This window comes from Misgurnus anguillicaudatus, chromosome 25 (assembly GCF_027580225.2).
Source record: "Misgurnus anguillicaudatus chromosome 25, ASM2758022v2, whole genome shotgun sequence".
Lineage (NCBI taxonomy): Eukaryota > Metazoa > Chordata > Actinopteri > Cypriniformes > Cobitidae > Misgurnus > Misgurnus anguillicaudatus.
The window spans coordinates 1,609,487-1,731,382 of NC_073361.2; the positions used below are offsets into that span (position 1 = coordinate 1,609,487).

Sequence of the window (121,896 nt, forward strand, 5' to 3'; positions counted from 1 at the left end):
AATTGTAACCTCTTCTGCACATGCCTTTTTTTTAACAGAGGGACTTTGCGGGGGATTCTTGAAAATAGATTAGCTTCACACAGACGTCTTCTAACTGTCACAGTACTTACAGGTAACTCCAGACTGTCTTTGATCATCCTGGAGGTGATCATTGGCTGAGCCTTTGCCATTCTGGTTATTCTTCTATCCATTTTGATGGTTGTCTTCCGTTTTCTTCCACGTCTCTCTGGTTTTGCTCTCCATTTTAAGGCATTGGAGATCATTTTAGCTGAACAGCCTATCATTTTTTGCACCTCTTTATAGGTTTTCCCCTCTCCAATCAACTTTTTAATCAAAGCACGCTGTTCTTCTGAACAATGTCTTGAACGACCCATTTTCCTCAGCTTTCAAATGCATGTTCAACAAGTGTTGGCTTCATCCTTAAATAGGGGCCACATGATTCACACCTGTTTCTTCACAAAATTGATGACCTCAGTGATTGAATGCCACACTGCTGTTTTTTTGAACACACCCCTTTCAACTAATTCAACTAATTGCCCAATTGCACAGCCTTAAGAGCGTGCATATCATGAATGCTGGGTCTCATTTGTTTTCTGAGAATCTACTGAACCTACTGGTAACTTGTTTGCCACGTAGCAATAAAAAAATATACTAAAAACCTTGATTATTCTGGTTAGTCACATTGTACTGCTATTATTTTGAACAAGACTGTATATTTGGCAAACAAGTAGCCAATGAAATGCTTGTTATTAAAGATCCAGCAGAGAAAATGCAGGTAAGGCGAGCAATTATGAGAGTTTTATATGAAGCACAAGATAGGTTTATGTCAGCACAGTATAGGGAGCAAGTACAATACCCTAAAGGCCCTACTACCCAGCCTGTGTATTCTCCCTTTGTGGAACGTGCAGCTCCACGTCAGCCATACTTTCAAGTTCCTTCTTACCAACAGTCTCCTGCATCAAGCTACACACAGATGCTCAGTGGATCTTGTACTCAGCTAGATGATTTAAGTAATGAGTAAACAATGAGTACACACTATTAAAGTAAAAATTACTTAAAGTTAACTACAGTTTTATATTGTTATTTAACACTGTGATGACTCACAGTGTTATGTTCACACGGTGATGGTTTACAATTTTTGTTTATATGGCTTCTGAAAAGCATTTGTTAATATGTTTGCACAGTGTGCATAAGGCACAAAGTTTCAAATTGAAACTACTGTTTAATTCTGATGTTCAGGACATATGTGCAATAAAGATTCTGTTTCACAAAATCATTTTATTTGTCATTTCATTTTAGCAACAGTAACTGCACTGAGACACAAAGTACCAGTAAAATCATAGGGTTATAAACAAACTTGAATTGTGGTTGTCATCATCTAGATAGAAAACATTTAAAGCTTCTGGCAAAATTACAAACTATGCAACTTTATATTCAATAGTTTCAGCTGGTGCAAATTGTGTGGATTTTTCACAACATGTGTTCCTGCCATGGGACTGACCCTGCAGGTGAAAGAAAGTAAGCTTTTAAAATTTCCCTCTGATCTTTAGCAGTTGTGGAGCTATTTCTTGCATGGGATACAGGTTTAGTTGGGAGAGGTGCATCATTCCGCCACCCACCAGGGATGATTTGAAGTTCTGCATCCTCTGTATCAATAAGTGCTTGAGGGATGTATGTATCTGGAGCATGTGCTTGCATATAATTGTGAAGGGCAAGACAAGCCATGGTAATCTTAGATATTGCCACTGGATCCAGGTGAATTGTGGAGAGAAATACTCGCCATCGGTTCGCGAGTATTCCAAAGGCATTTTCAATGACACGTCTTGCTCGTGACAACCTGTAGTTGTAAATACGCTGGTCGTGAGTAAGGTGTCGAGAAGGGTATGGTTTCATCAAGTCAGTGCGGAGAGGATAAGCCTCATCCGCAACAAACATGTAAGGCATCTCAATATTTGTGCCTGGCAGTGTTTCAGCCAAAGGTATATTTAGAATGTTTTTGTCCATTGCCTCTTGGAGATCGGAGTGGGCGAAGAGGCCCCCATCAGAAACTCTACCCTGAGTTCCAACATGAGCATACAAAAATCTGTACTTGGAATCAGCAACAGCCATCAGCAAGACAGAAAAACGAGATTTGTAGTTCTTAAAAGTGCTCCCACTGTTTGCAGGGGAGAGGATTGTTATATGTTTGCCATCTATTGCCCCGAGACAATGTGGAAATTGACACCTTCCCTGGAATCCTTTAGCCACCTCTCTCCACTCAACTTCTGTCACTGGAGTCTGTACAGACAAAAAAAAAAGAAGCATGAGAAGAATAATTTCTTGCAATCTATGAAACTGTTTGCATGTAATAAATAACTCTACATTAGACTTAATTTTGTATCTTGCACATAAATATGTATCTTGCGTTTATACAGTGCTGTGCTAAAATGTGCAGAAGTCTAAATTGTAATGTATGGAATTCAGGTTTAAAGTCTTCCTAAAAGAGTTAATTATGTTTAGGCCAAGAGAGACCACACATTATTACACATTACAGAAAAAAATTTTGTAATATGATAGTACTTTTTGTATTGTTTTGTCTTGCATGATGTTTTTATTTGCAAAAATGCTTTAAACTACACTCTAAATAATGCTGGATTATTTTTAACCCAGCATTGGGTCAAAAACGGACAAGCTCAGTTGTTGAGTGAAATTAAAGCTCCACTGTGTACTTTTTTGAGTTAATTCTTAGCAAAAACCCATGTTTTCTTTCATAAGTATGTGCTCATTCATGTGTAATTACTTCCACCCCACTAATCAAAGTATTCTCGTAAGTGTAGAATCTGCTCTTTAAAATACATACAGTCGAGTCGCTCGACTGGGTGAATCCATGTTGTGCCTCCATCTTTGAAATACATTCGCCGACGGGGGACATTCCTGAAATTCAAGCTCCGCCTTTCGCGCTTTCAGACTACACTCACACTGGCCGCTAGCTGAAGCCTCCCGAGGTTGCATGTGTAGGCGGTATACGTCATCAAGACAGTCTTATTTCAGGATATTAACAATTATAAAGCTGACAATTATTCTTAGTTAATTGTAAATTGATGTAATATGCTTATGACTTGCGAATGTAATGCTCAGTTAATTTAAATAAACCAGGCTTGATGACGTATGCAGCCCGGATATGCGACCTGCGTAGACTGAATCCTTCGGATTCAACAACAGCTGCACATCGTGATGATCCCGTGATTTAATGCTTTGATTTGAGGCAGATTTAAAAGCCTGTTGAAGACCTATTTTCGAGGAATTAAAACACGTCACCAAGGAAGCGAAAAGGGGATTTAAAACGACAACGCGACAGGAAAAACAACAATACCAAAGTCAGTATTGGAGTTAGTTTTCCAAGATCATGAGGCTCAAAGGACACAGAAGTTGCCTACTTTATATCTTCTCCACAGGTAATTCAGCATATTCGTTTAAATCTATACAGTCTATGTTGTAAACTCAAAGTTTTATAGTTGCTTGGCAAACTATAACATGGTTATGCATAACACTTGTTAGTGTAAACACGCATGTGGTTAAATGTGTTCGAACAGCCACATGCCGTCTCTCCGTCCATTTATGTAATCTGAGGTACTGAGATAAATGTTTTTCATCTTTTCTGACCTCTAGCACAAACACACGGTGACAGCCCTATTTTTAGCCTTTCATTGATAAAACTAACGCCGCTGATCTGCGCGGTTCACGTCGATGAAAAATGAGTGTCTAAGCTACGTTTATGGTTGCTTTTTGTATGTGATTTTAAGCGGACATATCATGAATATCAGACTTTTTCTATGTTTAACATAAATCTGTGTGCTTTGACGGATCACAGACAAAGGGCATTGCAAATTGTTCATTTTTTTTCATTGCTTTTGCTTTGTAGCTGCTAGGCCATGTTAACCTTGGCATGACATGGGAGTAGATCATACACAGTGGAGCTTTAACCCAGAAAATGTTAAAATATATGTCCCAAAAAACAGTTTAAAACAACCCAGCAAAGGTGAAATTGGAACCCTGGGTTGATAATAACCTAGCATTATTAAGAGTGTATGTATGTTCACAAGTCTTACCTTCATGTAAATGTCTTTAAGCACAAGGTACAGTGCCTCACATGTCTCTTGAATAATACCTGAGACGGTGCTTCTTCCAATTCTGTACTGAAAGCTAAGGGAGGCAAATGATTCCCCTGGTGATCCCAAAAAACACATCATGTTACATTTCACTTTTCTAACAGTATGTATTTTTTTAAATCATCTTTTGTTTTGTTTTTTGTTCTTACCTGTGGCCAAAAATCTAAGCGTCACAGAGAGTCTCTCCCTAGCAGTGATTGCTCTTCTGAGGTGTGTGTGTGTCCTGTTTATGTGGGGAGAGACCAATTCCAGCAAATGCTCAAATTTCTGCACATTCATGCGGAGAAGACCTCTAAAACCATTCGCATCTTCACTCTGTTAAAGAGGAAAAGAAAATAATGAATACTGATCTTGCCTTGAGAGCGAGTGGGTCATTTTACGTTATTTAACCAAATTTGCCTCTAAAAACAACTAATTAATAATCAATATAACACCAAAACATTAATCATCAATGGGAGCACTTAGGGTGCCCTTTGTTTGTTAAACCACATAAGTTGACGTAAATGTGGGGGTGTTTAAAATGAATAACAAAAAGCAAAAATTATTTCAAACGGCTTATCTATATGTCAACACAATTAACTTACCTCAATTTCACCCTGTAGAATCGGTAGTCCTAACGACCTCTTTGGCCAAGCCACGACCTGCTCCACACTCGTCTCCTTCGTTTTTTCTTCTTTTTCTTCTCCAGGCAAGTCATAATTAAAATAAACACTAGTTGTTGTTTTTGTTTGCTGCTAGCCACCATTTCGCTTCAGCGTGTGTTCGCCCAGCCGTCGCCGATCGATGACGTAAAACTTTGGGCGCGTTTGTTTGCGTGCGTCCGATTTTTAAAAGTCTTTAAACTCCTACAGTCTGACATATTTGGAAACTGAGATCATACAGTGTGACATGGACTTAACTACGATCTTGATCGCACAGTGTGGCAAGCAACAATCTTAAAGGACTATTTAAAATCGCAGAGTGTATACCGGGCTTTACCCTAATTGCTGGGTGCTGGGATAGCTGCCCACTGCTCTGAGTGTGTGTTCATGACTTGCAGTGCGTGTGTTTACTACTGACTGTGATGGGTTAAAAACAAAGGTCACATTTCGAGTATCTGTTGCATACTTGACAAGCTTGTAACTTTCATTTAGTGTAAAAGTACTCTTAAAAGTTTCTTAACAGTAAAATCAGAATGTTAAGCAATGCGACTTCTATCTCTTATAGATCCTAGTGTGATAAAATGATGCTTTCAGAGAATAGCTGAATTAATTCACTGGTTATTTATAATAATAAATAGTTCAACAGCATTTACATATTTAAAATGTTTTTCCTTAGTTTAAATAGTCTCCTGTCTGTAAGCAACCCTTTGAAAACATGATCGCTGTGGCATTTATCTCACCAGCTAGGGTTGATAAACAGTGTCCCTTATTTGCCATCACCCAAATATTTTCAACTGCATTCATTTTTTATATGTAAAACCTGAAAATGATACCCTGATGGCTAGACTGAAAAATAATTATGCTATGCCATGCATTGAGGGGTGTAGAAAGATACAGGCCACATCTGCAGGAATTGGCAGACCTCGCATGATTGTGGGCATCACAGGTCAGTACTACCTGTTCTTGTCTCGGTTGTACTGCAAAATCTGCAAAAAGAAATTGTATGCAGACAACCCACAGTGGCTGGTAAAGCTCCCCAAAAGATTTACTAATGTACCACCTGCAATCTTTATACCAATAACGGACATGGCAAACCAGGTAATGGAAATGATGCACCTAAAATTTACAAGTGCCTAATTAGCTTACCTCCTCATTTGCCAGAATGTCCTGGATTTTGAGGCTGTAAAGTATTGCCAGAGAAACATCACAGGATTTATTAGAAAGGTGACCCAGCCTGCTCCCTTTGGTGAGTGCGATGATCCTGATGTATGGAATGTAATCACTGTGTCTGCACACTAACTCACTGACTGCTTCTTGTATGAGTACCAGCATCAGCAGGAAGCTATTAGATGGCTCCTGCAGGAAACCTTTGGTCAGGCTTTCCATTCAGACCACACCTGGAAGGTGGTTAGGAAAGTTACTGGCTGGTCCGAAACCGCATACTTCCATACTATATAGTAGGCAAAAAACAGTAGGCGGACGAATAGCATGTCCGAATCCTAAGTATTCATAAAAGGGTAGGCAAACATTACTGAGATTTTTGACGATTTCTCGCACGATTTCGAGGTACGTATACTTAAGTTGCGTCCGAAACCGCCTACTCATTAGACTCCTGGAGGATTACCCCAATGGCTTGCATTTATTGGTGGGGCGTATACCATTTTACGAACAAACAATTGCATGCCAGTCTCATTAATATGTTGATCAGCATTCATGAAGTGATTTGCATTGATTTGCATGACATCCACAATTTTCTCAAAACACTGTGCACAAGATTCTTAAATGATTTTCATACAGCCAACCAGAAAGATATGTTTTTCAAACACACCAAATAAAGCTCTTTCATTTGTTAAAGGCGAGGTGTGTGATTTTTGAAAACACTTTGGAAAAGGGAGTCAGACCGAGTACCAAAACACACTTGTAGCTAGGGCTGCACGATAAATCGTATGCAATAAGAATGCACATCTCATCAGTAAAGCCGGTTTAGTAGTAAATCGCCATCAGCTGCTTTCAGATGTAGCAGTATTTACTACACAAAGCCGTAGTTCCCTGATAAGCTGGGCCATATCGCAAGCGATATGTCCACGATAATTAATGCGAAATTGCCCGATTGTCAGTGAACTACGGCTCTTTGTAGTAAATGCAGCTCCATCTGAAAGCAGCTGATGGCAATTTACTACTAATCAAAGAACCGGCTTTACCGAAAAGAAGGATGTGCATGACAGTCATATGCGATTTATCGTGCAGCCTTAGGCCTAGTCCACACGGACATGGGTATTTTTATAACCGTGAGTTTTTTCACGCAGTTCGGCCGTTTGTCCACATGAAACCGCAGTATCAGGGCACTGAAACCGAGCATATTTGAAAACCCCGGCCAGGGTGAGCTTTTTAAGAAACTCCGGTTACAGTGGTGTCGTGTAGAGAGTAAAACCGGGGGTTTTGCCTTGCGACGTCAGAGTGTGCGCCGTTATCCACTGTGTTTGACGTCAAGATTGTTCGCTGCTGACTGCTTTGTTGATGATTCTGTGCAATGGCGGTCGTATCTTGCTAATACTAACAGTGCTAACAGGGCTTCTAACATGTATACAGCTCAGTTATCTCACTATATTACAGAACACGATTTGGGTTATATTCCCGCCTGCTGGTGTGGCATGCTCTTGACAGCGCTTAATAGCGTGCTTTTGCTTTATCGTGTGAATGGATATTTAATTTAAACCGAGCATGTGTGGACAGGATTTTTTTTAGGGAAAACTCCGGTTATAAATATACCCGTGTCCATGTGGACTAGGCCCTAGTTGCAGCCAATCAGCAGTACTGTAAGTGGCATGTCTTATAACTGACATCGTTGCTGGGTTGCATATGTGTGGGGCAGGTCTATCCCCGCCTTTAATTTGAAGGAGAGGGTGGGAGAAGAGGAGGTGCGAGAGAGTTGAGAGAACAGGAAGCAGTAGAGGGAGAAGAGATAGCCAGACTGGAAAGCAATGGTATGGTGGAAAGAGAAGACATGAACAAGAGGAAGGGGTCTGCAGTGTAGAAGGGGAGGGAGAAGAGGTTGAGGGTACAGACGGGTTGCAAATGAAATCAGAGCCACCCTGATTGGACAAGTTATAAATCATGGTCTCTCCTTCAGAGAAGCTGGCCAGTAGGGGTGTCACAATTAATCGATTGTGTGATGCATCGCGATGCGGGGGTGGACGATTCTGCATCGATGCAGTAATAACCCATAATCGATTATAGCCTGCTGACGTCATTTGTCGCGTACATGTATGTGGCGGTAGAAAAAATGGTGGAGGGTTGTGAGACACTAGTGATAAAAAATGCACCAGGTATCTTAAAAGCCAATGTCTGGGCTCATTTCGGCTTCTATGAACATGCTGGTAAGCACGAACTGGACAAGACACACGCTGTGTAAAGCCTGCCATGCACAAATAAAAAATGTAGGCAATACAACTAATTTAAGAAACCACGTTAACCATTTTCACCCCGAGCTGCTAAAGGATGCAAGTGTTGATAATGCTTTAATTGACAGTTTTACGCACTTTTAGTTTTTCCTAATGTTTTAGTTTTAAATGCTGCTGTTGTTTGTCAGACCAAGTTTGTCTTGTTTCCTATTAAGTAGTATACTTTAGTATACTTCTTGAAGAAAACAAGGAGTTCACATACTGTATCTGACTTCTTACATTCATCAATATAAATGTAGCAATGTGCAGTAATAAAAAAAAGGATGCAATGCATCGTGATGCATCATGATGCATCGTAACATCGAATTGGATCGAATCGTTAACTTAATAATCGGAATCGAATCTAATCGAGGAACCAGTGAAGATTCACACCTCTACTGGCCAGAAAGTTCAGCCAAACATTAACTGTTTCACAGTGGTGTCAATTATCTCTGAGGAAAAAACGGTAAGTAACTATACTTTTCTGGTTACATTAATCTAGATTAGAGTGTTGTACATTTTTAGTTCTTTTCTCTACTGTAAATGTTTCTATTTGTAACATTTTGTTTTCAGAATTGAAATTCGAGGACATGTTGGTGGACAAACCAGATTCAGTTAATTCATTTTCAAATGAACAAGAACATCCCATTGTTGACATGGTGGTCCACCAACACCATCTACCTCAAAGAAATTCAGCAAAGAGTAATACAGGACAATCACATTTCAAAATATTCACCAATGCAGTCTTGCCACAATTGATCGTGTTTTATATTAAAACGGCTAAACATTTTGACGGTCTTCCCTTACGAAATTAATCATGTTTTTTTTGTGTGAAAAGTGTAGTAACCAGTGGCTGCCGAAGAATTCTCTTCCGAGGGGGACAAATTCAAAATATGTATTTGGAGTGTCATGTGTCTGGCTCGTCATTTAAAAATATGTGTTTGTTGTATCATGTAAACATTATACCTTTGCAAATAAATTGAAATTTACGTTTTGTCTGCTGTGCGCAGTTATCAATATAATGTGATATACCAGAAAAAAGTATTGCAGTGTATCGCAACATGCAGGGCACATTGCACTGTGTCACGTGTATCGTACCGTGAGGCCCTTGCTAATACCAAGCCCTAGTTGTGACGAGCTTTGCACCGTGCACCCTTCAGAAAGTCGTCACTGGCCGCCACTGGTAGTAACCATGGTTTTTTTGGTGTATTTATTACTATTAGCAAAACCATGGTTTTACTACAGTAACCATGGTTTAACTATGGCTATTGAAAAGCATGGTTTACTCAAATTTACTTTTGAGAAATGAACTAAGGATTTTGAACAAGTTACACACTTTTGCAGGACATCCATGACGTTTTTCTGAAAATACACTTATTGTTTTGCAAATTATTTTTTTTTTCTCTTAAACAACTCAGAAAAACTGTAATTCAGTCTTTTATTCTATTCTTAAAATTCTTTTTAACTGTAAAAAATACATCAAAAAAAATATTTATTGCTTTTTTAAATAAGTATATTATACCAGTCTCATTGTTTTTATTGTAGTCTTATTCTACTTCTTGTTAGTAGAATCCCATCAGCTTGCCACTGCTGTATTATGGTGGCCAAGCAGCGGCAGATGTTGGCAGACCGACAGCATTTTTACATTGGTCAGATTGCAGAAGGTGTGCCGATGGTGATCTGTCAAGCTGCTTACTTTGTTGCACCCAAAAAATGCTGGTGGACTGCCAGGCTATTGTTGATTTGGAAGGATAAGCAAATTAAAACATAAATTAATTTTTTGTTAGATTACAAGTCCAACAAAAGGTCACCATCACGCACGCACGCACACACACAATAATTGTAATAAAATAATTTCATACAATGTTTTTTTTATTTTAAATGAGGAAAATAGACAAATGCAAAATTATTGCAATTCACCATTTTCATTATTTGCAGGAGTATCCTCTGAATATCATTGACGTGTCGGTTTAAAGTTTCACCAGCAGAAGGCAGTAGAGTCAGTCAGTGTTCTTGTGTTAACTCACCATCGAGTGACAGTCAGTCAGTATGGTCAGTTGTATATTTATTCACTGAGAACAGCACAGCAGAGGAATGAAGCTCTGAAACACGCCTACATCACTGAGTGAGTCACTAAACCATAATCATCATTATCAGTCTTATCACATTAAAGCGTTTATACAGTTTATTTGGGTGACTGATGGCTGCTTTTGAAACTGAATTCATTAAAGCGTTTGTTTGGGTGCAGCTAGCCAGTTAGCTTGTCGCTGTGTGTAAAACTAGTGAGCTGTCTAGTTTGTTTAATTATCGTAGCTTATTACTAGTAAACAAAAATAGCTTGCCCGTTGCAGTTCAGACGTTTTTAGGTGGCATGGGGCATTTATTTACATTACACTTATGCTTTTTGTTCAAAGCTATTTATCTGTCTGTGTTCGAACCCATGTAATGCAAATGCTTTATGTTAATAATCAAAAGTAATCTGTTCCTGTATACCCAAAAATATGTCTAAATGGGTAATTTACTACATTTTATGTGGTCTACATAGAATAGAGAGCTCACTATAGTATTATTAAGCCAAAGACCATGTTTCTCTGAGCTATGTTTTTAATACTTAATATATGTATTTTAATTTAGTGTTTGATTTCTGTGTCCATTGAGTTATAACCTTCATATTTACTAAAGTAATATGTTAGATTTATGTATATATATATTTATTAGTATTTGTGTTACATGGTTATCGAACCTACATACTTTGAACTGCTAATACAATAATCTGACAGTTGAGTTACATGAAGACCTCTTCATACAGGAGCACAATAACGCTAGTATCAGAACACAGTTATACACTAATAAACTCAGATAAAAGTTCTTAATATGTTTAACTTTATCTAAACGCTGTTTTGTGAAGACAATTAGACATGAAAACAGGTGTGTTATATAGATGGTTTCCACTTAATCTGTGATATTTGGCCACTTCTTTACAATGGAAATGGTACAGCCACTGTAATTTTTGAGCAAAAACATGAAGACAAATTATGTAAACTCAGTTGATGGGTTTAAACTGCTGAGACGCTTCACACATTAATGATTAACAGTTGTACTTCAAGACTTTATATGAGTTCCTAAATTAACAAAATGGAAACCTAAACAAAAAAGCATAATAATGTAATGCAAGCACTGTAAAAGCGACTTACAGTGCGTTGCATTATATACATTTCTTATCAGTATGTGCGTTTCCTGGGTTTGAACCCATGATCTTTTGAACTGCTAATGCAATTCTCTACCACTGAACTATAGAGCAAACGCAATTGCAGCATTCACATGTGCTTTTAAATCCCAGTGAACCAGAAGTCATCATGATCAACTTCTATGTTGTTTCTGATTGAAACAGAATATCATGCGAGGATAATATTGTGCGTAGCTTGTGTTTTCTCTATGCTTTATTTTGATATAGATCATTACATCTTTCCATATCTTCAAATGAATTTTGTTTATTATTACTATTAATGGATAATTCAACAACAATTAAATAGTACAATGACAAACTCACTTATATTTAACAGCTTGTTATCTGCATTGTAACACAAATAAATAAAAAACATAGCTAAATCGTTTTTGTACGAATGCTAGTTTTATTTTATTTTTAAACAGAACAATAATAAATTAGTAAAATGACTTTAAATTTAAACAGAATGTTTAACAAAAACCAATAGATGGAAAACATTGTACTCCCCATAAATAAATCTAAAGAGCCTTAGATTTTTTTTAAAACAAATGATTGATTCGTGATTACAAAACATTATAAAACATGGACAAACTCACTTAAATTAAGAAAAGAAATTAATTAAACTTTTGTTATTAACCCCATCCTATGTATTATCAAAGCGTTCCAACTTTCAAATTCATGTGAATCAAGAAATGTTTTAAACATGAAGTATAATTTAACTAGCAATTATGTGCGGTGCTTGTAATGATACTTCTTCTGACAGAGAGGGCAAAATATTTTAGCCGACTCTTCATGCATTAAAAGGGGTTAGTTTGATGAAAATTGGGAGGATTTTGACTCTCCCATAGACTTCAGTTTGATTTACACAATCCATGTTCCATCAGTAGTTCAATAATATTATGAAGCGACAAGAACACTTTTGTGCGCAAAGAAAACCAAAAAGAACAATTTTATTTAACAATTTGTTCTCCTCCTTAGACCTTCAGTCCGCATTCATGAGCAGACCACGGCACATGCTGCTGAAGTGACCTGCTGACGTAGTTGCTAACGCTTTAGTTTTTTTCCTTTTTAATTAAGCCATTATGCAAACATAAACAGCCCATATAAATGCACAATTTTCTTGCCAGCGTATAGGGCTGTGACTAGGGCTGTAGCTATCGATTCTTTTTGTAATCGAGTAATATAGCTAGGGTTGTCACAATGATTAAATAATCGTCTCACCGCAATTGTTTGACCTCATCGTGATGATTTCAGATCACCGCAATGATTGCACATCTCTTTAAAAAACACAAGGGGGAGCTGCATTAACAAGACCATATCAGATGACACACCTTAACTGACAGTGTAACGTAACGTGACATTGCAAAGCCATGCAATACAGTAGAAAAAACAGCATTTAAAGAAATGCTGCAAAAACTGAAGAAATATTCATGAATTAATTACTTTTAAATATGTGTTATGTGTATTCATAATTACTGCCAGGTAAACTGTGCAAAATATTTAATTTAAATTATCACAACAATGTGAAAAAATTATTTCATGAACAAACAAAAAAAAATGTGTGAGAATTAAATGTCAAAGCAATAAAACAGACAATTAATCGGCATAATCGTCAAAGCCTTAAAACAGGCAAATAATCATCATAATTGCACAATTTATTAGACAATTAACCGTCAGCCAAATTTCATAATTGTGATAGCCCAAAATCTAGCACTTAATCGATCGATTAATTGAGTAATACCAAAACAAATAATGCATAACGAAAATTATGTGGCTGTAAAATGATCAAGCATTACTAAACAAAACAGAGGTATTGACATCTGGCTTTTATTTTAAAAAAAACAGAGGTATTGATTCCAACTCCAACATTTGGCTCCAAAACTAAGCCTATTTATTGCTATATTTACCTCTTTATTGTTTATGCCAGTGCCAACAATTAAGCAATTTAATTTATTAATATGCACAACGGGTTTCATACTGTAATCTAGCCCTGACATCAAAGTAAATATCTGTTTTATGTAGATTTCTACACCTGCAGCATTTACCATTAGGCTACTAACAAAAAAATATATAATTTCTGGGGTGAGCCTATTTGCTATGTTAACCTAGCAACCTGTTTGTGTGTGTGTGTGTGCTTGTGCATGCGTGTTGTGCGTGAGGAAGAGTGACACCCCAGTCAGACCAGTTGCTTCATTGCAGTTTGGTATGGCAGAAATACATACATTCATTTTCAATAGAACGCTGCATTTGGCTTGCATTACTTGCACTGTGGTGCATTTTAGGTGAAGCATCCGTTCAAAAAATCACGTCACAACATTACATCCTGGTGTATACAGTGAATGCATGCCGAAATTATTGTTGCGTGGCTTCTTAAAAGTTTAAGCATATGTGATGCATTGCAGCGATCGATCTGAATGGCGCTTGAGAGAGAGACGATGGTGCGTGCGTGTGACGGGGTTGAACGTGACTACGTTTACTGCTTAAAAACATCAAAGCTAAAAATCATATCTAGTCAAACCGCATCACGGCATCGCTACAAATACAGTATGGGATTAAAATCAGCGAACATCAAACTATAGGTTTAAGGCTATGTTACCTTGTTTCAGCGACGCTTTGGTGAAACAGCAGTGGATGTTTTGGGTTCAGATGCTGAATGTAATGTAATAATAAGAATGTAATGATCCCAAACTTTAGACATTCTCTGCCCGTTTATGGACATCTTTACTCTCCGCCATTGCGCCAAATAAATTAAAAATGTATCACGCACTGTGGTGAGCTTCCTGAACATTGAACAACGGTCCGTGTGAATCAGATTCCTGCGCGTATAGTGCGCATCATAGGAATTTAACGAGGCTTCGAGGCAGAATTTTGGCCTCAAGGAATTTTTGTAATCGAGTAACTCGATGAATCGTTTCAGCCCTAGCTGTGACAGTGGCAGTATTTTGCTACCGCAGTGATAATGCACCAATTCACCGTTAGGGTTGGGAACCGTTTTTTTAAAAGGAACCAGAACCACACTTCACAAACTATAAAAAATATAAAGTACGTCTCACCCAGCGAGATGTCTTCAAGTTCGCGTGAACGCAAACGGCCATAAAACTCAGAGTTAGTGCACTATAAACTGATATCAGTGATGACCCGCTGGCTTTGGGGCGGAACGATGAGGTAAGATGTTCTCTCTTGGTCACGGTTGCGAAAAGTATCAACCCCAAAAGGTTCGGGGCTTGAGCACCCACCGAAATGGCCAAGCACATTTGCTCAATTGCTTAACATTTTGCATCTAAAACCATGCGGAAAACGTGATCTTGCCACTTTCCTCCTCTTAAAAACGCTTGGATGCTCCAAAGTGTCTGTCGTTGCTGAGTAACCTAAGCATTGCTTGACGTTATGAAGAGCAGCCACCTGCGGAAAAGAAATTGCGCATATGAACACGCATGTTTGTAAAAAAACTGATCCTCGTTTACATTTTTATATTTCAAAATATATATGCATTAAAGATAAGCCTATATGCATCAATGCATGGATGCCCATACAAAAATTATTACTTGTACAGCAGCCTTTGCAGGATATATGACAAAACACTTGCTCCAGCATATAGAAATCTCAAATCATATGTTTGAAAACTACTCCTAACATGTCCACCTCACCAGGTAGAGGTCCTAATATAGTGATATAGTAAATGAAAACATGAATTCACATTACATTTAAAATATTTTGACAGTGATTAATAAACACAAATGGAATTGTCTAAGTATTGTGCATTATTTTTTATTATATGGAACCGGAATCGAAAATCGTTAGGCCGAACTCGAACTGGAACAGGAAAATTTCCTACGATACCCAACCCTATGGAGCATTCACATGCTTTAAAAAGAAAAAGGAAAGTGTAATCAAGGAACCGGCTTTACTGACGAGATGCGCGTGACAATCACATGCAAATTAACGTGCAGCCCAAATTATGATAAATGTCTAATATAGATTTTTCCTATAAAGCCATTCCAGGCTTTTTATACCATTAAAAAAAATTTGGTTTTGTGGATGGTAGACACCATTTTAGTGAGCACATGTTTTTTAAAATTACATTTCATTCAGATGGGTAAGACATGGCGTTATCCAACATATTTGCCTCTGAAGGTTAATGGTTTGAGTTTTTTTTTTTTTACACGCGAGACACATCTTTATGTGTGTTTTTGTGTGCCATTTGATGCACATCTTCATTTAAAGGAAAGTTAGGTAGTGAGTTTCCCTTAAAGACGACTAATCATTAATTAAACATGAAAAGTAGCTCTTCTGAAATTCCATACGAGGGTTTCAGATGAGTTCTCATGTTACAGAGGCCACTGAATGTCTGGATAGGTTGCTTTCAATAAACATTTCCTCTACAATAATCAAGTCTGTACCTTTATAACAGACATGTATTATGTTAACGGATTTGTCCAGGTTAGAAAGATGTACTTCACAACAGACAATGATGATGCTCTTGACCATGACACTATTAACCAGTTTTTATAGTCATAATCTAAAGAGTTGAGTGAAGTAACCTGTCTGTTTTGGGTAATGATAGTGTAGTCTCATGAGATTTTCTCACTATCTGTTTAAATTTTAATCTCTGTTATTCAAAGCTTAAAGTTCATGTTAATGATTGATGTCATGCTTTTAAATAAGAGATGGACAACATAAAATGTTAGTCTCAAAAAAATCAAGAATAAGATAAGATCATTAACATTCCAGACTTTGTGTTGTTATTTCATTAATAGGAGTAATGGAATAATCATGATCAGTTGTGATCTGGACTTTATGCCACTTTATGGGTACAAGTTAAGATTTTAATGCATTAAATCACATTACTACATTTGAGCAGAGCAGATCAGGGCTTCCTGACTCCTTTTCACATCAGAGACATAAATAGCACTTCCCACTGTTAGGTTGAACCGATTTAACTCTTTCCCTGCCAAAATTTTTTTTTTAAAGTTGCCAGCCAGCGCCAGCATTTTTCATGATTTTCACAAAAGTTTAATGCCTTCCAGAAAATGTTCTTCTTTAAATATATAAACAAACAATGTATCAAATGAAAGAAGAGACCCTCTGCTTTCAACAAAAAAAAGTTTCATCCTACCTTCATTAGTTCTTTTATCACCTCTCAAATACGAGTAGGTTTCTTCAAAAACACCCAATTTTGAGCAAAAAGCTGAGATAATTCCATTTTTGTGAAGGACTTTTGCTAGAGATCAGATGCAGAGTGAACTTTAAAACGTACATCCTCTTCGAAAATAGTTATTAAAAACCCTTAACTTACATTCCAATAACTATTTAATCCAGTAAAATTAGGTTACATTAGGCTGACAGGAGGGCTAAATAGCGATGCTTGGTAGCCTATTTGTAGATAGTTTATAATGTTGCAAATGCAGCACAATTAACAAATAACTGGCTATGGCAAACATTATCTAGCATAACGTTAGCTGATTTCACGGCAACAATGCCAGCTGCCTCAAACAAACATAATACAGGGCCTGGGTTTCAGTATAGGTTTTACCATATGATGTTAATATGGATTAAAACTTACCTTGAACTCTTTAAAGAGATTAGTTTGTCTGTCTCTCAGGAGCGTTGCCAAATTCTTTGTTTGATAGCGACAAGCTACACTTTAAGGTTTTCCCCGGCTGCGTCCAAAAACTTAGGCAGCTGACTTGTTGCCTCGCTGCCTCATAAGGCAGTGACTTCAGAGGCATGAAGGCAGCTAAGAGAAATGCTTTCGGACACACTTCAAAAGCACCGTGTTTGAAATATAAATCTCCAGCTTGGAGGCCAATATAGAGACTCATTTGGACTGTCAGGCCAATAGTGCAACAACGTTTCCGTTAATCCCACTCTTCATTCCTGTGTTTTATGCTATGATTGCGAACACACTTTCTATTCTGCACGGCATACCTCTAACTTTGTGCTCCTCCAATTTCGCCCCATCTATTTAAGGGCTGCCGTATGATGGTTATACCATGATGCTACAGTTTTTCTCTTATTTTCTTTGATCTAATGGGAGGAACAGCTTCCAACGTGCTAGAACAAACGTTGTTCAAGGTTTCTTTAATAGCATCCAGATCTTCACTGTTATCTGCTACATGTTTCATAGGACAGGTCTGGGAGATTACTAATAAAGCTATCTTTAGTAGTAGAAATTATTGTTCTGCCTAATCGGTAGCATGGTGTGGACAAGCGATCCTATCTAGAAGTACTGTGTATGAGACAAGGCAATGGCTTGAAATGGCATTACTCTGAAGTGATATTTCTATGTTACTAATATTGAGCCCAAGTAACAGAATGTGTGTTTTACAGGCATGTGGGCCCTGCAGCATTTTGTTTAATGGGTCAGTGACGTGATGTTAATTATTTTGTGTCCATATGGTTCAATTAAATGTAAAAGTGTTAAAATTTCAAAATAAATGTGCAGATTACTTGCATACATTCTCTTTTTTGAGAATGTTAAGTCTAAAGTTTTATTTTATTTTGAAATAATATTTGGGGGATAATTGCAAAAATGTCAATGTGGTTTAATCGGTCTGTGTCAATTGGTGTAACAAGTATTTTTTTTGATGAAAATATTATAATATATTCATAAAAAAGGAATAAAATATAACAATCTAGTTTAATGTAATATGATTTTTTTTACATAATTTGTAAAAGATTATTTAGAAAACAGCTGTTTTCAGCATGACAAATATTACAAAAACGCAGTAAAATTTACATTTAGAAATAACTAATATAAATTATATTATATGCTATGGTTAATTTTCGTAAGGGTACACTATGTGCATTAAAATAAACCTGATGCATGCTTTTAAAACAAGTTTTTTTAAAAGATTTTCGAATTTTGTTTTTGTCACTGACCCTAATACCAAGAGAGTTGAGATCATTCATCAAAAAGTTTGTCCTAATGCATCTTTTGGGTTATTAATGTGTAGCCAGACAGCTACAATCAACAAAGCTTCTCCAGTTGAAATGACTAACATACAACATTTACAGCACACATTTCAGGAACACATTTAACAAACATGTCATGTTATTTAGTCACACAGTGTCTCATTTGTCTGTGGAAAGTGGGCTGGTTCTTAACACCTCCCTGATTCAAATCATTTGATGTCACATCATTTGATGTCCAAACTGGATTTCAGAATATATTGATACTTGATGTTTTTCTTTCAGGGGCCTGATAATGGCCATCCGAAGATGCTAGCATTACCATGGGCAGCGTTACTTTGCGCTACTTTTGCTATGGTTGCCTCTTCACCTCTGTGACCTGGTCGATTCTTCTGTTCCTGTACTTCAATCTCACCCAGGAAAGCCGCCTGTCCATCAGAAATGTGCCCGTCCAGGGGCAGCATCGCTTTCAGCCTCGTTTCACCCGAGACCCAGCGGTCCAGCGTATAGATGGAGGACAAGCTCACATAGGTCATGCTATAGGGGCTGCCAAACCAGACTTCTCTCCAGAGCTTGGTAACTCAGCACACTTAAATGTAGAAAATTTAATTCAGATTTATTTATATAGCAGCTTTAAACAAAATAATGGGAAACGAATAAATGTAAAGAACAGAATACAATCTATTAGTGGATTTTTTATTTAGGAATATTTGTCCTTCATTCTAATCTGTTCAAGTGTTTTATATGTATATGTCTGAGTGTATAGGACATTAGTCAATTATTATGATAGATGACAAGTATCAAATTAACTCAGACATGGCGTTCCAGGATTTAGAAATGGCCCTTAGAAAGAACAGAAGATTACTTAAGAACAGGAGTGTAACATCATGGCTTGACATTAAGCAATGGTCATGTGGTTGTAAATTTGACATTCACTCGTTAAAGTAAAAAAGTTACTTGCCTGTGAATAAAATTACATTATGTGTGTGTGTGTGTGTGTGTGTGTGTATACAGTGGGGAAAATAAGTATTTGACTCATCATGATTTTTAACAGTAAGGGGATTTCTAAGTGGGCTATTGACACAAAATTTCCACCAGATGTAGCCATCAAGCCAAATATTGAATTCATACAAAGAAATCAGAACATTTTGGTATACATGTTGAGTCATAATAAATAAAGTGAAATGACACAGGGAATAAGTATTGAACACATTTTATTTAATACTGTGTAAATGGTAAATGGACTGCATTTATATATCACTTTTAACAGACATATGGCCATCCAAAGCGCTTTACATGTTGCCTCACATTCACCCATTCACTCACACATTCATACACCGAGAAGATCCTTTGTTGGTGATTATAGCTTCTAGACGCCTCTTGTATGGAGAGACCAGTCGTCTGAATTGCTCAGGAGTGATTCTTGCTCATTCTTCCACAAAAATGTTTTTTAAATCTTGAAGGTTCCTTGGGCCTCTTTTATGAACTTTGATATTCAGTTATCTCCATAGATTTTCTATGGGAATTAGGTCAGGTGATTGACTGACCACTTCATTGTTTTCTTGGCCTTGTGTTTGGGATCATTGTCTTGCTGAAATGTCCACCCTCTTTTCATTTTCAGCTTTCTGGTAGATGGCAGCAGAATGTCCCAGTACATTTCTCCATTCATCCTGCCTTCAATAATATGAAGTCTGCCAGTACCCCTTGCTGAAAAGCAGCACCAAAACCATGATGCTTTCACCCCCAAACTTAACTGTTGGTATGGTGTTCTTGGGGTGGTGGGCAGTGCCATTTCTTCTCCAAACATGGTGTGTAGAATGATTGCCAAAAAGTTCAATTTTGTTTTCATCTGCCAATACTACAGTCTCCCAATAATCCACAGGCTTCTCCAAATGCTCTGTCACAAACTTTAACCAAGCCTCAAAATGCGCCTATAACCATTCCCATCAAAATGCTTTTCAACGATAAGATTACGAAGATCTTGAGAGCGTTCTTTGCTTTTACTCATCATGAAGTCTTATCTGTGTGCCTCCTGGGTAATGAGAAGCCTTTATATGCCATCAATTAAGACTAAAGCAGCTGATATCAATTAGTAGTGATAGGGGGCAGGGTTTCTCTCTCATTACTGACAGATTTCAGGTGATCTCCTGGCTTTCTATGCCATTTTGCACCTTGTTCTCTTCATGTGTTCAATACTCATTCCGTGTGTCATTCCACTTTATTTATTATGACTCAACTTGTATACTTAAATGTTCTGATTTCTTTGTATGAATTCAATATTTGGCTTGAAGGCTACATCTGTTGGAAATTTTGTGTCAATGGCCCACTTGTAAATCCCCTTACTGATAAAAATGCTGATGTGTCAAATACTTATTTTCCTCGCTGTATACTGTATATATATATGTATATAAATGTATACTGTAATGCGTTTCTTAATTTCACCAGGTTGCATAATTTCTATGTATTTTTTAAAGGATTCTTATATTTTGTATTTATTGTAAATAAAATATTTTTTAATAATAGTATTTATTATAGGCTACTAATATGCTTGGTTTATAAATATATTTGGTTATACTCATTTCAAATTCCTTATAAAACGGTCTAGCATACATTTAAACTATTTATTTCTGATTTAGATCAAGCAAATGCCGTACTGTTTAAATTAGAAATATGTAGTTTCTGTGGCACTAGTGCAACTTAGCAAAATTAAAATAAAAAAACTTTTAAATTACTCTTTCGTGTTTCTGAGCTGACTCAACCCAAACAACATAATTGCAGCTCTTACAGATGCTTGTGAAGGCATGTCTCAACAGGTAAATATAGTCTACTTTCAATACAAGGTCCAACATATTACAACAACTTTTAACTGTGTTGCTTTGTGTGTAAGTATGTAACTGAGTAGCTGTGTTTCGCTCATAAGAAACAAATTAAGCCTACAATCTTTACTGGGGACAATTTTAACACAACATTGTGTCACCCAGCATACTTGGCTAAAAAGGTCATCGCACGCCACTGGTGTACAGCTATACTATTTATCATTATATCACAAAAGGTCATAGCAGTTTGAAACAACATAAGGGTAAGGAGATAATGACATAATTTTACCCTTTGATTCCTTTCAATTTCATAATTTTTTTGTTTTTAAATGACTGCCTGCTCTTTTTTTGTGTAACTTTAGATATAGCTACTCTGCTGCCTTTGCTATTTAAAAATGGCATTATAGATCCACTTCCAAAGACCCTGTTTTGTAATATCCTCGTTAATTCTGATTTCAGGCTTAACAGTTGCCATGACAACATGCCTTTTTTACCTATACTGTGTTATAACGTACAGATAGCCCCATAATGACTGTTTTTCTGAGGCTTTTTGATGTTTTGATTTTTTTAGGAATGATTTTTAACAAGCAGGATCAAGAAGTGCGTGACATGGGCTATCACAAACACGCTTTCAACGTGCTCATCAGTAACCGCCTGGGCTATCACAGAGACGTGCCCGACACCAGGAACGACAAGTATGCATCGTTAACAACTCTGTTGAATCATTACCTCTGTTGTGTCATAATCTGAGTTAAATATGTTAAATTTCATTGTGAAAGAGGGTGTCATTCGGTTAAAGCATAACTTTTATAAGATGGAGCCATGAAGGATTTTATGAGCTCAAAGTGTAAGTAAGATTTAGTCTAAAACATGCTGTGTTGCATTTATTCTCTACAAGTGTAGAGGCAGGATCTACCCCATGGCCTTGCCAACAGCCAGCATAGTGATATGTTTCTTCAATGAGGCCTTCTCTGCCCTCCTGAGGACTGTTCACAGCGTGCTGGATCGCACACCAAACTACTTGCTCCACGAGATAATACTAGTGGACGACCATAGTGAACTGGGCAAGCCACCAAACTTCTTTTAAAAAACTCTCCTGTTGTCATTTCTCTTGTTCTGAGGAGAGACATAGTTATAATATTTTGACTTTTAATGAGTACTTTACAGTCTTCATAAGCAGTTAGTTTTTCAGGAGTCATCCTAGCAAAAAATAGAATCTGCACCACACAAATACTTCTCATGCAAAGTGCTGAGTTTTCACATAATTCACAAACTTCAAGTGCCCCTTTGACCTCCAGGTAGAAAGCTTAATGTGTAACATCATGAATGGGCATTTACAACCCAACATCTTATTTTTAATGTCTTACTTAATTCAGTGGTGGGGCATTTTCCCGCTGGGTGGGGGGGGGCACAGACCGATCGCAAGGGGATGCAGACCTTTTCAAGAAAAACAGATATAGGGCATAATTTGGGTACTCTGCATATCTCCTTGCTTTTCAAGTAAAATATACATAAATGAAGTAACTGCATAAATACATTTCTTTCTAAAGGGGATCGCACACCGTAAGAGAAGTGTCGCTTCACGTCTAGGACAACTTACAACGGGACAACGAACACAGTGGTGCTGCGCTTCTTGTCCGGTGTGCAACCCTCTTTGACATCAGTGCAGAGAGGAGAAACATCAGTGCAGACACGTTCTGCCTGCTGATAGAAACTAACTTTATGTTTGCAATATGATGCCTTAAAATTCTGCATAGGAAGCCAGCTCTGTAGGTTTTCCTAAGTAAAAGATAAAAGAGAATATCAGTGGCAAGCTGATGTGATGCTGTGTGTTTGACAGATGATCTGAAGGAGGATCTAGACATTTACATTCAACAACACTTGCAGAAGAAGGTGAAGCTGGTTCGTAATGAGAGGAGAGAGGGGCTGATTCGTGGGAGGATGATAGGAGCGTCTCACGCTACAGGTCTGGCAATGCAAGAAGAGACATTACAGTATTTTAACAGGGGTTGTTGACTCGACATGTATGATATGGACTTAAGTCCAAAATTGGTTGGCTTGCATAATCAAAGCCTTGTAACTCAATTTAGACTTTGACGACAATGATGCGTGATTTAATTTAGAAATATCTTCTAAAAGCCAAACATTGGTGTTGCGATCAATAAGCTGTTCACTGGAGCATAGTTGTATAATTCACACTTGTATTATTAGAGCTGAACAATGAGCCTTAAATTGATTGAAAATGCAAAATTAGTGCAACAAATTGACATCTAAATGATAAAAATATTGCATATGTGAACAATGCAGTTTGCATATCGCAACATACTGTACATAAATTATTTTAATACTTCAATAGGTTATGTTTAGTCAAAGTTTTAGCAAAGAGACTGTCACACAAAAGTTGTTTGATGTGTTATCATCCAAACACCTTTACCCTTATATTGTGCATTATTTAAGCCTACTGTTTGTGGTGTCCGAAACCATAGTGCACATTTTCCAGTGTACTTTTTGAATCACACAGTGCACCGCAGTAACAGCCAATGTACACTCACAGCTAGCTGCTGCGCTTTAAGGCTTTGTCAAATAAATTTCTTCTTTTGAACACTAGATGGTGCTCACTGCCCTTCCTTTGCACTCAAGAGTATGAATTCACTCACTCACTGTCATTCACATCCTCAAATGCAATATATTAGTAAAGTAATGCATGGGGCGGCCATTTTGAACCCCGCTTTAGGCTATGTTATAATCCTATCTCATATGTTAAATAACCATGGTCTTTTCAGTTTAAAGCACATTTAGACCACTGAATTTGTCAGATCTTAACTTCTTTAATATGGCCACTGTGGCTGGCTGCATACATTCCTTTCCCAGCTTGTCTTACAAATGATCTCATGATCTATTCCCTGCTTAAAGGGATAGTTTGGCCAAAAATGATATTAAACCCATGATTTACTCACCCCCAAGCCGTCCGAGAGGCATATGTCCATCATTTTTCAGGTGTTACCTGAGTTTTAAATATGGATATTTCTCTGACAACACTGCATGGATCACTCGCAGAAGGCCTTTGTTTATCCCCCTGGAGCCGTTTGGAATACTTTTGTGAAGGATAAATGCGCATATTTTGGACTTAAAGGAGTGGACCCAGTAACTTTACATGTTAACAACTGAAAGATCTAAGGCATTTTCTAAAATAACTGAAAATGTGTTTGTCTGAAAAATGATGGACATAAGCATCTCGGACGGCTTGGGTGTTAGTAAATCATGGGTTTAATATCATTTTTGGCAAAACTATCCCTTTAACTAAAATGTGAAAATGCATAAAAGGACCCATTTAAATGTAACTGACTTAAAAAAGTTTTGACCTATTAGAAGAAAACAACTGCTAAAAACAATAGAAACCATCACAGAAATTTTAATGGTTTCCATTAAAATATATTTAGGAACCATTTGCTTTTACCATTAAAACCATTACAAAATTCTCTTTTCTAGTGTGTTTTGGGCATTATTCCAGTAGTGTTTAATGGTCCCACTAATACACATACCAGTAGAGACCAATAGAGACAATTATTTCCATTACAACAAATACAATCCATTAGAGTTTCTGTGACGGTTTCTAATGTTTTTAACAGTGTTTTTCTTCAAGATAGTTCAAAACTTTAAGTCAGTTACATTAGAGTCCCTTTTATGTTTTCACATTTTTAGTTAGTGTGTGTGTATAGTGTCTAACTTTAAATATTGTGTGATATGTGTATAGTATGTAACTTTAGTTTAGTGAGTCGTCATTAAAAGTTACTAAGCTGAAAGCGAGTTAGCGATTCACTGCAAAGTGAGATATTCTCTTTAACAGAAATTACTTTTTAACAACTATAACAAACAGCTTGTTTGGACTACAGCAAGGTTCTTCCCTGGTTTGTAATCTTACAAACTCTGAATTTTGACTAAGGGTGCACTCATGTTATACCCAACCCAACCGAACCATGTCCGAGTGCAATTGTCCCAACTCCCCCAGATGCACGCACTCACGCTGTACTTAAAGGCAAGCTTTTGTCAAAGGATGTGATTGTTTTAAAGAAAACAGGAAGTAAAGCACTTTCTTATCACTGGAACCCATCATAATGTTAAGTCTGTGGTTTTTATTCTGAGTCGTTCGGTGCGCGATGACACAGAGCCCTCTTACATGCCTATCATTTTGCTAAGGGTACAGCGGTACAGAGCCATCACACTAGTCAAACGAACTAGGTTTTGGGCGTCAAACGCACTTGGCACGGTTTAGTTGGGATAATGTGATGGCGCCCTTAAATATTTCCCAGAAATACAAATAAAAGCAGAAAAGGCCTTGTTCAGATAGATAACGAAAAGCAGTTCATCACGAATAACGACATATGTCCACAAGAACATGTTTGTAATTTAATGTAAGTAAATTAAAACAGTGGACAGTATATGTGAGTTTATCATTGGTGCTCTGCATAGGGCTGTGTGTGAATATCAAAAAATAAAAACTGCATGTAAACAGGAATGAAGAGGTTAATAGCTCCATTCATGTAAACATCTTACTGCGATTAAATCCTTATTTTGATTATTGGACAAATCAGATTATTAGTGTACATGTAAATGTAGTCAGTGTGTTTATTATGCAGTTCTTTCTCAAGTTTTTCTCAAAAGCTTTCTTTTTCATCTCAGGTGAGGTGTTGGTGTTTTTGGACAGTCACTGTGAGGTGAATGAGGCATGGTTACAGCCGCTGCTCTCACCCATAAAAGAGAACAGAAAAAACGTGGTGTGTCCTGTTATTGACATCATCAGTGCCGACACACTGGTCTACAGCCCCTCTCCCATTGTACGAGGGGGATTCAACTGGGGCTTGCACTTTAAATGGGACCCAGTGCCCATGTCTGAACTCAACAATCCTGATGGAGTGATCAGGTACCACTAACTTACCAAAGTCATAGTGCATGATAATAGAGCTGGTCTATTGAATTGGTTTCCAAACTTTTTATTTTGCGACCCACTCAAATATGTTTAATCTATCCCAGGACCCACCAACATATTTTTAAGAGAAAATATGAGAAGAATACACATTTTATCTCTTTTATAATCGAGTAGTTTTTATATTCCTTGTCATTTTATTAATGAAAATTTAAGTTTATTTGAACTAAATTTTACCCTGTTAACAATACAGTTATCAGTCCATTCATCTTTTAGCACATCGTGAATACAAAAATAAATGTGTGATATGTAAAATAACTGTCACAGACTATTATAAAGAAATTATTTGGTGGTGTACACCAAACATCATTCCCCTCTCAAGGCCCGAGTACCTCACTTTCCGCGACCGCGAATGTACGATGAAGACAATCTACTAAGAGCAGCACAAAAGCAAATTAGTTCAGGATTATGGGTTAAAATTAGACTCAAAATAATGAACACATACATGCACATTTATCTGTGAACTTGAAGCACGTTACAAAAGTATTTTACTATCCACGAGCAAATGTCTTTTTGAGATTTGAATATGTGAAATTCAGAAATTAAATGAATGTGTATCAATTTGTATGGAGCCATGTATGTGAATAAAAATGCTTTATTTTGTATTCAAATATCATAACTTGCGCATGCAACAAAGCAGATGTGCATTTGTGGATCTGCGTTTATCCCGTTCTGTTCATTTGGATTTTTAGATATTCCAAATAAACTGTTATGCGTTTAAATCCTCGGCCTTGTACCACACGCACTCTGATCTCTGCTAGCAACAATTGCAGCCATTTCAATTGCAAAATGATTTAAGACATGCTTTTTTCGCTGTTAAATAATAGTGCACAAACCAGTAATATCACACGCGTAAATATTAGTTAATTTTGTTGCGTGAATCATTTAAATACTCTCATAACTTTTGCATCTGAAAGGTAAACTCCTAGAAATGCATATGCAATAAGGTCAGTCACACAAATAACTAGATCACACCTTTTCAGCACTAATTATGCACTGCACGTCTTTAGTAAATTTCGACAGTTGTTAAACGCCAAAATGATGGTTTGCGTTGGCGCAAGCTGTTAATAAATCTTGCCCGAAAGCATCTACGGATCCAAAAACAATAAGTACTCAGTGTATTTTTTGATCATTGCTCTGAATCTGATCTCTAAGAAAAGTCCTTTACAAAAATGCTATTATATTAGCTCTTTGTTCAAAATAAATTTTTGAAGAAACCTACCCATACAGTGGCAAGAAAAAGTATGTGTAATTTCTTAGTTTTCAGATTTTTTCTTCATCTAAGTCAAGGGTATTGATAAACACAATGTGTCTAAAAATAATCACACAAAAATTCTTATCTTTCATGTCTTAATTGAAAACATCCAATAAACATCATAGTGCTTGTGGGAAAAGTATGTGAACCCTTGAGTTAATTACCTCAAAAAAGCTAATTGGAGTCAGGTTTTGGTAATATATGTAATAATTTTGTGGTGTGGACTACAGCTACTTTGACTGATAAAAACCCCTTAAACTTTTGGAGTTTGCTCTGCACAAGAAGAACACACTTATGTGAGCCATGCCTCGCCAAAAAGAGCTTTCAGAGAAGCTACAAAGTTATTTCAAAGACTTTAGAAATTCACCAGTCTACAGTTAGACAAACAACCTACAAATGGAGACGCTTTGGGACTGTTGCTACTCTACCAAGTCAAATGAGCACAACGAAGACAACCAAAGATTTGAAGGCATCATTGAAACTTGCTAACATCTCTCTTCATTAGTCTACAATACATAAAACACTGAACAAGCAGGTTATCCACGGCAGGACACCACGAAGGAAACCACTGCTGACTAAAAAGAACATTGCTGCATGCCTGAAGTTTGCAAAAGTGGACATTGACACTCCACAGCGGTATTGGCAAAATGTTTTGTGGACTGATGAAACTAAGATTGAACTATTTGGAAAAAAAACACACAGCACTACATCTGGCTTAGAAAAGGCACGGCGTATCATCATGAAAAAAAAACTGACTGTAAAGTATGGTGGAGGAAACATCATGATTTTGGCCTGCTTTGCTGCATCAGGGACTGACCAGCTTGCAATTATTGAGGGGATGATTAATTCCCAAGTATATCAGACAATTCTTCAGAATAATGTGAGAATGTCTGTATGTCAGCTGAAACTGTGTAGAAGGTGGGTGATGCAACAGAACAACGACCCAAAACACCAGAGCAAGTCCACAACAGAATGGCTTCAGAAAAACAAAATACACCTTTTGGAGTGGCCAAGTCGGAGCCCAGACATCAACCCAATAGAGATGCTATGGGTTTACTTGAAGAGGGCCATACACATGAGACGTCCAAACAATATGGCAGAGCTAAAGAAGTTCAGCCAGGAAGAATGGGCTAAAATTCCTCCTCAATGATGTGCAGGACTGATCCACAGCTACAGAAGCGCCTGGTTCAGGTTATTGCTTCCAAGGGGGTCAACCAGTTATTAATTCTAAGGGTTCACTTACTTTTTCCACTGCCATTTTCGATGTTGAATAAGCGTGTTCAATAAAGATAAAAATTTGTGGTATAATTATTTTTAGACAAATTATGATTGTCAATACTCAGATCAGATTTTATGACGAATTTATTCAGAAAATGAAATTCAAAAAGGTTCACAAACTTTTTTTGCTTTTTAATTTCAATAAGTATTTCTTTCTCCAGAAGAAAAGTGAACAAAATTTTAGCCCTAATAAATAGTCTAAATTATTCTGCGACTTAACCCTTACGCCCTTAACAAATGTATTTTTTATTTTGTAATTTTAAGTTGTCATAAAGCATCAAGTTATAATAAACATGCTACTAATAAAAATGACAGATAAGAGAGATAAAATGACAGATAAAGAGTTTCTAATTAATAAATGAACATTTCAAACACATTATATAAATATGTGATGAATATTAAATAATGTGGTCACAATATTGACATAAGCCTCCTAATAAATTTTAAGCATGAATAATTCACAATACTATTTAATTTTAACATTTCTATTATATTAATTCATAAAGAAAATAAGAGTAAGGATAAAGATTTATTTTAATAAAATGAGTGGTATTTTACTGTGGTCATTCTTAGCCACACCTGTGCAATAATCAGATGTGGAAAGAGTAATAAAATATTCAAATAAAGTAAAAGTACAGGTACTTTAATGATATTTACTTGAGTACAAGTAAAGTTACTGGTTTAAAAATCTACTTAAGTAAAAGTAAAAGGTAAGTCATTTTAACTTTACTCAGTGGGGTGAGATGGGGGATTCTAGTGTAGTTCAAAAAGGACTCTCTCTTTCTCTCTGCATTGTCAAATGACCCTGTGCATTCTTAAGGACATTTTTAAGTTGTGTTTGACTTCATGCGAACCTGCTAGACCAAGGAATATAATGCGCATAGTTTCAAAAACGATTGACGCGTCCTGCAAATGAGCGGTAAAAACCCGGTCGGCAGTTCCGTACTCACAAGCCTAAAGCCTACCTACCATAGGAATAAAACTCTTGCTTTGTGTCAGTGGTCACTTAAATATGGCCAGGGGTTTCTTTCATAAAAATGTAATTCAGGGTCTGCATCACTGGCGCCAGGCCCATCCATTCCCAAGGTCCTTTATCACCTTGCATTATTTTTTTATTTATTTTTTTACTCGGTAACAGATAAGATTTAAGTTATCACAAAGAACAATACTTTAGACAAAACATACTTAAAATAAAATTACAGATTTTAAAAACTCCTTAAAAAAGTAGTACACTACTCAATTACAGTAACCCAAGTAAATGTAATTCGTTACTTTCCACCTCTGTGTATTTGTGTGGCAGTATATCAGTGGCCAGCACTGCTTTATATTATTGACATTACTATGAAGAACAATACAGAAACATGGAATAAAATGTGTCTCCAACACATTGATTAAACATCATTAAGGTATTGTTAGGTGCCAGGGGATTTTGATTACAGTTGCCATACAACTTTGCAAATTGCTACTTGTATATATATCCAGTATTAAACAGATGAATAGTCACAGCTGTGAGTATTTATGGTATTTTCCATTGGCTTTGAAACATCAGTGTAACATTTTAACATAGTAGTCAGAACTAACAAAATCAGTTGTGATGTAATGGTTGATGACTGATTGTAAAATGAAGGATTTTTTGCCATCTGTTAAGGTGGAGTCATGAGAATTACTTCAGTTGAATTTCTTTGCAGGTCTCCAACAATGGCTGGGGGACTGTTTGCCATGGACAGGAACTACTTTCGTGAACTCGGTCAGTACGATCGTGGCATGGACATCTGGGGAGGGGAAAACTTGGAAATCTCTTTTCGGGTAAATATAGTGTGTACAATGACTCTCAACTGGGTATGCTTTTTATTTAAAATAAAAAATTAAAACGTTTTTTGGGTCAATCATGTAAAATCAACCAAAATATGGAATGCTTACTAAAGTTCTTAAGAATAGCAAAATAATAAATGTTATTGATGATTGAAGAAGTCCACTGTTTTGTGGGGCAATAAAATGAGAATTTCCCACTAAAATTTGGAGTCAAATTACAGGGGTGAAAATTTAGGTTGAGACACAGAATATTCCTATAGACATTACAACACAAATGTTTCTACAGTTTTTAAGGGCACGTCACATTATCTGTTTGCTTACTAGTAATTTGGCCAGCCTCTGCCTAAGCATTTCCCATAAACAAAGTATTATATTTAATTCTCATCCCTCAGTATATACACAATGATTCAAATTAATTTTTTTATTTGATTTCTTTCACTTTCTCCACTTTAGATCTGGATGTGTGGTGGCCAGTTGCTGATCATTCCCTGCTCCAGGGTGGGGCACATCTTCCGCAAGCGCCGGCCCTATGGGTCACCTGGAGGTCAGGATACAATGGCCCACAATTCCTTGCGCCTGGCCCATGTCTGGATGGATGAGTACAAGGTGAGGCTGAACATCATAAGAACATTGATACAGATAAATTGATTTAATTATAAGAAGGACCCAAGCCATGGGTATAGACTTATTTAGAGTGAGCTTTTTTGACTTGATCACCCAGAACACCCTTGGTTTTACACCAGCAAACATCATTCTTATCTTCTGATTAATTCTCTTGATTGTGAGATTTCCTGTTGCTTCAGATTATTGATTATGACACATTGCAATTTTCATTGCTTTTCCATTGCATAGTACCTCATGGGTCAGGTTGTGTCAGCTCACTTCACTTTGGCTTGGTTAGATTTTAGTATCACTTCAGAGTGGGAGGGATTATAGGCGTGTCGTTATATTTGGGCTGCGTGGAAGCGAGCGTCGTTGTAATGCAGTGTTTCCTATACATTAATTTATTTGTTACAGATCAAAATTGAGGACTACAAATAGATGTTTGCACATCGCGTTTATCATTACTGTACCTCTTTCTGACATGATAGTTTCTGTACAAACACCCGTGGTTTAACAACTTGAGCACTATTATGACCAATTGACGAAATGACAAAAGTTATAAACCAACAACAGATGAAAGTGAAAATGATTAATAATAAACCATTCATGAATTTTAAAAATGTGACCATTTTAAAACATTTGCTTTGTACTGTGAAAATTAAGTTGGACCTTTCATAGCAATTCACTGTCACATAGTTAATTCAGTGTGTCCAGTCTAACACTGATTCTTGTTGCACAATCATTCACAGCCTTGGTACTTTTAAGTTGCCTATTGCTAAAAGCATGCTATCTGATTTTGACATCTATTAACTTTAGCCTACTAGCAGTGAAATCACAATCCTGCCCTCCTTTTAAATCGCTACTCCAAAACACATGAACACGCACAAACCAGATGTCTACATCTCATGTCTCATTCAACAGTAAAAAAACGTTTCGGTACACAGTGAGTAACATTACCAAAATAATGAACATAACCAGCTGTTTTACATCAGAATTAGATACAGCACGTTTTCAGTTGTGTAGACATACTAGTTTGCGTGTAATTTTTAAAACATAAATATTGTTACGCTAATTCGTAAAGGTACACAAACTACATAAGCAACACAATGTTTCATCAAAATACAATATCTGAATTCATCTAAATAGAATCTTTTCCATAAGAAACACTGCAACAACCATTTCAGACCCTTTGCCTCTCGCAGCTGTTTCCATATCGTGGAAAAGCAGTAAAGTTACTGATCTTAATTTGGATTTTTGCTCTATGCTGATCCAGACAGATTTCGTCGTCGTTGTTTTAAAAAAATGTCTTTCATTCTTTGGCTCCTGTGCAGATTACAATTGTCCATGTAAATGCAGCTATTGTCATGCTATTGATTCATTTTAACATTGTCAAATGTAATAACATAATGTATAAATAATGTAGTTATTTTTCCCCCATTCAGACAGATTTTTTTCTATTTCATAATTTTCATAACGGTGTGTTCACATAGCTGTCTGCATTGGAAATTACAATTTTAAAGTAAGGGCCCTATTTTTAAGATCTAAGGGCATGGTTCACTTAGGGTGTGTCCCAATCCAATTTTGCCATAACGAAGGGAAAATAGTTTTTTAAAGGGTTGTCCCTATTCTCTGAATGAAAAACTGTAAGCAGAGGAAGAAGACCACCAGTTTAAGATTGATGTTAAAAAATTGCTGGAATGTGTTTTTTTTTTTTTAATAAAGGCTTTGGTTTTCTTTAAAATTTGTTTTTTTCAGTCATGGAGTAATAAGTAAAATCGGATGTTTTTTAATTACTGAAAAAGTATGGATATATGATCACTGTAAACTTAAAGTTGTTTACAAGACTAATTTACACACAAAGGCTTGCACTCTAAAAATACATTATTTGTAATAAACACGAGATAAACAATGACTAATGTTTCAAGCTGACACATTTCAGTACCTGGGAGTGCTTTAATAAGTATTATTTAAAAAATGGTTTCTATCCACTGATCTATATAAATGACTGGATTGCGCGTGACGTCACAACTGTGAAGCCACCGCGCCGCCATGTTGGTATACCCAAACATTCTATTAAAGCAATGGACGCGATCAGATTTTAATGATAAAACATCACTTTAATAGTCTTCGTTTTTATATCTGAAGTAACCCTGTACATTATTACAACACAAACGTTCAAAGCATGTACATAGTTATTTACTGAAAGTTGTACATTTTAGTTTTTAATCAGTTATTATACATTCATCTTCATTACAGTATCAGATCAGCAGACAAACCGCAGCATATTTAGTATTAGTGACAAACGTGCTCATTCTGAAATCTATATAAATAATCATACTTTGTACCGTATTTTCATGCAATAATTTGGCTGTTCTATGTTATCTAAACTTACAAGTTACCTAAACTTATTTAGAGAAATAACGCTGACCGTGTAGATGAATGTCAAAAAAAACTTTATTTATACCCGTGTCGTTAACAAACCGCAGCAGACACACTCACCTTAACGGTTTTTTATAAATCCATTTTCCTGCCCGATTAAAACATAAACATTGCAAATAACACCATAATTAACAATTAATTTACGTACACATATCCTAAAAATAATCTTGCGTGATTGATACGCTGTAAAGCGGGTGAATTTAAAACATGATTTTGAATGGAAGTCAATGACGCTCTCTGCCGGTTGGGTATACCAAGATGGCGGCTCGACTTCTGCGCTTGCTTCACCTCACGCTGTTACGTTAAGCGTTCTATGCGCAATCCAGTCATTTATATAGATCAGTGTTTCTATCTCACAATATCCACCTACCGGTATCATACAAAATAAATTTGTGGGGTAGCATAAAAAAAATTCAAAATATGTTGTTTTATACAATATGGCACAAGATGTGAAAGTGACAACTGTATCAGGCTGAAACCAGCAAAAAACACTTGCGCCATTGCTCTGCTTGGTGTTTTGTATACTGCGTAACTTTTAGTTAGTCACACATCTATACAGTTAGGTTTTGTGTTTAGGAAAAAAAATTTTGTACATCAAGACAGAATGTGAAAAAAAATTCTTCCAGCCCTGTTTTTAATCATATGGTTTATGTATGTACAAGGAGCAGTACTTTGCCTTACGTCCTGAACTAAGGAATCGTGATTATGGGGACATCAGTGAGCGAGTTGCCATTCGGAATCGACTGCAGTGTCACTCTTTTAGATGGTATCTGGACAACATTTACCCCGAGATGCAAGTTTCCTCACCGCACAAGCCTCAGCAACCCGTCTTCATTAACAAGGGTTTGAAGAGACCTAAAGTTTTGCAAAGGGGTCGGGTAAGACCTTTTTCTGATAATCATGTCTATCACACCCAGAGCTTTATTCTCAGAGCTCTGATGGTTAAGAAGTAACTTGATTATTTGTCTGTTGTTGTCTTTATGTTTGACTTTATTCTAGAGAAATAGAACTGTTGTAGAATGTTTTTTATATTAAAACATATTACAAATAATACACTGAAGTAAATGCCATTTCATTTAAGATAAGATCCACCAAAGCCTACATTTTTGTCATCATTTGCTTTCTATGCCAAACAAGACCTTTTCAGGTTATGAATATGAGTTTGTATCAAAGGAAATCAGACTGGTCATCCACACACTTTTTAAGTTTTTTTTTTTGGAGGGCATTTTTGCCTGTAATTGACAGACAGTTATGTATAGAGAGGACATGAAAGTACAGGGTGTATATAAAAGGGGAACTGGACTTGCAAAGGATGCCGAGTTGGGACTCGAACTTAGGTGCATCCGCGCTGCGTTTCGGAGAACTGCCCACTACAGCAATGGCTCTGACTCTTAACACTTTCTACTCTCTCTCTCCCTTTGTCTTGTTTCCTCTCAGTTACGTAATTTGATGGTTGATAAATGTCTGGTGGCACAGGGGCGTCCCAGCCAAAAGGGCGGTGCTGTTGTGGTGAGAGACTGTGACCCACAGGACCATGAACAGGTACAAATCCTAACGCTCATGTGCAAAAAATGAGTAGCATTGTTGCCTCACAACAAGAAGGTCTCTGGTTCAAGCCTCAGCTGGGTCAGGAGGTTTTTTTGTGTGAATTTGCATGTTCTCTCTGTGTGGGTTTACTACAGGTACTCCACAGGGTTCCCACGGGTCCTTGAAATCCTTGAAAGTTTGTGAATCTGGGGGAAATAATTCAAGGCTTTGGAAATTTTTGAAAATATACATACATAGATACAGGTCATTGAATAAATACACATAAATACTTTGATGATAGATGCAGAAAGTACAATGTGCGGTTTTAAATTCAGTGTCATATCACAATAAAAAGGTCAAATTTACTGGTCGCACATGTGCGACTGGATGTAAAATTCAGTGGCACACTCTCAAATTTTGGTGGCTGTCTGGAGCCCTGCACATGAAAACGTCTGGGGTTATGTATGTAACTATTGTTCCCTGAGAAGGGAACGAGACGCTGTGTCTCCCTTCCTGCGTCTCTGTAACGCCGTCTTTGGCAATATTTCAGATAGCGATATACTTCCTGACACCCGCGTCACCCTGTCTTTGTCGTTAAGCCTCACCATTGGTTGAATTTGATATACACATTCAGACACACTTACCCTTGGAGGCGTTCACAAAGTGTCACCACAGTGACGCAGCACGAGTTCCCTCAAAAGGGATCTTTAACAATGCATCCATCTTAAAAGGTAACACAATGTAAACTTGCTCTCAGTCCTTGAAAGGTCCTTGAATTTGAAGTTAACTAAGGCGTGGGAACCCTGACTCCAGTTTCCTCCCACAGAGGCGATCACCAGTGGTCTTAATAGTGAAAAAACGTTAATCGTAGTACTTGAGTGTTTGTATTGTTTTCAGATATCAAAGCTAAACCCTTAGGGGCGCTTTCCCAGACTGGGTTTATCCTAGTCCCATACTAAAATGCAAATTTAAAAAAACAAATCTTAAGATATATCAGTGCCATTGTTTTGTCTCAAGATGCACATATGTATTGTTTTTGTAACGTATGTCATGTAAAAACTACTTATAACTAAGACCTAGTCCTGGATTAATCTAAACCCTGTCCGGGAAACCGCACCCATAAACCTTTTATAATGAAGATTATAAGAGTGTTCTTGCACAAAAGTATACATGGTAAACAAAGGTTTATATACAAAGACAAGCTAGTTATACTTGCATGAATCAGATGGATTAGTAAGCGACTTCATTGGTGTCTTCTGGTTGAAACATAAATGCAGATTATGCACATTCAGATTTCTGTGTTCGTGTTGTCTTAAAGGAGTGGGCTTATGATGAGGAGCACGAGTTGATTTTATCCGGTCTGTTGTGTTTGGATATGTCTGAGATCCGTTCTTCTGACCCGCCACGACTCATGAAATGTCACGGATCTGGTGGGTCTCAGCAGTGGACATTGGGGGTGAGAATCTTGCTAACACTGTGTATTCGCTCCATGTGATCTCCTTTGAGTGCCGAATTTAAATGTTTATGTTTTTCCTAATTTTCATAAATATTTAATTTAAAATGGTTTAACAATGTCTTTTGTCTTCTCAGAAGAATAACTGGCTGTATCAGGTGTCAGTTGGTCAGTGTTTGGCTGTTGTAGATCCCCTCAGCATCAAAGGATATGTGGCTATGGCAATCTGTGATAATTCCCTGTCCCAGCAGTGGCAGATAGTGGGTTGAAGTTGGTTGTTAATGTGATATTGAGCACATCCTCTGACTGAAAGAAGAACTGCAGTTTTGCAGGACTCTCACTGATCTAGATGGAGATCACAGTAAGGCCTAATGTCAGGAGAACACAGCTCTGGTGTGAACTTTCATGGTCCTGTAATCTTTATTCAGAAACATCTATTTTTAGAGTATTTTAAGAATAATGGGTGTTTATTTGGTTACATTTCAAAAAGAACTTTAAAAGAAAAATAGTTTCGCTGTGCAAACTGTTTTAATCATTTTATTTTTATTTTTAATTGAATCATCTCAGAACACATCTTCACACAAGCAACTAATTATTACAGAATTACAAAACAAGAGTCAAATAATATGCCCACTTACATAAAAACAGACACACAATCACAATAATACAGTGTATATATAATAATCTCTAAATAAAATGAGAAGAAAGAAAATAGATTTTTTTTAATCAGAAGCTGTTTGCTTAAAGTAATGCAAACAGAGAAACAATTTTCATTGTATTACAGATGTTAGATGTGTATTATTAAATTATAATCTATAATAGTCTGCTAGATTTCATCTTTTAATTACATTACAGGATTGCTGCATTGTGTGGTATTGTATCTGTATTTGTTCACTTGTGTACATTTTTAAATGCCAGTCATGATTTTGTTGAATTTTCTTGAATTCATTATGATTGTTGAATTTACCTTGAAATGATTTACCTCTTCATTTCCAATAAAGTTTAGTGGACTACATGATTTCAGTATTTCTTATCTCTAAGGGCGCACTCATGTTTTGAATAATGTGAGTACGCTGTAAGTATTAGGCAATTGATCAGAAATACAGACTTTGAAATTTTCCATTTTAAATAAATCAGCAGTGCCATGAGTGCCTCAATAACATAAAAAGATCACATTAATACTTATGAAATATTGCTCATTTACTTAAGAACTCTTTCCCCCCTACATAATCTAGTTTATTATTAAGCAGTTATTCATTATTTTGGATTTCATGTGAATATTGGAATGATTTGGAAGATCATTTATAAACTGAAATAATCAGTCAGTCTAGTAATAATGCTTAGGCACTGTCTAAAGTACAGTACAGAAGTACAATTTAAATGTGAATGTAATTTGATTAAATTGCACTTACTGTCCTTTTTATACTCTGTGATGGCAAATAAAAGTGAACTACATTTTTTGTGCTTGTGTTTATGGGTGATTCTCACGAAAACTTGGTTTTAAAAATGTCAAGCATGAAAATGTAAAAATTGCTTAAATTTACTTTTTTCCCACCAGACATTGAAAAACAAAGTCTGGAGTAAATGGGAACATTAATTTAAAAACTTTTACCTATCATTTAACACTTTTTGTAACATAATTTAAAAAATTAGTCCTAAAAATCTCATTACCGCAACAGTCAGAAAACATCAACACTGACATATTTTCAAAATGACATGATAAACCTGAAAGAACATAATTTGGAGATTCTGCACATGCATTTATAATCAAAGTATTATGCTTTTATTAATTAAATTAACATTTAATAAGCATCTGTTGCGGTAATGATAATCAAAATGTCGTGTAAGCATTCTGACAAGACAATATTTCAAATTAACTGTAAAAAAATGATCTTACCTGGTAGCCATCTTGAAGTAACTGGTCCATGTGCTTGGTCACTCAAAATCAAACTTTATTAAAATTCTGTATGTGTGCTTAAACTGTTCTCAAAAAGTGTTGCGGAGGATGAGAACATCAGGCATGGACACATCATTTTCCTAATTTTTCTTTATTATTATTATACATGAATATTCAGTAAATATTTTTTCTGTCCTCTAAAGTAGTCTAGCAAAACATCCATTTATTTTTTTTCTTAATATTTTTGTGTTAATTTGATTAAATTACAACATAACGCATGTTCAAACACAGCCGGACACATTGCGGTAATGAGAATTTCAGCAGAAAATGAGATAAAATTTCCAATTATAAATTCTTATGTTGAAATCACACATTGTGCAAGGTAGAACACAGTATTGTGTTAATTATGATGCTTTTTAATGTTACTATATTACACATTTTAAAGCTAAAATCATTAGTGCCGTGATGTTTCAATGGTTTCATGAGAATCACCCTTATATTCAGATTTATGTGACATAAAATAAACAAATGGGGTGTTTTCCCTTTATAGCATTATGTCCCACACTAAAATGCATGTTTGAGATTCCATAATTTAAAAACACTTTGCACTGACATATCTTAATCATGATATATCGGTGACATTGTTTTGTCACTCAGTGCACACTAGTATTGTCCGGGAAACCGCCCCATTATCTGCCAAAAGACACTGTTTGGCTAGCTTTAAATGTATGAATATAAATGATGAGTATCCAACCTTCTTGTTTCTGTATTGACTGTATATTTCCCAGTTCGGTATGTGACGTCACTACACAGTACTGAAATCTTAAATATGGTTCACACACACACATTTAACTACTTTATTTAAGTCCACAATTCATAATACATATACATAAGGACATAAATGTTACAGATACAAAACATGGCTGAGGCCAGATCCCCCAGTATGAATCTAATGACAATTTAGACAGCAGATTTATGGATACACACAACACCTTCTTCTCCATATATGACGACTTCCAATGATGGAGGATATTGAACAATATTTAGCCATTTGCTTTGCCCTTGCTTTTGTAAAGCCAACTATCCTGAACCCCCTAATGACAAGCCTGTGCACATGCCCCAGGCTGCCAAAAATGAATACCAAGTATTGACCTTTATAGCCAAGGCCAGTTAATCGCTGTACAAGAGGTTGATATTTTACTAACTTTGTTAAGTAAGCCTCCTCTAGACATGAATCAAAACAGCAGCCTACTTCCAGGATGAACACATCCTCTTTGTGCTCATCAATGATTATAATATCAGGCCTGGTGGCATTTAAATCAGAGAACACACACACACACACACACACACACACACACACACACACACACACACACACACACTATCTCTTACACACACTATCTCTTACACACACTACCCAACTCATTCACAAACACACACACACACTATCTCTCTCTATTACACACACTACCAAACTTATTCACAAACACACACACACACACCATCATACTCTTTCACACACACTACCAAACTCTCTCTCTTTCTCACACACACAAACTGATGCTCACATGCCCATTGTAGGTGCTTTCGACAGGGGTCAGCATGGGCACCCTGACTGGTCTGTGGCTATGCAGACCCATACACAACAAACTGCGATGCACTTTTCTATCAGAACCAGCATTCACTTTTTCAGCAATTTCAGCTACAGTAGCTCATCTGTTGGATTGGACCACACAGGCCAGCTTTTGCTCCCCATGTGCATCAATGAGCCTTGGCCACCCATGACCCTGTCGCCGGTTCCCCACTTTTCCTTCCATTGACCACTACTGATAAGTACTGACCACTGCGAACCGGGAACATCCCACAAGAGCTGCAGTTTTGGAGATGCTCTGACAAGGGCCAAATTGTGATGGCTAGATGTCTGGGTCAAAGTTGCTCAGATCCTTATGCTTTTAACACATCATCTTGGAAGAGAAACACTTGGAAAAAGGGCATGCAGAAAAAATGGACAACATGAGGTTGTGATGGCTCATGATGCACGTGGGGAGCGAAGGCTGGCCCATGTTGTCCAATCCAACAGAGGAGCTGCTGTAGCTGAAATTGCTGAAAAAGTGAATGCTGGTTCTTATAGAAAAGTGTCAAAACATACAGTGCATCGCAGTTTGTTGTGTAGCCACAGACCTGTCAGGGTGCTCATGCTGACCCCTGTCGAAAGCACCTACAATGGGCTTGTGAGCATCAGAACTGGACCACGGAGCAATGGAAGAATGTGGCCTGGTCTTATGAATCACATTTTCATTTACATCACTGGGATTGCCGGGTGTATGCACGTCGCTCATCTGGAGAATACCCGGCACCAGGATGCACTATGGGAAGAGGCAAACTGGCGGAGGCAGCGTGATGCTTTGGGCAATATTCTGCTGGGAAACCACACAAATTTGGAATGATATTCCACATCACATAAGAAAAATACTATCCATCACGTTTCAAAAAAGCATATAAACCCTTTCTTCTAAACAGTTATACTTGTACTCTCTGATTGTTTATTAATTGTCCTTGCACCATTAGTATTGTTATTTTTAGTCATTTGTATTTGTTTAACCTGTGCTAATGTTTTTTTATATGTTTTTTTTACCTATAGATACATATATACCCTCCCAAATGGTGTTTAATGCACTGAAATAAATTAGTTTCAATGAAAAAAGATTTATCATTTAATCAAGACAGAGAGGTCAAATTTTGGCAAGACAAACGTTTTGTCGCTTATACAGAAATTGAACAAATTTACTGCAAATACAAAAATATTTCAGCAAATTAAGTAGTGAGATCCAAATGTAATATCTTGTATGACTGCCATGAGCTTGAAGGACTGCATCCATGCATCCATTCATACAATGTATTGATGAAGTCATCAGGAATAGCAAAGAAAGCAGTCTTGCGTGCCTTCCAGAGTTCATCAATATTCTTTGGTTTCATCTTCCATGCTTTCTCTTTCATCCTACCCCACATATGCTCAATGATGTTCATGTCTGGTGACTGGGCTGGCCAATCCTGGAGCATCTTGATCTTCTTTGAGGAACTTGAGGAACTTTGATGTGGAGATGGAAGTATGTGATGGAGTACAATCCTGCTGCAGAATTTGGCCTCTTTTATGGTTGGGAATATAAGAGGTAGCTAAGATTTCTTGGTATTTTAGACTATTGATGTTGCCTTCCACCCTGCAGATCTCTTGCACACCCCCATACTGGATGTAACAAGACCATGATTTTTACACCATCAAACTTCACTGTTTTCTGGGTGATTATCGGATCCACGCAGGCTCCAGTAGGTCTCCTGCAATATTTGAGACGACTGTGGTGTAATTCAACAAAAGATTCATCTGAAAAATCAACCTTCTGCTTTTTCAGCATCCATCCTTTTAGCAGGCAGTGTGCCTTGGCAAATGCCACATGGTTTTTCAATTGTCTTTTTTTAGTGCTGGCTTCTGGGCTTTGATTCAACCATGGAGGCCATTTCGAGACAAAATCTTGGTTGACACAGGGACTTCAGGTGACCAGGTCGTGGAGCTCTGCTGCAGTGGAAAATGGGCTGACCTTGGATTTTCGAGCCAACAAACGGTCCTCTCGAGCAGTTGTTTTGCGTGGTCTGCCTGACCTGGGCTTGTCAAAAACTTCAGTCTCTTCAAATCTTTATTTTATCCTCTGTACTTGATGCTGAGACACAATGAAGGTGTCTGGCACATCAGCATTGGATCTGGTCTTCAGCCTCTTGATAATCAAAACTTTAGTCTCAGGGTGAATCTTAGGCATGTTTGCAGAGGTCTAGTAGCAGTTGATGTGAAGGTCTAGTGTACTTGGGTTCTTTTTATACACATTTGAGACCTAATTGATCCATTATTAGTCACAGATGAAGCTCATATGAGAAGGCGACAACACTTATGTCTTTGTCAAAAAGTTTTCTAATATTCACAGCTTGGCAAAGCCCATTGAGTCAATTTTTGCAGTTTCGTTTTGCACTGAAACGTTATTTCAAAAGCTGTTGGGATTAAAATTAGCCATTTCTTGAATGCAAATCTTGAATAGAAATATATTTTAGCGGCACTTCAGGTAAATTTGTACACAAGCGACAAGACTTTTGTCAGGGAGTGTGTGTATATGTACAGTATTGTTCAAAATAATAGCAGTACAATGCGACCAACCAGAACAATCAAGGTTTTTAGTATATTTTTTTATTGCTACGTGGCAAACAAGTTACCAGTAGGTTCAGTAGATTTTTAGAAAACAAATGAGACCCAGCATTCATGATATGCACGCTCTAAAGGCTGTGCAATTGGGCAACCAGTTGAATTAGTTGAAAGGGGTGTGTTCAAAAAAATAGCAGTGTGGCATTCAATCACTGAGGTCATCAATTTTGTGAAGAAACAGGTGTGAATCAGGTGGCCCCTATTTAAGGATGAAGCCAACACTTGTTGAACATGCATTTGAAAGCTGAGGAAAATGGGTCGTTCAAGACATTGTTCAGAAGAACAGCGTACTTTGATTAAAAAGTTGATTGGAGAGGGGAAAACCTATAAAGAGGTGCAAAAAATGATAGGCTGTTCAGCTAAAATGATCTCCAATGCCTTAAAATGGAGAGCAAAACCAGAGAGACGTGGAAGAAAACGGAAGACAACCATCAAAATGGATAGAAGAATAACCAGAATGGCAAAGGCTCACCCAATGATCACCTCCAGGATGATCAAAGACAGTCTGGAGTTACCTGTAAGTACTGTGACAGTTAGCAGACGTCTGTGTGAAGCTAATCTATTTTCAAGAATCCCCCGCAAAGTCCCTCTGTTAAAAAAAAGGCATGTGCAGAAGAGGTTACAATTTGCCAAAGAACACATCAACTGGCCTAAAGAGAAATGGAGGAACATTTTGTGGACTGATGAGAGTAAAATTGATCTTTTTGGGTCCAAGGGCCACAGGCAGTTTGTGAGACGACCCCCAAACTCTGAATTCAAGCCAAAGCACACGGTGAAGACAGTGAAGCATGGAGGTGCAAGCATCATGATATGGGAATGTTTCGCCTACTATGGTGTTGGGCCTATTTATCGCATACCAGGGATCATGGATCAGTTTGCATATGTTAAAATACTTGATGATGTCATTTTGACCTATGATGAAGAGGACATGCCCTTGAAATGGTTGTTTCAACAAGACAATGACCCAAAACACACTAGTAAATGGGCAAAGTCTTGGTTTCAAACCAACAAAATTAATGTTATGGAGTGGCCAGCCCAATCTCCAGACCTTAATCCAATTGAGAACTTGTGGGGTGATATCAAAAATGCTGTTTCTGAAGCAAAACCAAGAAATGTGAATGTATTTTGGAATGTTGTTAAAGAATCATGTAGTGTAATAACAGATGAGAGGTGCCACAAGTTGGTTGACTCCATGCCACACAGATGTCAAGCAGTTTTAAAACAACTGTGGTCATACAACTAAATATTAGTTTAGTGATTCACAGGATTGCTAAATCCCAGAAAAAAAAATGTTTGTACAAAATAGTTTTGAGTTTGTACAGTCAAAGGTAGACACTGCTATTTTTTTGAACACACCCCTTTCAACTAATTGCCCAATTGCACAGCCTTAAGAGCATGCATATCATGAATACTGGGTCTCATTTGTTTTCTGAGAATCTACTGAACCTACTGGTAACTTGTTTGCCACGTAGCAATAAAAAATATACTAAAAACCTTGATTATTCTGGTTAGTCACATTGTACTGCTATTATTTTGAACAATACTGTATATATGTATATACATATGCCTGTGTGTGTATACAATAATAACTTTTCTAATCAATTTGATGCAAAAAGTGTATGGACTGAATTTTTTAATACAAACTTTACAGTGCTCTTGATTAGTATGCTGACTGAATTATTACTGTAGTGTGGAACTTTTAAGCATAACTAAACCCCTTGTCGGAGCCTGACTCCACCCACTGGCAATATTTGAAAAATGCAAGAAAAGTGGGCAGATCCCAACGGAGATAGAGGGGACAAACTAAGCTTGTACCAAGTGTGAATCTGCTTACTTCACAAGGTATTTTTGGACACAACATCCAATAGGAAAATTCAACTGCAGTAGCCATTGTTCAACCTGAAGAGGGCAGCACTCAGATGTTTTTACACCATATATTGTAGTATTGAAACACCTTATATCCAAATGTCAAAAAAGTTACTAAAATAAATTAACAGCACTAATAAAGCCTAATTCTTACAGATCATTAACTAAAAAAAGTTGGTTTAGGGTTTAGTTATGTCACACGGTGACGATCTTTCAAGGGGCGGAACCAAAATTAGGAGAGTTTGGTTCCGCCCCTGGAAAGATTGTCACCGTGTGACATAACTAAACCCTAAACCAAGTCTTTCCGCCCGGACGGGAGAATACGAACACTGGAACTTCCGGTAGACACCGCGAGACGAAAAATCAGCTGATTCAATACAGGTGTGTCTGGTTAACATTAGCGGCTGGTGATTGGAGGAAACGACGAGTAAGGCAGTATAAAGGATCATCTAAAAACACAGTTTGCAGTCGGTTGTTGGGGTTCGTTTGGTGTTGTTTTAGTGCGCTTGTTGTTGTGCTGGTATCCTTTCAGGCTGAAAGCTGGCGTGGCTGTGTGGGACAGAACAAACCATAGTGGCTGGAAGACGACTGGAAACTGCTGGAAACTGAAACAAAACAGAAGGAGAAGCGGAGTTAACGTGAGTGGTTGCTTATATGAGGAAATTGGAAATTAGTGAAATCGCTGTGTAACCCTGTTGTAGGAAGAAACGCTTCGTTCTGTGTGGCTGGAGATAATTGCCTGTGTGTACCAAAGAGGAGGGCATCAGAGAAGATTATATGGGGACTGTGAGTATGAAATATTGATTTTGGACACGCTGTATACTAACCCCTTCTGTAGCAAACGACTCCAGGAAAGGGAGGACGGCCCTACCACGGAGCAGTGTGGTGGGAGAGCCGGAGGAGGACGAACTTGGGCTATTACAGCGACGTGGATGTTGACTGGGCCGTGCTAACAACGCCTAACGGGCTCTGGTGAAGTGGAGGAAGACGGGGCGTCCTAAGTGTTCACTCGAGTGCGGTGGGTGAGTCTGTGTTGTTGTGGAAATTTCACTTTGAAGTGGTGCCATGTACTGCTGTGTGTGTGTATTGTCAGAAACCCCCGCCTCCGCCAACCTCGCCGTGGGAGAACGAAAAGGCTGCGGGTTCCAGTTGTTTATTACCTGGCATATGCTGTGAGTGAGCTTTGGATGTGCAGTATTACCGTGGTGTTCGCCAACAGCCATCTTTTGCATCTGGGTTGTTCTGTAGAGTGGTGGTGAAGAGACCGCTGGAGACTGTGTGAGTACAATTAACGATCAATGCTGCTTGTGCATACATCTACATAATATCTACTGTTGCAGAGTGAGGCGGAGTAGATCCCACCTGTCCCGAGGCCTCTTCAAAGGGGCGCCCCTGTCTAGTGCTCTATAGTCAAGGAAGTGGAGAGGAGAGGGCAGCGCTCGGCTCGGTGTGACAGTGTAGCATTTTCCCCCTCTGCAGCAGCAGCAGCCGTTGGGAGGTTCTGCCCCCCGACGCCTCATCTCCATACAGTCTCGAAATATTTGGCGAATTGTGAGAGCCGGGTCACTGTAAGTCCACCATATTTTCAATCCATATACAATGCATGCTAAACTGACTGCCATCTGACCAGGAGTGTTACCCTGTGGAGAGAGAGAAAGTGAACGAGGAAGCCTTACCTGCACCGTACTTACTGTACATCGTCTCGAGCTGGAGAGGTGAGAGAAACCAGCAGCATAAATAACCGATCTTCTGTGTCCCAGCCAGCAGCCTGTACAGAGAGAGAAAGTGAACGAGGAAACCTTACCTGCACCGTACTTACTGTACGTCGTCTCGAGCTGGAGAGGTGAGAGAAACCAGCAGCATAAATAACCGATCTTCTGTGTCCCAGCCAGCAGCCTGTAGAGAGAGAGAGAGAGAGAGAAAGTGAACGAGGAAAACCTTACCTGCACCGTACTTACTGTACGTCATCTCGAGCTGGAGAGGTGAGAGAAACCAGCAGCATAAATAACCGATCTTCTGTGTCCCAGCCAGCAGCCTGTGGAGAGAGAAAGTAGAGGAAGTGAATGAATAAAACCTTACCTGTACCGTACTTACTGTACGTCGTCCCAAGCTGGAAAGGTGAGAGAGTCAACAGCAGCATAGTTAATCGATCTTCTGTGTTCTAGTGGCAACCTGCAAAGAGAGAGAAGAAACATTCACGTGAGTCGAAGGAACACTTACGAAACCAGCCCCCAGCACCACATATCAGAGAGATACAGTGCTATTTGGACAAGGGTACGTAACAAAAGAAGCTTATAAACCCCAGCACTTATCTCTGTCGTTTCCATTCTGCCTCCAGGAGGAAGAGGAGGGCACCACGGGAACATAAAACAAGGCAGAGGAGCCCGAGCCACACCCCCCCCCCGTAGTGTCTTGGACCCCGGACACTTGGCCCCACCTCCCCCCCTTTCTCTTCCGATCACGGCCCACCTGGAGGGCAGAGCAAGAGCATTAGTTTTAAATTCCTCCCCCCTCCCCATTTCCCACATCTATTTTAATTAAATTAAATAAAATGTATATTTTTATACTTACGTGTTGTCTGGTCATTGGGTTGGCTTTAGGGACCTCCTCGAGGTGGAAGTTGAAAAGGGGCGTGGCTTATTTATACTAGTGGCCAGCCCCGACTTGTGACAGATTTTTGGCGTAGTCGGCAGGATTCCACCTTGAGTTGAGTAACCAGGGTCCCCCAATGGCCGACAACGAAGTGCGGCTGTGAGTGGGGCACTTCCTGAAGGAACAGATTGGAAGCAGGCGTTAAAGATGGAGCTCTTGAAGGACATCCGGGACCAGATGTCAGAGCTGTCCAAGACCCTCCTGGGAGAGTTGCGCCTGGGACAGGCGCGGGAGGAGACGAGGCCTGTTCCCCGAGACCGAGTGTATTCTGAAGGGGGCAGAGAGCCGCCCCGACGCCCAAACCGACTCAACCGGCCCCGGTTTGAATGGGACGAGCAAGGGAGGCAGATTTGTAACCGTTGTGGAGAGCCAGGCCACTACAGTCGCCAGTGTGGGTCCCGCAGAGCATCCGAAGGGGGTTTTTAGGTCGGCCGGCCACAGTGGGTCGTGTGGCCGGGACCCCCGTAGAAGACCCTTTGGGAGGAAATGGCTCTAAGAGCCAGATGATCGGGCACAGCCCGGTAGCAGAAGTCAAAGTGTGTGGTAAGAAGATTCAGTGCCTGGAGGATACGTGCTTGCAAGTCACCCTGTTCGCAGAAAGCCTCTCACAAGAGATATTTGGGAGACAAGGAGTACATGGAGCGGAGGCCCCCTGGCTTACCTTGAAGGGTGCAAATGGCCTAGATATCCCCTACATCGGCTATTGATTGGCAGACCTAGAAGTGCACAGTGTAGTGGTTCCCCAGAAGGGAGTGATTATCGTGCAGGACCATTGCTTGGGTACACACCGAGCCCTCCTGGGAATGAACGTCCTCTCAGAGTGTTGGGAAGAATTGTTTCGGGCTAGGCCTGTTCAGAAGATACCAAATGACCAAGGTCCGAAGGGACCGAGAAGAAGTAGGAAGAGTGGCTTGTCGCTTCGCATTGTCTGTTCCAGCAAAGAGTGAGGCCATCGTATGGGCAAGAGTGCCGCCGCGAGGAGTTGGCCCTGAAGAATGGGTGTTGATCGAGCCCCATGTGGATTGCCAGCAGGTAGAAGTGGCTCAGGGCCTGGCGGCAGTCCGACGAGGACGGGTCCATGTAAGGGTACGGAACGAACACCCTTATGTGGTACACTTACATAGGCACCAACGGTTGGCCCGGTTAACGACAGTCGCACCCCACCAAGCTTGTCAGGTGTGCCCCACTGTCGTCGAGGTGGCCCTGACTCAGATGGACGCACCCCCCAACGGCGTTGAGAGAGGCATGCCTAGCCATCTTATGGGTGAGTCCTTACAAGGGGAAGACTTGGAACAGGTACAAACACAGAGATTGCAGGCACTACTTCGGAGATGGCAACACGTGTTCGCGACACACGACGAAGACTATGGGTGCACCCAGGTGGTGGAACATCACATCCCTACGGGGGACGCAGGACCAAGACGAGAGAGGTACCGGCCAATCCCACCTACCTTATACACCGAGGTACGCACACTATTGCAGTGCATGCTGGGGCGAAGCATCGTCCGGGAAAGTAGCAGCCCCTGGGCCGCCCCAATAGTACTTGTGCAGAAGAAAACAGGGGCTTGGAGATTCTGTGTTGATTACCGTAAGCTCTACCTAGTAACCAAGAAGGATGCCTTCCCCTTACCACGGATTGAAGATTCTCTCGCCAGCCTCACGCAGTCCGCGTGGTACTCCACCTTAGATTTGGCCAGTGGCTATTGGCAGGTGCAGGTTGATGGAGTCAGTGTTAGTCTATCTGGATGATGTGACTGTCTATTCCCCAGATTTCGAGTCCCACCTCCGGCACCTTGAGGAAGTCTTTCAGGCCATGGAGAAATATGGATTGAAATTGCAACCCGAAAAGTGCCACCTGCTGCGACGAGAAGTCAAGTTCTTGGGCCATGTGGTCAGTGCTGCGGGAGTGTCAGTAGATCCTGGAAAGGTATCCGCAGTGAAGGATTGGAGCGCCCCGAAGACGGTGAGACAAGTACTATCCTTTCTGGCTTTGTGGGGTACTACCGGCATAAAAGACTTCTCCAAGGTTGCTTAACCCTTAAACCAGTTACTGGTCGGTACGGGCCGCCCCCGGGGTCGTGGGTCGCCCACTATAGAATGGAGCGCAGACTGTGAGACAGCCTTCCAAAAGTTGAAGCAGGAATTACTGCAGGCCCCCATCTTGGCTTACGCTGACTTAACAAAGCCGTTTGTTCTGTACACAGATGCCAGCAACCTTGGACTGGGGGCGGTGTTGGCCCAACGACAGGATGGAGCCGAGAGGGTCATTGCCTATGCTGGTCGGAGCCTCCATCCAGCAGAGAAAAAATGATGCGAACTACAGCTCCTTCAAACTAGAGCTGCTGGCACTGAAGTGGGCGCTCAGCGAAAAATTCAAGGACTACCTCTGGGGCGCGAAGGTAACAGTAATTACAGATAATAACCCATTGGACCTTTTGCAGTGGGTGAGAGGGTCGACCCATGTCCATGGGCATAGGCTAGATCTGGTTCTTTCATATGGGTTTGGCATCTCTGATATGGAAATCAGCGATGTCAGCTTTTCCGATCATAAGTCAGTTCTCTTTTTCGCCGAACTGCCTGGATTGGCTGCTGCTGCACCCCCACCTATAACTATGAAGCGCTATCTCTCTTCTCACTCAGGTGAGATTTTTTCAGCTGCGACTCTCACTGCCTGCTCTCTCTCCTAAATTTGATGTGAATCATTAGCTGGACTGTTTTAATCAAAAATGTTTAAATGCTTTAAATCTTACAGCCCCACTTAAACCAAAACGAAATGTAACAAAACCTCAACCATGGCTTACTGACTCAACAAGATCTCTTAAAAAAGATTGTAGGAAAGCCGAGCGAAAATGGGGTAAGGATAAGCTGCAGGTTTCCTACGAAATTTGAAGAGACTCCACACGTGTGTACCAGAGAGCAGTTAAAGCTGCTAAAGCAAAATATCTATCAGATGTGATTGACAATAACTTAAATAAGCCTCGGACACTCTTTTCTGTCATTGACTCTGTTCTTAACCCACCTGTAAACATCTTTCCTGCCTCCTCAACACCCTTGTGTGACCAATTTTGTGAATTCTTTAATGAAAAAATTGTCAAGATGAGATCTAACTTATCTTCTAAGGCCAACACTCCTCCCCACATATCAGAGGAACTGACTCTATTTACTGCTTTTCATCCGATCACACTGGAGCTCTGTAAAGATATTGTTGATAATTTAAAACCTACCTCCTCAATTTTTGACACTATTCCAACAAGATTTCTTAAACAGATTTTTAATAATATTGGACACGACTTTTTAAACATTCTAAACCTCAGTCTAACAACAGGGGTCGTTCCTGATGCCTTAAAAACTGCCTCAGTATCTCCACTATTAAAAAAAACCGAATCTGGACCCTTCAAATTTAAATAATTTTAGACCCATTTCAAATTTACCCTTCCTCTCCAAGATACTGGAAAAAGCTGTGTTATCTCAGTTGCAGTTGCACATGGCGTCCAATAGTCTTTTTGAAAAATTTCAATCCGGGTTCAAATCCATGCACAGCACCGAATCAGCCTTGCTAAAAGTTTTAAATTATGTCTTTTTAGATACAGACAAAGGAAATCCAGTGGCTTTGGTACTCTTGGACTTGAGCTCTGCCTTTGACATGGTTGACCATCAAATCTTGATCTCTAGGCTGGAAATTGTGTTGGTCTACAGGGTACAGCTTTGAAATGGTTCACATCTTTTTTATCAAATAGGAATTATAGTGTATCTATTGGGCAACATAGCTCATCTCCCTGTAATCTGACCTGTGGTGTACCTCAGGGTTCAATTTTAGCTCCTGTCTTATTTTCCATTTTTATGTTACCTATAGGCTCTATTTTTGTTTCTTTTCATTTATACGCCGATGACACCCAGCTTTATCTACCACTGCAGCAAAAAAGCAGCGAACCCTTAGGTCCTCTCCTTTCTTGTTTAAATGAGCTACAATCATGGCTAAAACAGAACTTTTTACTGCTTAATGAAAATAAGACTGAAATTATTTTATTTGGTGTCAAAACATATGATGACTATGCCCCTCACTTTGGCCATCTCGCTTCTCACTTGACCCCTGTAGTTAATAATTTGGGTGTCTAAATTGATAAAAACCTTGACTTTGATAAACAAATCAGTGTAGTTGTGAAATCCTGTTTCTACCATCTAAGACGCATTTCCAAACTTAAAACTCTGTTATCAAAAAAACAATTTGAACAGGTTATTCATTTGTTTGTTCTCGCACGATTAGATTACTGTAACTCTTTGTATTATGGTATCAGTCAGTCATCTTTAATGCGCCTTCAGATGGTACAGAATGCAGCCGCAAGAGTGTTGTCAGGTAGACGTAAATTTGATCACATTTCTCCAATCTTAATCTCTTTAAATTGGCTACCAATTATTTTACGAATTAGTTGTAAAATCCTTATTTTTGTTTATAAAGCCCTTCACAACCAAGCACCATCTTAACTTTCTGAGCTAATTAGTGTTCATAGGCCAAATAAACATCTGAGGTCTGCTGATCTTGGTCTCCTTTCAGTCCAGAGAACCAGACTCAGTCGCAGAGGCGATCGAGCATTTGCGATCTCTGGCCCTACTTTGTGGAATAAGCTCCCTATGTCTATTAGAGCTGCACCCTCCTTACCAGTTTTTAAATGCAGGCTCAAAAAACATTTAATGGTGTAAGATTTGTAATGTTGTATCATGTAACTGTTTTATGTCTTGTTATTTTACTACTTGTTATCTTTATTGTATTTTATTTTTGTGATTGTGTTATACTTATTGCTGTTTTCTTTTAATAATGTACAGCACTTTGTCCTAAATTAACCGTTGTGTGAAAGTGCTTTATAAATAAAGAAAGAAAGAAAGAAAGAAAGAAATTGGTGCATTTACAGACGGCGAAATTGGGCAGTGCCCGAGAACTGGGGATGGAACCCCCGTCGGTGGAAGGAACGACAAGCCCAGAACCAGGAAGTGAACCAAGTCCGAGAGTGGTTGGAAAGAGGCCGGCAGCCGACACTGGCGGAGAGACAAGCCCAGACAGATACAGGAAGGAGGCTCCTGGGACAGTGGGACAAGTTGTAACTGCGGGAGGGAGTGCTGTGCAGGAAGGTGAGGGACCCGAAGCTGGGCGAGGAAGTGTGCCAGATCGTGGTGCCTGAAGACCAGGTGACGGCCCTGATTACGGCCTACCACGACCAGTTGGGACACGAGGGACAGGAGAGGACTGTGTCCCTGTTACGTCTGTACTTTTACTGGCCCGGTCTGGAAGCGTCGGTACACGCCCTGATCCAGGCATGCCCCAGGTGCACACTGTTCAAGTCCAGACGGGAGGCCCGAGCACCCATGGTCCCCATCCATGCCAAGGCCCCTCTCCACATCATGGCGATGGACTTTCTGACGCTGGGTCGGCCACTGGACCGCTACCAAAACATCCTGGTGATTACAGATCTGTTCACAAAATATGCATGGGCGGTCCCCACCCTCGACCAGACGACAACTACCACCGCCACAGCTCTGTGGCGGGCTGTCTTTCAGACGTTCGGATGTCCGGAGTTACTACACTCGGACCAGGGGGCCAACTTTGAATCGCGGGTGATCCGTGAGTTGTGCCAACTGTACGGTTGTACGAAAACACACACGACATCATACCACCCCCAGGGGAACGGCAGTTGCCAGAGGTTCAATCAGACCTTACTGGGGTTGTTGGGAACCCTGGATCGACGATGACAAGACGACTGGGTGAGTGCCTTACCAAATCTCCTCCAAGCCTATAACAATAGTGTACATAGTACGACGGGGTATGCCCCTACTTACCTGATGTTTGGCAGACATGACCGAATGCCCACCGACCTGGTGCTGGGAGTGGCAGCGAACCAGGAGGAAGCGAGTGTGACGGAGTGGGTGGGGTGCCACCATCAGCGCCTACACTTTGCATATGAGCAGGTGTCTAGAAGGATACAGATGGCAGGAGAGAGAAACAAGCGGCTATATGATCGGACCGCTCGGGATGCCCCCCTACTGCCTGGCGAAAGGGTCTTGGTGAGGGATAATCGGCGGCAAGGCAAAGGAAAGCTGAGCGACCGCTGGGAGACCGTTCCGTATGTGGTCTGCAGTCAACAGAGGCCGCGGCAGCCCGTATACACCATCCGGCCCGAAGGAAAGCCCGGGCCTGACCGGGTGGTGCACCGTAATATGATTCGCCCATGCCCAAATTACCCTGAGACCGTGGAAGTAATTCCCACGGAGCCTGTGCCAGAAGCCCCCTGGATCGGAGGTTGGGATGTGGTCCCGAGAGGGCCCGCGGGGGCACCACCCCCGGCCGCTCCGAGAGAGCCAGAAGTCATACCAGCGCAGGCTGAACCCGACTCGCCCCTAAGGTGGTCCCAGCGAGAGAACCGAGGCCGCCCCCCTGCCCGTTATGGTGAGTGGACGACCCGAACGCGTTCTAGGGACTAGAACGCATTGGCGGGGGAGGATGTCACACGGTGACACAGGGAAGTGTTTCCGCCCGGACGGGAGAATACGAACACCGGAACTTCCGGTAGACACCGCGAGACGAAAAATCAGCTGATTCAATACAGGTGTGTCTGGTTAACATTAGCGGCTGGTGATTGGAGGAAACGACGAGTAAGGCAGTATAAAGGATCATCTAAAAACACAGTTTGCAGTCGGTTGTTGGAGTTCGTTGAGTGCTGTTGTAGTGCGCTTGTTGTTGTGCTGGTATCCTTTCAGGCTGAAAGCTGGCGTGGCTGTGTGGGACAGAACAAACCATAGTGGCTGGAAGACGACTGGAAACTGCTGGAAACTGAAACAAAACAGAAGGAGAAGCGGAGTTAACGTGAGTGGTTGCTTATATGAGGAAATTGGAAATTAGTGAAATCGCTGTGTAACCCTGTTGTAGGAAGAAACGCTTCGTTCTGTGTGGCTGGAGATAATTGCCTGTGTGTACCAAAGAGGAGGGCATCAGAGAAGATTATATGGTCACTGTGAGTATGAAATATTGATTTTGGACACGCTGTATACTAACCCATTCTGTAGCGAACGACTCCAGAAAAGGGAGGACGGCCCTACCACGGAGCAGTGTGGTGGGAGAGCCGGAGGAGGACGAGTTTGGGCTGCTACAGCGACGTGGATGTTGACTGGGCCGTGCTAACAACGCCTAACGGGCTCCGGTGAAGTGGAGAAAGACGGGGCGTCCTAAGTGTTCACTTGAGTGCGGTGGGTGAGTCTGTGTTGTTGTGGAAATTTCACTTTGAAGTGGTGCTGTGTACTGCTGTGTGTGTGTATTGTCAGAAACCCCTGCTTCCGCCAACCTCGCCGTGGGAGAACGAAAAGGCTGCGGGTTCCAGTTGTTTATTACCTGGCATATGCTGTGAGTGAGCTTTGGATGTGCAGTATTACCATGGTGTTCGCCAACAGCCATCTTTTGCATCTGGGTTGTTCTGTAGAGTGGTGGTGAAGAGTTAGACCGCTGGAGACTGTGTGAGTACAACTAACGATTAATGCTGCTTGTGCATACATCTACATAATATCTACTGTTGCAGAGTCGTGCGGAGTAGATCCCACCTGTCCCGAGGCCTCTTCAAAGGGGCGCCCCTGTCTAGTGCTCTATAGTCAAGGAAGTGGAGAGGAGAGGGCAGCGCTCGGCTCGGTGTGACAGTGTAGCATTTCCCCCCTCTGCAGCAGCAGCAGCCGTTGGGAGGTTCTGCCCCCCAACGCCTCATCTCCATACAGTCTCGAAATATCTGGCAAATTGTGAGAGCCGGGTCACTGTAAGTCCACCATATTTTCAATCCATATACAATGCATGCTAAACTGACTGCCATCTGACCAGGAATGTTACCCTGTGGAGAGAGAGAAAGTGAACGAGTAAAGCCTTACCTGCACCGTACTTACTGTACGTCGTCTCGAGCTGGAGAGGTGAGAGAAACCAGTAGCATAAATAACCGATCTTCTGTGTCCCAGCCAGCAGCCTGTAGAGAGAGAGAAAGTGAACGAGGAAACCTTACCTGCACCGTACTTACTGTACGTCGTCTTGAGCTGGAGAGGTGAGAGAAACCAGCAGTATAAATAACCGATCTTCTGTGTCCCAGTCAGCAGCCTGTGAAGAGAAAGAGAACGAGGAAACTTACCTGCACCGTACTTATTGTACGTCGTCCCAAGTTGGAGAGGTGAGAGAAACCAGCAGTATAAATAACCGACCTTCTGTGTCCCAGTCAGCAGCCTGTGGAAAGAGAGAAAGGGAACGAGGAAAACCTCACCTGTACCGTACTTACTGCACGTCGTCTCGAGCTGGAGAGGTGAGAAAAACCAGCAGCATAAATAACCGATCTTCTGTGTCCCAGCCAGCAGCCTGTAGAGAGAGAGAAAGTGAACGAGGAAAACCTTACCTGCACCGTACTTACTGTACGTTGTCTCGAGCTGGAGAGGTAAGAGAAAACCAGCAGTATAAATACCCGATCTCCTGTGTCCCAGTTAGCAGCCTGTGGAGAGAGAAAGTGGAGGAAGTGAACGAACAAAACCTTACCTGTACCGTACTCACCGCACGTCACCCCAAGCTGGAAAGGTGAGAGAGAGTCAACAGCAGCATAGTTAATCGACCTTCTGTGTTCTAGTGTCAACCTGCAAAGAGAGGGAAGAAACATACACGTGAGTCAAAGGAACACTTACGAAACCAGCCCCCAGCACCACGTACCGGAGAGATACGGTGCTATTTGGACAAGGGTACGTAACAAAAGAAGCTTATAAACCCCAGCACTTATCTCTGTTGTTTCCATTCTGCCTCCAGGAGGAAGAGGAGGGCGCCACGGGAACATAAAACAAGGCGGAGGAGCCCGAGCCACACACCCCCCGTAGTGTCTTGGACCCCGGACACTTGGCCCCCCCCCTTCTCTTCCGATCACGGCCTACATGTAGGGCAGAGCAAGAGCATTAGTTTTAAATTCCTCCCCCCTCCCCATTTCCCACATCTATTTTAATTAAATTAAATAAAATGTATATTTTTATACTTACGTGCATTTGTGTTGTCTGGTCATTGGGTTGGCTTTGGGGACCTCCCCGAGGTGGAAGTTGAAAAGGGGCGTGGCTTATTTATACTAGTGGCCAGCCCCGACTTGTGACAGTTACTCTTTAACACTCTACATTTTTAACTGTTTGATGACAAGTATAAAAAAATCATGCTTATCATCTGGAATTGTTAATGAAATACTATTTGGGCATTTAAGACATTTAAGGATAATTGTTTTTAAACCTGGCTTAGTAAACATAACATTTTTATGTACAAATTTTGCACTTAAAGGGACAGTTCACCCAAAAATGAAAATTCTGTCATTTACTGTCATAAACCTGTATGATTTTTTTGTTTTGATGAACACAAGGGAAAATATTTTGAGAAATGTTTGTAACCAAACTGTTCGTGGACCCCATTAACTTCCATAGTAGTAAAAAATAATACTATGGAAGTAAATGGAGTCCAAGAACGGTTTGATTACAAACATTTCTCAAAATATCTTCATTTGTGTTCATCACAACAACGAAATTCATACAGGTTTGTAACAACATTTTCATTTTTGTGAAAAACTATCCCTTTAATGTACAAAACAAGTTGTCCTAAGATAAACTTAAGTATACTCAACTGTGTTATTTTGAGACATAATTTATTTCAATACACTATATATATATATATATATATATATATATATATATATATATATATATATATATATATATATATATATAGGTTATAAACATATTGACCTGTTTTGTCTCAATATGCACACAACTGTTGTTGTTTGTAAAAACTACTGAAATGTCTTAATATAACTAAAGCCTAGTCCTGCCATAATCTAAACCCAAGAAACTGCTTATGTTCAGTGTATCAGTCTTTTTTCTCATGTCAGGTTTGAATTTGTTACAAATAAGCTAATAAAATATTTTAAATCAAGATTTTGTGTCCAATTATTGTACATTATACTTAATATGTTGATAGACCTATTTGATTAAGGCCCAGCATACATAAAAACTTTACATGTATTGATATACTGTTATCTGTATGTCAGTTTAGCATTATAACAAAATCCCAATTGCAATATGTTTAATTAGCTTAGCAGAAATAGACAGCTAACCCATTTGGCACCGAACCTTACAAAAATTCTCACATAATACAAATTTATTTTGCTAACAAATTTAGATTTTGTACACATCTTCATTAGATTTTTACTTTTTGTAAATTTAAGACAAAACCCTGCTAAAAAAAACAGCATCCCAGCAAGACCAGCATATGTTGTGTTTTGGTGCTGGTTTGCTAGTGAACACCAGCTAAACCAGCATCAGCACCAGCATTAGCACCAGCTAAACCAGCACCAAACCAGCATTAGCACAAGCATCCCATGCTGGTCATACCAGCAAGACCAGCATATGTTGTGATTTGGTGCTGGTATGCTGTGACCACCAGCTAAACCAGCATCAAACCAGAAAAGACCAGCATTATTCCCATGCTGGTTTGATGCTGTTTTTTAGCAGGGAAACAACTCTGTAAGTTTCTCATTAGAGCAAGTTTCAATGTTGTTTTATTTACTTGAGTTTCAAATATAAATTTTTAATATCAAGTTTCCATTTATTTAGTTTTAATTAGCAATTTAAGGAATATGTCCACAGTGACAATACTTAAACCCCATTATATAAGTAATCAGGCAACTGGCCTATTATCGGAAAAAAAAAAACGTATTAAACATCTAAGAACAATAAAAGAACAATAAAACAAAATAACAACAGTTTATATACATCAAAGTGCCGAAACATTCAACAGGCTAACCTGATTATCAATTTAAAGTCCCAACAGGATCATTGAGGCCGAGGAAAGCTAGAATCCTTCAATGCCTTGTTTACTATGAATTTGGCCTCAGCTCTGCTATTTGCTCTCTTGATGGGGCTGACTTGTGCAAATGAGCAGTGGGATGCACGCAGCTTGAGCTGCTTCAATGGTCTCAGCATTACCAAGCCTTGTGAGGCATGTGAAATGCTAGCGAATTTGATATCCTCTGGCAACATCTTTTCACCCATAATCTTTCTTAGCTTTGGCATGGGAACGGGACTCTCATCTTGTTCATCTAGAATGGGTAAAAGACAAAACAAAGAGAGTAAGTGCGATGATAGGATTGCATATGACATCAGAGATGTATTGAAAGAAAAAAAGCTGAACTTACTCAGAGGTAGAAGCTGATCAGGATGGTGAGGGGAGCTGCTGGGCTCCAGTTGGTCGTATGACTGCTGTGATGTGATAGAGGAGTCCTGGGGCGTAGGGGACATCGGCAAGGCATTGTCCTCAATGGCCTCGGAAACCTCACGACCACACTGACGTTTTAGGGCACTATAGCGCTGTGTGACTGTCGTTAGGGATGAAGCAAGGGTGCTCAATTGTTTGTTGAGGTCATTTACCTCCAATTTTAGCTGGAGTTTTTTACGTCGGCAGCTCTCAAGGCAGCACAGCTCCTCTTCTGCCATAGGAACTTCTGGCATCCCTGGGTCCTCTGCCTTGACATTATCATCCTTGACATGATCGTCCTTTACATCATCCTCCTTGACATCACCGGCCTTGACATCATCCTCCTTGACGTGATCGTCCTTTACATCATCCTCCTTGATATCATCCTCCTTGACATCACCGGCCTTGACATCACCGGCCTTGACATCACCGGCCTTGACATCACCGGCCTTGACATCACCGGCCTTGACATCACCGGCCTTGACATCACCGGCCTTGACATGATCGGCCTTGACATCATCCTCCTTGACATGATCGTCCTTGACATTATCATCCTTCAGATCTAAGGTTGAATTCATTGGGGTCCTGGGATTTGATGCTCGGAGAGCAGCTAGCTGAGACATAATTTTTTTCTTTTTCCACTCCATCACAATATTTTGCAGAGCCTTCTGTGACAGTTTGCGATGCCTCTTCAAATGACGATCTAGCCTCATAGTGTCTTTGCCACACCCAATGATAGGGCAGCATCCCACACGGAAGCTGATCCTACCGGAGTCAAGGGCCAAGAGGAGCCTCCTTTCCTCAACATTGATAATTTGGTGTGTCACCCTCAGATGTTGGCTGAGTTGAGCAAATTCTTTCAGGCAAATGGGGCACAGTTGAAATGCCATCTCAGGACTTGAATGTAGAAGTGGCCACAAAACAGGGGATCAGAGAGCACTGGACTAGCTAAAGTTAGATCCTGTAGAAATAACAGAATATTACAAAAATATATATATAGATATAAATATATAACCGTGAACTAAGTGTATTGTTGCATCCCTTAAATATAATATATATATATATATATATATATATATATATATGTATATATATATATATATATAATTTTCGGTTCTTGTCCACGGTTTTCGGTTCAGTTTCAGTTCTGATGCTTTGGTCTATTAAAGTGTTTTTTAATTATTCTATGCTTAGGTAACAGGAACAGTGAGATGTTGAGAAGCAAAAATGGTTTTAATTGCAGTTCTCTGTATGTTATGTAAATGCAAAAATCATCTTACAAATTTCTAGTGTATTGATACAATAATATAAGATATAATTAAATAAAGATATATAAAAATGATATCCTATTCAAACTGGGGAACATGTGAATTCATTACATTACATAAATTGGCCATTTTATATACCTGTAGTAAATTCAACTTTACATTGTAAATGAAGGCTATACCTTACTGCACTACTGTTAAGTCCAACATGCTGTCTGTGTAGAAACCAAAAATGCGTTCCTCAATCAAGATTACTGGTGGGATTTATTTTAGCATCATAAGCAATCTCTTCTTGAGTTGAACTTTTTCAACTTGCGCGGAAGTCGTGTTTGAGTCAAATAACGCGCGTTTGCGTCAATAACAAGCCCAATTTGCGTCATTCCCATTGCCCCACACGAATTTACATCTTTACACTTCTACTGTGTTGTGTGTGTGTGCGCGTGCGTATGAAATCTGACACCAGCATTGCAAGCAGAGTTCAAGCAGTTTTAAAGCAGCTAGCACACAATGACTGGATATCAACTCGCTGTGGCTTTATTAAGCTAGGGCTGCACGATTCATGCTAAAGTGTGAATCACGATTTTTCTCCATGGGAATCGGGATCCCGATTCTCTCACTCGATTCTCTCTTTTTTTTTAAAAAACATTTATTATGCACTTAATAATAATAATAATAATAATAATAATAATAATAATAATAACTTACATTTATATAGCGCTTTTCTCAGTACTCAAAGCGCTTTACATATGAATGGGGGAATCTCCTCAACCACCACCAATGTGCAGCATCCACCGAAGGACGGTGCTTTTTTGACAGTATAGTGTCCCCATCACTATACTGGGGTGTTAGGACCAACACAGACCACAGGGTGAGCACCCCCTGCAGGTCTCACTAACACCTCTACCATCAGCAACCTGGTTTTCCCAGGTGGTCTGCCATCCAAGTAATAACCAGGCTCAGCCCTGCTTAGCTTCAGTGGGCAAGCTGTCTTGGGCTACAGGGCTACACTTAACTTAAAAAAATGTGCTACAGGACTTTCAGTGATAATAACATCTCTTTTAAAAGTATATTTTCCTTATTTTAGACCCCTTAAAATTTAGAGTAATTTAAAATATATTAGCTGTTAAAATATCCCCTGTGGTTTTTGTACTATCAAACTGGCCAACCTTAAAACTTTAAAAACACTAAATCTTTAAAAGACTAAACAATCAACAAAGCAGACATGTTACAATGTTCCCCTCGTGCTAAAAACCCTTTCTAATGGGGAACTTGTGGCCGTGACTTTCTCAATCTGAACGCTGCAGCCTCTGGAGCTCACATTTCTAAGCTGCGCATCATAATTTTCAGAATATTAACAATTAACGTTATAAAGTTGACTACTATTTTTAGTGAAATATAAATTGTTGTAGTATGTTTATGACTTGCGAATGTAATTCTCCGTTAACTGAAATGAACCAGGCTTGATGACGTATCCAGCCTGCATATGCGACCTCCGGAGGCTGCACCCTTCCGATTTAGAAACGTCCGGAGGTAAGTAATTTCCTTGCCTTCTTTCGGAACCAATGTTGTTGCAATGTCACTTTCTCCGTCGCCACCAGGACCGACCGGTTCAATATTACATTGAGAATTGTGGCATCCCTAATATATATATATATATATATATATAGAAGGGTTTGGTTCCGAAACGAGAGAACTCTTTTTTTTAAAGGGGACATATTATGAAAATCTGACTTTATCCATGTTTAAGTGCTATAATTGGGTCCCCAGTGCTTCTATCAACCTAGAAAATGTGAAAAAGATTAACCCAGTAACTTAGTTTCGGTAACCCATTCTCTGCAAGCATGTGAAAAAATAGGTCATTGAAATTTGACTCCTATTGTGATGTCAGAATAGGATAATACCACCCCTTTATCTGCACTATCCAACCACAGCACTGCCATTTAGTGCAGAGAGAAATAAGCCTCTTTCACACTATAATTCTGGTAAATTACCATGAATTTACACATCAGTATCAAAATACCGGTAAACTCGGAGAGAAAGCGGAAGTTACCTGTGGCGCGTGGCCGCGAGCTCCGTGTCGTATTTGTACACAATGGCGGGTTATGACTTAATGTCGTCGGTCCGTATTTTTGTTGTTTTCACATCTGTGGCAAACGGTCGCGAAGTTGCTCGTGACCAAACAACATTGCATAGGCGACGTCAAACGGAACCTTAGCTTCACCGAGGGTGTACTAAGGACGTCAGCAATTTGGCAAATAGATGGTTAGCTGTTTTAAACAACTTTGAATAAATGTGGATGTTAACTTAAGTTGTGCTCGACTTTTAAGCAGCATGGGTGTGGAAACGAACGTAAACAGTGCGGGGTAAACACGTCATCTGTATAAAAATGTTCTGATTAGCCCGATCTGTCAGCGTAGTTTGACGTTGTCCGTTCTAAATGTCGGTAATCCTATATTTTTCGTTCACACATTACCGGTAAATTACTGGTAATCTTACAACCTGTCTTACTGGTAAATTGGGAGCACTGATTTACCGGAAAGGTTCTGTTCACACATGACATGTTAACTGCAATTTACCAGTAAATTACCAGTAAAGACTGTATGTGTGAAAGGGACTATAGAGAGAGAAAATAATGCACAGCACAATTGAGTTTCAATTGCAACAAACCACCATTATTGTGATCAGTGTTTGCACTTCATCCGCTCATTTGCATTTTAAATGACACACCCAAAATTGAAATTTTAACATGCTGTAATTAATTATCTGTGTGGTATTTTGAGCTAGAACTTCAATTACGCACTCTGGGGACACCAAAGTTTTTGTTTACATCTTAAAAAAATCTCATAGTATGTCCCCTTTAACATTTTTGTCAAAGCATGTTTATTATTATGTTATCATGTGTTACTTAGCTGTATTTTATTCGTTATGAAGGCTTAATTTAAAGCAAACCAACTGCAGTCTGATTGATATTAATAAAAAATACATTTTTAGAAAAATTTAATAACGGAGGTTGCCTCATATATATCTCATATATCACCTTAGTTTTCAACGCAGATGTGACATATTTGCATTTCTGTGCAAACTTCTGTTTTAATAGCCAGAAGGTAGAAAACAATGCCGTGGTAGCACGCACAAAACATGGTTAAAACAGTTATGGTAAATATTTAAAAGGATAGTTCACTTTAAAAAGAAAATTCTGTCATCATTTACTCATCCTCATGTTGTTTTAAACCTGTATGAATTTCTTTTTTCTGATGAACACAAAAGAATATATTTTAAGAAATAAAGGTAAACACACAGCGATAGTGTCCATTAACTTCCTTAGTAGGAATTAAAAAAAATATGATGAATTTAATGGGTACCGTCAACCATAGACATTATATACGTAGACACCTCTTAGACTGAGCTGTCTATTGGACCTGACGTATCGCGCTGCCACCATCTTAGATGGGTGTCCAGTGTGCTCCCTTGCATTCATTTCTAATGAGGAATAATCATAACTCCCCTAATTTTTACCGGATTTTTACACGGTTTGAGTTGTTATAAGTGGCAGAGATTTAGTTATGATACAGGACGCTGTCACACATTGAAAAATGCTGCTTTCATCCTAAAATACTTTGTATTATGCTCTTTAAGTATGGCATATTGACAGAGGCAGACACTACTTAAGTATTTTACTTTCTACATAAAAGTACATTTTCATGTATCTGTATTTTATCAGTGTTTTTCTTTGGAAAATTTATATTTCCAAAGCATATTATCATAAGTTTTACTCCACTACATTTCATAATTTCAAGCTTTTTGGTTTATATTTAATATTTAAGTACATTAAACATCTACTTTTTTACTTTTACTTAAGGAAAAAGTACTTCAGTTCTTTTACTCAAGAAAAGTAAAAGTACACAATTTTTATGTAATTTTTACGTAATTAGGTATTTTATGTAATTAGGTATTAAATTAATTTTAATATGCAATATAAAAGGAATACACAGTATGATGGTTTTAGAATGTAGTGAACATTTTTTAGTAAAGTACATTTTTTATCAGAGCTTCTCAGTTATTTTAGTCCCGTCCGAATGCTTCATGTCAGTAATCATGTCAGTGGCTTACTGCCACACACTGGACAACAATCGCATTGCTGCATACTACAAATATACATGTATGTGCTGAATAATTAACTTACCAATTTTTAATCAAATAACTATAAAAGAGAAATGACAAAACTATTATGGGGGGTCTAACTTTTAACTACGAATTATATTTAATAGTTTTCCCCACACTGGGAAACCTTCAAATGTGAAGAAAAAACAGCCAGAGATCATGAGAGAGAGTACCAGTTCCTGCTGAACATTGACATAATATTATAAATAATAACGTAAAATAACCAAAATGATTGTTCAATCTTACTTATGAAATGTAATCCCATGTGATCTGGAACCTTGCAACCGTAAGCTGCACAAAATACGGGCATAGTTGCTTTCTTTCCGTTAACTCCCATTGACTCTGGTGCTAGCGTACAGTGAGGAGACCCATCCAATATGGCGCGACGCTTGATGCGTTCCAGCACGTCATGAGGTGTCTACGTATATAATGTCTATGCCGTATGTGCATACCATCATTTATCAAAATATTATCCTTATCATTTATCACAATACTTCCAAAATATAGTGTCCATTAAATTCCATAGGAAAAATATTTTGGAAGTATTGTGCTAAAACATGAAGAAAATATTTTGATATATGATGGTAAGCTAAGCACACAGCTGACGGTACCCATTAAATTCCATCATATTTTTTCCTACTATGGAAGTCAATGGACACTATCGCTGTGTGTTTACCATCACTTCTCAAAATATCTTCTTTTGTGTTTATCAGAAAAAAAAGAAATTTAGAACAACATGAGGATGAAAAATTTTTCATTTTAATATGACCTATCCCTTTAACTGTCAATGCACACATTAGCTGCCTGTGTTGTGTTTACATAAATTGTGTTGAATAAATGTAATGTTTTATAAAATATAAAGTTACTAATTGTCTTTTTTTTCAATCATTCAATTATCAAAACACTTAAAATATGTTGCTTGTAAAGTGTGTGGTTAATCCACGGTATGTGTGCACATGACCACTTCACCTCATGTTGAACCAGAAAACACAAATTACAAATGTTATGAGATTAATGTGTTGAGTTAATTGAGCAATACTGTGTCTAAAAATCACAAAAGCACTATTGCTTATGTTATATTACCTAACTATATTAAAACCTAACAAGCAATTTATGGATAATATTGAATTTTGGGTGCATGTTATTAATTTTGTAGGCATTTCCGACACTTTATTTTAATTAATTAATTAATTAAACATTTATTTAAACTGGAAATGAAAATGTTGCAGTCAAAGTAACCTTTAATCTACAACCCTTCATGCGTTCAGTTGTCCGGTTACACTGTATAACTTTTTTTACACTGTAAAACTAATCAATGTAGCAGTTGCATTATTGTTTTAATTTAATAATCCAACAGTTTTACAAATTGCATGAGTAATCTAAGTTTGCATCTTATAATGAATTTTACAACAAGAACTTGAGGTCGAATTATTCGAAATAAACCCCAGATGATGTATTTTGGGGGGGGGGGGTTGTCTACAGAATATAAAACTCCCACCCTCTTCTTTTTGTCATCTCATTGTCTTTTTGTCTACAAAGTCTACCAACAACAGCTTTTACTGCACTAGTAGACCAGGAACAAACACAATATATTACAGACAAAATAGCACAAACCCCTAGAGATAATGTGAATTGTGCTGCATCATGTACCTGTATGAGACGACATCTGCTGTATTCATGTCCAGCGAGCTCACGTGTAAATACTGTGACGGCTTCTTTTTTAGTTAAATGGCGATTGGTTAACTAGCTATTGGTGCTTTACCGCCACCTATTGTAATGGAGTACTAAGCGTTGTCGAAGAAACCCATTTAAATGTATTTACCTGTGCTGTGCTGTCTTACAGAATTGTTCCTTAATTCTTTGTTTTATAAACACCTATTTAAAATGCTCTCTGTAACGATATTAAGTACATGCATGCAGCATCTTTAAATATGATAACTGGAGTCAATCTTTTTCACATGCACAGATAATTTCATGCAAATGACAATTTAAATTCAATCAAATTCAAACTGGTGGACAGGAAGTATTGTTTACTATGACAGATTGGTTACTCTCATCTCTTTGTTTCACTGTCATGGAACTGATACAAACTAGCATTTTTACAAATTTGATATCTTCTGACCATTAGGTGGCACTGGCCCCAAACTTGCCCATGGATTCTAAAGATTGTTCATATTTTAAGTTAAAGGATTCAAACGTTATAAGTCCTCTTTACCTTTTTATGGCCAGTGGCAAAACTGCAACTTGCAAATGTAATTTCACTTGCATGTGGTATCTCTGTGATATATGAGCTCAGACACTTTTAGGCCAGAAAAAGTATAATGAAAAGTAGAAATTTCTTACAAATATAATAGGATTGCAGAACTTTGTGCTTGGAGCTCTCATAACAGTCTATTCTATATATTTGATAATTTATTCTTGTTTTCCTTTTCCCCTTATTTCCATACTGTTTTTTAAAAACAAAACAAAACAAAACAAAAATCAAATATATTTTTTGTAAAGCTTGTTTGCACAATGCAAGTTTGTAAAACTAGCTATTTAGAAATACATTGAAGTGAATCGATTAGAAATAACTTTTTCAGATCTAAAAGTTGCCACCGCAAAAGAGTAAATGAACCAAATGTATTTGGAAATAAGAAAAGAGATCTCAGACACTTTTACAATAGTTTATTTAGCTCAGTACATTTAATTATCAGATGTAGAAAGATGCTTCACAGATCTTACCACAAACATACTTGATTTTCACCTCTATAATCCTTATTCTTTAAATGTGTGTTCATGCACAAATATTTACCTCTCACATCACTAATACAGCGAAACAATAAAATACAACCACAAATAAACTCAGTACTTAACAAAGACTTAAAAACTTTATTGATATGCTGTCTTATGAGCAACACACAGCTGAGAAAATGATAACAAATGAAATCGACAATAGATCTCTTTTTAATTTACTGTAGTTCTTCATATCTTTAGATATTTCTTCATGTCTGCTATATGATAGTCTTATGCATTGGAGTTCTGATTGGATTTTGTTAGTTTTTGCTCAATTAAACTTTGACTTGTGAAATCACACCAAGACTTTCGCCTGCCCATACAGGGTCAATGGATATAATGCAAACAAACTGGGCTTAAACCTTAGTTAACTCTTTCCCCGCCAGTGTTTTTTTTTTATTTGCCAGCCAGTGCCAGCATATGTTGTGATTTTCACAAAAGTTTAATGCCTTCCAGAAAATGTTTTTCTATAAATATATAAACATACAATATATGATAAATGAAACAATAAATGAAAGAACAGACTCTCTGCTTTGAAGGACTTTAGATAGATCAGATTAAAAGCGATGATCAAAACATACACAGCATAAGCACCAACTGGTGGATAATAGCGAAAATATGGATTGACGGAAAAACTGGTCATGGAAGCGTTTTCTCTTAATTGACGAGTTAACTTGTCATTGGCAGGGAAAGAGTCCCCTTTAAACAAGACATTTGCAGAAGTCCAAAAAAAGTGGAGAAATCTTGACCATTTTCTATAACTTTTATAAGGAAGCAAATTGTTTCATTTATAGATGCAGAACATTATTAACAGGGTTCCAGCTATATAAATATTTTGGCTATCTAATAATTTAAGGACATTTTAAAACTGCAATTTCTTGACACGTATAATGTAGTAAATACAGTTATGCTATACTCTTAAAATATCAGATATTGCTCTTCACAATTTTCCTAATGCTATTGTAAATTAACAGGGGCAAAACGCTTTTTAAAACAATTTTTTTACAACATTTGGTATAAAATGTACTTATACATGTGAACAAAATATTACACAATATGCTAGTAGGTTTTGGATAATTTAATGTGAAAATCTTACATATTGTTTCTTCAATATGCTTCCAAGATCTTTTGGATACTGGGATGCATCCAAGTGTTATAAAGAATTAAAGTTATATAAAGTTAAATCTCGATTATCATCTTTTTTAAACATTATCTTTAAATATTATGGTTGACTCTTTATTATCTTTTACTGTTTTTACTTTTTCATTATTCCATTTACATATTTGGCAGACGCTTTTAACCAAAACAACTTACAGTGCATTACAAGGTATACGTTTTTTACCAACATGTGTTCCCTGGGTTTGTGTGTACATTTCTGTACTTTATTATTCATTTTAAATAGCGATGCACCAAGTTAATATAACCACCAAACTATCGGCAGATATCAGTATGAAAAATCGTATCGGTGGATAAAATTTGTATTGGTCCATTTCTATTTTTAAATATTTAGGAGTTTTTATTCGGTTTTATCCTCTGTTAAAAGTTAGTCATTGTGATACTATAAAAATGTGCCATAAAACCATAATGTCCTTAATCCAAAGAAAACAGTGTTGCTGTATGCTGTTAATAAGGTTTTTAAGTCCTCATACTTACGTATAATTTATTTTACAGAGAAATTTGCATATCTATTTTTAACCATGTTGAATGTTACTGGATGTTCACTAAAAACACACTAAAACATACACCAAAAAAGCCTTTTATGTGAATGTGCATGAGGAGTAACCATTGATTCAGGGTTTAAACTGAGCTGAGAGAGAAAGTTGACCAACATCACACAACAAAACTGCTTGGATTTGACAACTCAAACCTTACTCTGCAACTCTGAGTTTGTTCAACGCATGCAACAGGCCACAGATGAGAAGGCTTACAGCACACAACACATCTCAAAAACACACTTAGAGATTTAAAGGTCACGAATGCATTTACAAAAACTCTTGGAGAGAAGGGCTGAGACAAGGATCCATGCAGCAGTGTAAGTAGATGATATCAAGTGTGGTGAGCTCACTCATCGAATCTACCTTCCAGGATGCTCACAAAGGAAAAGGGGAAAAACTTGAAGCCCAGTCCTGTGTAAAATTTATTCTGGAACTCCACCCTGGATGACAGGAAAACAGGACAAAAGAATGCAACGTCAGAGAAGTGATGAGAGGAACATTTCATTGCAAAAACACCTGTAGGTTACTAGCATGTTTGTTTACTCAATCTCTGTTTGTTTCCTTAAAAGCTGTGTGTGTGTGCGTAAAGAAACCCCAGCAAAGACAGAAAAATCTAACAAATACTAAAGCAGTACAGTGAGCAACTTTTGTGCAACTAGTGGCATTAAACAGAATTGCAATAATAAGGATTATTACTGACATATACAATCTGTTTTTGTTATTTGTCTCTTTCATAGCGGATTGAGAGTATATAGTGGGGTCAAAAAATATGTCTTTTTTACAAGGAGAAACCATATCAGCAGGTTTGCTTTTTTTACAAACGAGGTAATAACATATATTACATTGATATTTTGTGTCCATATATTTATTAACATGTCAAGGGGTCATGTAATAAGTGTGATAAAGAAACCAGATGGTTGTTTTTAACCTGTTGGGATTTATTCTACAATAACAACCGGTTAGACGTACTTGATCTCACTTACTATTCTGCTTCCCGTTTTATTCTTTCCAAAAATTATGCTATAAGAAATAAACATTAAGTTCACCTTAATATATGCATTAATGCTCTTGTTTTAAAGTCTTGTGAACACTAGATTTTACAGTAATGGTTGTGTATAACTGTAAATGTAAGAATTCTCTTTGCTATGTACCTGTATGTGTATCCTCACTAAGACGTGATTATGGTGTGTGTGTGTGTGTGTGTGTGTCTCACCAATGCAGTCGCAGAGCATGCAGGAATGCAGATAATCCTTCCATGATCAGTAAGATGCACACTGTCAGTGTGGCAAATGCAGAGAAAACGATTGACAGGCCAAAGAATCCAGCCCCACTCTGAGAGGACAGCCCAATACGCATCACCATACCCCACAGCACCTCAGACAACTCTGACAGAGAGAAACATAGACAGACATGATTCAAAGTGAACAAACCTATGACTATTTTGAGGATATTCACAGCATTTGTTTGTGTGTCTGTACTCACGAGCATGAGCCAAACTAAGAGCCCAGAGCCGCAGGTACGAAGCTGTGTTGGAGATGCACCCTAGACAGTACTCTATAGTGTGAATGGCCTGATTAACGGCCACGTCTCCAAAGTTAAACTACAGAAAAGAGAGAATAAATGATAAGATTGTTGAACTACAGGATCCAGTGTTAAGTTAAAGGGTGTAATGCCTCTTGAAACTGATTTTCCATCATAATATTTTCATGCTGTTTAAGTCATTAGTGTTGTGAACAATAGAGCTCTAACAGACTCTTCCTGTCTCTAAACTGATCAGTCAGGTCATGTGCAGTGCATATTGGTCTTGTAAAGTTTGGCTTGGCAGGACCTTTCCCTGGTTTACAGTGAAATCTTTTGTTCAAAGTGGTGCTCGACTGAGTTACCATCATGGAAAGCCTGACGTAACGTTCTCATTGTTTTACAGCAGCAGTGTGTTCCAGGATATCATAGAAACCAGAGGGAATAGAAAACGTGTGTATGGTTATTGTGCACATTAGATCCTGTTCCCACAAAACTACTAAAAGACTGCAAGATGGTGATAGAGAGGCAGAAGGTTACAGATTGCAGCTTTCAACACACCTGCTGGAAAAACCAGCATACCAGCAAGACCAGCATATGTTGTGTGCCGGTGACAATGAGCTAAATCAGCACCAAACCACCATGGGAATTATGCTGGTGTATGCTCTTTTTTTTAGCAAGGACTGCCTTTTTAACACTCTATAGCAGGGATTTTACAAATTCACCTGCAGAGTTTAGAGCCAACATTGATCAAACACACCTGAGCAAGCTAATCAATGGCTGCGTCTGAAATCTTGGGCAACTAACTTGTTGCCTCGCTGCCTCATGAGGCAGTGACTTCAGAGGCATGCTCAGAGAAACGCATTCAGACAGACTTCATAGGCAGCGTAATGGAATTCAGATTGAAATATAAACAGAGAGCACCTTTGTGATAACGAAACTGCAATACTAATTTCATGTTATAAATGCAAATAAAAGGTGTAAAAAGTAAAAATATATCCTACCCCACCAGGGTAGGATTTAAGGAATCCTGCTCTATAGTGTAAACACATAAAAACAATTCCGTAAATGTTCTGGGATCGCTCAATAAAGAGGACTTATGGCGCTTTTCCATTGCACAGCACCACACGGTTTGGTTTAGTTTGGGTCAGCTTACTTTTGGGAGCTTTTCCATTGGGTGCAGTACGTAGTACCCAATATTTTTTTTCGTACCACCTCAGTTGGGGTTCCAAGCGACCCGAGCTGATACCAAACGTGACGCGAAAACACTGTAGATCACTGATTGGTCTGAGAGAATCGTCATCAGCGTCATCGCTAAAATATTAGCTTTAGCTTACTGCTAGCTTGCGCTGTCTCGAGCAAACATGTTGTCATCTGTGCTCTGCTATAAGTTCCAAAACTCCCTTTTAGCGATGAAAAACATCCACATGTTGAGAACCAGGAACACCAGAACAGTTTTTTCCATACTTGCAGTTTGTGGCGGCACATTCGTGACGTGCACGTCTGCATTATAAATGCTTAAATGCAACTTTATTGAGGCTCAGCGGAGCTCCGTCGACTGAACTACGGGTGTTGAAAAGAAACTGTCATGTGAGACAGAGGTAGTTATAAACGTGATGTGCAAACATCTGTTTGTGGTGGCCAATTTTAATTTTGTGGCGGACTGAGAAATAAATAAATGTATGGGAATGTACAGCGACGCTCTCACTTGTATGATGTCACAGCAGTATGCAGGCAGCGCAAATATATAATGACACGCCTATAATCCCTCCCACTGCGAAGTGATACTAAACTCAATGGAAAAGCTAACCACGCCAAAGTGAGGTGAGCTGACCCGACCCAAACTAAACCAAACCGTGGGGCACCATGCAATGGAAAAGCGCCATTACTGTAGAAACAATGTCTTAAGGTGCGTGCCGTAGGGATGGTTATGGTTCAGCTCTTTGACACAGGGATTTAAATGCAAATTCAACATTCATGTTAATTGAACAATGGGGATTTTGCTGTAAACAACAAACTAGAGGCTGTATCTGTATGCAAAATAACAACAACAACAATGATGATGATAAATTAAAATACTTCTCTTACCGGTTCTTCCTCTGAATGCTTGAAAAGTAGAGAGCAGAGTTTTATAATCAGAAGATGAATTATCTAATTATACAGTTTTATAGAATGTTTAATCCATAAAATGAGTCATTATTGATCAGTAAGAAATGTAAGGTTACATTTAAAGTCTGTTAACAATATTTTCCAAAGGTATAAAATGCATTACCACATGAAAAAAATGCACAAAAGTAAATCACTAAAGAATAGGTGAAATTGCATCAGAATTTGTTTCTGTATGTAAAGGATTTGGATATTCTGTCTATGTGCCTGCATTCACATTACATGAACATCTGCACAATACTATCTCACCACAAGGAATTAAAGCCATATGTGTGGATTTTACCACAAACTTTCACCTCAGTTATAACTCATCATTTTACACATTCGTAAGCATAAATTGTAGTGTGATTTACTTCATTCTATGTTTTTCAATGGTAATAAATAATTGCTGCGTCAAACTGAGTTTCAAAACTATATTGCATTCCAAATGTATTACAGTCAGTCACTTATTGGTTAATTGTCTGTTTCCATCAAATCTTAAACAGGTACACATCAATAACAGTGAAGTTACAAACATTTAAAAATATACTGATAGAAATGTGTACTGTAAGCTTTAAAAGAACTAAATCTATATTTGCACATGCAAATAAATGAACATGTTTTTTTAAGATTTAGAAAGCAGGACCTATTTTTGTCTAATGACAAAATTTTAACAGTGTACATACAGCACAATTTTCCTTAATTGTCATCACTACATTATATTAATATAGTAACATTACAGGAGTAAAAACATACTTTATCTGCAGAGCAGATGACATAAAACAGACGGTTGAGAGTAATGTCAAACGTTAAGAGAGAGGATGAAAATATTTAGCACATACCAGAGATGGGTATGTTTGGAGTGAGTGAGTCAGAGAGCTCACAGGCTCTCACTGAGAGCTTTCTCATTTGTTTACATTTCTGAAGTCACTGTGGCCTGACAAATCCCTATCGTTTTATTAATCATAGCCTTCCACAGCAAGAAAATACAGTGGCTCACTTTATAACAACTATTTCTTTCCCACAAAACACTAATCTAAAAGCACTTGTTTTATTAGATTACAAAGACTCACGCATCTCATTTTATCAAGGTTTTCCTGTGCAGCTTCAAATCGACTCTTCTTGGGTGTTTTAAACCTCATTTTCATCCATTAATTCTAAACGTATTTACTTACTTATTTCTTAGCAGCATCTATGAATGCATTCATGGCAAGAACATGTTATTCTTCTGTACAGTACATACAAATGGACATTTGGCTGCTCCAATTCACCTAACCAGCATATATCTTTGGACTGTGGGTGGACACCAAATAAACCCCCACTGACACAGCTCATGCCATTGGAAAACCTCTGGTTGCTGTGTTTTGTTGCCCATACTTAGGATTAGATTTTAGACTTTAGACTTTTAGACTACCAGAATATCGTTGTCTTGAAGGTGAATAAAAGTCATTGTAAAGCTTTAAGATATTGTGCATGCGTAATGTACCTCATCTCCTTCCTCTGAGTGCTGTGAGAGCTGGTCATGGTCTATGATCTCCGCCTCGTCCTCGGTAGGCCCGTTTCCAATCCGGACGCCACCAAACTTCTGTGTGCCCTGTTGGGTGAGTCCGGTGGGTGAGCTGGTGCCTGTCTGCTCTAAAGTTTCTAGATTCTCAGCAGGTCTTGCTTCCCTCATCTGGGACTAAATACAAACAAGGTCTGTGTGGCTATCAGCACGCCATGAACGGCCTGAATGACGTGAGTGGTTTTGGCTTTCTGGGGCACCTAACAAACCTGCAGGACAGACACTAGATCTATACATGAGTATGTGTTCCTCACTGCCTGCACAACATCTAATAGTTCACCAAAGAACTCAAGGATACATAATTTTACAAGAATCTACACATCATTACCAACCATAAGTGGGCTCACACTACAGGATTTTACCCTCCTGAGAATCCTAGAGAAAATCGGGTCCTGGACCTCAATCGGTTCCGATGGTCAGCTCAGATTATAGTGTAATGGGTGATGTTTAAAGATCAAATCTTGCACGTACCAATGTGCTCACAAGCAAAATTATCATATCGAGCATGTTTCATATTTATAATTTTAAATCTGGATGATGATTACATTATTACTTTCACAATAGCCAATGAGAGAGGGAGGTAAATAACAGATCTTTAGAAATAGCAACCGTGAAAGAAGCTGCTGTACAGGTCTGGTAGACAGCAGAGCTGAAGAAACTGCTTGCGGACGTGAAGAAATAACACAAAATAAGGCGCCCATAAAAATGTATTATGACTGTTGCCTCAAAAGCAAGAGCTGAGGAGAAATCGCCTCTGTTTTAAACACTTTTGATGTAAACATCAAAAATAATAATGAATATGTCACAATCTTCATACGTTTACATCCGCTTCCCTGTGAATTGCTCGCTCTGGCACGATAATCGTAATATCTTGTAGTGTAAGAATGTTGCGCCAGTCTTATCTTACGAGCATGTTTAAGATTTAAGAACAAAAAATCTGTCAAGATTCAACAAATTTATCTTTACAGTTAGCCCAAAATATGAGCAAACAATGTGCGGGTCTAGTCACAAGACCTACGTTAGCAATGCAATGCAGTGTTTCCCACAAAATTTTGTGAGACGCCGGATGACACAATAGGCTAATAAAAGCTGTTTTGTTGTCAAACTAACAGTCAATTCCATTGAGCTGGTAAAATTCTGATTTATAACCACAAAACTTTTTTGAACAAATCCATTCATGGGTCGGCTGTGTGCTGATGGGGCAGTACTGGTTTCTACCTTCTACTTATACCAAACCTGCAAGATATACTGTAGACTGTATTGAAATACCAAATTGTTGATAGTGTGTGTGTGTGTGTGTGTGTGTGACGCAGGAGCGACAGGGATCTGACTGACTGTGACTTAAAGATGCTTTGCAGAAAGTTAGAGATATTTTTGCTATTGTTATCTTTATGTTGGAGGGATATATATATATATTTTTTAAATAAAAAGATCAGTGACACCATTCATTTCCATAATAATGTTTTTGCCTAATATAGAAGTCAATGGTGCCCCAGATTTGCTTGAACAAACATTCTTCAAAATATCTTAATGTTTGTTCAGCAGAACAAAGTATTGTATAAAAGTTTGGAACAACTTGAGGGTTATTAGGTGATAACTTATTTTTTTTGTGAACTCTTCCTAACTATTGAAATACCTGAACAGATTACATGCTCTTAGTACTGAAACTGCCCTAACAATACAACACAAATGGCCTTATTCCTAATAGTTTTCACCTCCTCCAAATACTTCCAGCATGGTACTGTAGGTGCCCCAGTGGGCCAAAGCAAAGCTACTGTAGTTTCTCCCCACGGTTGTACTGTATGCCTACCTAACAGATGAAAAATCACAGCATGCACTTTGACTGTAAATGTAGGCAAAAAAGAGAAAGGTGTTCTGCTTGGCTTTGTCCCATGGCGTGCTGTCGCACAACATCGATCCCCATCTGGAACACCACATAACTTCATGACCCACGTGGATACAGTATTTATTTTTCATCTCAGATTATTTGTGCAACCTTTTAATGTTGTACTGTATTTTTCATAGATTCGACTTGCCCTTAAGGTAATGTTGCTCACACAAACATGAAAAGATCTGAATGAAAAAGAGTTGGAGTAGTTAAACATACCAAGTGTTTCTTCCACAGGTGCTGACGGCGCAGGACCATAGTCTTCACCACCAGCATACATGGTACACATGCAAGAGCTATCACCACCAACAGACACTGAATCCCTACCTACAGACAGATAGACAGATGTCATTTATTAAAGGATATACACTTAAAGCTGTATAATTTATGTATAATAAATTATATGGGTTAATTTGTTGTAAACTGACATTTAATAAATGTGCATGTGTGTGTTACCTGTCCTCTGTACAGGGGTTTGTTGGTGGGGTCATTGTAGTTGAATAAACACATATTGATAAATGCAATGAGCAGACTGGGAGCATCCTTGGAAGTCGCTGCATCGTAAGCTGTCCACTTATAAAAGATGAGAAGAATCAAATAACCAAAAAGACTGCTCATAAACACGATCTCTGGAATGAAACCCAGGAAAATGTTCAGAGGCTTCTTAAAGTACCTGAAGGACACAAGGATGAAAAGCATTATCAGTGAAAAGTTACAGATTTACAAGCATTATAGTTTTTGGGGTTTAAACACTTACAGGTGATTGAAGAGGGAAAGTGTGACTCCGAAAAGCATGTGAATGACACCCAGGATTACAGACATCTTCATTTTAAACGAGTTGAGGAACGTCAGCTTATTTGTGGCAATATTCCAGATCTAGATCAGATGTACAATCAGAGGACAGCATTAAGATGATTCGTAGTTTTCAACTTTACACCTACATACTGTTCAATTCACTTGTGCTTTGTCTGTCTGTAATTCAAGAACGCAAGCTAGAGGTCTTCTCAGGTCCAATGAAATGTACCTGTATCAATGATATTACCCAAACCTGAAGTCCATAAATAATTTTTTTTAAAGAAAGACCCAACCCGACACAAACCCGGGAAAATTAGACCAGAGTCCGACCCGACCCAGTGGCAATTTTTTTAACCCGTCTAGACATGAATGTAAACGGCACCTACGTGTGTGCAGTCTGCAGCCCTGCACGCACCAGTCAGACAGAAAGAAACCCCGTGACCTTGCAACCAATGTGCTCCACTTATTTTCATTTGCTATCTGATGATGACACCAAGGTAATCGCTAAAATGTGCATTCAAAATTGACGGACAGGTCTGGCTTAATGAATTAACCTAAATCTTCAGTCATAAAATGTCACGAGCGCACTTAGCAAACAGAGGAGGGGTTGGAAAAAGGCTCGGTGCACACACGCAAGATAGTTCAGGTCTTCTAGGGTCCATTCGGCAAAAACAAATTCATCTTAAATTACCCGAACCCAATGCAGCTAACATTACACTCCACCCATGGCAGAGGCACATGTGAAACTTTTAGACCTCAGGTTTTCAGATCTACGTGGACCCGTGAAGACCTCTAAAGCATGCTGTGAAAGTGACAAGCTTGTCAAGTATGCAACACATACTCGAAATGGGACCTCTGCTTTTAACCCATCCCATTGAGTAGTGAACACATGAACTGCACACTAACATCTGAAGCCGTGGACAGCTATCTCAGTTATGCCCGGGGAGCAATTACGGTAAGGCGCCTTGCTCAAAAGCACCACAGTCGCAACCCGTCGGCCATAAGACTCCAACCGGCAACTCTCTGGTTATCTAACCACTAGGCTACAACTGCCCGTGTGTGTTCATTCCTTAATCATCTCCATAGTGCTGTGTGTTTTGGTATTTCTAAAAAAAAAAAAAGGGAAAAGTGTGGTCTAGTTCATTTTCGACTGAGTGTTCTGCATATCCATTTGTAAGAGGAGAGTATTTAAATGATTCATGCAATGCAATTTACTACGGTTTGCGTTTGTAAAATGACTGGTATTTGCACGATTATTTCACTACGAAGAAAGCATGTCTAATACTGTTTTGCTTTTGAAAAGTGCTTCAACTGTTGCTGCAACCGGAAGGCATCGCAGAGATCAGAGGGGTCATGGTACAAGGGAAATTATTTTTTCCCACATGTATTAATTTATTTGTAGGAACATATTATTCATAAAATAAAAATATTGTTTGCCAAGCCAAGTTATTTTTTAATTTTCTGGATAAAAGCGGAGTGACTAGGAGAAGTCACACAATAGCAAGTGTTTCAACACTTCTTTGTAAACTTTCATTTTTTTTTGTCCTCCAGTTCTTTCAGTGTACTAAGGCTTTGTTAGCTGGGTATGAGGTGTTGCACCTGTGATATTTAATTTGTGCTTTTTAGCTACAGATATTTCCACTTCCATTAAATCTTTTTTTGGAATTTTACTCTCACGCTTATTTGCCCTATTTAGTAAATCTTTATTTAATCTGCAAAATCTGTTAAAAGATTATATTTGTACAACATATGATGAACATCTTATAAAGAACAGATTCATGTAGATTTTCTAACCCCTGCTGGATATCATTGTAACCTCTGAAGTTTGTGACATAAAAAGTAATTTCTTAGATGAAAATACACTTACAGTAACTGTGTCTAAGTTTGTTTTGTAATGTATGTAAGCCAGTGGTTTTCAATCTTGTACCAGGGGACTCACTGCTCTGCATATTTTTTATGTCACACTTATGCTAGGGCCACATCCTTTTTGTCAGTCTCAGAGAACACAAACTTTTGTGATTGGAGTGGCCCCAACGTGTTTCAGAGCAGATTTAGACGCTATTAACACACCTTGCCCCACAGGAAAATCTAAGAAAATAATCGGTTCAAGCACATACAGTAGACCAGGGTTCCCCAAATCTCACCCTGGAGGGCCGAAGCACTGCAGAGTTTATCTCCATCCCTGATCAAACACACCTGAGCAAGCTAATCAAGGTCTTCACGATCACTAGACAATCACAGGTGGGTAAGTTTGATTAGGGTTGGACCTAAACTCTGTAGTGCTCCGGCCCTCCAGGGTAAGATTTGGGGAACCCTGCAGTAGATGATCGGGACCTTACCTAGGATTGTCATAAGGGAGAAAATCAGTCCAAATTCTGCCCAATTATCTGGTGGTGTGTACCGGGCTTTAACTGACACACACAGTTCTGTTTATGGATCTCTGCCTTAATAAGCTGATAATTTGAATCAAGTGTGTTAGATACTGTAAGTCATACATGCAAAATGTGCAGAGCAGTGGGTCCCCTGGGAACAGTTTGAAAATGACTGATGTAGTCCAACTATCTTAACTGTGTGTAAAATATAATATAAGTAAAGTGACATACAGGGTCAATGCCCAAAGGATAGGGGCCACCAAACACTCCTGGAACTGCAGGATCTAACTGAAGAACAGGGTTTGAATCCAGTGTCTTAAATCTACAAACAAAAGAAAGTAAAAAGTCAAACTATTTCTGCTCTTATTCTGTTTTATTATTTTCATTCTAAAATCATTTGACAATCACAATAAGGGGGCGTGCACACCAAAGCTTTTACAACCGCGGCGCATGTTTTCAATTGTTTCCAATGGAAGCTCTGCGTTTTTCAAATAAGCCAGCAGCTAGCGGTTTTCTTCCGCGCTGAAAACCGGCGCCCGGCGGTTTTGCCGTGCTCAACGCTTAGCGCAGAGAGTTGAAAAATGTTCAACTTCGGATGAAAAGCTCCGCTCGTCAATGTCAGTTCTCACGCGGCCGTCCAATCACAGTGGAGGAGGCCGTCTCACAGCTGACGTATCAGAGGTACCAAAGCGCTTAGCTGAAGAAAGCTGGAACTCAGCTGAAAAACTGCTGACATTCGGCGTTGTCCAGGCGTTTTCAGCTGCATTTAAAAGTTTTGGTGTGCACAACCCCTAAGACTGTACAGCTAATGTTTTTTTGGTCCTGCTTCATTGTTAACAGATCGTAATGGTTTGAACTTACGTCCAATTTGAGCTTGAGGAGGTAAACATGGGCCGCACGCTCCAGCTAGAGCCAAACATGTTGAGGGACTTGGAGAAGCAGTCATTATATATGAGACCGGTGTACACAGAGAAAATTCCCATCAGAAGGACAATATAACGGCCGGCAAATATCATGTTAAACATCTACCCAAAATGGAGAAGACAAAAACAGACACTGTATTAGTACAGTAGTAGCATTAAGGGTAACACTCAATGACTTTATAACAAATTATAACAAATAGCATTATAAAAATTCATACAATTTTACATTTCTGAGCATACTGTATAATATACTGGTAGGTTAAATATCCCATGAATTAGTTTGATATATATAAGGTGATAATTGTTGATAAGACGACACCTCATTGTCACTCTTCTGAGCAAGCAGGCGACTCTCTCTGATGACAAGATAAAGCGCTGCACATGTCATCAGCAAACCATGACCCATGTCACCAAACATCACAGCAAACAGGAAGGGGAAGGTAATGATGGTGTAGGGCGCTACAGAAACAATGCAAAATAACACAGGTGTTTGACAATAATGTCACATGAGATTAAAAATCGTCTTTATATTGTAGAACTAAATGATAAAAGAATGGTTGTACAGTATTTAAAATTTTAAACAATGTGAAAATCTTGAATAAAGAAAAAACAAAAAATTCCTGGTACCTGGGTTGATTTCTCTGTAGGTTCCAATTCCATACGCATCAACAATATTCTGGAAACCTGATGTGAACTTGTTGGTCTTGTTGTAAGTAGGAGGAGTCTGTTTGGTTTGCATTCGATTTAAGATGGAGGGAACTGTGGAGCCGCTCCGTTCCTGCACAAATGAAATGTACAATAAATGACTGTACTGCTTTCTAAATGGTCATTATATAACTTTCACACACGTAATAAACAACAAGAATAAATCCTCACAAATGTCATTGTCTGAAATCATCTGCAATGATGAATAAAACTTACTGTTCCCCTGCGCAGAGCGAACTGAATGGAATCAAGATCAGACACGGGGCACCAGACCTCTGCTATCAAACATTTCTGTGTAACATCAATGTTACAGAGGTTCAGTGTGTGATAAATGGCCTTCATCTTCCTCACTTTAATGAACCACACACGTATGGTTTTAGCAGCTGCCTGCAAAACCCTCTGCCGATGGTCCTCAGTTTGATTCAAAACCTATTAAAGACAAGCAAATAGTGTATAATATTTAAAACAAGTCAGGATATTAAAGTTTTGTGTAAGAAAAATGTAAGTGATTTTACAGCATCAAAGACGAGCCAAAACAACAGACCAGGGCTAAGAAAATGGCTAAATAGGGTACAAAGTTAAGAATTTACTTAATACTTGGTAACATGCAGTATTACTTGGTCTTAAAGCAAAAGGATTTTCCCCCCTTATTTTATGTGTCAGAACCAAACCTCTGTCTTAACCAGTAAAACACTATTTACTAACCATCTGAAGGTCATCAATGCGGGTGTTGACACCAGCTGCCATTTCTTTTCTCTCCTGAGGGGTCTCAGGACAGGGGTACAAAGATGCACGAAACCTGGAGAACAGGCTCAAGTTATAGATTACCACTGGATGAAATTATAATAACAGTTTAGTTTATAAACTGTGCTGCATACCCTTCACAGATCTTCTTCACTCTGTTTTTCAGCTGGTCTCCTTGGAAGAAGATGATAAATACAGATTTGTGCACCTGATCTCCCTGTTACAAAAACAACCATAACTTCATTAACATCAGTATCAGGTTAGGGAAATCCTTGGTTTATGAATTCTTAACAAATATTTGGTCAAAGTTTTGTACATAAATTTCAAAATAGGAAACTGCACATGAAATGATTTTAGACAGCTTTTTATTAATTATTTTTAAACTAATATGCATGCTGCTTTTTAACATTTTCTAACTGTGACAAACACAAAATATAGTTGTTATATTAAAAAAGAATTTGTCAAACCACAGGACTATTTAAAATAAGTAACTTTTTTAAGAATAGTTAATTATTTTGCTGGGGGTACTGTCTTAGGTTGCTAGGGAGTGGCTTGGCAGCTGCCAATGACGATACTCCAAATGCTGCTTGCCAGCATAAATAAACCAACCCTTATATCTCCATGACATTTTGCTCAGATGTAAGAATAATAAGTATGGGGAATAACAATAGTGATGCTTTGCATAAATGCAAGCACCACTAATAAACTAGTGAGGGCAAAAACACTGAAAGAGGTGAAATAGAAAAAATCTTGAATATTTACAGGACCAAAAATATATCACGTCCCCTTAAACAATCAAATAGATTTTATCCCAAAATCTTAATGTTAAAAGTCATGTCACGCATTAAAGGTGCAGTGTGTAATTTTTAGAAGGATCTCTTGACAGAAATGCAAAATGATATACAAAACTATATTATCAGGGGTATATAAAGACCTTTCATAATGAACCGGCATGTGTTTATTACCTTAGAACAAGACCTTTTTATCTACATACACAGAGGGTCCCCCTTACATGGAAGTCACCATTTTGTGCCGCCATTTTCCTACAGAAGACCTTAACTGACAATTTTTTTACTAAGTTGTCTCCGACAATGACATATTTGTCTGGTGGCGGCTACCGTAGCTTCTCTATGTATTTCAAAAGCAAGGGGTGAGCAGTGGACTAAGCCATTGGTTGCAATTCGTGACCTCACCACTAGATGCCGCTAAAATTTACACACTGCACCTTTAACTGACCAAATACAAATATCATCATTATTAAAGACATGTAAAATAGGGAATTGACACTGACTGTTGTGGGGTCCTCAAGAGGGTCCTCAATCTCTGCCTGTCTTAAAAAGACATTTCCACGACAGACTCTCCACAGCATCCTCTCAAACGTAGGGATTCTCTCACGGTTTATAACCCCAGCCACAAAACAAGAGAATTAAAACTTATAATTTTTAAATATACAGTATTTATACTCGTGTGTGTGTGTCTTGCCCTGATTCTGCATTACCTTCATTAAATAAATCAGAAAATATTTATAAATATGAAAATATTTTACTCATCCTGAAGCCGAGTGAACTATTCCTTTAGTATGCTGTCTTTACCTTATGATAATGTGCATCATATTCATAAATGTCTCTGAACAGAACGGCTGACCCTGTTTATTTAGATTAGAAACAGACCCACCCCAGTCGCAGTGGAGCTCCACGGCCCGCCTCACTGGGGTCCAGCAGAGATGATGACTCCTCTAACAGGTTAGGATCCTCCATCTGCAAACAAGGAGATTATGTTTGACTTTGTGCAGTAATTGTTCACCTGATAAAAGGTGTACATAAAAGGATGTCAAATACACATCACATTATCAGAGAAAACAGAAATAAACAGAAATCAGATTTGTATATAACCATTAAATGCATGAATAAAATGTTATTTTAGGAAAGTTACATATCTGACGACTGCAGTAGTAAATAGTAGCAGATATTACTGTTACTTGGTGCAGCTATTTTGAGTTTAGGTTATGTTTATTATTTACAGTAGGCCTATATGACAGCAGTCGCAAACTAAATGGTTAAAAATGGCATTTAAAAATGTGTTCATTGTAGAAAATGTTCAGTGTTTTGCATGCACATGGCCAGTTGAGGTCCAGACCTCATCAAAGAACTGCTGTGTACGTCTGAGGATATGCTTCAGTTCAGTCAGCTCCAGAAAGTTCTTCTTTAATGCCTCCTGGTTTGTGTTGATCTCCTTCAATTCATTTTCTAGTTTCTCAAAAGTTGCCTAGGAATTTAAACCAAAAATATAAAATAGGTTTATTAAAATATGCAAATAAATTATTGAAATATTTTCGCATGGGTACGGATCAAACCAAAATTTAAGGTGAAAATACTGGCATCCACTTTAAATTACAAATCTCAACCACAAATGCATTCAGTTAAAAAAAAACTGGCATCAAATAGTTGACCAAGTCAAATTGGTGCTGGTTTCTGATGTGTCATGAACAAATGTGATGTGACAGTTCAATGTAAAATAAAGATGAGATTTGAGGGCTGCAGACATAGTAAATATACATTTTTTATCAAAACGTTCTGTGTATCTTTTGTACACCTATGTTCCATTAAAAATAACAGTGTACATGTTTAAAACATTGTTTTTTTTGTCAATTTTTTTTAATACTTATATGTCATTGTTGCAGCATGGAAAAGTAAAATCACCTCAAGGTCAATCATGTCTCGTGGGAATGGAACTTCAGGATTCTCACCAGTGTCCATAGGTGGAATGTTGGCTTTTTTAATCTCTTTCTCAACAAACCCTGCAGAAAAGAAGGTGAATTGAAAAAATTAATCAGCTTTGCTGTCTGTGATCAGTTTTTTTATTCACCAGATAAAGTTTTAAAATAGGCGAGGCATGAATAATAGTAACACAGTACTCTGCACAGTACACAGTGATTTAAAGTGATATAAAAATGATATTGTGCTGTTTGTAAATATTATTTATATTTAAACACACACACATACATATATATAAATTTAAGAAATGTATTATTTATATATTGTTTTTTATTTATATAGAATATATAAAATATAAATATATATATATATATATATATATATATATATATATATATATATATATATATATATATATATATATATATATATATATATATACATGTAAATGTTTCTTAAATACATACATGAATGTGTGTGTATTTATTTATACATCATAATTACACACAGAACAAACTCATATGTTATGCAAAAAATTACTTTTATTTTGTATGAGATTAATCTAGATTAATCTATGCCTGGCACTAATATAAAGATGAATTGTTAAGTATATAACATTTTGTTTTGTAGACAGGTGAGACTCAAAAAGCTAAATGATAAAATGCTAATAGTACATTTTTATAAATTCTATGCAAAAGGATGACAATATAAAGATACTAGAATGCAAGGGCGTAACTTTGGGTCTACCATTGGGGGGGTTAAACTCGCGGCATATTTATTTATTTATTGAATAATTTTCTTGTGTAAAAGGTAACATGCTAATTTGCTGTTCCTGTATTACAAATACATTGTGATACTTTTACTGATTTAGGGTGTTTTCACACCTGGTTCGTTTGAGCCCTCCAAACGCTCTCAGAGCAGTTCAGGGTGTATATGTGAACAAACCAAGTGATCTTAGACCCCCCTAAAAGGACCCAAAAGCGAACCGAACTCAGACCACGTCTGGAGGTGGTCTGAGTACGGTTCGCTTTTGGGTTCTTTTGTGGTTCGATTTCTTTTTGATATGTGAAATCAATGAGGTCCCGGTCCGTTTCACGTGTGGTTTTGACATTGTATCAAAATAAACTGCTGCATAGAAAGCTGGGGTCTGAGTTCTTATGAAGTTGTGATGTGAACAAGAAAGGGTCTGAGATCACTTCAGTTCTGAAGAGGACTAAAAAAAAGAACTGGGTCCTCTTTTGAGTCCACTATATTGTGAGCACCAAAAGGACTGAGGTCACATTCAGCTAGTTCCTTTTCTGGTTCACTTTAAGTGAACTGGGTTTGGTTCTTTCAAAATGAACTATATGTGAAAACATCCTTAGACTACTTAACATAAATGCAGCTGTTCACTTTACTATTTATGCCATAATGACACAGTACTTAAATTAGGTGTTTAAGCACTAGCCAGCAGCGGCAGCTTCCACTTAATTGATTTTTTGTGTGTTCAATATTTTATGAAAAAAGAACCAAGAACTTAAAGATTAATCAATTGCATCACTGTATTGGTAACTACATGCAGCAAATGTATTATGAACAATTCAACTCTCAATACATTACACAATACAGGGTGGCACACTGAAGTGTAGCTTGCACCTTTATTCAGAACAGATTTCACATATTGGTGGGCATCACCAAAACTCACCATCCACTAAAGAAATCTAAACAAAAGCATGTAAATACAAAAAAAGGACCTATCTGTAAATCACAACATGTTACAACATATTAGGCTGCAACTTAACACACATACCATTCAGATAAAAGCACCAAACACCTGTTTACGTCTCAGTGTAAAAGAAATGAACTGTGCACACACTGACTTCTTAGTTAAGAGGTCCAATTTGTCCTGATGGATGTGACACACTGCATCATGGTTCAGCCTCTGCTGTGTCGTTGTGCGTAACCTGGGGGCTGTTTAAACTTGGTATTAAGATGTTTTTTCATCGATCGGATCACAAGTGGACGAGAGAGACACATCACGTTTACACCTGGTATTTAAATCCGTCTCTTTCGACCGCTTCTGTCCTGAATACTATGAGGGGGTGGTCTGTCGAGACGGTGGGCGAGTCTTTCTGCTGTCATTCAAACGCGAGCGGGAGTAATTATGAGTTTATATGGATGCGAACTAATATTATGTCAGAGTCCACTGCTTGTTTAGCAAGTAAACATGCTGCACAGTGTTTTTTACGTGTATATGTTAAAGCTTTCTCTGAATTTTCAGCGCAATTGATGAAATAGGATCGCGCAACTTTCACACGCTTTCAAAATGAAACTACGGAGATCAGCTTTTTTAGTTTTATCAATGAAAGGCTAAAAATAGCGCTGCGTCTCCATGGGAATCAATGCCATAAAGTGATCCTACGATCAATAACGGTCACCTTGAAAAACTTTTTAAAAACTTTTTGACTTACGTGTGAAAAGGTTAAGTAAGGCTTACATTTAAATGTGTCTCTGTTTCGTTTTGAGTGTATGGTCAATAAATAAAGGAATTAAAAAGATGGGCACAAAACCTGTTTGTCGCGCCCCACTTGTCATGTCTCTATGCCCCACACTGACTTTGAGAAACGCTGAGCTAACTTAACAGCTAACTTAGGGGTACCTCCGTTTGGTCAGGATTTTTTCTCTTTTTGGCTGGTGTCGACCAACAATGAAAAATCATTGTCTGGCTCGACTGGCTGCCTTTCAGTGTCCTTTTCATCATGCCCCGTCAGCTTTCTCCAACCATTCATCCCAGCTACTGCGCATGCGCAAAGTAGTGAACAAACTTGGGAGAGATAGCGTGTGTGTGTGTGTGTGTGTGTGTGTGTGTGTGTGTGCTTGTATGCATGTGTTGATCCACTCACGGAGTTTCCTGTCCATTTCCTCACAGCGTCTCACTTCATTCACAAACTTTCTCTGAAACACGTTCACATCAGGGTTGAGCTGCAAGACAGAAATATTTTCGTCTCAAACATACACACAAGTGAGATAGCATAAAATATAATTCAAGAAAGGAAACAAGAAGAGAAGACAAGTTACTGTACTCACATCTCTGAACTGAACCATTCCAAGCTCTCCCAGTTCACTGACACAGCAATAAGCTGCTTCAGACTGAAGGAAGAGCTGGGCAAGAGTCATCTCCTCACTGCGAAATAACTCCCCCATGATGCTGCACGTCTGAAATCAATCCCACACTACTAAAGTGTAATCCTACAAATCTGCCTGAAAGGGTGAAAGATGTATGAATAAGTGTAACCTTATCTTTTCAACAGGCTTTTTAAAGAAGCACACAATTATTATAAATAGATTATCTGGGTATGTCATCAAATGTTTCTGAAATAAATATCAAATATATTGTGTGAATGATAACATGTTTATGTATTAACTAGAACATTATTTATTCCACGATGTACATAAAAGTATATATATGCAGAAAAAGTACGCAAGCACACACACGTTCAATTACATGACGATTTGCACATTTGTTGGGATCTATGCGCTAAGCAGCATCTTTTACGCATCGACAGCTGACTGGCCAACGACAGGGTGGATTTCGCATCCCTCGCATCTCTGTGTGCTAATTGGCTGGTAAGCTCAACATCCATCTTGTTTCTGAAAGCTGATTGGCTGTTGAGCTCAGTATGGTTTACATCTCAGTGAGCTGGTTGGCTGATAACGTCAGCATCCCTGGATCTCTGCCGCACTGTCCTTCATCTCTGAAGGACGCCATTACGCGCTTACCCGCACTAACACTCATTTGATCTGACTTTAATGATATTATATAAACAAACATATTCATTACAGCGCTATTCATTGTTTCTAATCATGACACAATAGCCTTACGTATAGAAATAAACGAGTAGTAAATGAAATACTGCTCGACGTATTTTTAGCAAAAATGAATTATTAAATATTTGCATAAATGAATTAATGTGTGAACCAAACAGTTTGAGAGAACGACTCGCAAGTATTTATTCCTCTAACAGTTACATACATATTTAAGCAGGAGACAAGACGTATATCTGAACATCACCGGTTCATGTATTCACTCATTGAAACACGCATAATATATCTATAATCCCATTGATTTATTAAGGTTTTAAATGTTAAAGATGATAACTGCAAAGCGCGATTTGAAATTATTTAATATCCTTACCGTGCTCGGTGTCCTCAGTATTAGCTCGCTTCACCTCTGCCACCGTCAGACCTGCTCAATGACGTCACGACTGATACAGCCTAAAAGTCACGTGATGAGATTTGCCTTGCGTCAAATAACAAGAACACTGTTGTTTCCTAACGCAAACACTTAGTTTACGGTTTTGCATACTATTTTATTTACAGCTTTTTTTATTAATAAAGTTGCTGATTTTGGTTTTGTATTTTCTGCTATTTTGTTTTTGCAACAATACAGTTGCAAAAATGAATGCTTCTAGAAACATATTCAATATTTCTGTGTGTGTGTGTGTGTGTGTGTGTGTGTGTGTGTGTGTGTGTGTGTGTGTGTATGTTCAGGCTTATGTGATAGCTGTTTTGTTAACATGTTTTGATAAAAAATATAATGTTAAATGTTAATGTATATTATGCTTATCTATTTATAGTATTTGCTCTCCTTGCTGAAATAAAGATAAAATAGATTACACCTCACCAAGCTGTTCTAGCTGGTGGTCTCAAAGCCTGCCAAACTGGTGTTCATGGTTTCTGGTCAGTCCGTTGCCTGATTGCCCTGCTGAAAAAAACAGCATCAAACCAGCATAGACCAGCATAATTCCCATGCTGGTTTGATGCTGGTTTAGCTGGTGGTCACCAGCACACCAGCACCAAAACACAACATATGCTGGTCTTGCTGGTATGACCAGCATGAGATGCTGGTGCTAATGCTGGTTTGGTGCTGGTTTAGCTGGTGCTGATGCTGGTTTAGCTGGTGTTCACTAGCAAACCAGCACCAAAACACAACATATGCTGGTCTTGCTGGTATGCTGTTTTTTCAGCAGAGTGGAGACTAATAGTTTAATTCTCTGTTAAATAGCATGTGGCTGTGTTTTTAAACTAACTTTAAGCCCGGAGTATAGTCAGTTATTTAACGTTTACGCGAACGTACGCGCACGGTCGAACGCATATCCTTTTAAAGTAAAGTTTATGACTCAAATGTTCGACACATGCACATTGTACCAGGACCCTCGCGCATGCGTAATAACGGGACTACTTTGGCGTTTTTTTTTTTTTTTAAGTAAAAGCTATAGGAAAAAGGCTACAAATGTTTGATAAAGGATGTTAAAATTCTTGTAAATGACTGACATGTAGGCTATGTTTGTAGAACATGTATTAAAGTATGCAGTAAAATATTGTTTATTTGGAAAGTATCTATTATACTGTAGAGTTGTGTGCTACAGGAGCTGGTGCTATCTTCCCTAAAGTGCTGAGAGTTTATTAGTCTCTGTCTAAAGGCTCTGCTCTGGATAACATCATCTGCTCCCAATACCACCAAATGAACTTTCTATCCTCCTTTAATATCTTTGTAAAACATTGTGACCTTATTAAATGTGGTTCTTTTGGGGTTTACATTTTGGTATTTGCTCCCATTATGCCTTATTACATTACACCATATTACAAGATTTAATCAGTTTAGGTTTGGAAACATGTTAATGTTCAGAAGCTTCCTGATATGTGTGTTTCTGAAGATGTAAAATGATGCCCAGCAATCCATTTTCTTTTTCTGAAAACATGTTTTTGTTTTGTTTTACATCTGTGAACCATGAAATTCCATCTGAAATTATTATTTCTGTCTTCTACATTAAAGAATTCATTATGTGAAAAATATAACCTTAATATCTAATATTGACTGAGTAAGGTCACGTCAAAGATTGAAATCAATGATGCTCCAAATCTCATCATTAGATTATGAGATTTTAGGATTTCACAGACAGGATCACATTTTGTTTCTTGCAGCATAAAATACTGTTGTGCTACGGTCCCAGAATAATATACTGTAAGAATAGACCATAAATCTAGGCATTTATGTTTCTTTTAAAAACTTTGTGCCTCTAATATTTGTCTCTAGCTATTTTTATTTACTCTTTATTATCACAAATGGAATATGGAAATAACAGACCTTTACTCTGTGTTACAAAAGTTTGATAGAAATGAAAGTGTTTATATACACTATGAATGGGTATGCCGCTATAACAGTGTTGAGGTGAGAGGGCAGACTTTATAGGAATGTAACACAGGCCCTGTAATGAACCTGTATGTATATTTGGAGTCCAGAGGTTAGAAATACACGCCTTTACCAATTCACACTTGTGTACACATATACACACTTACACATGAAATTGGTGGTTAGTTTGGATGTAATTTTCAAGTCGCACAAATTCACATTCAACTTATTTTTTCCCATTTGTAGGCCTACTATAATAAATGTTACCATCAGTGAACCCTTTTTGAATATGAGATTATAGAAATGAAAAAGCTGCATTCTATCAGTGAGAGATAAATACAATCTCACACATACTTCCATGTGTGTGGTCCATGAGTGTGTAAGTTATTTTTGTACTTTTATTAAAGTGTTGGTTTATAAGGGAAATTGAAACCCCTGCAGCTCTGAATCACATTCCACTGCTTGTTTTATGTCTGTGCCTGTCTAGAATGTCCTCATGCATAATTCAGTCCTGTGTATAGAGCTGCACTGTCCCAGAGCAAAATATTATGCCTAAGGTTATCATAGACTACACGTCTCAGATGCCAACTGTTTAAAAAAACAAACAAGCATTTATTATTATATTGACAGTGAGGAACAAATTACAATAAAAAATACATTACATTCATGTTCTATTTATTATTTTTTATAATAAAAATATTCTTTATTTCTTTAATGGAACACAATTTCCAAAAAAGTAAAAAAAAATATCCAAGATATGACAAAACAACAATATATATGTAGTTTAAATGACATGTGCACTGCATTTTATGTCTAACTACTACGGGACAGTGATGGACTTTATATATTTTTAATCTTGTGGCAGGAAAACCACAGGTTTAGAACTAAATGTGTGTGAGTAAATGATAAAAGCATTATTTGTATATATTTTAATATATATTTTTAATAAAAATAATCTGATTGGAGATTTTCGTTTGGTATGAGGACTCAGTTCAGGCCACCGGGTGGAGCACAGCTCTCTCTCTCTCTCTCTCTCTCTCTCTCTCATACAGTACACACAGGTTGCAGGGGGTGTGTCAGTAGCTGAGAGGAAAGCAGCTGGCAAGCAGCTGATTTGTCAGGAGGGTTTCACAGGAAAGTGTGGCACTCACAACACAACACTCATGCAGTAGAGGTCCTACACAACTGCCTGCCTTCACTGCCCTGACCAGATCCCAAAACTCACTCGCGAGACGGAGAGAGAGAGAGGCAAATGTGGTGTGTGTAATAGAGGAGGGATCAGTTAGGTGAACTTCAGAGGGAAATCTTGAGAGTAGAAAGGCAAGTAAGGACACACTCAGCACAACTTTCCACTACTCTTACATTTATTTCTCTTTACCGCAAACCTGAAGCTGTTAGAAATGGAAGTAGTCGAAGATGCCCGTTTGCACCTGGACGTGCCCGAGCTGAACAAATCCCTCACAGAGATCTCAGACGATGAAGTCAATCTCCCAGCTTCTGAGGATGAAGATGAGGCTGCCGTCGACAATAAAGCCAAAGAAGGTGGAAAGACAGAAGAGACAGGTGATGGAGAGAAGGGTGAGATGAATGGAGTGATGGTCCTGGCTCTTCTAGATAAAATCATCGGGGCTGTGGACCAGATCCAGCAGACACAGGCCGGGCTAGAGGCCCGTCAGGTGGAGATGGAGAAGTCAGTGACAGGCATCCAAGGAGAACTCACCAAACTCTCCAAAAGTCACACCACCACAGCCAACAGCGTCAACAAGATGCTGGAGAAGGTGCGTAAGGTCAGCGTGAACGTAAAGACGGTGCGAGGAAACATGGAGAAGCAAGCCGGGCAGATCAAACGTCTGGAGAGCAACGAAAACGAACTTCTGAAGAGAAGAAACTTCAAAGTCATGATATATCAGGATGAGGGGTGTGTGTGTGTGCACAGAAAAGTGCTTATAGTTTAAAAACTTGTATGTTGTATGTACTTGACCTACAGTATAAGTATTGAGCATTAAAACAATGTGGATATTTTATAGCACTATATGGTAAATAATAAGATGAGAGTTCATACAGAGATCTTTAAAGAATCCACATACTGTAAGAAAAAAAAGCTAAAGGTGTGCTGCCTTTCTTTAAGGAATCTCAGCACCACACCCATTGAACACCATACAGTTACTTTAAGCTTTAGTGGTGTGGACTGTTATATTGTGTGGTATATAAGTGATAAACTTCAAATGGTTTCCTTACAAAAGCAATATTATGTTTCATGGTTGCAGAATTTGTACACTAGTAGAGAGCACCTCTCACATCACATCTTAGTTGGTAGGGTGTGGCCTTAGATTAAAATGAACACATGTCCCTCTTATTAAAAGTAACCATATAAAGTGGCCTTATAAAGTCTTAGGGCACTGAAGTCACATAAATGTCACAGCATTAAACATCAACATATTAAAAAACTTAAGAAATGTGTTAAAATTATATACTGAATACTCAAATAAAGACAAAAAGTATATTTTCTGGTTGATGCACTACACAACTCTGATTATCCCGCTAGGACACCTGAACACAACTAACTTCACCACTCAAAATAGTCTAAAGTCATTACAACAATGTCTGAGAAAAGTTAATTTCGATTTGAGAAGGTGCTGGCACAATCTAATGCAGTTTTAATTATGACTTGTAGAATAAATAGTTTATCGTTCATATAATAAACACAAATTAAAGGTGTGCTGTGTGTTGATAAAAGAATCTCCACACCACACATCACTTATATTTCAAGCAATGCTCTTATGGACTCTTTTATTATGGGGATTTAACTGTAATACACTGGACTCGGACGGTTACCTGCTGCCCTCAAAAGCAAGATTGTGTCTGAAGATTGCAGTGTAAATGAACTGATGTGTTTTTACATGCTTTCTCTCTTCAACACAGCAGTCATGCTGGATTTAATGTAGAGAAAGTTTTCTTTTTCTCAGAGATGGAAAATACCACAAGCAAAATCCAGAGACTATTTTAAAAGTGTGGGAGTGGTTTGTTAGGGAACGGGGGAATGGAAGAACATGAATAGAGAGTAAGCAAAGAGAAAAGACAGGGGGAAAGCCTGATAAAAGTAGATACATGCAAAAATAGTCTGAGAAAGGGCTTGAATAGTTATTTGGACAGTTTGTCTATAGTTAGAGGTTTTCTGGCTGTATAATATGATGTGTAATAGCTTGCAGCTTTGCACAGTGGTGCAAGAACATTCAGAGTTTCCACACAGTGAGTCAGAGAGGGGCGTGCATACACACGTACATACACACGTTCACATATGTGTACACACACACACACACGCACACACACACACACACACACACACACACACACACACACACACACACACACACACACACACACACACACACACACACACACACACACACACACACATTCTGGTTTCCATGTTTTGTGGGGACATTCCATAGATGTAATGCATTTTATACCGTACAAACTTTATATTCTATTCCCTTCCCCTAACCCAAACCATCACAGAAAACTTTTTATACCTTAGATTTTCAAGAAACATCATCCTGTTTGATTTATAAGCTTGTTTGCTTATGGGGACCTCACAAATGTCCCCACGAGGTCAAAATTTACTGGTATTCCTTTCTTTGTTAACACACACACACACACACACACACACACACAGAGAGAGAGAACACAGAGTTCACATAAAAATTCACTAATTACTCTTCCAAATATCCTTCCTGCCCTCATCAGAATGAAAGGGTTGGGTTATGTCCGGAATATCACACTAACATACTAGTTTGTTGTTGCAGTATGTATACAGTGTAGAACACAATGCATTAAATAATATACCCACAATGCAATGCACAATCCACTTAACTTAATCTACTTAATCTATTTCCAATGTGATGAACAAACTGAACTTTAATTCATAGGTGCAGTGTTTTTTTTATTTGGTCAGAGTGCCTACAGACACACAACTTAAAATAATCATAGAAGAGGTCATGCTAATTCATGCTGTGGCACTGCTTGTGGCAACATGTTATGTATTGCTGTAATGCCACATGAAATCATAGCTTGAAGCGTTTGTATGCACACATTTATGTTTTGGATCTACGTGCCATTTTCTGATTACTAAACTCTTATCAGAGGCAAAACATTTTTCAATGGCATGTAGTTACATAATTCTATTAATTTTCTGTGCTTTAAAGGGTGTGTTGAAAATCTGGAAAAGGCTAAAAAGTAAAGTGTGAACTAATCCTTTTATACTTCAGCACAGTAGGCCAACTTTCCATATTTTGTAATTTGTGAAATGTGTCTGACAGAAAGACACTCATGAGTAAGAGGGTGGTTTTGGGTGTGTGAGGGGGATTGTGGGAGATAGAAGACGCCCCTCGACTCCCTCTGCTGTGTACTTTTCCTTAGGGAACAGAATAAGTCACTGCTCCCGTCTTTATGGAAACTGTGTTTTGACACAGGAGGGACTGTCATTAAGTGGTCTGTCACGCAATGTTTTGGAAGTTATTTGGCAAGCTACAGTAAGCTAGTCATAATGTAAAATATTTATATACTCAGGCTATACTTTTGCTTTAGTTTGCTGCACTACATAAGGGATAATGTATAATGTAGCCAGCTGGTTGTTATTGCGAAATAAATCCTGACAGGGTGATCAGGACTGAAGGACTGATTTGCAAAAACAACTGTCTGGATGTACATTATTACACAGCTACTGTACTTGTCACATAAGTAAACACATTTCCTAAAGACTATAAGCCAAGACACGTTCAAACGAAATCTCATAAATGCTAATTTTTTATGCACATCACATTTATATTAAATTTATGTAAAAGTATTAAATGGCAGATGTCAACATGCATCATTTGTGACATTTGCATGATTTTAAACAAAGACAATGACTAAATGGTGTTTCCGTTATAGGTGGTAAGAGGGGATCAAAGGGTTAAAATAAGAAGGCTTGATAAGACTAAAATCACAGAGAAATAAAAGTTTTTATTGAGAGTTTGTAAAAACGATTTTTTGGTTAATGTCTACCCTTGAATCATTTAAGACATATGGCCAGATTTACTAACAGCTTCCGTCCGCACAACGCCTCTTTTGCTGTGAAAAACTACTGTCAGGATTTACTTAAAACACGCAGTGAAAGATTTGCACTGAAAAGGCGTGGACACAGTTGTTTTTGCGACTGAACTTATTGCATGCCTTTGTAGAAGTTTCCCTTTGAACACAAAATGTATGCGAGGCCAGAATTTAAATGAATCACTGAATGCGATTTACTAAGGTTTGCTCTCGTCAATTTACAGGTATTTTGCACCATTATTTATTACTGTTTACTTTGTTGTAATTAAAGTGTAATGACTTGATCGGCTCTCCAAATCTCCAAAATAAAATTATATAAAATGGACTCTGCCGATTGCCTGCTCTCCAGTTTCCAAAATGGCCATCTGATTAAGAATTATATGGAGGAGATCCTCCAGTTATGCCTGCCGGTGCCATGGAACAGACGATCTTCTAGAGTGGACTGAATAAACAACACTGTTCCACTAGGTACCAACGAGCTCTACCACATGTCCCCTTGCACAATATCTGGACACTGTGCTGTTTTGTTTGGCTCACCATTCACAGTGTCAGAAACTGATGATGATGCTGACTCCATTTCCCATTCCCAGTCTGCTCCAGTCCACCTCAAACCAGCGATCGTCATTACTGTTCCCACATGAACTCCACTGAACTCCTCCCATCTCCATCTCCAGTCCCCCTGGTGGCTCCCTCCGTGTTTTCCTCTTGAGAGTTCATTCCAAAGTCCGCTCCAGATTTCATGCCAGAATCCGCTCCAGAGTGGATGCTCAACCTTGTGAGGTGCAGGCTTACTCTCATTTACTCTGTGAAGTGCTTGCTCAGTCTCCTGAACTTAGTGCCATGATGAGCCCGCTCTTCTTCCTGGACTCAACCACGAGCCCGGACTCAGCTCCATTCTCATCTCTGAGTGCTCAGTCATGCTCCAATGATAGTTCAGGAGGTCGTTGTGCCGGCCTTGGTGGCACTGGCTATTGGATGTGTTTGGGCACAACTCCATAATCTCTCCCAACAAAATTTCAGGGCCACCTTGTCACAGCCACGGATGCCGTCTGTTTCTTGTTTGGTCCAGTCTCCTGTGTCATGGCTTCTGTCCTCCATAGCTCCCAGTGAGGGCTGCACCTTCTTGGGTCTGGGTGCAGAATTTACCATCCTATTCACTGTTTGCCTCCCTCTGGACTACATTTCCCATCATCCTCCACACTCCCTCACCTGTTTTATCTGTCTTCAATCATCCTCACCTGCCAGTCATCATGATGACCTCATGATCTGCTACCAATTAAAGCTTGCATGTTTTCCCCAGTGTTAATTCATATTTACTCTGTGTTTCCATACCTGTTTACATCTTTGTGTTATTGTAATTAAAGTTTATTGTTTTGATCATCTCTCCAAGTCTCCAGTCTCCTCCCTCCACAAGCAACAATAGCTGGGTTTCCATCCAAACGTGAAGCGAATCTTTTCGAAATTTCGCAAAAAAAGTTAAACTAATAAATGCGAATTAGTTGCGTTTTTATCAAGTTGTTCGAGCGAATGACGGTGGTATTGGTAACCTAGTAACCAACAGTAAACAAAACAAACAGACTGCATGTAGTCACAATGGGGCAAGTTATTAATGTATTTGCCGTGCAGCTTGTAATTGCAAAACTGAATGCTGTGCATAGAAGAAGGAATGCAGACTTTTTATTAAAGCCAGAACATTGCGATGACATCAAGCCCCAAGTTTAAGACAACTCCAGCGGAAACAGCTAGATGGTCAGTCCCGTGGGTTTAATGTTCGCTACGTCAGAATTAATTCGGCAAATGCGTTTCCATCTCCCATTTTTCGCATTTACTCTTTTTCGCATAAATCCAAAAACAACCTCAAGCAACCGTAAAAACGTTTTTGTGAAACAAGGGATTTTAATCGAAATTTGGTGTTTCCATCACTTGTTTTCGATGCGATACTTCAAAATGCACATAAAAGCGTGGTATGGAAACATGGCTACTGACAGGAAGATTGCATTGGTCATTATGGAAATTAAATTTTTGGGCCTGTGTTCTTTACATCACTTGCATAAAAATGTCCACTATCTGTGCTTTTTTGAAATTATGTTCTCACACTAATTTGTCCTGTTTAGTAAATTTGGCCCTTAGAACGTAAGTAGGGTGCAGTTTTTCATGTCGAAATGTTATTAATAAATGTGTTTATCAATGACATTGCCAGGATATAGAGATTTATTTCCTCGCATAAAATCTAAGACAACAAAGGAACTACCATACAAGAACATATTTTGTTGGTTCGTGAGCCCTCTGGGCATGGAAATAAAGCTGTATTATAGTAGTTATTATTTCTTTTAGTAAGTGAAAACAGGATAGAGAGCAGGAGTGGAGGTGGTGCGGTTGGGTGTGGTGTCTTAACGAAGTAGAGCACATAGCTACCATGCTGATTCATAACTTAGGCATCTTCACTCCTTCAACCCCCCTTCATCTCTTATCCAACTCTGTACTCCCCGTCCCATCTTCTCTTTTGCAACCACTCTGTAACACTCTCCCAGTATATGTCACACATTTATAAACCTGCCAGCACCTTTCACACACTGATACTCCCTGTCTCCAAATCCCTGTCGGCCTCAACTTCACCCCAGACTCTTGATTTCATGTTGGAAGACTATGATGGCTGCTAGTTGCTTGTGTTTGTTTCTGCATATGAATGGTCTAAATTCTAAATAAGCATTCTGTTCAGAGAATTATTATAATAGATAATTGATGTGCCGACAACTGACTGAAATGCATATCTCTTAGCGGAGGTTTTAGATGGAGACATTTCTTTGCCCCAAAGACTGGACATTTCAAACAAGAGGGATATATGTGAATAATCTCTAGTCAAGAAAACATCTGGATCCTGTCCACCTTTCGAAAGCTTTAATTTATCTTTTGAAACTGTATCACGTATGTAATGAATTTTTCCTACATACAAAGTAAAGTAGATAACTAATGGATTTTATCTGTCTTTCACACTGGTAAGCCTTATATGGCAAAGTCACAGAAATACTCAAGATGTCTACGTCATTTAGAAAAGCCTATTTGTCTTGCATCCCTTTGGAGGTTATTCCAGAATACAGGCTTTCTCCACTGGCAGAAGAGGATGAATTACATAAGAGAGCAGGAAAATGAGAGAACTAGAAAATAATGTTTGTAAAACAGCAAGTAGCTTGCAGGGTGAAAAGAGAGACATCTGGGCTCCTAAAGCATCTAACAAACACACACTTGTGTGTAAGAAAGGAAGGAAAGCGGTGCTTGCTATAAATAGGCCCTGCTGCATAGTTGTTTGGTGATGAAGGCGAGAGGACTCACAGATGAGTTTAGGTTATTCTGCGTAATTGATCAGAATCATACACAGAGCAGAAAACCTAATGTTTTTAAGGGAACGGTAGATTGGATGGCTATATTTATGTCTGGCATGGGCATGTGCTGTGTGTCTTTTTGAGTTGTTTCTGTACAGTTAATCTTCAGGTTGGCATGAGTCATAGCAGATTACCAGCATGACTCCGGTTGGCATGTGCTATAAGCACTATCCTTTGGCTTGTGTTTCTCTGCAGTTTGGCAGATTCATTATCATGCTTGTTCTCGATCTGCTACCCTCCAGATTTCTTTTTCCTCCCTATTCTTGACTCCCAGTTATTGGATGGATTTGTGTAAATTGAAACACTTGACATTGGGATGACAGTCAAAAACAACCCCAACCTAGGTGTTGGATTTCCTTAATACTTCTGCATCAGCCGAAGAAGAATGTGCTTAGTCAGTAAACCCTCCAAAGAAGAAGCAGCAGTTTGTTGTGTATAATTTGAGAAGATTAGCTTTGATGGAGGTAAATGGACACGGACTATATTGCAGCTTGAGTTTATTACTCCTCAACCTATCTTTGTAGCTACGCCGTAGAACCTACACTCCACTATAAGTCACACTTTAGGCTATGTTTGCATGACAATGATGTAGAAAAAAGTTTTTGAAAAATTTCACATATACATGATAACCAAGATCTGTGTTTAGATGGATCCGCAAAAGCGACTACCCTGCTGAAAAAAACAGCATACAGCAAGGCCAGCAAATGTTGAGTTTTGGTGCTGGTTTGCTGGTGACCAGCAGCATAGACCAGCATAATTCCCATACTGGTCCATGCTGGTTTGCTGCTTGTTTAGCTGGTGGTCATCGGCATACCAGCACCAGCATCCCATGCTGGTCATACCAGCAAGACCAGCCTATGTTGTGTTTTGGTGCTGGTATGCTGGTGACCACCAGCTAAACCAGCAGCAAACCAGCATGGACCAGCATGGGAATGATGCTGGCCTATGCTGTTTTTTTCAGCAGGGTAAAAACAATGCATTATAGTATTTGTGCTAGTAGTTGGTAAATTTTACCTTGTAAAGTAGCATTACAAGCCTGTGCACATACACAGTCACTACAGAGCAATAAATACAAACAATCAAGACGGCAAAAACAAAGTTTTATTTAGACCGACGATGAGATTTATTGACGTTTATTACTACAAGTGACCCTGGACTATAAAACGGCAAAATGTGTAAACTTTGTTGATGAAGCGTTAATAAACTCAGTATCTTGAGTAGCACAAACAGTGCTGTGTGTTTTGATTAAACTCATACATGCCTGTAAATTGAATTAACACTTGCTTGAAGTCACTGTTGGATTCTTGGATGTTTACACCGAGACAAGGCATCGTTTTCACAAAATTTGCACTTTGAAACCCATCTTCGAATGTTTGCAGCAAAGCGAGCCGCATAAAAACATTGGGGTTTAAGTCTTAATTTTTGGAAGTGTGCACACTACATGCAAAGTTGTGAAAGTGACAACCACATACAATGTAGGATTTAATTTTCTACGTTATCTTTCTGAGGGTGTATGAAATACAGGAGTCATTCCCCTGCTGAAAAAAACAATAAAACCATTACAGAAAATTCTAATGGTTTCCATTAAAATACCAATAGGAACCATTAGCTTTTACCATTAAAGCCACTACACTGTAGTGTGTTTTGGGCCATATTCCATTAGAACCAATAAAATTCCCAATAAAACCAATAAAACCATTAGAATTTTCTGTAATGATTTTATTGTTTTTTTTCAGCAGGGTCCTGAACTTGACTAAAATTGTTTTGTTGATGTACTGTTATAAAGAAGGAACATGGACGTTTGCTTAATCTGCTTGTACGTTTCATAAGTAGTTGATTGATTTTTGTGATGTGAAGCCACAGTATTTCGCTTTTATTTGTCAAAGTTATATAGAGATCAGTGTGCTCTGACCCTGTATGTTCTTAAGGAGTTGTGGTGTAAAAAACAGGAGATCTGAAGCCACATCAATCCTAAAGTAGTCCACCCACAGTTACATAGTGAATAACAAAAGCACTGTGATCCACTGCAGCTGGTGTACATTTAACGTGTACTATATGTCAAATGCTCTTAAAGATTACATTCATTTTAAGGGATACACTAACTTCTGACATACATGTAATGCATTTGTGTCATGCATACTACATTCAAATAACAGCAGAAGTTTGAATGAGTGTTTTTGTCATGTGAGTACAGGCGTATTGAGAGGATGCGTTGTATTCCACACAGTCATAAATCTCTGTGTAAACATAAACCTCTCTCTCCTTCATTGTTATTGGAAAGAGTAACTCACCAGCGCCATGGCAACCATGATTGTGCTGTTGGGCAGCGCTCTAAATCAGTGGGCACAGCAGTCTGATGGTGGGACGCATGCTCAGAATATCAAACTAAATACTGTGGTGAATGTGTTTACAGCCCACCACAGACTGGCAACGGACAGCTTTGCTGATGAAGCACAACATGGCAACAAATGCATGAATTGTGTACTTTATGTGCCAAAGCTTTAGGAAACATTTCTGAACAATGTGGGAATAAAGAATTGCTTTGTGTGTTCCAGATGTTTCATGCCAGTGTTAACTGTTAAAGCTGCATCTTTTAGCAGGAATCGTGCAGTAAAGTTTACACGTGGACATGAATCTTCTTTAAGGAATGAAACTGCTGTGGACACAGTTGTCACGGATGTCTTGGTGGTTACCATAGAAACACAAAGTGGTGTTTTGTGGCATCAAACTGTTTCATTTGATGTCGTAAGAACTGAATGTGGAACAGACTTTCAGCTTTCAGACATCTCAACAGCAGCTCTGATTCATTAAACATTATTCCCTGAAGGGAAAGCCAGCATACCATCACTTTATATAGTAAAATCTCTCTCTCCCCCTCGCTCCCTCTCTCTCTCTCTCTGAAACATTAAGGCAGAAAATAACTCTGCTAAAGAACAGCTGAAAAGAATAGTCTCATTGTTTGTGTCCACACAAACATTTTTCCTATTTATCTCTCGTTCATTCCTGCATTATAATAAGGGAGGATTAGCACCACTACATATGAAAACCTTTGTAAAATACTTTACCTTTATATCCACTCCACAAGGTTAAAGGGTGGTCAAAGGCTTTGGAATTTTTTTGTGATTAGATAAGCTGTGTTTGAACCTGTGTTCCCATACAGTAGTCATGTTTCTTTCATTAAATACTATTTTAATGTAATATATTGCCTTTGTGTGTACATTTTGAATGTTTATGAGAGAATCTAATTCATTTATGCAGTACACGTACATTCACACGCGCACGTCGGCACTCTCAGTCCTGGTATTTCATATTTCCTTTTCCTGCCATGGTGAGGTTGTTCTGAGGATTCCCCTCCACACATGCAGTATTCATGGGAAAACACCCCACACCCACTCATTTTCGCTCTGCTTCGACCCTGTGATGATGGGTGGGGTGACTGGGTTTGAACGGAAAGGTGGGGCAGACCGTGTTATGAGGACGGGATTCCCTCGTTGCCATGGTGAAGAGCCCGGTCAGAGGCAGACAGATGTGAATAAGCTCTTCACATGTGACTGAGAGAGACGCTTCTGTGAGGCAGTGGAAATATCCAACACACACACACACGTCCACATACTACACTGTTTTCATTTATCAGTCTGCTGATGTGGCAAACTGTTCCAGCGTCATGTTTTAAAAATGTTTAAAAGAAACAATTCATTTACTTTTTGACGTTAGGTTATGGTATCCAAAGAAACATTTCTATCTATGAAGTGAAGAGAGGAAAACAAGACAGATACTGTAAATAGATAAAAGAAAGGGAATTTCTGCTGACCAGCGGGGCCTAAATCCAGCTGATTTCAGCATCTGACAGATCAGTCCAAACACCAGTGACACTAAACCAAACAACAAACCGTCTGATAGCCAATTCTACAGAGCTCTTGTTGTTTACAGATTCACATTTATTTCTGTGACCGACACAAATACGCAAAATGCGCATTAACTAACACACAACTCTTCTGTTCATGTTCTCAATCTCTTTAGCCATCGGCTCTCCTGGTTTCTGTTTGCTAATGGAAAAGTAAAACTCTCTATGATGTGGTCTGTACTCTCTGAAAGCTACTCATTTGAGTGTTTGTGTGTGCATTTGTTTTATTACATACACACATACAAAAAAAGTTTCAGGGAAAATGGCATCCCCATAAAGCACATATGAATTCAATTTAATTGAAAATAGGAGGTGATGTTGGATGAGATTTATGTCCGGTTCAATCTTGTTTTTTTCTGGTTTAGTCTTTTCTTGTCTCCTCTGATCTTTATTGTCTCTTGTCAGTTCCCTCCTCTTCTTATTTAGTTTTATCTGTTCTAATCTTTTATAACTCTTCTCATATATTTCACATCTTTCAAACAATTTGTGTGTAATGTTTTCTCAAGTCCATTTGTCATACTTTACCTTTACATTTCCTTTTGTCTCATTTTTACTCTTGATAATCGTATGTCTAATTTTTTTCTCTTTTATACTTGATCTTGATCTTCTCCTCTTTTCTCTAATGTGTTTATTTCTTGTTCCATCTGATCTCATCTCTTCTCATCTCATTTTTGAACAACAGATTATCGTAGAGAAAAAGGGAATGTGTTTTATTAAATAAGGGCTTTGTCATCAAAATACGCTTAGATGTGTTTATGTACATGTGTATTTCATGTTTTATGGTTTTGCTTAATTAGGCACATAAAAATGCATCTACTGATTGTTTTCAACATCAGTCATCACAGACACAACCATGTATTCAATCTAGTTGGAAGAAACTAAATGTAGTTCCCAGTGTGCTGACACATACTTAACACACATTTAACACACAAACGTTTAGTGGAAGAGTAAAGTATGTTAATACAGACTATACTTCAGTAAATACATGTACCATACAAACAATAATGAGCATACTGTTTTTCCGATGGTTTTGGGGTACTGAGAAAAAAGAGGACAAGTTCAAAGGAAATTTTTCTTGGGAATATGAAATGTAACTCTGCAGCTCTTATCGTTCACACACGCACACATTTACTCAAATTTTCCAGTCATTTCTTATGGTGGAGTGTGTGTTTGCCTTCCTCTCTCCACAGCAGAACAATGCAACATTAACTTGAGAGAAGCACTTTGGGATGTTGGCCCACCAAGGTGACTGCCTGATTTCCTCTAACATGTTTTCCATCTTACGCTTCATCCATTACAGCTGCCTGAAAACATTTAAAGGGGTGACACAGTGGGTAGCACTGTTGCCTCACAGTAAGAAGGTCCCTGGTTAAAGTCCTGGCTAGGTCAGGTGGACTTTCTGTGTAGAGTTTGCATGTTCTCCCTGGGTGTGTTCCAATCCACGTGCACTTGCAATCTTCCCTAAGCACTTCCCCTTGGGGGAATCCCTGCCGCCATGTTGAAGTGCATTCCATTTTGTGAAGTGGACAATGGAACTTATATGGACAGACCCTGATTCCCTCGATTTTGACTAAGGGGTATTCACTTCAGACTGCTCCATAGACTAGTGTTTCCCAACCCAGTCCTACGTGGCACCCCTCCCAGGATGTTTTAGATGTTTCCCTATATAAACACCTGATTTACCTCATCAGCTTGTTAGTGTGTTAATTAGGGAGACATCTTCAACATTCTTGGAGGAAGCTGGTGAGATGAATCAGGTGTTTAATATAATGAGAGATCCAGACCATCCTAGGAGGGGTGCCCCGTAGGATGGGTTTGGGAAACACTGCCATAGACCATGACTGCGTTCCACTACAGTTTTAGACACACATTCGCAAACTTACCTAAACACTTCCCCTCTTCGCTATTTTGATGTGCGTTTCACTTCGTCAAGTGGATGAGGGAAGTTTATATGGACAGCCCCTCGATTTTGAAGTCTACTTCATATGCACACTTTAGGCAGCTCCATATACCACAAAGCAACATGATTGTGATGTCAGTTCAGCAGCTCACGCTTTGCACAGTTCAAATGATGGAGGGGAAAGTAGTTCACACCTGTAAGTTAGGGCGCTCCATTTGAACTTACTTCAAGTGTTCCGCCAGTAGTGCACACTTGTCACAGAGTGACTTTATAGGGCAGAACCAAAATTGGGGAAGATTGGTTCCGCCCAAAGATGGTTTCTGCCCGGGCCGTAAACCACAAACACCGGAACTTCCGGGAAACTCCGGGAGGCAAACTGGGCGTTATGAGCAACAGGTGCGGAGTGTTTATGTGGAAAGTTGTGATTGGAAGATGCGATGAAGCTGAGATTCATAAATAGATCCTCAGAAGCACGGGGTAGAGCGGTTGATTTCGGGGCAAGCTCCTTTCCGCCAAGGGCGGACCTAAAACGCACATACCTTTTGAAGAGCCGAAGGCTTCGTTGATCCGGCGATCGCTGGGAAGCGAGCGGAAAGAGTGCGGGGCCGAAGGAGGTGAAAGAAAGGCGTTGTTGTTGTTTTATTAAAGGAGCACCACGGAAATAGCGAAGCTTACAAATCGATCTGGTGCAAAGAGTGAAGGTCTGGGCGAAATCATTGCTGGAGAAGGCGGAGGTTGACATTGACAGGGTGAAGAAGGAAAAAAAAGGATACGAATTACTGGGCTGAGTATATAACGTTCACTTGATGTTATGATGAAACAGTGCCTGTACCTTTGGATCTATATTGAGCAGTAGTTTAGGAGCTACTCACCGGAAATATCGTCAAGGATGATCGACAGCGGCAGGTAGCCGGTGGTGAGAAGAGGGCGGACAGCTGTAAGGAGAAAAAGACCAAAGCGGAGTGTTATCATCATATGTGAGTAACATTGTACATTGTACTGTGCAGCATTGAGGAGAATGCATTACCCAACGTGTATTGTGAGCTTCTGATAAACAGATAAGCGGCCCCACTGTGGAAAGAAGTGTGGGTGACCCGGGGAGTATCACTAGAAGCCAACGCAGGAGGCCAGGCGGCCAATTTCGCGGAGTGTTATCATTATATGTGAGTAACATTGTACATTGTACTGTGCAGCATTGGAGAGACTGCATTACCCAACGCGTATTGTGAGCTTCTGATAAACACATTAGCGGCCCCACTGTAGGAAGAAGTGTGGGTGAGCGGGGGAGTGAAACTAGAAGCCAACGCAGGAGGCCAGGCGGCCATTTTCACATAGTGTTATCATCATATATTAGCGGCCCCACTGTGGAAAGAAGTGTGGGTGAGCCCGGGAGTGAAACTAGAAACCAACGCAGGAGGCCAGGCGGCCATTTTCAGGTGCCTCTCTATCCACCAAGAACAGCGCCCAACGACTCCCAGGACGAAGCCTAGTGAGTGGAGGCTCTGTCCTTATTTCACTTGAAGTGTAAGGAGTGCCATGGGTGAGTCTTTTGTCTTTGCCGTGAGTGTGTACACTAGAAATCTTGCAGTGTATTGCTGTGGTTGTGTCGACAGTAGCCACCCTAAACTGGACGAGTCGTGGAGATACAAGAGATCGTTGAGGCTGCTGCCCACCATGTACTTATTGTTGCCCCCAGCCAAGGACTACCAGATTGTGTGGTACGTCACCAGGGGCCCAGAGCACCTAATGCCCCCTCCCCTTTTTTTTCTATGAAGGCCAAAGGACTGAGACAGTTTTTTTAAATATCTAATTCCCTCCCATTTACATTTTAATATTTAATAAAAGCTGCTAAATTTTAATCCTTGTCTGTTTGGTCATTGGGGTGTTTTGGGACCTCATCGGGGTGGAAATAGGAGGGGCGTGACCCGCGACAGGGGCGGTCCGCTTCTCCGACCTGTTACACACTCGTACAGCGTAAGCAATGACGTACATCTGAGTGAATGAGACTCAGGGAAGATAGCGAGGGAAGGTCATAAAAACGAACTAGAACACAGCCCAGAATGCACCTCAATTGTGATGTCACAACAGCAACTCACCCTGGTGTGCATAGTTTTTTCGCGGTATTTTACTATTTACTTTATACAGAAATAGGTAACCATCTAGACACCTTAATATTTTGTTTCAGCATCTGACTTAAGAGGTATACATATCATCATATCATTTATCATATATTGCATAGTATTAAGGAGGAATAGTTTCCAAATGGTATGCACAAATGTTCCAGGTAAAAATTCTCCAGGCAAAATGTCCTTTGCTCTTATGGCTTGTAACACTCTGATAGCTCTCATTTTTAATACACACACTAAACGCATGATTTTACATGAATCAGGAATGCATCACAGTCATAAAATAACACAAAAAAGGGCTGTGAACAAATTACAGTGTATGACTACAAACAAGTATGAATCAAAACATTGTCTCTCATTAAGACACTACTGTTGTTTTATAGCGGGGGGTATGAAACATCTAAGTTTCATCACAATTAAAGTAAAACCCTTGCAGGATCACATGTATAGTGATGTTTGTTGTTTGTTGGTCTCCTAGTGTGAATGATTTGTCCTGTTTGATGAAAACAAACCAAAGAAAGACACTCTTATGTTCGTTAGATTCGTCTGCAAATATTGGTAGACCCTAAATATGGGTTAAACCGCAATGATTCATTATCACAGTAATGGAAAATCCCTCCTCCTCAAACTCTAACAAGTCCAAGCATTGTGCAGTAGGAACAGAGTGAACTGTAGGTCCGGGGGGCTTCCCTGTGTGGAATGTAGAGAATGAGGGTCGGGCAGGACGCTGGGTGGGAAACAGGTTGGAAGGGAAGGGCGATGAAAGAATGGAAAAAACAAAAGAAAGAAAACAAACTGAGTGCTGTTGAGGAACAGAGGAACAGCTCTGACTCTCTTGCATGTTCTTCAGGTGGCAAACTCTTTTTTTTAATAGTAATTTATTTTATTTAATGAATAGTATTTATTTTTAAAATGTTATTAAAGAGCATTCTAAATACATTTAAATGTTTTATTTTATAGTCGAAATATGAATTAATGTAAACTTTAATACTGTACATTAAAATATAACAATGCATTCAGAATATGAGCATACATGATGCTTTTTTATCATATGTGCTCATATTCTGAGATATATTTGGATAACAGTTTTACTGATTATTTAGATTTATGTTAACTACCTTTGTTCTACAGACCATATTTTGGTGTATATTATATTTTTCTAAAAAATAATAAATAAAAGAAATGATTAGATGATTTTATCTCCTAATAGGATGTGGTGATTTTGTGGAATTTGTGAAGTATTTTGTGGTATGTTAACAGATAGGTAGCAGGAATAAAATATATAGCCTTAGGACATAATCTCTGGAACTGTACTAAAATAGAAATCACATAAATCTACATAGACAATAATGATGAAATGTTTATTTTAAATCAAAATCAAAACAGGGGTGTGGACCGACACCCTTTTAGTAGAATGACCCCTATACCTTCATGTACAAGTTAGTAGAAATGCTGTTAGTGGCCTTATATTTAAATTAAAAGCATTCTGTTGTAATGATCATGTTGAAAACTCAGCATGTGGGTGTACATTTGTTGATGTGTCTAAGGTCACCACCTTCAACGGCACGGATGCCGAACAATAGAGCTATTAAATAAGCTAAATAAAGACAGGACATTAATTGTTTTATATTTTGCCTGCTGGTTGTATGCTCTGTTACATGCTTTTGGCAAAAGAGCTTTATGAATTTCTCCCTGCCCATGGGAAGATACAATTGTGTGAGTAGTACTTGCCTATTCAAAATTCACAAACACAATCCTAAAGTGTTGTGGATGATTGCTAGAAGTGAAAAAAAGCATCAAATTAGCCACTTGGTTGTTAGCTGACAGCTATGCTCTGTGACATAATAGTATCTTTTACGACCATTGATTTATGTGTGTACCTTCATTTCTATGACTTACATGATTATTTTGGTGACTCTCCACAGGATGAGGTGAAAATACCTTCAAAAGTGAATGTAGCCAAGTCTATGAAGTTTCCAGAGCACGTAGAGGGAGAGGGGGAGCTGGAAGGCAAAGCAGCCGCAGAAGAAGCAGGAGAGGACAAAGAGAAAGTCAATTTGGACCTGTCCTCTGATGAAGAAGAGGCAGAGATCGAGGAGACCATTGAGGAGACACGAGCAGAACGCATCAAACGTAGCAGCCTACAACGCGTCCAAACCATCAAAACCGCTTTCTCCAGGGACAAGATGGAGAAAACCAAACAAAAGACCAAGGAGAACTATGAGAAGACCAAGCAGAAGACCAAAGAAAACTTGGAAAAGACCCGTATGAAGACCAAAGAGAATTTGGAAAAAACCAAGCAGAAAACCAAGGAGAACCTCGAGAAGACCAAACAGAAGACCAGAGAGAATCTGGAGAAAACACGTCACAACATAGAGAAAAAGATGGGCAAACTCAGCACTCGCATGGCAGTGAATCCGGAGCGCAAAAAAAAGCTTGAGTCCTCGCAGAAGAGGGTGGTAAAGTCTTTCACTCCAGACCACATCATCTACGCCCGCTCCAAGACGGCCGTCTACAAGGTCCCACCCTTCACCTTTCACGTGAAGAAGATCCGCGAGGGAGAAGTGGAAATTCAAGGAACCGAAATGGTGGAGGTTGGTGGGGATGCAGAGGAGGTGGAGAACGCAGTGATGGAGGGAGAAGATGAAGAGATGGAGATGGAAGGTGGAGAGATGGAGGAGGATGACGACGAGGCAACAGAGGAAAGCCATGAGATGCGGGCACTGCTTAAGAGGGGAGAAGACTCTGATCTGGTGTTGGTGGAACACGACCACGATAGAGACAGCGATTAGAGAAAACATTGTCTGCATGTGTATCTGTGCTTTAGGGTGCTTACACACTAGAGAAAGCTCTGATGGAACATTTTATTTATAAAAAGCATGAGATCTGGTCTGAGGACTGGTTCAGTTTAAAATCAAATAGGATAACAGCGAATTGGATATCCAAAAAACTGAACCTGTCTCTCTGTGATTCTCAATGGTCAATAGATGTGTAGATCTGAGTTTGTTATAACAAACGTTAAAAGTGAAGTGTTTCATTTTTCAGCTATTTTTAGTGTCACCAAATGAAATTTTTAAAATCAGTTTGGTTGGAAAGGTTGAGTCAGTGTTGGTGGAGATGTTCAAACAAACAATACACTGTCTTGGGCTAATTCACCTATGAATTTTAGCCTATATAGTCATCTTAGCATATTAAGCAGGGATGGGAGAAAATATTTCAACATTGAATAATCACACACTTCATCTTTAACATTTTGTCAACTTTAAATTGCATATTGGTGCATCACTTTTGCAGTCCCCTGGGTTTTTCCTGTTTCCATTTCATTCCCACTTAAATCATTAGATACTCTAGTGTGTAGGTGCCTTAAATGTGTATGCTGAAGATATAAAATGTTGACATGAACGTGTCTGTTTGTGTGTGACAGAACATGTGTGTGAATTTCCATCTTTTCTGGCAAAATTTAAGATGACTCCATTCAGTTAAAGGAACAGTATGTAAGAAATGTATATCAATGAATCATAAAATGGCCCTGATGTGTCACTAGACATTAAAAAATAATTTTCATTTCAAATACTTATATCACTGACAACAGTGGTCTGGCCAGGATATTGTCATTTAAAAAGTGGAGTTGCAGCCCTCAACTGATGTTTATGTTGTCATTTTGTGTATTGGCCACCAGTTGTGTGATTGCAGTACCAGTTTTGGCCACAATCCTACATACTGTTCCTTTAATGTCTATTGGGTTGAGATTTACCTTGCAACAGTGAAAAAAAATGGTTGGTCAACCTAAAAAAAAATAAGTTACCTGGTTGCCTTAGTTATTTCAACTCAAAAACACTAGTTTTGTTTAATTTTACACATATTTTTGGAGTCAACAAATATTTTAGTCAAGTCAAATCTATTCAAAATTGTAAGGCAACCAGTTACGTAACTTTTTACAAGTTGAACCAACAAATATTTTTTTACAGTGTAGTCCAAGTAACTTACTTATGTAAATGTTTGCTTGTAGTCATCCCCTATGGTGACAAGTATGTATGTTGACCAATAAGATGAAAAACAGGGCCGATGATCAATGTGATCATTATTGTGCTAGCTGGCCCAAATAAAGAGATGATTTTCCATATATAAATATGAGAAAGCTTGATGAAATTCATTTCATAATTTTAGATTGTTCTGTTATGCAAAAAGATTCTTTCTCTTTATTTACATTATAAAGATACACAAGAGTCACATATAAAGCTAAAGAGTCACTTCACTTATCGTAGACAGTGGAGATAAAAGAACCTGAAATCCTGCTTTTAAGTGATCATTTTTATATATATCTTTTATATATCCTATGGTTTAATGAATAATGTTGAATTATTTTAAAACAGGCTGTCACTGTCAAACATTTACACTGAATGCTTTTATTTGTTCTCAATGTAACAAACTACACAAATGGTGAAGAATCTAAGGTTTTACATCTTCGAAGGAAATTGAAAACTTGTTTTATACTCATAATTTGCAAAATTTACAAATAAAGAAGGAAATTATTCTCATAAATTACAGGAAAGCAATGCAGGCTTGCAGAAAGTTCAACAAAAGGAAACAAAGCTCTTAACCCAACTACTGTTTGTGTAACATTTGTACGTCCCCTAGTGGATGTGTGTGGTAGTGTTGTAATGGACCAATGACTGGTGAGCTATTGCCCTGTCAGCTATAGAATAAAAACACATAAGAAACAAAATAAATATGAATTGCATGAGAGCTATTGCCAAAAGAAACTCCTGATCTTGACTTAAATATATATAATTCACTGCTATTACATACTGTAGAGCACAAACATTCATCCAAGGTTTCTGAAATGCTTTCTCTTCATTGCTCAGATTGTATTATTTTAGTCATTGCTTCATAGACTTGTAAAGGTTCTACTTCACTATAAAAATCTTACCTTTGTTATTTGATATACTTTTGCTTGTGTAGCTGAAGCATACGAATACTTCTCTTGTAATGTCACATTTCTTAACCACTAATGTGTTAATAAACCATTCTGCTTCACACTTAATGAGTGACAACTACATTTTTTGGACACACATGGATATAACTTTTCTTCATATTAAGGTTTGTCTTAACAAATAAAATTAAATAATTTTTACAGGGAAATAATTAACATTTTTATTTTGAAAAGTATTTTCTTTTGTACAGTCAAAATGTCTTTTTCTTCATTTCTACTGTTATTGAATTTCTTGTGCTAATGTTACAGTACAAAAAACTATCTGATATGTTACCTTTCTATAGCATATTGTGCTATAATGAGTCCAGGAAAAAGAAAAAATGCCATCATCTGGTTTATATGTGTTGCTACTTCAAACACAGGGTAATTTCGACATTGGAAGAAAAAGTGAAACTAAATTCCCTCCAAACATAAAACACATGCACTTACTCAAAGAAATATCTTTACACATAAACATAAAACTACTTTGGAAATAAGATATAAACTATTAAAATGAAACACAAAGACCATCAATCATGGTAATTTAGCTGATATACAGTACACAATGTTTATCAGTGCCAATCCTTTAAAGTTAGACAGTGAGTGGATGTTTTATTGTCAGCTCTGAATATAGGGAATATGCGCTACTTGTCATCATGGCAATGGTTAGCGATGTGGTGCCTTTAGAGCATGATCCACCTCTTCTTCTGTCTGGAGAACGTGCCACTGGGCTACTGGACGCCTGGGATTGGCCAGCATTTCTGACCAGTGGCGTAAGCCAACACCTGTGGCACCGTAACCAATTAAGGTTTTGCCAATGGGGTCATTGCTGCCCAGCTTGTCATAGTCATATACAGTGATGAGAAGTTGGACTTTCTGAATTGGGACAAGAAAAATATCATTTATTACATTTATTTTGGTGCTCAATAAAGCTCTCATTTGTGCATATTGAATTGTTAGAAACAAGACTGGGTTACACTTTATTTTACTTGCACTTACTATAGTAATAAGATTAAATTATGCATAACTACATGCAACTAATGTTGTTGATTAATATCAGTACTTACTGTAAATGTAACACTGTAAGGTTTTAAGGGCACCTTAAAATAAAGTGTAGCCCAAGACAAATTGCATGAATCACCTGAATCTGTTCAAATGGGACCTCAAAGCTAAAGCTCTCATTGAAGTAAGGGTTTAATGTGTTCTTCTTAACTGTAGTTTTCTTCTTCTTTAAACGCTTTCCATTATGCTGTAATACAATCTTCACATAGGGATCTGATAGGGGTATCAGAATTATTCAAGAAATGGAAAATTATTACATTGTTACATTAAACTGCTACTATTAGCAAGAGTAACTAACTAAATTAATGAACTATGCTATAATTGTTAAATTGAATCTGTTACTGTTAGAAAACATAATAAATGATTATGAACAAAGGTGCTTGTCTGTTGAATTTTTTCTCATGGATTGTACCTGATAAACCTCCGACATCCATTTTCTTAAGATTTTTGGCCTCCATTATGTTGACTGTGAGTTTGCCAGCAGTGGGCACATAACGCAAAGAAATACACACATCACCAAGTTTCTCCTGGCAAAGAAAATTTAAAAATACAAAAAGAACAAGGTTGGGAAGAAATGGGAATGGAAAATTGTATTACCGATGCTGGACAAATGAAACAAAATATGTTTAAAAAATATATAGACAAGACTCAAGACTGACCTCCTCCTTTTCTCCATTTTCAAGATCTCTCCATTCGTGAAGCGGCTGTGCGAGATCCACGCTGTTCATGGGGATCTTTATCTGGCCAATCACATCGTGTTTACCAAACCGGTCAAAATCAAACACCTGGAGCACTAGAGTTTTACCACCCAGTTCAGCATAAGGAATCTATTACACCCAACATATAAATGACAAGACAACTGAGTTAAAGATGACATACATAATGCAGTTTTGCAGTGTTGTACTGACTATAAACATTGCTCTGAGATGTCTTAAACAGGTTAGGGTGGCATACTTAACATAAATAAACAAAGCCATTTTAAATACTTACATACAGGTGATTAAAACAATTTCTTTCAAAAATGTCAATATTTATTAACCCTCATGTTGTTTTCACACACCCCCCCCCCAAAAAAAAGAGGAAAAATCTGCTAATCTTGAAACTTGAAAAATGTCAGCGAAACTATCATAAAATTAGTCATATTTAATATTTTGATGCCATATAAACACTATTATATAAATTAAAATATAAATATGTGATTAAGAAACCTTGAAAATAAAAGTCTCGTTGAACACAGGGCAGAGGTTTTTGCGCTGGACTTTGGTCTCAAACTTCTTCTTCTTGTCAGGGAGCAGATAAACTTTCACATATGGATCAGATGTGCCACCAATGTCCATAGCAGCAAGATCTTGGGCCTGCAGAACTCCAACTATCAGCTGTTAACCAAACAACATACAAAGCATATGTGTTTTTATATAAAGACTATTTGGATACACATAAATATTAATAACTAGTTTCATTGCATGGCTAAATGCAATATTGGAATATCATCCCTTACGAAAATTAACCATGGTTTTACTACAGTCAAAACCAAAAAACATGGTTACCCTAGTAAAACCATGGTTATCACAAAATTACAATGGTTTTGTGTAATGATCTGAAATGGTTTAATTGACCATTATAACATGTAACAGATTTGATTTGACCCATTCTCATGAAGTGTGTATAAATAGCACAGTGTGAAAAGTGGTGTTTGTTAGATTTGGGATTTGCTTTAGGATGTCATTTAATATATAGGTTTCTCCATGTTTTTGTCTTTTTTTAAAACTATGGTCACTTGGAGTTGGGTTTCGAATTGGGTTAGGATGTCATTTTATGTAACAAAAAATTGTTCTAACCCCAAACAAGTATACTGTATATATAAACACATCATGGACATGCCTGAGCATCAGTGAAGTTGTAATCCAAAGAGAATTCCAGTTTTCCAAAGTTCTCTTGATGCTCTTTTTCCTCTGCTCCCTCTTTTTTCTCTCCTTCCTCCTGCAAAGATACATGTGGTTTACAGACATATGTAATATATAAAGAAACTTCAAAATTTGTTATTGTGACCTTCCTCCTTTCGTTCTCCCTCAACTTCTCCTATTGTCCCTTCTGTTCTTCTTCTCCCTGCTCTCTTCCTCTCCCGATCTTTCTTGGATTTCTTCTTCTTGCCAAAGCATTTCCTGAACATGCAGTATGTAAAGCAAACCACGAGGGCTAGAACGACCAGCACTATGGCACTTACGGCCCACACTGGCATATAGAGAGTAAAGAGCTGGTCATGAACTCCTTTTTAACAAATACACAAAACAGAGGCAATACTCACTTAAAGAAGATATTTTGATAAATGATGATTAACACACAGTTGACTTTCATAGTAGGAAAAACAAATACTATGAAAGTCAACGAGTACTGTCAACTGTGTACTTAACATAATTTATCAAAATATCTTATTTTATATTTAACAGAATAAAGAAACTCATAAAGGTTTAGAACAACATGAGGTTGAAATAATGATGACAGAATTTTTTATTTTTGGATGAACTATCCCATTAATTAGTACATAGAGCGTACATCGCCATAGATCTACAAGTGCTCTGAAGTAATCGCAAATATAGATATAGATAATAAAGGCTAGGGGCCCTATCATGCACCCAGCGCAATTGACTTTGTCAGTGACGCATGCAACATTTGTATTTTGCACCGGCGCACAGCGGGTTTTTTCCTCCACAGATGCACGTCGGCAAACTAGGGAATGAATTTGCGCTCCCTGGGCGGTTCAGCGCAAAAAAGGAGGCGTGTTCCGGCGCAAACCATCCCTGATGCTATTTTGCAGTTTCAAAAAACAATTGCGCCACTGACCAAAAAAAACTAGTCTAAAGTCAGTGGCGCGTTGCGCGTGGTAGTTTTTATTTTTTGTGTGGCTGCGTTATTTTCATAAGTTTGTTGTGTGGCTGTATTACGTTTATTTTATGTAAATAATAATTAAAATGTTTTCATAAGAAACCTTAATGTATGTGAACTTGATTTGTAAGTGTACTTTGGGGTTGGACCTTGCTTGCGTTTCTTGGCTTTCAGCGGTGAGGGTGGACGCAGCGATGTCCTCTGCTGGCGTCAGGTCATGTGTAGAGGCAGATCCACCTCCCGTTACACAGCGTGCCCGATTTATGCTGGCAAGCTTGGGATTCCCCCGTCTCCTGACATCATTGTCGCGCGTGCGGTGCAACGGCCTGGGGAATGCCAGCTGATGAGATAATTGCGGGTATTTCTTCTCACGCCTGTTCAACCGACGCTGATTTGGGCGGGTTTCTCCCATCCCCATACAAAACAACTTCTCTGTCTTTGACTGCTCTTACAAGAACGCTGGTCTCCTCGGCTGTGAACCGCTCCTGGCGTGCGCCTGGTAAATCCGTCATAACAATAGCAACCCGCCATTAAACTTTAGCCCTTGCATTTAAAGGGAATGTTGGATAGCGTTCTGATTGGTTTATTTAATGTTACGCCCAAACCACACCTATGAATAATGAACCTACTTCAGAGCAACCCCTTATTGATTTGCGCCTGGCACAAGATTATTTCTCCCGCCGGGAAAATAGCAACAGCGCACAAGATCCACTCACAAAGTCACTTGCGCTTTGCGCTTCGCACTTGCGTTTCAGATCGTTAAAATAGGGCCCTAGATGTCTTAAGGTGGAGTCTCTAACGTCGACCACCATTGGCCAGCAGCATGGACGAGACATCTAGCCTTTATTATCTATATCTATAATCCCCAAGTACATCGAAGGTAACAGAGTGATCAGGTCACCTGCTGGACAACAGGGAAATTGCAATTGTATTGATTTAATAATAGTAATTTTATTATTATTATTAATTCATTATTTTATTATCTAATAATGAATAAATAAGATGATCCAATAACCAATGGTTATGCATAATATAAATATGCACAGAACAGTGTATAAAATAGTGCTGGTAAAATAGCACTAAAAAAAATGTACAGTAAACATTTTGGGCCCTATCTTGCACCCAGCGCAATTGACTTTGTCAGTGATGCATGGATCATTTCGTATTTTGCACCGGCGCACAGCGGGTTTTTCCCTCCATAGATGCACGTCGGCAAACTAGGGAATGAACTTGCGCTCCTTGTGTGGTTCAGCTCAAAAAAGGAGGCGTGTTCCGGCGCAAACCATCTCTTATGCTATTTTGCAGTTTCAAAAAACAATTGCGCTACTAACAAAAAAAAAACTAGTCTAAAGTCAGTGACGCGTTGCGCGTGGTTCATTATGCTATTTTAAGGGTGCATGCTTGACCATAATGTATAGCGTGCACAACGCGCATTGCTTATCTAATCTACACAGATGCAACAGTTATTTTTGCAAATCATAAATTGTTACAATAAAAAAATATTAATACATAAGATAAGGGAAATCATTAAATCATAAATTGTTACAATAAAAAATATTAACACATGAGATAAGGGAAATCATAGTGGTGAGCATTGCGGTGATAGTTTTTATTTATTTTGTGTGGCAGCGTTAAACAATTATCATGTTGTATGGCTGTATTACGTTTATTTTATCTAAATAATCTTTAAAATGTTTTCATAAGAAACCTTAATTAATGTATGTGAACTTGATTTGTAAGTGTACTTTGGGGTTGGACCTTGCTTGCTTTTCTTGGGTCCGATTTCAAAGCCCCCAAACCCTTTCAGCGGTGAGGGTGGACGCAGCGATGTCCTCCTGTGTGCCCGGCGGGCCCGATTTATGCTGGCAAGCTTGGGATCCCCCCGTCTCCTGACATCGTAGTGCTTGGCGCAGCTGATGAGACAATTGTGTCTATTTCCTCTCACGCCTGTTTAACCGACGCTGATTTGGGCGGGTTTCTCCTATCCCCATACAAAACAACTTCTCTCTCTTTGACTGCTCTTACAAGAACGTCGGTCTCCTCGGCTGTGAACCGCTCCTGGCGTGCGCCTGGTAAATCCGTCATAATAATAGCAACCCGCCATGGATCTTGCGCCCTTGCGTTTAAATGGAATGTTGGATAGCATTTTGATTGGTTTATTTGATGTTACGCCCAAACCACACCTATGAATAATGAACCTACTTCAGACCAACCCCTTATTGATTTGCGCCTGGCACAAGACTCATTTCTCCCGCCGGGAAAATAGCAACAGCACCCAAGATCCGCCCACAAAGTTACTTGCGCTTTGCGCTTCGCACTTGCGTTTCAGATCGTTAAAATAGGGCCCTTTGTCTGCACCTATAGAAATTCATTTTCATACATAAACTGTTCCCTAACTGCAAAAGACATTGCACAATAGGATTAGTCTTAATTATGAAAAAAAAGGATTTTACATTGCCCGAGAAATTAATAAAACATATAATTAGTTGTTAGTCATTAATATTGCCACCTGCACACCAGGTGAACACAATTACACTAAATGCATGTGCTACAATTACAAGTCATTCTATAAAGACTAACTTGTGATCCATGTGATCATGTTAAGTGCATTTTGGGGAAATCTTTGAGGAACTAACTATCTGATAAACCTGTTTATAAAATGCACAGGTCAATACAATATAAGGCAACACATTACAGTTTTTCTTCACACTATCCCCCCATGATTTTATGCTAATGTAGAGCTGGCAAGTACTCACTATGAAGATGTTTCAGCTCATTCATAAACTTGTTCTTCATGTTTTCATAATCATGATGGGTTGGTGGATGAGAGGGATGGGACTCATGTTCTGTTTTTGGTTCTGCGGTTTCAGCAGTCCTCCGAACACGGACACCCATACTCACAAACCTCATAACAACTGTGTGTCAAGAATCAAAAGGCATTAACTGAAAATACAAAAAAAAAAAACATACAAGGATAAGAACGTTTTCTTTATATTTTCATTATTGTGATATTTAAACTGTAAATTATTCAAATGCCATGGTAGTATTTTGCCTTTTCAAGTTGTCTTTTTAAATAATTGCTAAATGAAATTATTTAAAGTTACTTTGGAAACATATAAGCAGAAGGGAAGAATACATCTTGCCACATTTGTGCCAGCTGAGATCATGGACAAAATCACATTTACACATTGCTAATAATTCTAAATAATTAGGTAAGGTACACATAATATTGGGTCTATGCACATTCCTATGTAAAAGATGACCACTGATATGTTTTGTTTACAGCTTAACATCCAAATAATAATAATAATTCATATTTCTGATCTGAGTTTAAAAACACTTTCACTGTTATAACCTGTAGACTGATTGAGTCATTTTGAGTTATAAAGTAATACATTATTATTCAACAAATTTGAATAGATAATGTAGATGTTACCACATGAAGTAAGCTACATTATGTTAACAAAAATTGTTTAAAGTGTATTGCATAAAAATTTGTGCATGTGTGTTTGTGTGTGCATGTAGCCTGTAGCTTGCTGACAAACATGGCTCTCTGTAATCCATGATGTATTTACCCTTGCCATACCATTACCCCCATCCCCAAGATTATAACAAGATTAAAATGAATGGAAAACACCAGAACAAAAGCTTAGGCAAGCAAGACCTATTTAAGCAATGGAAGCTTTCTTTCTTTGCATTGATTTATAAAAAAAAATAATGTTCAATTTAAAATGTTTACGTATGTACAAGTTTGTATAAATAGAGTATAAGCCTAAACTAATCAAGACATAACAAATCGCCGCCTTATAATTATAAGCTTTTATCTGCATTTTGAGTAGTTTTGAGATATTGAGCTTTAACGTTTTTTGCATTCCATTCAACTTTGTAATTAAAATCTTTTTAATTTTTAAATAAAAAGTCATTTTTTTGACAAAACCTTATTATTCTGGCTAAATGTACACTACTTGTAAAAGTCCTTATAAAATCTCTGTCAAATTCAGCAAAGATTTACATGGAGGAGACTTGTTTACATAGAAACGGGGACACTTAATACATCTTGCTGAGGACATTATTGCCCATGCTATTCAGCAACAGGTGACGTACAAGATTTCTGCATTTACACTGACTATCTTCACATATTAAACAAAACTGAAATAATTTGTCTTAAAAATATTGCCATTTTCGACTTATTTCAATGCACTCAAAGTGGACTTATGTAGGACAATGCTATAAGAATAAATCATACTTGAATGTGGAAAAGATAAACAACACACTTACCTGGGTTATAGTTATGTTCTGGTTAGGGCTCCAAGTTAACAGTAAGACGATGTCTACGTTTGTTTTCCTCTAGTAGTACTTTCACATGTTGACGTGCGTATCTGTGTCTATATTCTGATACGTGTAGTGCTGCTGGTTTAACCCCCTCCCCATCAGCTTTAAGATCAAGTGCTTTCAAATCATTAAAGCACCACTAATCTCTCTCCCCCTCCCCATCACATCTGTTACTGCAGTTATAGAAATGTGTCTCTATAAATTCTGCAGTCATATAAACTAGGTCTGTGTTTGCTTTTTGGACGACACGACCATCTACGTTTGCCCCTGAATGCTTTAATCTATGAGCTCATTTCCTTTTACCAGCTCTTATTTATGTACAGACCACAGAGCATCAACAGCCCTCTAATCCACATAAAACATCGTGCTCGACATTACCGTTCCATCTGGGACACGTTGTGGATAAAAATAGCCTTTCTGTCCTGTTAATCTGTTTGATAACGGATTACATTTGCAATTTTTTATCAATAAAATGAAAACAATCATAGCTAAGCATGTTTGACCTTAATAAAAAGATTACTTTAGAGTCTTTCTTTTATGTTTATTTAAAGACATACTTCACAGGAAATAAAACATTTTACTCACCTTCATGCCATCTCAGGTGTATATGACTTTTCAACTGAACACAATAAGAGTTATTAAATAATATCCTGGCTCTTCCTGGCTTTGTAATGCCATTGAAATGCTCATCCAAAAAGCACATCCATGTATCATAAGTAACATACTCTATATGTCTTGTGAAATGATGCATTGTAAGAGAATATGAATAATATTTTAATCCTATGCATCAAAGGTAATGTAAATACAATGAAGTAAGTTTAGTATGATGACATATTTCTGCCTCATAAATAAGGTTATTGTGTCTTCTGACTAGTTGTTAAATGTCTATTTCATCACAGGACATGTATGAAACAATATGATTTAAAGGTACCAACATATTTCAAGAATGTGCAGTGAATGTGCCGCCATATTAAATGTACTTTACTCATGTACTGTATGGGGTGGTTTCCCGGACAGGATTTGACTAGTCCTAGACTAAAATAAATGTAAGAGCTGTCCAAACTGAAAACAACTTGACATATCTTAAAATACATCAGTGCCCTTGGTTTTGCTTCAAAATGTAAATGTAAAATATACATAAGAACTGTCCAAACTGAGAACAACTTGCACTGATATAACATAAAATACATCAGTGCCCTTTGTTTTGCCTCAAAATGCACACAAGTAATGTTTTAAGTAAGACATGTTTGTTAAAACTAGTTATATTTCCTAATTATACTAAGGCCCAGTCCTGTCTTAAGCTAATCCCTGTCTGGGAAACCACCCCTATGTGAATTTGTGCTTAAAACAATCAAAAAAAGGGGGTGAGAAAAAATATCTTGAAATAACTTTTTTTCTTAAACACTCTGTTTTAAGCACAAATTCGCTCACATTTTAGATTTTTAGTCTAAAAACTAGACTTATTTTCCTAGGTCATTTTGCTCACCAAAAAATACATCTTAATTTTTAGATATTTTTACTGAAAAGCAGGGCTTTGAACCAGATTTTTACCCAATTGGTTTGTTCCAAACAGAAACAGTATTTTAACGTTTACAGTTTTCGGTTCAACCCTAAAATTTACGTTCCTGAACCGGTTAGAAACAAAAAAAGGGTTAATAATGTTTCATGTCAGCTGTGGGACATTCAAATAAGTAGGCTGATCATTAGGACATTAAACTTAAATTATTAGTCTACATAATTTTCCTTACAGTAAGTCTCTCTCTATTGTAAATGAGAACTGGTTTTCAATTGACTTACCTGGTTAAATAAAGGTTAATCAATATCTTGTCATTAAACATTAAAAAAGGCTACATTATGCATTAGGCATAACTGTATTTCTGACATGCCTACATTTGTTTCAGCATTATACATGAATTAAGACAAGGGCAATTTCTGCCATGTCGTTTATTGGCAAACATATGGAAGAAAACCACTTTTGTCTAATAAATGTTTTTATTATAAAAAGAATACTGTGGTATTTCAAGATCATTTGGCTTGTATGTGTCATGTCAAAAACAGAAAGAATGATCGCTTGCCATTTAAGAGGCGTCTCCCCGTGTATGCACTTTTGAGTGCACTTAAACACACGTACACAAACAGACGGAGGACAAATTCCAAACGGCTATGCCCCTATGGGGCAGTTTCCCAGACAGGGTTTAGATTAATCCAGAATTAGGCCTTAGTTATATTAGGACATTTAATTCGTTTTTATAAACAAACCTTACAAAAACAATAATGATGAGCTTCTTGAGACCAAACAATGGCACTGATATATTTTAAG

The 121,896-nt window shown here is 38.5% G+C and overlaps 5 protein-coding genes across 9 annotated transcripts; 2 read left to right on the forward strand and 3 right to left on the reverse strand.

The window, feature by feature from the left end:
* Nucleotides 1-10,198: 10,198 nt before the first annotated feature.
* Nucleotides 10,199-37,994, forward strand: galnt11 (UDP-N-acetyl-alpha-D-galactosamine:polypeptide N-acetylgalactosaminyltransferase 11 (GalNAc-T11)). The gene is made up of 12 exons (XM_073863631.1): nucleotides 10,199-10,354; nucleotides 18,653-18,943; nucleotides 21,755-21,874; nucleotides 22,077-22,247; nucleotides 23,024-23,149; nucleotides 25,864-26,104; nucleotides 30,389-30,506; nucleotides 30,966-31,118; nucleotides 34,217-34,432; nucleotides 34,992-35,096; nucleotides 36,400-36,537; nucleotides 36,672-37,994. The coding sequence occupies exons 2-12, from the start codon at nucleotides 18,691-18,693 to the stop codon at nucleotides 36,801-36,803; spliced, it is 1,773 nt and encodes a 590-aa protein (XP_073719732.1). The 5' UTR covers nucleotides 10,199-10,354; nucleotides 18,653-18,690; the 3' UTR covers nucleotides 36,804-37,994.
* Nucleotides 37,995-57,797: 19,803 nt separating this feature from the next.
* Nucleotides 57,798-65,666, reverse strand: LOC129426105 (uncharacterized). Its single transcript, XM_055182293.2, has 3 exons — nucleotides 65,547-65,666; nucleotides 58,412-59,431; nucleotides 57,798-58,315 (listed from the first exon to the last, which is right to left on the reverse strand). The coding sequence occupies exons 2-3, from the start codon at nucleotides 59,358-59,360 to the stop codon at nucleotides 58,050-58,052; spliced, it is 1,215 nt and encodes a 404-aa protein (XP_055038268.2). The 5' UTR covers nucleotides 59,361-59,431; nucleotides 65,547-65,666; the 3' UTR covers nucleotides 57,798-58,049.
* An 882-nt stretch (nucleotides 65,667-66,548) lies between these two features.
* atp6v0a1b (ATPase H+ transporting V0 subunit a1b) lies at nucleotides 66,549-88,023 on the reverse strand. Of its 5 annotated transcripts, none has more exons than XM_073863628.1 (22): nucleotides 87,929-88,023; nucleotides 86,821-86,994; nucleotides 86,637-86,715; nucleotides 83,740-83,837; nucleotides 83,177-83,305; nucleotides 82,713-82,797; nucleotides 82,332-82,456; nucleotides 81,175-81,257; nucleotides 81,002-81,095; nucleotides 80,513-80,725; nucleotides 80,219-80,369; nucleotides 79,911-80,050; nucleotides 79,530-79,693; nucleotides 78,900-78,990; nucleotides 76,259-76,377; nucleotides 75,958-76,174; nucleotides 75,721-75,828; nucleotides 73,536-73,643; nucleotides 71,993-72,010; nucleotides 69,869-69,986; nucleotides 69,600-69,771; nucleotides 66,549-68,826 (listed from the first exon to the last, which is right to left on the reverse strand). In XM_073863628.1, exons 2-22 carry the CDS (start codon nucleotides 86,935-86,937, stop codon nucleotides 68,733-68,735), a joined length of 2,523 nt encoding a protein of 840 aa, XP_073719729.1. In that variant the 5' UTR covers nucleotides 86,938-86,994; nucleotides 87,929-88,023; the 3' UTR covers nucleotides 66,549-68,732. The 5 variants fall into 5 exon arrangements, with proteins under 5 accessions (XP_073719729.1, XP_073719725.1, XP_073719727.1 ...); XM_073863624.1 differs by having other exon boundaries at nucleotides 73,536-73,730; XM_073863626.1 differs by having other exon boundaries at nucleotides 73,536-73,730; nucleotides 86,821-86,949; nucleotides 87,929-87,999.
* Nucleotides 88,024-91,052: 3,029 nt separating this feature from the next.
* Nucleotides 91,053-111,371, forward strand: cavin1b (caveolae associated protein 1b). The gene is made up of 2 exons (XM_073864085.1): nucleotides 91,053-91,848; nucleotides 108,259-111,371. The coding sequence occupies exons 1-2, from the start codon at nucleotides 91,327-91,329 to the stop codon at nucleotides 109,117-109,119; spliced, it is 1,383 nt and encodes a 460-aa protein (XP_073720186.1). The 5' UTR covers nucleotides 91,053-91,326; the 3' UTR covers nucleotides 109,120-111,371.
* Nucleotides 110,827-119,824, reverse strand: syt5b (synaptotagmin Vb). The gene is made up of 9 exons (XM_073864086.1): nucleotides 119,523-119,824; nucleotides 118,001-118,159; nucleotides 114,411-114,593; nucleotides 114,243-114,334; nucleotides 113,570-113,737; nucleotides 113,021-113,188; nucleotides 112,774-112,888; nucleotides 112,441-112,574; nucleotides 110,827-112,175 (listed from the first exon to the last, which is right to left on the reverse strand). Exons 2-9 carry the CDS (start codon nucleotides 118,152-118,154, stop codon nucleotides 111,966-111,968), a joined length of 1,224 nt encoding a protein of 407 aa, XP_073720187.1. The 5' UTR covers nucleotides 118,155-118,159; nucleotides 119,523-119,824; the 3' UTR covers nucleotides 110,827-111,965.
* Between the last annotated feature and the right edge of the window lie 2,072 nt (nucleotides 119,825-121,896).

Bases quoted from the DNA above. Each gene is read 5' to 3' on its own strand.
- galnt11 (XM_073863631.1), top strand. From the start codon at position 18,691: ATGGGCAGCGTTACTTTGCGCTACTTTTGCTATGGTTGCCTCTTCACC. The intron at 26,105-30,388 runs GTACCACTAACT...ATTTCTTTGCAG, and splicing joins AATCCTGATGGAGTGATCAG to GTCTCCAACAATGGCTGGGG. The intron at 31,119-34,216 runs GTGAGGCTGAAC...TGTATGTACAAG, and splicing joins TCTGGATGGATGAGTACAAG to GAGCAGTACTTTGCCTTACG.
- LOC129426105 (XM_055182293.2), bottom strand. From the start codon at position 59,360: ATGGCATTTCAACTGTGCCCCATTTGCCTGAAAGAATTTGCTCAACTC. The intron at 58,316-58,411 runs GTAAGTTCAGCT...TACCCATTCTAG, and splicing joins TGATCAGCTTCTACCTCTGA to ATGAACAAGATGAGAGTCCC.
- atp6v0a1b (XM_073863624.1), bottom strand. From the start codon at position 86,937: ATGGGGGAGTTATTTCGCAGTGAGGAGATGACTCTTGCCCAGCTCTTC. The intron at 82,457-82,712 runs GGGTCTGTTTCT...AATTCTCTTGTT, and splicing joins AGCTCCACTGCGACTGGGGT to TTGTGGCTGGGGTTATAAAC. The intron at 75,829-75,957 runs GTAACACACACA...ATCTGTCTGTAG, and splicing joins AACCCCTGTACAGAGGACAG to GTAGGGATTCAGTGTCTGTT.
- cavin1b (XM_073864085.1), top strand. From the start codon at position 91,327: ATGGAAGTAGTCGAAGATGCCCGTTTGCACCTGGACGTGCCCGAGCTG. The intron at 91,849-108,258 runs GTGTGTGTGCAC...CCACAGGATGAG, and splicing joins TATATCAGGATGAGGGGTGT to GTGAAAATACCTTCAAAAGT.
- syt5b (XM_073864086.1), bottom strand. From the start codon at position 118,154: ATGAGGTTTGTGAGTATGGGTGTCCGTGTTCGGAGGACTGCTGAAACC. The intron at 114,594-118,000 runs GTGAGTACTTGC...TCTATATGCCAG, and splicing joins TGAGCTGAAACATCTTCATA to TGTGGGCCGTAAGTGCCATA. The intron at 113,738-114,242 runs GCATGTCCATGA...TTTGGTTAACAG, and splicing joins ACAACTTCACTGATGCTCAG to CTGATAGTTGGAGTTCTGCA.